Source organism: Denticeps clupeoides, unplaced genomic scaffold, assembly GCF_900700375.1.
Source record: "Denticeps clupeoides unplaced genomic scaffold, fDenClu1.1, whole genome shotgun sequence".
Lineage (NCBI taxonomy): Eukaryota > Metazoa > Chordata > Actinopteri > Clupeiformes > Denticipitidae > Denticeps > Denticeps clupeoides.
In genome coordinates this window covers 10,969-133,473 of record NW_021629730.1, presented here as the reverse complement: position 1 = coordinate 133,473, position 122,505 = coordinate 10,969, and the positions used below count along the sequence as shown (strand labels likewise).

The following is a 122,505-nucleotide window of genomic DNA, read 5'->3' as shown; positions in this document are numbered from 1 at the left end:
TTTTTGGTCCTTTAATTGTTTGACCTCTGACCTCCCATTGCCTGTCAGAAGTGAGTGGGATGCCAGTTACTTAGCAACCTGTGATTTTGGATGGCAGTTGTCTCAGCTGTCTTCTGTCTCAGTGCCACTGCCATGGTCATTTGAGCCCACGAGTTTGTTCATTAGGGCTCTGCTCTGTATATCAGTATCAGAATGTATGGTTATTACACTCTGTGTGACATTTTTTCATTGTGAAACGTGTGTGTCACTATATCATTAAGCACACGCCAATACCCAGCTACATAACATACTGTGACCCCTAGATTATGAAGTATGAAGCGGTAAGCAGCAGTCTTTTACTACAGAGATTTTTATTTAATTGAATCTGATTAAAGAAAAGGCATGCGGTATAGTAATATAGCTGTATAATGTGTATACCAAATAACGCCCAGGCTGTATTTTTCCATGTGTGGTTTCTATGTGTGGTGACTTTTTGATTGACCTTGCATGTTTGTATTAAAATTAAACACTGCAAAATAGTTATAGTTAGGTTAATCATCATTCTGAACTAATGCACATTCCCTAAGGTAGCAAAACAATCTCTGTAACCATAGAAACTGTTGAAAGAGATGCAGGTCTGGGTCTAATATAGTCTGATAGAATAGTCTAATTCTAACAAACCAAAGACGCCGCAGAAAAACCCTGTTATCTGTTTTCCTTTTCCATATTCTTTAAATCATAGAAATGATTTAAAGAATGATGGTCATCCTTGTCTTTGGCCTTTTTACCTCTCTTATCGTTATTGCAACTTTCTTCTTTTTGGTCTCCTCAATAAGTCCTTCCATAAACTCCAACTTCATCAGAATTCTGCAACTCACATCATAACTTGTGCACATTACTCCAGTTCTACAACATTGTTTGCCTTCTGAACTTCTAATTCTCATGTTCAAGTGCATCCATGACCTTGGCCCTCATTATCGGTGTGACCTGCTTCATATTGCCACCGCTTCCCACTCTTCTCAGATCTTCCTCTGCTTATTGTTCCTTCTGTCCGTCTTATCACCATGGGGAACAGAGCTCAGTCGCTCTGCTCCTCGTTTCTTTAACTCACTCCCCCAGTCATTAGGAATATAGTGTCACAGCTCAAATCAGACTTGTTCAAACTGGCCTATTCAATTTAAAGATAGATTTTAATTGTTGTCAAATATTGTTTACAGTTTTTATTTTAGTTTATTGTTTACCAACTTTTTTTAGAAACATGCTCTTAAATAAAATGTATTATTCTTATTATTCTTATGATTATTATTAACGTACAATTGAGGGTTCAGCTGTTCTCATTTTGGAACAGATGTTGACATTATTGTAACAATGGAAGTCTTCATTTTTGAGTGATGAATTGGCTTAAGAATTCTATGAAATGCTTGACAATAATGAAATGCTTGACGATAAGGATAATTATCATGTGTGTTGGTGTGCAGATTGCCGGCTACGTGAACCAGCCCATGGTGGACGTGTCCATCCTGCAGCGTTCCCTGGCCATCCTGGAGAGCATGGTGCTGAACAGCCACAGTCTGTATCACCGCGTCGCCCAGGAGATCACCGTGGGACAGCTCATCGGGCACCTGCAAGTGTGAGCACAGACACACACACATGCACGCACACACACACAGAGGAGGCAGTAGGCTGAGGCTTACTTACACGCAAGCATGCAGACATGAAGTGGCTCGCAGGTCTGGGCCATGTAATTTTTTTTTTTATGTGAACTAAATTAAGACAGATTTATTACAAAGCTCACATTTGCTAAAATGAACAATGTTTCTGTAATATATATTATAGCAGCTGCTTATGCCCACCTGCGAAAGAACAGTGCTAGGGTTGCTTGTAGGGTTTTCTCTGCATTAACAGGCTAATGCATTCTAACAGTGTTCTCTGGGGCTGATACTGCAGGTCCAACCAGGAGATCCAGACATACGCCATTGCACTCATTAATGCCTTGTTCCTTAAAGCTCCTGAGGACAGGCGACAGGTGGGTCCCTTCTCACACCCACAGCTCCCTCTGTGACGCAAAACGTATCGCTACCTGTGAATTTGTTTGCGTGTGTGTGTCAGCTAACCATAGCTGCCATGTAATACTCTACCTCCCATGTGGAGTTTGTTGTGAAAAGCGTGTATGCCAGCAGAATCTCCTGTGGCTCCTCCCACTGGGTTTCAGCCTGGCAGTCTAGCAGTCAGAGAGACCCATGAGGGAGCTTTTTTTATTATGGGAGATAATAAGACCTCAGTTCCTTTCTCCTACTTCTAATAGGGAGGACAGACGGTCCCTCCATACACATACACACATTTTATACAAGCACTAGCATGATCTGTTGCTTATGGCCTAGCCCAGAATATCGTACTTACCCAACCATCGAGCAGTTTGTGCCGTGTTTTCCTGAAGGGTCCAAATGCAGCAGGCGAGTTGCCATGGGTAGTTGCCATGGGAACGGGCTTGGCAGTTGTAGAGTTGTAGAGTAGTTCTTTTGTGTGTCGGAAGTCTATAGGCTCTCTTTCATTGTTTTATTATTTTTGTAGTTTTATTTTTACCAGCTTTTCTCCAGACTCTATCTTTGCAAATTATTAATTAATTGATAAATAAATAATTCAATAGTCTGTTCTGTCTCTACACAGCATTATCAATATAACTCTTAACAATTGATCGTAATTATCACGGCATACCTCCTGATTGAGTTTTCTAAAGATAATGGGGATTATTTGAATTAGAAGACATTTTACTTGTGTGACTTACTTTGCGGTCTGACTAATAGAAACCATCTCATTCCTGACCATGTCTTATGCTTGTCTCTTTCTCTTCCACTGCTCAGTAACCTGTGTTATAACACTAGTTTGTGCTCTGTGCTGTTGGACATCTGTGCATGCCGGTCCCTGTTCTGTGTTCCTCCGTCTCGTAGGCCGTGTAAACATGACCAATCTCTGTTTCCATTGCTGTCTCACCCTGCATCTCTGCACCCATCCTCACCACCCAGGAGGATTGTGCTAACCTTCTGTGAGTAACAATGCATGAAAAAGCAAAGGTCAAAGGCCAAATAAACAGTGTGTCTGTAGTTCCATCCTTGAAAAAATGTAATGGAAAATCTGCTGAAGGGATTGACACCATTCTTCCGAGCGATACTTTAATGCAGTTGATATTTTGATCTAGATGGGCAGATGGCATTCCAAAAATCTCCCATAGGTGCTGTTCATCTTCAGCCCATCCATTTGATCCAAGTTTTTCATTTGATATGTCATGCATCTTTATGTGACACTACAGTGATGGGACTGTGCAGAGATTCTGCATCCAAACTCTTACACATTTTCTCCCTATGTTTACTTTATTAACTCTTAGTTTCTTTGCTACTTAAACAAATCACTCTATCAACATCACGTCCTCCATCAACGGTGCAAGAAAGATTTGGAGCTACTTGGCCTGGCTTGAACAACCTCCTGTGGGGTGAGCTTTCTGTTCCCTGATTGGTTGTGTCTTCTCTCTGCAGGAGATGGCCGGCACCCTGGCACAGAAGCACCTGAGATCCATCATCCTTAATGTGAGTGCTGCAGCTGCAGGCACTGTCCCTATGTACCTGTATAGCGATGGGGAATGAGGAGTAGCTGGGGCTTGAGCCTAAAAAAGAAGTATGTCATTGATTTAGCTGCCAGAGAATTGCACCTTTTGTAAAATCGCTTGCAGCTTTTTGTCAAAAAGTTGAATTTTTTCCCCAGCATTTATCAACAGTTATGCCATACTTATTATTAGAACTTTAATTGAAAAAGAGAATATAATTTATCAAATAATACAAATGTGTTGGGTTGCCAAAAAGTTGACCATTCTCACATGCAGGAAATGAGTTTATATGTGAAATATGTACCTTCCATCTATAATGTAATTTTTGAATGTCCTGTAGCACGTCATAAGAGGGAATCGGCCAATCAAGGCAGAGATGGCCCATCAGTTATATGTGCTGCAGGTCCTGACCTTTAACCTTCTGGAGGAGCGCATGATGACCAAAATGGATCCTAGTGATCAGGTACAGTAGCAGCTCACAGCAGCTTTATTTTCTACCAAAAAAATATTTCACTGTTTTACCTTTTGCTCCAAAGGCCCAGAGGGACGTTATATTTGAGCTGCGAAGGATCGCCTTTGACGGAGACAATGACCCCAGCAATGCAGAAAAAAGAAAGGCCATGTACACCAAGGACTACAAGATGCTGGGCTTCACTGTGAGTGCCACCGGCGCCACCTATTGTCCGGAGCATTCCACTGCAACACAGTTTCGGGGACTTCTGTATGACCGCTTGGCTTTCTGTCTGCAGAACCATGTGAACCCTGCAGTGGACTTCACACAGACCCCGCCGGGCATGCTCGCCCTGGACAACATGCTGTACCTGGCCAAGCTGCATCAGGACACCTACGTCAGGGTCAGACTACTACTGGTTCTAGAATTTCCCTTACAGTGCATTCCATTCAGTCCAGTGTAAATCAGCTTCACGTCACCTTGTATCCTACCAGTGCTTGGCAATTTCTGTCAGATGCACATACATGCACTGGATGTTTGTTTCTCATTTTTAACTTTCACATGAAACACCCAGTACCAGTGATGGCTTAGCATTTTCTTAAACATATTAAAAACATGGTTTGGGCCACAATTACACATACTTTGGCTCATGCTCAGAAGCGACCGGGGTTAAAAGTTGTTCTACCTTTCCCCCCAGATTGTTCTAGAGAACAGCAGTCGGGAGGACAAGCATGAATGTCCGTTCGGACGCTGTGCAATTGAACTCACGCGCATGCTGTGTGAGATCTTACAAGTCGGGGAGCTACGTAAGCATCTTTTTTTTTTCAGATGTTCACTTTGTGACACAAAAGGTCATAACATGGGAGACTGTTGCATGCTAATCTCGATTCTGTCTGTGCCATCCAGCAAATGAAGGATGCAATGACTACCACCCCATGTTCTTCACCCACGACCGTGCCTGGGAGGAGTTCTTCTGCGTCTGCATCCAGCTCCTCAACAAGACCTGGAAGGAGATGAGAGCCACGGCCGAGGACTTTAATAAGGTCAGCGTGTGTGTTACTGCCCAGTAAATCACATTTAGAAACATATCTTCCACCTCGCTTCAGTCTAAATGCAAACCTTAACCTTATTAACTTTTGCATGGAGCTGGAGTACATTTTCAATAATTTTTTATTGATATTTTGAATGTATTTTAATAAATAATTATGTAAAATTGGTGTTTCTGTGTGTAGGTGATGCAGGTGGTACGGGAGCAGATCACCAGGGCTCTGGCGATGAAGCCATCGTCTCTGGACCAGCTGAAGAGCAAACTGCGCTCCCTCAGCTACTCGGAGATCCTGCGCCTCCGGCAGTCGGAGAGGATGAGCCAAGACGACTTCCAGTCTCCACCAATCATGTGAGCCCTGAGCCCGCCTCCGCCGCCTGTAAATCACACACTTGTGCTCTGTTTACGCACCCTCCAGTCCGCCACTTCCAGCCCGTAATCGCTGGCGCCCTGTTTCCCTTCTGTTGACCTTTACTGCTTATGAAAGACTTAGCGCTGTGTGTCTGTGTGTAGTGAGCTCCGAGAGCGAATCCAGCCGGAGATCTTGGAACTGATAAAACAGCAGCGGCTGAATCGGCTGTGCGAGGGGAGCTGCTTCCGGAAACTCGGCAACCGGCGGAGACAAGGTTTGGATGCGGTTCGGTCCTCTGCATTGCAACCATACAGATTACATAATGTAGATCATATTCTGTGCCTAGATGGTCTCCAACAGGGGTCGGCAACCTTTAACACTGAAAGAGCCATTTGGGCCCAGTTTCCACAAAAGAGAAAGCACTGGGAGACGCAAATTCTTTTTGACATGCAACTGTTTCTTATACTGTTTTGACTTTTATGCTATGAATAAAAGAACTAGGCTGCTGCTTGTGAAATGTTATTTATGTGAAGATAAAATACTTTTCTTTGCACATGTGCAGCACATTTGTGCAGATAAAAAAAACCTGGCCGGACATGTTCAGGAAAAAGAGGAGATCTTGTCACCATAACTAAGCGGCACAACACAACTCATTTATCAACATAAAGTCAACACATGCCCACACTACCTTTTGCAAACAACTGTTTACTCACCCCAAGAGGCGTTGGTCTAATTGAACCAACTGAGTACAACCAACAGTGCTTGTGGGGGTGACTTATATTTTGAGCAACAAAAAATTAAATACGTTTTATTTTATTGTTACCAGATCACAATAACCATCAAATTTCAAATAACAACCAATGTTTCACAAGGAGGCACGGTGTTAGAATGAAAGAGCCTATAAGAACCTCTGCACTTGGTTATGATGTCTTAATGGTTGTCTTTATTCCTAATCCTCCTCAGAGAAGTTTTGGTTCTGCCGTCTGTCCCTGAACCATAAGGTCCTTCACTACGGAGACCTGGATGAGTCCCCTCAGGGGAGGTGCCATTCGAAATGCTTACCGACAAGAGTGAGTGCCCTGACCTTTCACCAAACTGAGATATTAGTCCACATTAGTCCACATTCTGTTTTAAATGAATGTTTTTAATTTAGGCTAGAAAATGGTAACACGGATGCTTTTAATTTCAGTCCCAGTGTCTGATATTAAATCTGTGGTGACGGGGAAGGACTGTCCTCACATGAAGGAGAAGGGCGCGCTGAAGCAGAACAAGGTTCGCCCATATGACCCGGACTACCAGACCTCACTGTTCGGATGGAGGTCTTGTTAATGGTGTATGCCATGCCTGATTGGTGATTTGTTACTCTTGGTTTGCAGGAGGTGCTGGAGTTGGCATTTTCAATCCTGTACGACCCAGATGAGGCTCTCAATTTTGTGGCGCCCAATAAATATGAGGTCAGTTATTTATTGTGGTGCCTAGCTGACATTTTATGTCATGATTAGAATTTGTGACAGGGCTCATGAAGTTGTAGTTGAATGCTTCATGTTTTCTTGTTTAAATCTGTGTTTGTATTTGTGTGTGTGTGTTTATGTGGTGGGACAGTACTGTATTTGGACAGATGGTCTGTGTGCCCTGTTGGGGAGGGAGATGGGAAGTGACCTCACACGCAGTGACCTGGACACCCTCATTAGCATGGAGATGAAGCTCCGCCTCCTTGATCTGGAGAATATTACCATCCCAGAAGCTCCGCCCCCGGTGCCCAAAGAGCCGAGCACATACAACTTCACCTACAACTATGGCTGAGTGTGTTTGTGTGTGTGTGTGTGTGTGTGTGTGTGTGTGTGTGTCAGAATGGACCGATATGTGAGATGTGAACCCCATTCCTTTATAGATACTCACTATGGAAATGCTATTTTGAAATAAAGATGTCCTGAAAAAACTTTATGTAGAGCAGCTTATGAACCATTAGAAAGTTTGACAAACACTACAAAGACCTACGCTTATGGTGGCATTTCATGTTGTTTGAAAATTGCCTTACATTACTACCATTACTAAAACCCTTGTTTTACTCTCAAGCCCTGCAGTTTTAAAACAAGGAATTTTTCTACAGACCTCATCTGAGTCTATTCTGCAGGGACTGGGTACTCGCATGGGAAAAAATGTCTGCTTACACTCTACTAACCAGTTTTGATGTTTATTATGGGGAATAGAAGTATATTTTTGTATAGCTGACCTGAGATCAGTGGTTTACGGAGAGATTCACTATGAAAACATGGGATTGAAATTCAGAAATCACTTGAAGGATGCCCGGGAGTCCACCAGAGAAAGAATATCTGCTGTTACTGGCCAAAAACAAAATTCAAGGGTTTGCTACTCTGAATCTTCAAGGCAGTCCATTAGGAAGCAGGTCAATGATGTCACCCCCCATGCTGCCATATTATATTTACGTACACCTCATGGATTAGAATACATTTACAGCATATGATAAGGTCTGCAGAAAAGGTCTGCCGGGTCAGTGCTGGATGGGTGTCACTGCTGATGCTGTTTTCATTGCAGAACAACATCTTAAAACGTCTTGGTACAGTTTTACATGACTAAACTTGCTTTAACCATGTATTGGTAGTGACTTGACATGTTGTTAGTGAGGAAAATAACAACATTTAAAGCATTTTAATATGGTATTCATATATAAATCATAGTCTGTGTATATTGTGCTGCCTTATTGAAATACTTGTATTGAGTTTGTGTGAATAAAATGCAAAGTTTAACTGCTTGAAGTCTTTAATTTCCTTCAGGCTGCTTTGAATGATGCAACCGAGACACAATTTTACAAATACACACAACAACAACATTCATTATAATAAAGAATACTGTTTTTATTTATAGAGCATAGAGTGACGGGGAATACACAGTGGACATAGTACAAATCTGAAAGCACCCACCATGTAGGGAAGCTTCTACTGGCGCATTTTATAAATACATTGCAGCCCCAAAGGGAATTGCTCTGTTATCAGTAAAATTAATGGGAAATACTCAGTGGGTCCCGTTAGCCGCTTTCACATGCATGAGTCAATACCTAGCAGTAATCATGCTGACTGCAGCAGTTATGGCCTTGTGTTAGTTGAGGCTAAAAGGGAACTAAAAAAAACATTCCTTTAAGTACAGCCACCTAAAAACAATCCTTAACCTTGAAGTGTGGCTTCGCTTGCTAATGATGGTCTGGGGGGGGGAAATGCCAGCATCAGAACCACTCTGCGGATGTCTCTCCATCCCTCTTTCGGCACAGTCATCATTACCTCCTCATGCGTCTCTCGCCTCCCCTGACCCCCATGTGCTTTGTTCTGCATTCTGGGCCCTTTGCCCAAGCTGCCATTAAGATATTCCCAACATTATCTCACCCCTGTTCCCCACTTCCACCTGTATCAGGCTCATCGATATAAATTGCTGGTTGTCAGAGTGGTGTCCAAATAATAAAGTGGGTTTTATTAATAACTGGCCAACATTTCGGGGGAAGCCTGGTCTTTTTGGGCGAGATGGCATCCACCCCAACTGGTCGGGCGCCACTCAGTTGTCTAAAAATCTGTCTCTTAGTCTTAGATTAAAAAAACTCACCAGAGCTGAGACCAGGCAGTTGACAGGCTGGCTAAACCAACGGCCTGCCATTTGCGTAGAGCTGCCACCCACCTTATACGATATTGACAACGTAATGTTCTGCTCCTTGCTCTTATAAAATAAGAACCCCTACAAGAAACAGGAAGATTAATAATAAAACGCAGAAATATGATGACACCGTGTCCGTTTCCAGGGCTGGGTGTCTGTTTCAGCAACTTATTACCTGTTACTATCATTCCTACTGAACGTACCACCAGATATACCTCGGACATAAAAATAAGGTTATTAAATATTAGATCTGGTTTGATGTACCGCACCTGACTGAAACTTTAAACAAGTCCAGCCCTCCTGGATTCAGCTATCTACACCAACCTCGCTTAACTGGAAGAGGAGGTTGCATCGCAGTAATTTATAATGATAAACACGGATATGGATTTAATTCTTCTGAGATTCTCTATACAACATAACCTATGTAGTCTCACAATTATTATTTATAGACCCTTGGACATTGTCGGCAACTTTAACATCCACTGTGATAAATTAGAAGAATTGCTGAGAACAACATTCCTGTCTATACTGGATTTAATCTGAATTAAGAGGAATATAATGCAGCCAAGTTCATATTACATCATCAGAATAACAATTTGAATAAAAATCTAAATTACGTGACTTTCTTAAGCTGCATGGACAATTTTATCAAAGACGCGATGAATGTGTGTCTGTATTTCAGGGGCGTTGTTTAGAGAGCTAAGGCACATGAGTGTTCATGAGAAATAAGGCACCTTACCTCATATTTACCTCATATGAATCAGCCCTGCGTGGTCTAAAGTACCTGGTCTGGAAGGAAATAGTGAATTTCCTTCCAATGACTTTGTTGTTACAGATTCCAGTGGAATCTTGTTATTAGCTGGAATACTGGAAAGGTTGCACTCTGTTGCTGAATTCAATGCTGTAATCTCAGCTAATTTATTGATGTGTTATATATACAATTATATATATATATATACACACACACACACACACACACACATACAATATATATACAATATATATATATTAATACAATATTATATACTCTACCTGTGCCTTGAAATACAGTTTCATACAGATCCCCATAGTTCATTTTTACATATATATATATATATGCAAAAATTTAATTATACTAAACTTAATTCATTGCATTAAAAAAAACTATAAAAATCTTTGTACACTCAACAAGTTGATGAAGTTATATTCAGGATATTTCAAACAAGACAGAGACAAAACAAGACATTCTGCAAAAAAACCGAATGAAACAAGAGATTGTACGGAAACGTCTACCACAAGACACGATATGTGAGGGGTGGTGAGAGTCCTTTACAATATTGCAAACATTGGGAAAAGTATAAACACAGTGGTCTTTGCAAAGTTCATTGATTGTATAAGTTTAAAAAATGTGAAGATAAGATAAGATAAGATAGGATACGATGATCCATAATCAGTCCCACAAGTGGGAAATTGACATTGTCATGGCAGAATTGGACAGTACAAGATAAAAGCTGCAAAAATAAATAGCATAAAAACCATGCTGACATTATAATATAAAAAGTTTACTATACAAATAAATACTCTTGAAACAACATAGTTACATACAAAGGTGGTAGTAGCCTAGTGGGTAACACACTCACCTGTGAACCAGAAGACCCGGGTTCAAATCCCTGAGCAAGACACTTAACCTTAACTTGCTCCAGGGGGACTGTCCCTGTTACTACTGATTGTAAGTCACTCTGGATAAGGGTGTCTGATAAATGCTGTAAATGTAAATGCAAAACAATTCACAAAACAACTTACTCGGGTAAGTTGTAGTTATGTGTTTCCCACACTAGGGGGAGTATTCACACTGTCCCCCAAGCTCAGACGATGACATTACTTGACCTCAGCACTATTAACTTGTACTTGAAACATCAGGTATTATAATCTGATGAATGATGAGTTTTATCCCATTATCTGTTTATTGCAGGACATATTTCATTGCTAATGTGACACACGTGATGTACGGGTCCGGGACGCAGAAACACTTTTGGGTAAACCATGACAGCGACAGCTGCGTGAGCTCAGAGAGAGAGGAGTGAAGCAGTGGGTGAACCGTCCCACAATGCGAGCTATGCGTCATGCGCACGAGCGCGCAGCGACAGGACACCCTTGGTCACGAGTCACAACCAAGAGACTCCGGGGCACGGCACAGGAGGTGGACAGGGGGGACATTGCTGTCCTGCACTCGTTTGGTGGTCTGCATGTTCTTTTCCGCCCACCCTCTGGTGCTATTGTCCTGCTGGGTGTGACTGCAGGAATTCGTCTCTCCTTTGCCTTTATGAGTTGAGACAGGACTTGTATAAGCTATTCCTTGTGACCGTTAATTAAGAGCTCCCTTTTGCCAAATCATATCATCCACCCACATGCATCCATTGTGATTATGAACTGTTGCTTTTTTCCTCGTCTTGTCTCCACTAACTCTTCTTTCATCCCAAATCATGTTGTACAATTAAAAATTTTGTTCCATTGTATCTGGTATGTGGTCTTTTGTTTTTCTCCATCACCCCAGTGTCACTGCATGTCGCATGTTTTGAATGAGCCATGCGAAACCCAGGATTTCCTAGATCCCCATATATATTTTGCATTTCGCTGAGACTCCTGCTGGAATGCATCAAAAAACAATGCAATAATATTTTTTGCCCATTTTTGCATTGCATTGTTGAAAAAAGAAGCTTGAGCAACTCCGTATATTTATTAATTCTATCAACAGAATCACAAACCTGGATGATATGATTTGAGTTGTGCTATATGTAATTCCTTCCTAAAGAACTGGAAATGTTACACCATTATGAGTAAGCATATCTTATGTTTTTGTGACATGTTTTGTGTTACATGTCCATTGTTCTGTTTATAAAAGTAATTTTCCTTCACTGCTATGCACCGATTATGAGAGATGAAGTGTGCACTTCTCTCTCCGGGTCTGAGATTCTGGTACCTGCCTCTGAGCCTCTCTGGGCTCCATCTATTCTATTCAATGGAGTCCAAGTATCTTGACAACCTCGCCTGGTATTTTGGCACCGGTCCCTTGAGTGTTGATGTCAGCTGGGGGGGGTAGAGGTGGGGGAGTGGAGGGGGTGGAGTGAACGGCTATTCAAGGCACTTGTCCTCTGTCTCCCTCAGTCACAGAACGAGGGAAAGAGGAGGAGGAGGAGCGGGAAGGCGAGCACTCTGCACTCTGGAAACTCACATTTTCTCAGGCTGCGCTCGGAGTGACAGGAGGGACACGGGGGACTCATTTCACACCGAAGCACACAGGGACTCTGCCTCGAGGGAGGCAGGCTGAGAACCGAGGAGACTTCACCTCGCCATGGGACCGCGGCACACAGTCAGGAGGGCCGCCAGCCTACGCTCCCCGGCCCTGGGCTGGACCTGTTGGGCGCTGCTGGCCCTCTGCGTGCCGGGCTCCGCGTTCAACCTGGACACTTCGGCGCCGCTCATCAAGGAGGGGGAGAAGGGCAGCTTCTTCGGATTCTCCCTCGCTCTGCACCAGCAGCTCACCCCAGAAGCTCGCAGCTGGTGAGTGCCAGTGTGTGTGTGAGTGTGTGTGTGTGTGTGTGCGTCCTGCTTTATTTAGGCACATCAACTTCTCTGAACTTTGCACGTCTGCGCCACTTGTCACACCTTTGGTTTGACGGGACGTTGAGGTGTCGCGGCCCGTCAGTGGGGCCAAGGCAGAACGCTGCACGGCGTGGTGTGAGGTCAGCCTTTCCCACACTCCCACCGACGCATGGCGCCGAGTGACTTTCATTACGCTTATGCACCAAGCGCCCGTGGGGGAATGTGCGCCGGTTTTCATAAAAAATGATTTACCGGTTGCATGGGGATGCCAGACCGGGCATGAGAGGCGGCCGTGCTGAATCAGCAGGTAATACCGAGGGAGAGGAGTAGGAAAAATACATCTCCCCAGAGCAGAAGTTAATGAACATCTGCCCCCTCGCCAAGCACATTTGGGAGGTTTGTCCTTGTGTGTTTCTGATGGTTCCAGTGCAGCTACTCTGATTGGCTGAGCTGATGGATTACTACTGGTTATGACAAGGAATAAACGGAAGCCATCCAGACCATGAATAAATGATGACGTCACTTGAGCTCTCCGCTCATTATCATGTCCTGACGAGCTGACGTGTCTTCTACTCACTCTCTGCTCTCATCATTTGCTTTTTTTAGATACTAAATACTAGTAAATAAGCAATAACTTTTCAGTTCTTCAGAAATGAAGTTCTTATTTACAGACAATACACAACAAACAGAACATTTAGTCTTGTCACTGCATTTACATTTATAGCATTTATCAGTCGCCCTTATCCAGTCCCCCCCAGGAGCAACTTAGGGTTAAGTGTCTTGCTCAGGGACACAATGGTAGTAAGTGGATTTGAACCTGGGTCTTCTGGTTCACAGGCGAGTGTGTTACCCACTAGGCTACTACCACCCTGTGAAGAGCACCATTTGAAGAGCACTCAGAAGTTCTGCACAGACCACAATTAACAGATGAAAGGACAAAGACACATTAAAAGATTACTACTGCTGTCTAGTCTTCTACAAAGTAATTGGAACCTGAATTATGATAAGACGCAGAAGACCATGGTGCATGTGTGAGATGCAGATGGGTAAAGGCAGGAAGTTTTTACAGTGGTAATAAACATGTGGTCTACAGGGGAGAGTGAAAGTTTCAGTTGGCTGCTGGATGCACCTTTTAGCTTTGCAGCACCCAAGTCCATTAACAGGCCCTGAGGTTTGTGGTTTATTGGACAGGGACTGTCTGTCTGGGTTCCATCATTTGGCGGGAGGCTCTTAGCAGCTTTACGTTACTGAGGAGGGACGAGACATTCCTGGAGAACAGGGACAGGCCCGTTTCTCTTGGGGTTTGTTTCTGAGCTGGTCTCAGTCTTCTCTATTCTTCAGAGACGTGAGTGTCCATCACCCAAGTTGTCAGTGTTAATTTACAACTGGGCCTGTTAAAGTGGTCCATATTTATCAGCCAGTGCATGTGCTCATCTTACTGATGGTGGAGTCACCCTGACGCCTATATGTGTGTGTGTGTGTGTGTGTGTGTGTGTGTGTGTGTGTGGTGTGTGTGTGTCACCACTGCACAGTATTGGAAGCTCTGGTCCCCTCTCTGACTAATCGTTAGGTATTGCTAATGGATGAGGTGACGCTGCATCTTGCTTCAGTTTATTGATCATTGAATTCATCAACATCGCATTTTCTGAATGCATGTGTTGTATTCGTTTTCATAAACTCAACACTTGTATGTCCAACCCGGTCGGTGACAAATGCTTGTTACATGGAGACCAGAGAATAAGGAGAAATTGAATCAGATGGTATGATATTAACACGCTTTGGAGATTTCGTGAGAAGACTAAGACTATCAAATGCCATGTTGCAAGAAGGTTTCTGAAGGAAATGTGAGCCAGTGACTCACGCCACTGTCACCTGTGTTATAAGAGTCCGTTTCAGGCCGAAATCATCTTTCTGAGACACTAATACCCTTCAGACGACCACATAACACAAATTACGGATTTTGTCTTAGGAAGATTCAAAGAGTGAACGCATGGAAACGGCATGCGGCATGACTCACCTAATTGGCCTGCTTTCGACCTCCATGATCGGCTCGCCGTTTTGCTTGATTGTTGTGTCCGCTTCTGAAGTGTGTCCAGAGACGCGTCGCCCCAAGCCAGTCCTCGGTTATTGGATCTGCGTGACTCAGTTGCAATCTGCTGCTGTTCCGTTGTTTGAGAAGCTTCATGTTTCTGTAGGTAATGGGCACATGGTGGCATGTTCTGCTGAGTGGCCTGAAAACAAAGACTTTATCCATAATATCAGTTTTCTAAAAGCAGGAATGGCACCATAAACTGGCCAAGTCACATAACATAAACATGAAATAATACAAAAAGTAATATTTTAAGTACTGGAACTGTAAGAATTATTGGTAAATGTTAGTATTGGTAAATATTTAATGACTTAATATAAGCCTGTTTTCTGCAAGAGCAGCTGTTTCAGGCAATAACAGTCTTCCGGTGGGATTTTCTTGGCATTCGTTTATGATGGATGATGTGTTCTCCTGTCCAGTTGGAGCTGGCATTGAGATGAAGGCCGATCTTGCCCAGATGCTGTGAGAAGATCTTGCCTGTGCATCAAAACATCGCTTCCAAGACAGCATGCTCGCCTGCTGGGATTTCTTGGGCTTCTCATAGAGAGCAGTTTTGGTCAGACAGCTCACAGTGGTTCACCTCACCACCCCTCCTTAGCAGTTTTGAAACAGCACAGGGGGGATCAGTTCATAAATCATAATAAAAGACACACAGAAGACACTCGACAGAAGCACTCACCATCGGAGGACATTCATGATGACCGGCGAACACACGTTGATATCACAATAATGCAACCACAGGACGGGTGTGAAAAGCGCTGATGTATCAGTCCAGTTCCAAATCCCCGAAGGACGGTCGGTGCTATTAGCTGAGATTTCAATTAGGGTGGCTAATGAACTGTGCTCCAGTTATGCCATCACTCATTTCACCAGGAGGAAGTACCCTGCCTTTTTTATAGCTGGAAAGCTATAAAATAAAACAATAGTGTAATTATTGTTTATTTGGGTCTTATTCAGGTTAATTGCAAAAAAATTTTACTTTAAAAATTTTTTACTTTAAAAGTAAATTTAAAAATGTATGTGTAATGGTCTTACATACAAAATTTAAAATTAATTAAAAGTCTTCAACATGACATTCTGAATTCTGAACATGCAGAAATGACTAAAACAGCTTCTTTTTTCAGTCTAAACAGATGGGAATCATCCACGCAAAGAAATGCTGCTGTCTCATCGTCTCCCGAGCCATTAAGCACTAAAAAGCATCATTGATCTTCATGCATTGTAATTAGGCCATAGATTTGCGTTTAAGACCACACGATAAATATCACCCACAAATATTTCCAAGCCTCAGATTTCGACCACCCTCCTGATCTTGTCTATACATTTAATTATTCCACTTGAGAGATGCTGGGAGCATGAATCACATTTATGACCAGACAAGCTATTTAGCAAAGAGGAGCATCTTCATTTTGAATGGCTCGTCAGTCAGGATATACGGCTGCTTTCAGCTGAAGGGTTTGTTCAGGTGGAACAGATTGAAATGGCGACTACTTGGCTATATATATTTTAAATGCCTTTGCTTCTTTGAGATCCATCCAAGTGTCTGCCGTTGAGCATTTCTTGGTCTCCTGGTCTGAGTGTGTCCATGGTTCTGAGGTGGGTCTGAACAGTCCAGGCGGCTCCTCCACCCTGCCAGCAGCTCAGGTTGCTGGGGGAGGTTCCTGTCCAGGTCCCCGTTCTTCGTCCGGTGGCATTCTAAGTGTAAAGTGGGGCTATTTCTGAACTGTTGGTGTGGGTATACCCTCTGAGCTCCCCCCCAAACATAGAACTCTCCTGGACGCAAGCATGAAGTGATTTACGGTGTTCTTAAAAAAAAAAGTCTGAGTATGATTTCATGTGTGAGTGTGATTGAATTAAACCTATTAAACCTATATGATATTGTATTACTGTCATGTTGAAATATGTTTTCAGTGACAGTTGTGTAGTATTACTTATGATTTTAGTAAACTAAGTGCTGCAACATAAATGTAGAAAGACCTTCACCTTGTGTGTTTTGTTCATTACAGACGTTACAGTCACACGCCTTCGGGTTTGTTTATGTTCATTTCTGTTCCTTTTTTTTCTCCGCTGATGTCGAGCATCTGCACTTCCTTCCCCACCCTGGACATGACAGAGCTTGGCCAAATGTGGCCTACAAGTGGCATTCAAGACATTGGTACTGAATCTGAGTAATAAGGAAAAGTGATTAAAAAAGTGAGCAAATGCCTTAGCTTTCATAATATTTGTGACATTTCACATATTTGTGACTTTTTTGGAACAGTAGGGTGTGTCCATATTTAGTGAATGCCACTGGTCTTACTGTAATGGTGTCCTAGCAACAACCCACAACTGGGTCCAGGTCTGAAAAGGGCACAGTGGCGCTGCCCTCACACATTCCAAACGCACTGAACATTTTCGCCGGGCTCATTTGCATTAAATGCCAATACAAAATCTCCCTTTGAAAGCCGGCTTAATGGTTGACAATGACCCTGGCCTCCTTAAATCAATTCATTAGTTTTTTTCTTTTCTTATTGTCCTTCTTTGGCCTCTGGCTTTGCTGTGGTTGCTGCACCTCTCCGCTGCGTTGTAAACGTGCAGCGGTTAATGTGGAGCAGTTCGTGTTTTTAATGGAATCCGTTTACGAATTTGATCGGGACAAGGAGAGTGCGGGGGGCAGGGTCTGACTGCAGCGGGGGACGCATTGCATGCTGTGTGATGTGCATTCTACGTCTCTCTTTCTCTCTCTCACTTACACACACATATGCATTCACACTCACACACACACACTACCACCAGCAGCTTTTTCTTTTATTCCTTGCACTTTCCTGTCTATTTAGCATTCTGCAGTTCCCCGCCTGTCCCCTGACATGTCTTGAAGAAAAGCCCAGCAAGAATTGATGGGAGTGGGGGAGGTTTGTGCAAGTGTGTGTGTGTGTGTGTGTGTGTGTTGTTTTTAGAGCTTTCATAAATATTAGACTGCAGAGTGGAGTGGAGGGGAGGGACAGGAGAAGCCTGCCAATCTGCAGAGTCAGGTGGAACCTCGGAGTGATTGTTGTGCATTAATGCGAACGACTGCCTTCTGATGGCTCTCCAGTAAAAAAAAATTATGGTGCATTGTGGGGAAAAAAATGTTTGCGCTTATTGGACCAGACAGAATCTTTTTTGCATGTAGATGCACGATGTTTCGGTAACACGATATAGTAAGACATGTTTGGCTCACGTGAGCATCCATTTTTGGCTGGAATCCCTGACTGCTGCATCCCTCCATCTCCAGCCTATTTGGCCGCCTACAGGCACAGAGATACAGAGATTAATAAATCATGACAGGACCTCCTGTTCAGATAAAACGCACTATCTCATCTAATGGCAGTGACCAGCGCTGATATGAGCTGAGATGGGAAGCTTTGAAAGGTGTCTTACAGGCCCACAGGGGGCTCAGCAAGAGTGTGCGTGTGTGTGTGTGTGTGCGTGTGGGGTGTGTAGCAGTAAATGTAGTAACTGCTACTGGAGCATCACCTGAGTACTAGCATTCAAACCTTACACTGTGTTCTCATCCAGTCTGGCATGCATCTGCACTGTGTCATGCCTATAAATATGTTTGGGGTTGTTTAAGTTACCTGCTATATTCTGCACAGTAGCACAATAATTATATATATATATACAAACATAATGCTGTCCTTCCAGTTAGCCTTTTAATTCCATTTTTTTCCAAACACCCTCCTGAATCTGCACTGTAAATAACATGATATATGGTCAGAGTAATGCTGGGGTAGGAGGGACGTGTCTGAATTAATATGTAACAGATTTTAATGAGGACCCCCCATGTACACGATGAACCCATTCACTTGTGCAGAAAAAATGGCAGGGAACCCTGTGATTAGAATGCAGTCTCGCATCCCAATTTTTAAATTATTTTTCCAATTAATGGAGAAGCATGGAGGGTGCGCGTGTGGTGTGACATGCTTACAGAACAAGGAAGTAGCGTTCAGCTTCTACCGATGTTGAGTATGGTCATCAGAGATGTTTAGATGGGTGAGGGTTTTTTGTTCAAGATCAGATGCAATAAATCTCTATTAGGCACTAATACTGACAAACGCCTACTGCAAACAGCAGGGATTAACCCCTGAGTTTGTGTGTGTGTGTGTGCGTGTTGGGAGGGTTTGGGTGGGTAACCCCATCTGTTTCATTTACCTATTGATTTAGGTGGAGGCAGGTTGGCCTTGGGAAACGGCCTGTCTGAGATCCTTACCACCGCCTTCTGTAAAAATAATGATCTATGCACAGCTTAGTTACAAAGGGTCACACTTTAAATGATTGAACTTACAGCATGCATGTAATGTATCAATTTTTTTTTACACCCATAGCGGGAGATTATCTGACCTGTAAACTGTGCATTCCAACTGTTGTATATAACTTCATGTCTAGTGTTTAAACCAGATACACTGGGTTTTATGGTGTATACTGTGTATATTGTCTGTACTGCCACAGTCTGTATTTGTTCGCACTGTTAAGTAGCCCCTACATTTTCATTGTATATGTAGCATCCTGCTCTGGTGCAATGACAATAAAGACATTTAACTAAGCAACTATTTATAATATCCATTGGTTTACCTCCAAATATATTATGACACGGAACAGTTTAAGCCACAGAACATAAATGATGCTCTGTTCCATTAAATTTGTTTCCCTGGATAAAACAGTGAAAACAAAATGATAACAAACTTACACGCACGTTTTCTTACCACGTGTGTAGTCAAATGAATAAAAAAAGAATGGATTAAAAATTTACAGGCATTCACTATCTTTTGTGTTAAAGAAGCTGGATATGAACAGAATCACATTCACCATACTGCACATGGAGAGTGACAGGAACAAAGTGCTCAGAGTCACAAAAATTCCCTGTCCAATAACAGCCAGGACCACCGGGATTTTGTGGACGGGCTGCAGCGGTCTCTGTCTGTCGACTTTCATCGTTCCATTTCGTTCGCTCATTCGGAAGGCCCTTCAGTTTCCCATTCTCCTCTTCTCCGTCTGTGATCTTCACCGTCCAGTTTGGGCATTCGGTGGAGGTTGGTTGGCTGAGTCCACCGTCCAGACATCGCAGCTGTTGTTTCTCATCAATAAACCGGACGGAGCAAATCAGCTGGGCAAATAGGGCTTTTTTGCATAAAACAATACGAAGATCAACCTGTCACTGTCCTGCTGTGACCCTTAAACGGGGTGGTCACTGTTCTACATTACAAACAGAGCCCCCCCCCTTACAAACCATCAAACATTGTGTGTAAAGTCCATAGGCAGAGTGCTGTGGGTGATGCTAAACAGAATTGCCCCGCCTTGCATCCCCCTACTGCTCAGAGTGCCCAGTCCTGAGGGCAACATGACCCAACCTTCAGACCTTTGGCCTCCCTCAGGATCCTTTTAGACTCTCATTTCTGAAATCATTTATGCATGGCTGTATGCTTGGGGGGTGGGCCTGGTGGTGGGCCTGAAGGATAGGTGAGGATACTGTACATAGAGGAAACAGGGGCTTGGTCTTGAGTGGTGGTCATTTGAGTATAACAACTGCAAGTTGCTCTAAACACTATGCAAGATATAAGTTACTTATTTGATACTGAAGTTCTGCAGGTATCAGTAGGGCATCCTATTTCTTTTGTCGGCAATAAAAACGCGCCAAATATCTGAATCATTGTGAAGTCAGTCACTTTTGACTCAAAGGATTGCTCTCTGCTCACGTTCTGCATGTGATGATGACAATAATAATCAAAGCAGTCATGAAGGTAAAAGAGGTGACTGAAAAAAAACATTCATCAAACATATTTCACTTTCTCAAGTAAAACAAAAATACTAAATGTGTTTCTCGCATTGGGTTCTTCAAATGGTTCCATCTTAGTCTCCTTAACCACCAGAGTAGGTGTGTCCAAACTTTTGACTGGTTGTCAAAGGTATATATAAAATAAAGTAAATAAAATATATATTTACCCCACACATATATCCTATATAGTCTTGCTTTCAGCTTTCACGTCTCCTGTGGAAGATGTGAGTTATTGTGTTTTCTTTTCCCATTCGCTTTGAGCTCCTCCTCATGATGGTCCTTTTGACACTAAGCTGATTTTGCTGATTTGATTGTGCTTTGTGCACAAGCATCAGACAAAGGCCCTGGCTGTTTTCACCGGGGAGCTGAAGATGTGTGACTCGGCCCGGCTCTATCGCAGCTGTGGCGGACACGCCTGATGGAAAATAAAACGGCTGATAAGGCCCATTAGCACAGCTTCCACATACAGCAGTCAGTCAGAATAACAAAGGGAACCACACCAGGGCCCAGATACCCGGCCGTGGGAGAGGAGTGACAGGAGCCAAGACTAGAGCGATGCACTGTGTTGTGGGGGAAGGGTGAGCACTGGCTTGGGGCTTGGAGGTGAGGTCCTGTGACCCTGGAGGGGATGAGTGCCAGGGTCAATTAGCACCCACCTAAAACCCTCATGGGAACCGGACTCCAGGATTCAGGAGGCTTTTAATGTGTGTGTGTATGATAAGATGGTTTGCCTCTTTAAGAACAAGCGCAGTTTTCAGATTTGTGGTAAAAATAGTTAACTATTAAACTGTTAATGCATGAAATTGTTAGAAACACACAAAACAAAATGTAAACTGAGTGGTTTTCAATGTATTACAGCTTTGTAGTAACACATTATTGGACATTTGAGGTGTTGCATTTAATGTATTTTAATTTACTCTCTATGCTTGAAAAATGTGCTGGGAGGGTTGGGATCACAAGTTATTTAAAAAATAGCTGGAAAAAGGATGCTGCGAATCTGAATAAACGTGTTTTTTTGATGCAACTCAAACATAATCACCATTCACATCCATTAAAATGGTTTTCTTGTTACATTACATTTCAACTACTAATCACTTACAAAGAGCAGTGCATTGTGTATTGATACATGACTGTCCGTACTGTAGATGTAGAATACATGTTGGAGAACCTGTTGCATGTAACTATGGAATAAAGGTCCTTTTAGATACAATGTAATTCACAAAACTCTTTAGGGCCTTTCAGTGCCCTGGACGCACCAGGCGGTTCCCTCAGATCCGCTGCCAGACCACTGGGTGTTTCAGACACTTATCTTTTAACAGTGCAGAGCCTGTTTTCTCTTCAGTCTCCTGATTGGCTGAAGTGGAAGATACATTAGTGTCGGCTTCACACTGGCATTCCTTCACGCTCAACGTGCAGTTATCCTGAAAAACCACAGGAACTGACTGTACAGTCGGACGGGTGTTTCATGTCAAATCTGCGATTTTAGGGTGAGGCCAGAAAACCTGAGTCACTGGCTTTTTATGAAAAATGCTTTAAAAGATATGAAACAGGAAGAAGACCTTTTTTTGGTTTAAACTTTTATAATGGAAACACCACGGCAGTAGACTATTACTTAAAACATAATGAATATTCCTAAATTATTTTACCATGTTATTTTTTTAAATCACACATCACTTTCTATATTGATGTTAATTATTTTGTTTTTTATTTTTAAGTTTATAATTTTTAGTTGCATTATTTAAATGTAGAACAAAACTGAAGACAAGGACTATGAAAGAACACACGTGAGGTTGTGTAATAACAAAAAACAATAGCAAACAATGGAAAAAATCGAACATTTACATTTCTCCAAAGCAGGGAGCACACGCAGGCTTTTGCTGTGATGGCAGCATTTCACACTCTCAGCTTCTCTCCTTAACTTGGACCAACAGGGACGGTTTCCAACAGTCCTGAAGTTTTTATGCTGAACACTTTCTTATCATTCACTCATGTTAATGAGCATCTCATCAAGTTTATGATGATGACAGTATTGAACAAAGCAGCCATGAAGGTAAAAAGAGGCGACTCTGAAAAAACAGATTCATCAAACATCAAACAAAAATACTAAATATGTTTCTTGCAATGGATTCTTCAAATGGCTCCATCTATAACCCCCACAGATGAGGTGCGTTCAGACTTTTGACTGTCCTATCCTATTTGACTTCTGTGTGCTAGGTCTTATCGAATTGAAAGTTTTGGATAAAAGCATCGATGCAATGAATGATATATACTGTAGAACACCAATAGGAACTGTCTGTGTGTGAAGATGTCCATGATCGCACATTCATACATGGTTTAAAAGTATGTCATGGCTGCACTCAGAACCATATATACACACAGGAGAGAGGTGTTCCTCTCTGATCTAAACTTTTATAGACTCCTTTTCATCAGTGACATTATTTGGCTCTTGGTTTTATCTGGTTTATTTGAAAATGCCCCCTTCCGGATCATTGGGATTAATTTCCTCATTAACCCCATGGTGATTCATCAGGATTAATGTGTGCGTTTGCTGGGAATGTGGCTGACCTCATTCCGTGCGGAGCGTCATGTGACTGCGGGACAGAGGAGAGGTGTGGGGCCGCGCCACAGAGCAACAGCTGGACTGTGGGACCCGAACCCGGGTGGTGGGTGGTGGTGGTGACGGGGTGTGGAGTGAAGTGATAGAGGATGGCAAGGAACTGCCTACAGCTGCCCTGACCCCCCCCCCCACAGGTCTTCTACTGCCCTGTTGCGCTGACTCGTATCCCCACAGAAACAAAAGGGTCAACAAACAGCTGCAGTCGGTTGTACAAATCTCACCCCACACCCCCACTGGGTCCAGTAGTCTCACACGGATGGCATGATGGGAAATGTGTGATTCAGGCATTTTACGCCCCACCTGCTGTCGGACGTTGGTGATGACTCCCAGGCCTCTGGTCCTTAGGCCTCAGTTTGTCTGGGCTATTTCAGTGCTATCGGCTCACCCGTATTTTTAGCCTATGGAGGCAGGATGGGAAACTCTAATTTAAGGGTAGTGTCAGGCGTAGTTTAACCCCTCTGTCTGTCAGATCAAACCCAGTCCTAATCTTAATTTTAATTAATTTAAATTTTTTTTTTTTTTTTTAACTCTTATTCTTTTCCCACACTTAACCGGATCTGACTGTTGTGACATCATCATGTCTGAGACTGTGAGGGACAAAGCAGCCCAACAGTATGATTTTAAAATAGCCCTCCAGGACCAGTCGGTCCAAATAAGGCAGAAGACCAGTAGCACCACCAAAATATCAGCAGCCATGGCACCGAAAATAAAAGCCCCTCCATTGCCCGTGCACAAGAAAGCTGAGGGAAAACTGGCCACTCCAAGCGAGCCTCCATCATAGTTAGCAACAAGTGCCCAAGCACGTAGGACTGAGGTTCATGTGTTGGCTTGAAATTTTGCAGGCCAGTGGGATGTGACATCCATTTAGGTGACAAGTGACTGGAGGGAGCCCAGCATGTGTAGGTCACTTCTATTGTGAACCAGAGAGGAATCCTGTCCCCCACTGAGTGTAAATGTCATCATAAATAAACACTCTAGCTTCTGTCCTAGAAATGTAGTAGAAATTCCCTCACCATATTGTCAAACTTGGAGGCAACTAGAGGTGACCCTGGTCTTTTGGGTGTAGTAGCCTAGTGGGTAACACACTCACCTATGAACCATAAGACCCAGGTTCAAATCCCACTTACTACCATTGTGTCACTGAGCAAGACACTTAACCCTGAGTGTCTCCAGGGGGGACTGTCCATTGTAAATACTGATTGTGGATAAGGGTTTCTGATAAATGCTTGTAAATGTAAATGTTTTGGTCATGCAACACTTCTTCAGCAGCCAGTGTCATCCAGTTATGGCTGTCAATCACTTCGTTCTCATGTGTAACTGTGCCAGAATTGTGTAATTCCTTCCGGAAAATTGGAAATTAACTTACAATTTAGACACTGTAGGTGGACAAGTGGAATGGTCTGGCAGCTATTTTCTCATACAACAGGGTACTTGCAAAATGATTGGCTCGCTCAGAAATCTGACTGACAAATAAACAACATCATTCTGGCAGGTAGTGTCCTCTTTTTTGTCCCTGATGAAATACATTTTTTATTTATTTTCAGTGTTCTTAGGTACACAAAACCCCAATAGTGGCTAAATAATAACTATACTACTAATGAATATAATCATAAAAATCTCTTTAATATCAGTTCCAAACAAAGTGATATTGTCCATCAGTAGAGATATTTATGAAGGATTTACTCATTCAGTAGAATTTTTTATAGCCATTACAGTGTTGTTCAGGGTTGGTTAATGCATCTGTAATCTGCCTGTGTTGCTATGGCAAAAATAAAAAATGCTACTATATGACACATGATTTTAAACTCAATGTAACAATGTAATGGGCATTCCTTGTGCTCCAGGATCCTGGTGGGGGCACCGCGGGCCAGAGGGCTCGGATTTATGAGCAACACTCACCCCGGCGCCCTGTACCGCTGCCCAATTTCTCCGGAGGAGTATGACTGCACACGAGTAGACATTGATGGAGAGGGTAAGCGAATTAACTTGCACGCGCTCACAACGCAAGGCCCAACCTTGTGGTGCACTTGTGCAAGTCCTCTCATTTTTGGCCTGGTTTGCTTCCCACAGTGAATCTTGAAAGAGAGAACAAGGACAACCAGTGGCTTGGAGTGACTGTGAAGAGTCAGGGCATTGGAGGGAAAGTAGTGGTGAGTTTGCATCGTACGCTCTGCAACTTCTCAAAACATTAGAGGAAATGATGTTTAGAGCTTTGGAACACTTATTCCTAATTGGTAACTGACTATGTGTTAAAACAGTGTATTCTAAAGACAACCGGATGTTGGATGTTTATCTGCATTGTGCTCTTCAAGACATTTTCTTCTCACTATGCTAGTATTCTTACCGCTGTTCCTCATGTTCCAGGCCTGTGCACACCTTTACGAGTTGCGCCAGCGCGTAAACAGCCGTCAGAGACGCGCGACCCCATTGGACGGTGCTATGTGCTGAGCGAGGACCTGACTGAGCGGGACGACCTGGATGGAGGAGAGTGGAAATTCTGCGAGGGCCGGCCACAAGGCCATGAACATTTTGGGTTCTGCCAGCAGGGTCTCTCGGCCAGCTTCACCGCTGACAAAAATTTATCCTGTTTGGGGCACCAGGAACCTACAACTGGAAAGGTAAAGAAATAAACATTCATAAATCTTCTTCATTCAACTTGTTAAAATGTGATACATTTTATGTGAAAAAAGTGAAATTCTAATTTTTTTTGACCACAGTGTGCTGCAACAATAGCATTTTCTTAATAGTTGCAATACAAGTTCACCTGCGGTGCAATTGGAATGTAATGTTATTCAAGATGTTATAGCACATTTCCCCATGTTAATGCTTAATATATATTTCCTTGTGTTGTGTCTGTGTATGTATGTGTATAAATGGTCACACTTTTGTTTACAGTTAAAACGTTTCCGTGAAGACGTATGATGGTATCCTGCCATGTGTCCTTTTTTAAACAATTCACCCAATTATGTTAGAATCCAATCTAATAGAAAATCAATTGGAATAGATTTATACAGCAATTTGCTAATGAGTTTTGGAAATAGTGAAGATTAATGAGAGAGTTTTTATCCAGGGGCGAGCTTATTTAGAGCATACATTTGAACGAATGTTCACTCTGTAATGTTTGTATATAAATGTGGTTAAATGTTCTGTAAAAATGTGTGTATGTATTCTGTGCATGTGTAGGTGTGTTCAAGTCTGCATCTGTATCTATGCATGTGTGTGCCCAATCCTCAATTCATTCCAGGAGAGATGCGGGTCCAGCTGCTCAACCTGACAGTACTGGACCTGGGTTACTATGACAACGGCCCATATGAGGTGGCTGACGAGAAGATGCTCGATTCAGACCTCATCCCTGTGCCTTACCACAGCTACCTGGGTATGGCCCAGCATGCCCTGAGCCTGTGACCTCCAGGATCAGCCAGAGGGCATGAGGAATGGCCACAAATGACCAAGACTGAACCCAGAAAGCTGCAAACCCTCGGCCCCCAACCTCACATCTGCTGAGCAACTCAGCCAGCAAACGGATTTAGGGATTCTCTCAGAAAACTCTCCATTTGTGAACCAAGAATGTGTGAATGTTCTGTGGTCTGGGGGATGCCAGCTTGATCAGCGTGATTAATCTCCCCTGGGTTCAGGCCATTTGGGTTCAGTCTGGGTCACGTGAAGCCCTTCCAGAAGGCACTGGTGGTATCAGTGAGTAACCGCCACGTTGCCAGACTGAGATCCCTATCCCATAAGCACAGTTCTTCTCACCAGCACCTTCTCTCTTTCTTTTTTTCCCCTTTGTCACTCTGTCACTCTTCACTTTCCTCCCCTTCCCGTCACCCCACTCCACCCACCCCTCTCTTTCGTTTCTTTCCCGCTGGGGCCTTAGGGCTCATGTTCATGGCCAGTCCTGTTGAGGATGCACTGGTCTACAAATCTCTGGAGCCGAGCAGTCGCCCGATGTATGAGGATGTTGCTCAGAATAGCTACCTAGGTTTGTAGGTTGCCGTCTTTGGACGTCTAGACTTGTGGTGGGACTCTGTTCTGTTTGTAGTGGTGGACCTTACCTTCATCTAGCTGCAAATGCACGAGCTGTTGAGTGTCAGTACCGTAGCTATAGAATATCTACCTGAGGCCTGCCAACCTTCCTCCTGGAGAACCATGCCAAACCACCATTGCTAAACACGAACCAACACTCTGTGGAAGTCAACTGTAGGCAACTGTAGGCATACCTCTATATGGTTCGGTCAGTTCACTGAGTATCAGACCAGAAGCAGAAGATTGGCAACCTCAGGCAATGGCTCATTTCTTGTAGCTAGGGTGTATGTTGTTGTGGTGTCCAGTCTATGCTCGCGCTATCTCTGTGATAATAAGGGCTAGCTCTGCATGTGTGTGTGTGTTAATATAACTGGTTAATGTATTCCTGGCCAGGGCTCCTGGGTGGTGGTTTCTAAGTGGTTGCTGTAAATCTTTATTTAGGTTCAGTCTCCCTGGGGAAACACATTCCTCTCTGATGGTTATGTGGGTCAGGTGGTTGGCCCCAAGTCTTGACTTTACAGCATGATCTGAATCATACCTATACAAATATCACGCTGGTTTGACATGGCGAGGCCAAGATCAACTGCCTCGCCATGTCAAACCAGCGTGACAACAAACAACTTTAGCTGAACGTGCATGAAAAGTCCTAAGGCTGAAGAAGAAACAGCAAAATGAAGTTGCAGATTGCAGATAACACAGATGTCAAAACTAACATTGCTGGCAAGTTGGATGGAAATTGTGTGTCGTGCTAAATCTAGTCAAAAGGCTGTATCTTTAGACAGTTCTAAAACCTTTACTCTCCTGACCTACCCCAAACCCCCATAAAACATCCACTCATATCCCGAAACTGAACTGCTAAACCCTGCATGTTTGCATTTACCTATAACCAACACACACCTATACATATCCGAAAAATGCATCTTCAATGCATCTGCATGCATCACATATGTATCATATTTGACATTTACTGTAATAACAGGAATAAAATGATAGACCTGTAAACAGTTACTTATTACCTGCTAATGTCAATTTAAAACCTTGGAAAGTTGTGGGATATACACCCCACAAATAGGTTATAGTCTCTGTTAAGTGAGAGGCCCCTTGGACAGCCACGACGGCTCATCTGCTGCCCCAAATTGTGTCCATTTGGCCTGATCAGCATCAGACACGCCCTCACAGCAGCTTTAGTCTTGACTGACTGACTGCCAGACAGCAGCACAATGCGCCCAGTCACCCCTGCTGTTCCTGAAGCTTTTCCAAGGGTTCATATATTAGTTCCTCCATGGTCAGAAAACACCCTCACGCGACATTAAGACTGTGCACAGATGACGCACAAGCGCTGAAACGTCTTTTCACACCTCACTAAGTTCGAACGTGAGGCTTTTAAAACACAGTCTTCAAGATTCGTTCCACACTCTCTATTAATATCCACTCTGTGGACCTGTGCCTTTTGGATAAAATTCTCTGGCTGTGTTCTTCTAAAGTGTAAACAGTGGGAGAAGGTCTTGAAAGACACACACTCTCTCTCTCTCACACACACACGCACACACACACACACACACACACTCCTGGCATGCCTAAGAGGCCTATGTTCTAAGGGAAAGGTGAAGGTACTAAAGGGGAAGTACAAAATTTCTCACCATTTGGTGGAAACATCTCTAAGCACACGAGGCTGCTTTCGCTTTTGCATGATGTTATATCTGTTCCGTTTTTCTTTTACTGTCACACAATGCATGGGTTTATTTAAATTACAAACACATGAATCATATATTTTACCTTCTCTAGAAGTCTAGAAAATGAACGACAGACCTGTTTTTTCCTTTTAAGATAAAATCTATGATCTACGATTATGTTATGTATGGTTATATCCTAGTTTTACGAGATTATGGTTTTCATCCCACTAATAACTACATATGTTGTTGAATAAAGCAAAATTTATTAAACATAGATAATTTGATCTGAAAAGGAAAAAAAACACCTGTTAATTTTCTAGGCTTGTATAAATTTCACTCAGTTATACAGTAACGCAAAGATGAAATTCACATAAATGAATTTGCAAGGAGAGACATGTTCACTGTTTATAAATTTACAGTGGCCCTCTTCATCATTATATACACACACACATAAAACACATACAATCTCATCTTTCCTTTAAAATGACCACCATACTTTTTCTCTCCCTACCCCCTCCTAAATGGAGGAACCCACACTGATCATGTGTGTGGCATGAAATCAATAGGCACTCAGGCCCACAATTCATTAGAATGGGGATGAGATGAAGAGCCTGGTCGATATTAACGTCTCCTCCTCCTCCTCTCCCGCCATCCCTCATTCCGGCACAGGCTTCTCTGTCGATTCGGCCACGGGTCTGATGAGCAGGGCGGAGCTGACCTTTGTGGCAGGGGCACCGCGGGCCAATCACACCGGGGCGGTGGTGCTACTGCGGAAGGATAACGTTTACCGACTGGTGCCACAGCACATCCTGTGGGGAGAGGAGCTGGCCTCCTCCTTCGGCTACTCCGTGGCCACCACAGACCTTAACAGTGATGGGTGGGTCAATTTTTATTAATGGTCAGAACACTTCAAAAAGTGAGCGTTTGCATTAACTAGTGTTAAATACAGTGTTATAACTTTTTTTATATACACAGAAGCTATGAAACTACATTCCTGAAATGTTACTATATTATATTCATGCAATTATGCATGCTTTTTAGTTTAATTTAATTTTGAATGTATTGTTCTTCAAGAATATGTTATACATTTATTATTTTGTTAAAAATAGTTTCTTTATAAACAAAAATCTGAATTGTGGACATGATAATTATGATAATAGCATTTTTGCTCCCCTTATTCTTATCCAGTTGGACAGATCTTGTCGTTGGAGCCCCTAACTTCTTTGATCGTAAGGCGGAGATTGGTGGAGCGGTTTACGTTTTCCTGAACCCTGCAGGACACTGGGATGAAGCCAGGCCCCTTCGGCTCAATGGGACCTACGACTCCATGTTCGGGATGACTGTGAACAGCGTGGGAGACCTGGACCAGGACGGGTTTGGAGGTGAGGACACTGACTGTAAAAATGCTTTTATCTGTTAATTAGTTAATGGCTGAGTGGAATGGTTTATATCCCTCTGCAAGAAATGCCATTATTTCCTCATGGGCTGTGCAGTAATTAACCTGCAGCCTAACATGCACAAATTCAAAAGCTCTAGAACAAGTGAGTGGCCATTTCTTATCAATTTCAGACTTGAAATTAATTGATTATCTTTTTACAAATGATGAGTTTTTAAATCAATGCGTTGCATCTGTCAGATATCGCTGTGGGAGCCCCGTTTGATGGTGATGGAAAAGTCTTCATCTACAGAGGATTGTCTTCAGGCCTGGACACCAAACCTTCTCAGGTAAGCACAGAGAAGTTACACACTACATTTATCTTTTTTTTATGTAAATCCATCTGTACTCATTGGCTATAACCATTGCTGCATATAAGGGTTTCGGAAAGGGTTTCAGTTTGAATTACTATGGCTTGTTAGGAATGGATGGTTCTTTGAATCAATTGAGATGTTCTCATCAAAACCAGCCAGAGCCACTTTCATTTTGTTTTATTTTGTCTAGACAGTGAGATTTAAGAGATCATGGCCTTTCAGGTGCTGGATGGGGCAGCAGTGGGGGTGAAGAGATTTGGCTACTCCATCTCAGGTGGGCTGGATGTTGATGGGAACCGATATCCTGACCTGGCAGTGGGGTCCCTCAGTGACCAGGTGGTTCTGTACAGGTGAGCCTCCAAAAAACAAGCTTGTAGGATTGTATGAAAAGGATGTAGCAACATGCCTTCTGACCTTTTCCCTCCTGCACCATGAACTCGAGCATTCATCTACTTGCCCTTTCTTTGGATGGCTTTGCAGGAGTTCAATATTAAAATCCATTGTGACTTGTGCATAATGCATCCTCTTTCTCATGATATCTCATGATGTCCCTTTGTGCCTCATGGTGACCTACAGGTCCTGTCCTGTCATTCATGTGATTCGTGACGTGACCATAGAGCCCCAGTTCATTGACCTGGAGCAGAACAACTGCAAAGGAAGCGATGGAGTTTGGTGAGGTTATTTTTTATCATTTTAAATTCTAAATCTACATGTTAGAAAAGAAAATTAATTATGTTTCCACCACCACAAAAAATCAGTGTAAGTACTTTCTCAATATGTCAGAAAAAATTACTTCTATAATATCTACTTTACTAAACTACATAGGAAAGTACTTGTATAGCATATGTGTAGCATAATGTCAAACAGCTATTATTACAGTAAATTAGAGTCCTTGCAGATGTGGAGAACCCTGCATAATCCACCAAGATTGAACACCATTATATCACCATGACATCTTGTCATATCTGATCATCATGTCTTAGTGCTGGGGCAAAGACCGTCTCTATTCTTTTTTGTGTTTTTGTCAGTGTGGAGGTTAAAGTCTGCTATGCTTACACGGCGCACCCCGACACCTACTCTCCACGAATCAGTGAGTTCTCCTCCTGCACATGCAGATGGTCTGCTGCCTTTGTGCTTTAAGTTCTGACGCATGATTTGCTGTCCTCCTTCAGCTTTGAGTGTTCTCTTTGAGGCCGACACAGAACGAAGGCAGCTGGGTCTTCCTCACAGAGTGAGCTTCTTGGGCCGCACACCTTACGAACCAGAGTACGTTCGCAACGTGGAGGTCAGGCTCCATGGCCAGAAACACCCAGCCTGCCAAAATGTCATCTTCCAGCTTCAGGTCGGCTCCAGCACTCACTCCATCAGTGAGGTTCGGGCATGTGCTTTGATCCTCTACAGCTCACAATGACCCCATGGATGCTCTTCATTTTTAGGAGAACATACGGGACAAGCTGCGTCCCATTTCCCTGGCTGTTACCCACACCATCAAGCATCCTCACCATCACAGAAACACCCTGCGCCCAGTTCTGAGCATCAGCATGCCCAGCACCCTACTCTCAGAGGTCAGTATCTTCACCGATGTAGTGACAGATTTAACCTAGATATTTTTGTATTGTAAACAAATTGGTTTTGTACAAAATAAATAAGAATGTGCAGTTATATAACGACTACATTATGAAATTCAGTCTTTTATGACTGCTTGGTACTGATTAGAATTTATTGCTAGCACATTTTCCGTATTCCTCCATTTTGCAATTCTTTCTTTCAATGTGTGTCTATCTGCAGGTGAATTTCCTAAGAGAAGGTTGTGGCGATGATAAAGTCTGTCAAAGCAACCTTCAGCTGAGCTACCTGTTTGGCACAAGAGATCCCAACACCGACCTTTTTACTCCTCTTCCACTGTAAGTAACTCCGCCTTGTCTTCTGTTGTACTAGTAGTTTTCCATGGACATTCCTGAGACTTTTACACAACCTTTCCACATTCCCCATGCTTCCAACAGTCCCATCCAGTTGTCCTCAGCCTGCCTGTTGTGACAGCTTTCTGTATGTTCGTGTGTGTGTGTGTGTGTGTATACAATGCAGGGATGACGATGGTATGCCAGTGTTCTCCCTGTCTGATCAGAGGTCAGTGGTGTTGGAGGTCACAGTGACCAACGTGCCCTCTAACCCCATGGAGCCCCAGGAGGACGGTGACGACGCCCACGCCGCCCAGCTGCTGGTCACCCTACCTGATACCTTGTCCTACTCCGGCTTCAGAGGGCAGCAGGTACTCGACAGGAAGTAATAAGTCAAATAAGGACTTATGCAAATATTGCAAACCAGCTAACCCAACTTTGTGTCCCAAATATACTTATAAAGAGTCTGACTGGGTTCCAGCCATTTATCAACCCACAAATAACAGCAGGATCAGTATGTAAGAAAAAAAAAAGACAGGGGAGCATGGGATTCCAGTCCGCCCCCGTCCTTCAAGAAAAAGGAATGAAAGAAGGAATGAAAACAAAAAAAAGAAACAACCCCTACAGCTCACCAACCTACAAATATAAAAAAAAATGTGCCTTAGATGGTGCATCTGGGGCCTTTTTTTGGACCGACTTTTATTTTCTTCTCGCTCCAGGTGGTGTGTCAGGCCAACCAGAATGGCTCCATGGCAGAGTGTGATCTGGGCAACCCACTCAAGAGAGATGCCAGGGTAAAGACGTCTCTTCTTCGCAGCATCCTGACGTTTATCATCAATGCCTTCCATGACGCGCATTCTGATTTGTTTTTAAACAGCTCAAGTTCTACATCATCTTGAGCACATCTTCCATCACCATTGAAACCACGTCTTTGTCAGTCGAATTTGTAATGTCAACGTAAGTCTTATGCTCATGCCTTGAAAAACACCCGGATGTTTATATGCACTGTTGCAGTGGTGGTTACTGGTCATGTGACAATTCACATGAATTGTGCATTACATCCGTTACTTCAAACTGGATGGAATGTCTTTATGACATAAAATGCATTGACTATTTGCTGTGCGTGTAAATTATTATTCCCACACTTGTCGTGTTCTTTTGTCCACAGTATTAGTGAGCAGCCTGATCTTGCCCCCACCATGGCCCTTGCAAAAGTAGTAATAGTGCTCCCCCTGTCTGTCAGTGGGTAAGTTGCGTATTTCAAAACTCAGTAGCAATGGTGCTGAAGTTACACACTGTTTTCTGTATAACAGAACTGTCTGTGTTTAGTGGAAGTTAATGTCTTTAAAAAAAACCTTTAAGCCTGGCCCGGCCGCACCAGCTCTTCTTTAGCGGGGCCGTGATGGGAGAGAGCGCCATGAGCTCACTGGAGGAAGTGGGAAGTCCGGTGGAGTTTGAGTTTACAGTGAGTAAATGTACAAAGAACAGTAAAGAGATAAAGAGTGAAATTTTCTCATTTTTAAAACATTTTACATTTCATTTAAAGGTGACCAACACTGGACAAGCTCTAGCCACACTTGGCTCCGCCTTCCTGAACATCATGTGGCCTCACGAGCTGGGCAATGGAAAGTGGCTGCTGTATCCCACTGGGCTGCAGTCTGAAGACCTCAGCCTCAGCCACTGCATGCCCACCTCATTCCTCAACCCTCTGAAGATCGGATCTAATGACCAGCCGCAAAGTGCAAACCTCAAGGTAACTTTTCAGTTAGTTTAGCACATCACAATGCTCTCGTCATCTTCATGCTGCCACACTGCTGTCAGCATCTTCATGATTATTATTGTGAACCTATTTCCACTGCTCGAATCCCGACCCACCAAGGTGCCACACTGTCCCCACACACTCTTTCCTGGGCACCTGTCATGGATGCCCACTGCTCAATAAGGGTTCTGGGTTGAAAACAGTAGGACACATTTCATTGTGTGCACCGTGTGCTGTGCTGCAGTGTATCACAATGACAATCACTTCACTTTCACTTTAACCTACTGTGCAAGGCCTGTAGGTTTTCTGACGCCCCCTTGTGGTATCTGAATGCTATTATTAAATACTAGGCCAACTGAATGAAACGTGCATGCATGTGTATTATTTAAATTCTGATTCATTTTAATGACGTGGGACCTCAACAAAATAAATTTTACAATAAAAGAAAAATCATTGTGTATTTTTTTCTCTGCCTCTCGGCAGGCCAGACGGAGAACTCGCTCCCACCCTGAGGAAGAGGGGGAGGCCATGGCCGAGGGCAGCGTGGAGCGAAGCACGCCGGCAGTGGCTGCGTCAGAGAGACGCAAATCCCTCAAACTGGTGAGAGAGAGGGTTTTAATGATGTAAGGATTCATTAATATTTGGGGTGGTTGTAGCCTAGTGTGTAACACACTTGCCCATGAACCAGCAAATGACAAAGTTACATGTTTGAACCTGTACCTTCTATGACCCTCTGGAGAAGGGAATCTGAAAAACGCGAATTGTAAATGAAACGAGCCTGTGATTGTTTATCGGAGTGTCAGGTTATGTTGTGTATGATTACACTGCTGCGTACATACTGTGTGTGAGTGTGTTACTGAAGGGATTTTCTGCCTTCTGCAGGACTGCCTGTTAGGTTCGGCCCACTGCCTGCTGTTCCAGTGTCCTCTGCAGAGCGTCTCCGGGACCGCCGTGCTGAAAATCAAAGCCCGCCTGTGGAACAGTACCTTCATCGAGGTGCTGTTCCAATCAGATAGTATATCAATGCTTGTTAATGACTATGTGTTTTTGTAAATTATTATTTATTTGATATTCTAGATTCACTTATGTTAATTACAGGAGTTTTCCTCAGTCAGTGCACTTGAGCTGCTGGTCAGAGCCAACATTACAGTGAAGTCCAGCATTAAGCATCTAGTACTGAGAGATGCGTCTGCACAGGTACAAGTACCTCAACACACACACACACACACACACACACACACACACACCATCTTAATGCTGCCACACTGCTGTCATAATAATAATCATCTTCATGATTATTATTGTTGGAAGGTCGGCGGTTCAATTCCCGACCCACCAAGGTGCACCCCACACACTCTTTCCTGGGCACCTGTCATGGCTGCCCACTGCTCACTAAGGGTTCTGGGTTAAAAGCAGTAGGACACATTTTGTTGTGTGCACCGTGTGCTGTGCTGGAGTCTATCACAATGACAATCACTTAACTTTAACACACACACACACACATACTCACACACTGTAACATTACCTAAAGAACAACACAAGAACAACATGTTTTTCTGAACAGATCCCAGTGATGATCTACCCCGAACACGGCCTGTCTGATCAGTATGTGATTCCCTGGTGGATTATTCTGGTTGCTGTCCTGGCCGGCATCCTGGTTTTGGCACTGCTGGTGTGCATATTGTGGAAGGTGAGATTTAAGATCTCTTTTATATTTTCTGTTTAAGATCTCTTTTATGAATTACAACCAAGCCAAATTGTTTTGCAGTGCCACCTGAATTATAATTAATTTGTTAATTTATGTTTTTTATTATAAATATTGTTTAAAAATGTAGACTAGAGTGATTATTAGGATGGCAAGGAGCTCAACCAATGTGTCAAAATGTGTCCCTGTTATGGTAAAGATGCGTCCAGATGTCATCACATGAACCATTTCACTCTTTTTCTGGGTCATGACTGTTCCTCTACTTGCTCTTGTTCTTCTCTCCTCCCGCCCCTCTCTCTTCATCTCCGTTCCACAACCCTCTCTTTTTCCCTGCTCTCACACCCTCGACCTGTGGCAGTGCGGGTTTTTCCGGCGCACGGAGCGTGCCCCGCAGTACGAGACGGAATATTACAGAGCGCACCTGCACCTGCAGCCCTCAGAGGCAGAGAAGCAGGCGGCCGAGCTCCAATAGGCTCCGCCCACCCTGTCCTGCTCTCCCCTCCCTCTCCCCCACGCGGTAAAAGTGGTGTCCCCTTGGCGTGGCGTGCTGTGGCATGGTGTCCTGTGCTAAGTGTGTGTCGTGGTTGCCCTGTGCAAAGTTCATTCCGCTGAGCCTGTTGGTTCCTCAAGCACAAACGTTTCCTTCTAAACTCCAGCCGTTTAACACTCACCTCATCTGAACATGCGAGAGGATGGAGGAGCTGGAATGAACTTTGTACGAAAGTAAAAATGCATCTCACACACAGAGGCTGCGTGGTTTCCACATCAAAATGTTCCGCTGGGAAGTGAGGCATCTGCCCTGCTGGCCAGTGGCATATTTTCAATGCTTTTTGCTCTGCGCCAGTCTGAGATGGCACAGTGTGGTCTGCTGACCAGCATGAAGATCTGATCTAATTTGCACCTGCACTGCTCTTGCAATTTCTGAGAAAATTCTACCTCTGCCAGATAACTGCAATTAAAAGTCGTAGCATTTTAGGCAGCAGCGCATTTACTACCTCCCCATCCATCTGAGAAGTGAGGCGAGAAGCTGATCAGCCCGAAACAAAACCAGCAAGCAGGTATGCCATGCTGGCAAAAAGGGTTTGAAGAGTAAGCTACAGTATAGGTGTTTCTAAATAAGTGGCCAGTGGGTGGATATTTAACCATCTGGACCTGAAAAGATAAGAAATACGGAGATGGATGCTCTGCCCGCGAATTTCTTGGCACTCTGTCTGCCTGCCCCTATACGCTTGCTCCATCTGAGTGTAAAATCTAGTGACTTTCTCATTTACACTTTCTCTCTCTCTCTCTCCCCCCGTCCTCCAGTGTGGCTTCTTCCGGAGGGCTCAGTACACAGATAAAGTGCCTCAGTACCACGCGGTGAAGATCCCTCGGCAGGACCGCCCCCAGTTTCAGGACGAGAAGTCGGTCATCCTACACAAGAAGGAGTGGGCCACACACTGGAGCGACGGCGCGTCCTGAAACGTCCTTCTCCCCCCCGACAGACCTCCTCACACAAAGACTGAGCAGCAGTGCAAAAGAAAGATGATCAGCTCCATTATTCAGGAGCCTCTACACTCTTCATACAGCCACTGCTTCTCAAGGACGTTTCCGTACATGCAGCACACAAACAAAAACTGAGGGCTGTTTTACCATTAGCACCAGTAACTGACCAATCACAACGCTATACACACACACACACACACACACAAAGCATCACACTGTACACACTTTCCAAAAAAATAATAACATAAACTTAAAGTTTTGTTTTTTTTACATCTTTTTCTTTCTGGGTTTGGATATACAACATAGAAAGGCAATAAGGTAAAGGTGTAATGTAAATTGATGTAAATTCAGAGTAGCCAGTGACCATGGGCAGTCAAAAGTAGAGATAACCACAGAGACTTAAACACAAACTCAAATCCCTACAAAAACAGGAACCCAATTTTAACCCCGAAACAGCCAAGAGAGTGTGAAATGCTCCTGAGAGTTTCCCCGTAATCAGAGGGCCTGATAAAATACAAGGTTTAAAGTGAGGATATAAATACAGTATATATTTTGAATCACATATGTTGTTGTTCAAGAAGCTTTCAGTGGATTGGAAAATGTCGATCACTGCACGTTTGCATTTACTTTCACGTTTGGCTGTAAAGATGAATGCATCGAATTAATTTCCATATTTCAGGGAATGGAATGAATGCTAATATTATGTGGTTAAGTGTCTTTTGATGTAAGTGCCTTACAGTAGACAACGGCTGAGCTCATAATTAGACCATGGGTAAAGGCAAGGATTGGTTGTGTGTATGCTTTTGGAGAAAAACTAAATAATGTGGTCAAAAGGTACAGCATGGCGAGGACCATGGCTGGATCCAGGATGCACTACGGGCAAATTGGTATTGCTGGACAATCTTGGATGAATTGCATGGATGATGTTTGCTGTAAACTCCTGCTTGTCATGAGCTGATTCTTATTTATTTCTGATTCAGTACTGTTGAAATATTGTAAATAAAAGGAAGTACAGAGACTCAACACAAGAAACAAACTTGGTGGGTTGGGGGTTCAAAAGTGCTAAATGACATTAGCAGGAACGACCTGCAATATTTTTCTTATCCATTTGAGGGCAGGAGTGCTCCAGGTCTCTTAGCTTGGACTTCATTTTGTAGCTTTGCAGAATCAGCAACAATTAATGCAAAGGATATTGTGTTTTTCCCCTGACAATGTAAATAGTAAACTGAAGAAAATATAAGAACTGTACATTTTAACAAATTAAACAACTCTTGCCTGTGTAATGGTGGTGGGTTTCTATGTGAGAGAATGTAAGTCACATCCGAAAAAGTGTTTCTTCTGTTTCAGCCACAGCTAAATTTCTTGATTTGGTGTATTAAAAAATAGTTGTTGTTTAATTGTTTAACTGTTGTTAAAATTCATATAGTCATATACACAGCTTTAAACAAAACAAAAATTACTAAAGTAAAAGTAATAAATAAAAAAAACTAAAGTGCACTTTAGACTTAACACATGGCACCATGTAAGTTTGAATCCATGGATTCTTTAAAAAAATAGGTTGTAGGAATAAAATAATCCAGTTACTTGGAAGAATATATTATTTCTGTCAAAACTATTCTGTCATTCTCGTATGGCATGGCGAGGCAGGTGACCTGAAATGATGACTGGACATGATGGTGAAGGACGCATACGCACGATGTCAGAGGTTTAATACTTGATGAACAGGAAAGGGAAAACATCCAGTAACACTTAACATGTAACAATGACCCGACGGTTAACAGACACATACAGGGCAGCTTTATACGAACAGACACAGGTGAACATGATCAGGAAACATTACACAGGACGAACATCCTGGACCCGGAGTAACCCCTTCCAGACCAGATCATGACATATTCGAGTCGGCAGTCCAGAGCTAAGTGCATGCAAGTGCAAGAGTAGTAAGTACATCAAACGAAAACTGTTGCTCAGAAACTGTGTGTTACTGTGAGTATATTTTCTGCACCTGAATCTGAGGAAGACCTCCAGATGTTTCCAGCATCCCCAGCCTTCAGTTGTTCTGAGGACTATTTGACCTTCCACTCAAGACCGAGCCTTTTAGTTCCTTTTCTGGGAAACCAGCCTTCTGGGAAAAAGCCTGGCTCTGAGCGATGTCTTTTTTAATCCAAAGCCCACAGATGCTAGAATTTAGCATTTAGATCTTGAAGCTTCATGTAGTGTTTACCGCCAGACCTAATCTGACATGCATGTGACAGCCAATCATGTTACTGGCTGGACAGGGTATAACTATCCGTGCTAGATATATTTCAGCTCAATTAAGCCACGGAATATGAAGCACTGTACCTGCCTTAACTGAGCACCTGCTGACACCCCGACAAGTTAATTAAAGGATTTGAAAAATATCTCAGTGCATTGTGGGATATGTGCAGGACAGTCCTTTAATGTGGTAAACTCCAGGTTTTATTCAACTGTCCAAAATGTTAGAAAGCAGGACGACTAATGAAAGCTGTAGTTGTTGTTTGCTGTATTATGCAACGTAAAGCCACTCTGTTTCACTTTAAGTAATTTAAAGCTGGGTAAGGTGATTAATCGGGCTTATAAATCAATAGCGAAGTGAAGTCAGATGAGGGGAACTGTGTCAACCTGACTGAAGTTTGTATGCCGGCGCGGTCTTAAGAGACGCTGAATCCGGGCCTCTGTGTGCAGAATAATCCTGTTGGTTGTCATGGAGATTAATGGGCGTGAGAAAGAGGCCTGGGCCGGCGGGTCTGGAGCAGAGTGGCGCTGCTTGGTGGCCGTAAGGGGGATCAGGGATCATTAGGCGGTTTAAGCCATTTTTCGGCTGCCTGAGGGAACTGCAGAGCCAACTGACCAATCATGGGAGGGTCAAGTCCAACTGCAGTTTTAATTAAACTGCATTTCATTGCATTTCACAATTAAGTGGTACTGCTTCATTTTGAGTGATTCACGTCAGAAGATTTGTAAATTGTACATCTTCTTCTGTTTCCTGGGTCTCTTTTAGGCCACAGTGCATAGAAGGTCCATGATATTAAACGGGGTATAGGCAGGAAGTGTTCTGTCATTGCCCTTCAGGACATCCGTCAGTGTTGAGCAGGTTAAAGGACAAATAGTTTCGAAAGAGATTACAGACATGTAACAATCAGATTTTGCGACCACCCAGATCCATTTACTGCACCGCTAAACTGATTTCCTGCTGCAGAAAGCCTGCAGGTGCATGTTGCCAGTAAATTACAGATATCGCACAGAAGAAGAGAATATTGAGTGGAAGCAGGAATTTCTGTCTTTATGTCTTAATCAAATCCATGCAGTTCGGCAAACTGCAGCTGACAGACCTGTGTCCTTCTTTTGGCTTTTAGGTGGATTTGCGAGTCCATTTAGGGGGATTTATCAGTTTTATAAGTCTCCTTTGGGGGTATTAAGAGTCCCAAGTCCTGCCACCATCAACTCTCTAAATGGTCTTAGGCCATTTAGTCATCCTCCCAGCTGCCTTCTTCTTCACAGACCAGCATCCCTCTCTTAGTCTACAGGGACCAAGGACTCCAGGCTTTGGAGGGTATAAAACCACTACCCCGATGCCAACCGTGACAGAGGTAGGTTCAGGCAGTGTGAGCGTCCAGCATCAGCTGCTTATTGGACCACTTCACAGTCTAGCAGGATGGACACTGGGCTGTATCTGACCTTACTGGGCCTGCTGCTGGCCATGGCTGGCATGGGCGGTGCCATTCAGGAGGATGTGGGTGTAAAGGCCAGCCAGGAGAACCTGATGGAGACACTGGAAGCTCTGGTAAGTTTGACAAACAAACAGAACCTCTCACTTATTTTGGAAAATTGAGATTTCCCAAAGTCACTTTCTGCTATAAATAATCATGTGTGTGGAGGTATTTGTGTCAGAGACAACAGCTTTTCAAAAAGTTTTTTGAATATTTAAGATAAGTTGCATTTGAACCTGTGAGTTTGTAAACTTCTGTTTCATATAGTGTGTTACCACTACCACCCCATGGTGCAACATGTCCATATTCCATATCCCATATTTATCCTTCTTCTCAGTTCACAACCTCACGTATCACCGCTAGTAATTGAAGCTAAGCTGAAGCTAAAAGGCATTTATTCATGTGAACTGACTTCCAAAATCTTCCAATGACAGCAGGATGGAAAATTGCAGTGATAGCCACATGTGTATTGTACTAGTAGTAGTCTAGTGGGTAACACACTCAAAGACCCAGGTTCAAACCCCACTTACCATCGTGTCCCTGAGCAAGACACTTAAGCCTGAGTGTCTCCAAGGGGGACTGTCCCTGTAACTACTGACTGTAAGTTGCTCTGGATAGGGGCGTCTGATAAATGCTGTTAATGTGTGCGTGTGTGTACTACAGGACAATGAGGACCTCACTCACAGTGTGGAAGGCCAAATACTGTCCTCCATCCTTCATTCGCTCCTTCAGGGCGCCCAGCGGTACGGTCGAAACCCATCTGTCCTCCACCAACCACAGAGGTGAGCTTCAGGAACACAACTACATCTAGATCTATTATTATGTATCTCTTTTATATCTCTTATAAAGAGAGAAATATGAAACCCCAAACATTCAACCCTTAGACCTTGTCTTAAGGCAAAAAAGCTATAAAATAGTTTGGAGGAGGACACTGTCTTTCTTATTATACACAAAGCCCTAGTCCGGTCAAAAATCCGCTGTTCAATTCCAGAGTGTGAACTTGCTGTGCTGCTCTGTTTATTACGTTGGGAGTCTGGGGTTTCATTCCATTTACCAAAGTGAAGGAGCAAGGATAATAACCCAGTGATTCCTGCAGGATGATGTGCATTAAAAATGATCTCCAGAGGAATCTGTTCCTGATGCCACAAGGCACTAAAAACATATCCCACAACTGATTATTCATAGTAATTTTATTTGGTTACATTTAAATGCATTTTGGTGCATTTTAATAGCATCAGTAAATGTCCCTGCCATATTGTACAATTTAACAACATTCTCTGTGCTTGTGGTGATCGTCTAATAAAACCACAGTGTGAAAAGGCACACAATATTAAAATATTTTTAATTCCTAATGAAAGCAGTTTTCAGAGAAAAATATTAGGTGCGATTAAAGGAACTAAAATGTTCCTGTTGAGAGCTGGGTGATGATAACTGTTGCCCTGTCCAGGTTTGGGCGCGGAACATGGAGTGGCGCAGCAGTGGATGAGAGGATACAGTCTCGGGACTGGGAGAGCGTCCCAGGTCAGATCTGGAGCATGGCCGTGCCACAGAGATTCGGCAGGAAGTGAAGATCTTATCCCTTCAATTCTGTTTTTTTCCTCCACATATTTCAAGTCATAATTACCTGAAAATATTAAAGTTAGTTTAATAATTGCTGTCATTTTACATTGTTGGATGCCTTTATACAAAGTGGATTGTTAAAAGGCTTGACATTTTCACAGGACATTTCCTCTGTCCCCCTCATAAGCAACCGTTGTCTCAATGTTTGGTACCGATAGCGTCCCCACTGTCCAGATACCAGTCATTATGTTACCTCCACAACTGCACAGATGCATGCAGCTGTGCACCTCAGACTGTGTGTGTGTCAACACAGGTAATAAACCTACACCGATTTACACTGATAAACAGCATTGCAGCATTGGCGTGATGTTTTCGTCTTTGGACTTTTGCTGCATCTCCATACACTTTGTCCGAACAGCAATGTTTGTAGCTCTGCTCTGCATCACGCTGACAAGGAGTTAATATGCCTCACGCTCGTGTTCTCTGACAGATGTGCTCATTAGGAGTCGCCGCAGAGGGGCAATGTTATCACGCACGGTTGTTATGGAGACGTGAAGGTGTCCAAAGGAGCACATGACCAGCAGATACGTTTTTGTGGACGACGGCCGAGCTGTAAAAAAAAAAAAAAAAGCATGACGAACTGAGGCATTTTCTCTCAAGTTAAATATATAACATTGATTGTAAACAGATGCCTTTTTTAAATCTGGTTTTGGCATTTAAAAGCTGCCATGTTCGCAATATTCACACCTATGATGTCTACTGGACACTTTCGAGTCGCCAGATGCACACACACACACACACACACATTACTACATGGGTGTAGCCAAGCTGTTACAGCGTCCTCAGAGCCGGCCTGTAATTGCTTTAGCACTAATTAAAAGATGGCAGCGTGCAATTATTCCTCTGCGTGAGGTCTTTGTTCCGGCAGCCAATTAGAAGGAGGCGCATATCGACAGGGCGCTGGTGCCGCGTTTTCATTGGACCGACATTGGCCCTGACAGAGGGGACTTCACTCTCAAAACGTCAACTGTAATTCCTTGACTTGTGCATTCATCTCAGGAAGAAACAAATGAGTTAAGATAATTACTAAAGACTCATTCGACATTTTAACATATCTGGGTTTCTTATTGGCTGAGGGAGCAATTGACTGAACAATGAGTCATAAATAAGTGGATCTTTTATGTCAAGAATGAGTTTTACCCTCAAGGGAAGAAATGATCTATTTCTTCTCATCTTCTGATTCATTAGAAAATGGCAGTGCCCAATGTGGAGCCCACACGTCATTCATTTCTGACGTGGAGAGTCCAAGAGATGGCAGGTTACGATCCCTTTTTCACCGGGGTTCAAGGTCGCTATGCGGCGCTGGTGGTCCGGTGGAGGGAGAGAGAAAAGGCCACTTTGTCACCGCACCATATGCAGCTGTGGACTCTAATCAGCACAGCTGGGGACAAAACTGAGTTCCACTCATCTTATATTCATGAGTCTGGGGAGCGAGGCGTGGAGAGCGAGGATGAGAAAGAGAGTGTGTGTGTGTGCAAGAGAGATGCAAGCAAAATGGATGTTTTGTTGAGAACAAGTGTGTTTTGAGAGAATATGCATAAGCCCATGTCCTTTAGTGTATTTTTTTTTTATTATAGGAGCTTATCTTGTCTCTCTCACTAAATCTCTCGTACCACCCTGCTAGTAATCTCAGCCCATATCTCGTGTGGGGCTAAATTGTCTGCGCAGGTGGGAGTAGGACGGCACTCTGTCTCTCGGGACCCATTTATGTAATGAAAATAAATGATATATAAACCCGAGTGGCAGCGAGAGACACTCCCATCGCACGGTGCATCAGCAGATCTGAATAAGTCTTCACGTGTTGTTGTTGGGTTCTCAAAGTTTGCGGTATAGATGTGTTAAAATGAATTAAAGGAATTCAATTTCACATAAAAAAATGCATAAATTGGAAGATTACAAGGGGGCAAAACTGCATCTACTGGTTTTCTACATCTTATTATCTGATGGTTTGTTTTTTCCTTTCGGTTGCTCCTGTTCAGGGTTAGGCATCATCGCAGTTACCTGGGTTTGGACCGGCACAGTCACATGCGTCCCCAGTGGCTGGGTTTTCCAATACCTAATTGGCAATTTTGGGTAATCAGAACCCGGGCAAAGTTCCCACAATTTTTCTATTAGCATTTCACCCCTGTGGTATGGAACTTCACTTCTAATTAATCTGTCACTACCTCTTTTGAACCCCTGGTTAATAACGTAGGTAAAAAGGCTATTTTTTGCCAATCTGGAAATGGGCTGAATGTATATTTATGTGTTGCTAATTTTGGATCATTTGCACATTTCTGCCTGTGGTCAACAGTAGTAGATTTAGGCCCTTAACACCGCATCATTTGATGCTGAAGATGTAATTTCACCCATTATTTTTACAAGAGGAAAGGCTGAACACAGAAGGAGACAGAAATGGCTTGAATAAATGCCGAATATGTAACTGAAATCATCAAAAGCTACACAGCCAATCAGGGAAGCATCTGTGTTGTAACTAGACTGTCTAGCTGACAAACTGTAGTTGACTTTATAAAAAAATAAAAAATGCTCAGGTCAATTATGCTCTTTGATGCTCATTTATCTCTGTTGGGTGTCTGGTGTGGTGAAACTTGTGATCTTATAAGATCTAAAGAAAATACAAATGTTTCATTCTATTCTTGTTTTTGGGTGTCTGTCAATGTAAAAATTTTATTTACCTCAACACACAACAAATCCACTTCACGCAGTGAGCACCAGCTACACTAACTGGTGTCCACACAGTACACTTGGTTATAATGAGTGTTTGAGGTTTTGAGAACTTGATGATTTTAAATTAATTACAATATTAATGAAAAGAAGAGTGTGGAGAAAAGAACATCTAAATAATTAAATAAGTAACCCAGACATATCTCATTTGTAAAACCATTTATTTATCTGGGGTTATGAAGACGCTGTGATCCAGGTCTGCTGTCAGCTCTACTCCACAGCCACTTTCACGCCAAGCTGTGTTCCCATCAGACAGCCAGATATTGTTCTTTTCAGGGTAACAGAGTGAATCAGTCAGAGAAATGTGTGTGCGTCTGTGTCATGTATGGTATTAAATTGATATATTTTCGGGGACCAATAGGAAAATTGGGTGGTATTTGGCTGTTCTCACAAAGAGAAATCATACAGAAACAAAAGATTTAGGATGATTTAGTCTTTGATCCATATTACAGATATATTGCAATGAAATAACTAGAAAAACGAAAGAAAACAGACGTGTGTTTGTGTGTGTGTGAGACAGTAAAACCTGAGGGCATCTGCAGACACAGAGCATTATTTTTCCCTCTGACGCTGTATTGTGGGTAGAGACCCACACATCGCCAGGGACTCCTCCAAACTATGAGCCTGATAGGAGCTTTTCGTTCACCCCTCCCCCCTCAGCCTAGAGCCAGCGGCGGATGGTGAGAATGGTAGACGGGAACCTTATCTCATTACGTCTGCTTATTTTCCATTTTACTTTGACACAGAAGTCATTTAAATGCAAAATGCATTTCTTTTTTCTTTTTCCAGCAGCTTCTTCGACCTGCTGCAGCTGACTAGTCAGAAAGTAGAGACGTCACCGGAAAAGTGTCATCAGCAACTTTGTTTTGATCAACAAGTAATGATCAATTTTCTGGAAAGTTCTCAATTATTTATTCATTTATTTATTTTTGTGATGCGTTTTCTGCGACAACAAAGCATGTCCATGACATTGGAAATGTGTCATTTTCAATTTACCCTCATATTCCTGGGAGTGTTAATCCATCGTCATCTTTTTTTTTTTTTTTTACATTGAAATATGCTTCTTTCAAAAACATTATGATCTGAGGCCATCCACTGTCAACCATAGAAAAATGTTATCACTGAATAAAGGTTTCATTTTATGATAAAATTACAGAAAAGGATGATATTATAAACACCGCTGCAATAATAATGATATGTGTAATTGTTGTTATTTGTCATTTTAGCATGAATGAAATGTGTTAAAATGCTAATTTGCTGCATAAACTGAAAATCCTGATCTGTGCTCACCAATCAGATGGGCAGCCAGGGAAGGTGGGTGGGGCTAATGTGAGAGAGGGAGGCAGCGAATGAGCAAGAGAGAGCAAGAGAGAGAGAGAGAGAAACCGAGGTGTTCACTGACTGGGTGTCCTTGCCACTGCATTCAACTGAAAGGAGAAGGCAGAGAAAACAGAGGAAGAAGACAGTGGAGGGGCTGAGAGGCTGGGAAAGTCCGCCAGCATTCACACACCGGGATTCGTGCAGAAAGTGAGGAATTAAAAAGCAGAACGAAGAGAGAAGAGCAGAGAGGACAAATACTCCCACTGCAGCAGCACGAATACAGACCGCCCCCTGTCCTTCTCTTTCCTCCTGTCTTCCTCTCAACCCCATACTCTTCAACCCCCCTCCCTCCTTCCCCACCTTCTTTCTCTCTTCATCTGTCCCTCTTGATATTGGCCACTGAAATGGATACCGGCAGCCCACGCAAGATCCAGTTCACGGTGCCACTACTGGACACCCACCTGGACCCTGAAGCAGCAGAACAGGTGAGACCTGTGCATGTGTGTGTGTTTGTCTACAAAACTAAACCGTGGACACTGACTATAAAAAAAGATGTATATTGTCCAGTTGAATGGCTGTTTAAATGTGAATAAAGGGAAGAAGCATCTTGATGGAGGAGAAGGTTATTACCTACCACTCCTCACTTCAGCAGAACAACAGATCAGAAATATGTCAGAAATTGGACAATGCTCACGGTTCAAAGTTTATTTTGTTGCCTGCTTTTCAACTGCTTTTGGCTGAAAAAGTTGTTTTGGGGATGGGGTGGGAGCACTGGAAGGGGCTTGGTTGCTGAATTGTCCCAGCAAGTAAAACGATGCTTATATAATTAAAATGGGGGTTACAAAAAATCCCACCCCCATTTTACTCAAATGAATTAGAGCAGAAGAATTCTTACATCACAAAAAAGTACCAGAGCATCTGAGCCCTCAATATCATTAATGTGATGAATTTTTTAATAAAAAAGTGTCATCTGGCTTCTGTTAATGGCTTCCTGTGTTACTTGTTAAGGGGTTTCAATGCGACTATAACTACAAGACCTTAAGAGGAAAAAACTAGGCATGAAAGCGTGTCAGTGACACATGTCCTGAGGCCTAGAAACTCAATCCTGGAGTGGTTTCATCGATCTTGGTGTAAATAAAACACAGAGCGATGGCCCCTCGCCTCTCCTACCAGACCTGGTGGTCACATGGAATTGGGATGCTGATGCTTTTTTTGATGAGTCAGAGATACCGAGTTTTCCCTCAGTGTTGTGGTATAACATGGAAGAGCTCTTGCACGGAGCTCTGCTATTTATGCAAAAAGATTCATTAACTAACTGGGGCAGGTAACAGAAAAGATGAAAGGAATGCTGTTCATTCAATATTGTAGTTCGGAGAGCAGATTGTTAATGATGACACTGAAGAAGGTGCTAGTGTCCATAAATCAAGGAAAAGTGTAAACTTGACGCAATATTAGAAACCCTTTCCATTATTCTGCAGTTTCTGCTGCTGTTCAGAAGGAATGAACATCATTCTTCTAAAAAAACTCCCCTGATTTAATGCTGTGCTATGATTTCAAGCATGAGGAAGAAGCAGGAAGGGCTATTGATTGACAAATTTTGATTTGTAAAAAGCAGATAAAAATCCATCAAAACACAGGAAACATTTACAGCATTTATCAGACGCCCTTATCCAGAGCGTTACAGGGACAGTCCCCCTGGAGCCACTTAGGGTTAAGTGTCTTGCTCAGGGACACAATGGTAGTAAGTGGGATTTGAACCTGGGTCTTCTGGTCCATAGGCGAGTGTGTTATCCACTAGGCTACCACCACACTAACCATCACACCATCACACCAACAAACCATCACACAACCTTGGCCTTGCAGAGAGAGGTTGATTGTGGAAGATTGAAGACAGAAATACACACGATGTAAGCACAGGTGAACAGAAATCAAGTGAGAAAGAAAGGTGAGATGCCCATGGGTCTGGTGCATCAGCCAAGCTCCACAGCCATTTTATGGAAGTTCCCACCAGGTGAAGAAGTGGTTATGATGGTGGTGGTGGAGATGCCGTCTGCAGATTTTCTACACTGTACAACAATGAAACCTATAGGCTTGTCACGATACAGAAATTTCAAACTTGATACGATACTAAGGAGGGTACTCAGTACTATTTACAATTCTACAGGAGTAGACAAAAGAAAGCACAGTAACTTTATAACATATATTTTAAAAAAATAAATAAATATTTAAAAAAAAAAATATATATATATATATGTGTGTGTGTGTATAATACATGTACCTTATAAATAAAGGAATACAATTTATGAATTAATAGATAGATAGATAACAAACAAATAAGTTTAATTCAATCAGTGCTAATTCAATACAAAATTCAGTACAAAATCAATAAACTTTTTTTAGATTGATTAATATCTGTGAATTGTTTTTTTGTTGACAACCTTAGTATGCTACCATGCAAGTAAGTATAGAAGAACTAAGCATTGGCTGCATGTGCAAAGAGAATGAGATGAATCATGTTCATTTTATGTGTGAAGAGAACAATGCAAAGACAAGGCAGTGGAGGAGGAGAACATGAACTCCACAAGCATTACTTCTTTTGTTGCTTTCCCACATACTGCTGTTCCTTTGTTTCACTTCCATGCTATTGGGTTTTGCACACTATGCCACTTTGATTATTTGTATTTTTAATGGACAGTCAGTAGACATAAGATGTAGTAGAAGACATTCATCCTATATCATTATATATCATATCATCCATCACCATTTAGGAGCTATGTGTGAAGACGTTGTAAGTTTTTCATGTTTTCAGACAGTCTGAAGTCTTTGTGTATACTGGGCATAGGACAAGTCATCAAAGCTTGGTTTGCAATATTTATATCAGCTTGTCCCAGACTGTATGTATTTTTCTTGTTCCAATGAACAATTTCCTTTAGACCATACAGTTTCAGGAGAGTTGTGTCTGGCTGCCAGACTGGTTTAGGCACTTACTGGCTTTTGAAAGTGTTTGTTTGAAAACCAGGCGCCATTCCTCCATTATACTGCAGGTCCAGTTTTGAGAAAACAGCGAGCCATCTTACATGGGCCGGTGGATTGCAAAGCCTCCAAAAAACACACACAGACTAGACAGGACTTTAGACATGCCTCTCAAATCCACTTGGCACTGGAGAGCGGTTTAAATCAAATGACCTTCCAACAATGAGCCAGATCACTCTTCCCAGGATGCACAGTGCATAATCAGCTAATTAATTACTGCACACATTCATTCGGACATTTGCTTGGGCTTCAAACAAAATTTTATTAGTCAAAAAGCCATCAGTCCATCCATTTGATAAACCTACTTAACCAGGTCCTGGACCCACCAAGCCTAAACAACAACACCTAGGGTGATTTAATATGACTATGGCACAAATCTATGAACACCACAGAAAATCAAAATGAACACAAGCACAAAAATATGAGCATCCAGACTGGACCCAGGACACATACTGCTACATTTAAATTTCTGGCATTTATTCAGAGTGACTTACAATCAGTAGTGACAAGGACAGTCCTCCTGGAGATACTCAGGGTTAAGTGTCTTGCTGAGGGACACAATGGTAGTAAGTAGGGTTCAAACTTTTGGTTCATAGGCGAGTGAGCTATCCACCAGTCTACTAACACTCGCAATCCAATGTGTTTAGAAAGAAATTTTTATGCTATTTGTTTTGCAGATCAAACCTTTCCAACGGGCTTTTGTTTTCCTGCCCATCTTTTTCTCTATGTTCAGCTGCAAAAATAAAAGGGCAAAATAAATGTCCATTTCTCATGCAATCATTGCAAGCCCTCAACAGTCAAAAACTCTCAGGATTGGTTTCTCATTCGTGGATTAAGCCTAGTCCAAGCATAAAAACGTTTTTGACCATAATTAAGTTTGATTTGATGGAGCAGAGCTTTTAATAGCTGGTCATTTCATTTGTGCTACTGCAGGCACACCAAGCACTTACACAATTTGAAATATAATTCCTATTAGCACAACGTTCCTGAATGGCAATAAAAAAGGAGAAAAGTCTATTTACAGTCTAGACAGAGAAAGTAGCTGGTGCCCTTTTGTCACTACTAAGAAGTTGGCAATAATCTGTTCAAATAAAGAGAAACATTGAATTCCACACTGGATTTGTACAACGTCAGCTGGGTGAAAAGAGGATTCGCCACTCTGCTAAAGCTAAAGCAGCCGGACTTGTGCCAAAATCATTGGGAAAATGAAATTAATCTGTGTTGCTGAACACCTTCTTAAGCCTTTGCAGGGTATGCTACAGAAGTCAAATAACACAGGCAGACCTTATAGCAGCATGCTACTATAAATGCAAAAATAAATAAAGTTAAAAATGCATGAGTGCATAATGCATAAATGCATTTTCTTCGTTTTCTAAGAAAGCACAGGAACGTTGGATCAAAGGCTCTACACTGCTGTGCCCGCAGACCAAAGCGTCCTCAACAGCAGAATCATTTTTCAGGGTACAAAACTCTTGATCGCTGATGACAACCCATCTTTATTTGGTTCAAAATGATGCAGTTTCGCGAAGAGGCCAAAAAAATAAATAAACGCCCAAATGAAGAATGCGTAGCCTGCAGCCTGTCCATCTGCTGTAAGAAAGAGAGTGTGGTTCGCCGTGTGTGGCAATAAAGCGCCAATACATTTTAAGTTGAGTGGGCTGAAAAGAACCACTGAGCTCATGAAGCCAGACCCCGTGGGCTGTGGTATGTGTGTGAGTGGAAAGTCTGGAAAATCTCAGTCTGTGTTTTTGTGTGTTTGCGTGTGTGTGTGTGTTTGTGTGTGTGTGTGTGTGTGTGTGTGTGTGTGTATTTATGGGTATTTGTGCCCTAGGTTAGTTTGGTGGTTCATAGTCAGACTCAAGGTTAGGGAAACAAAATTCTGAATAGCATATGACCATAAGATGCAGAAGTGGACAAAATTCATGCCATGTGATGTTTCTGTCATGGGTGTGGCCTGAGTTAGAGTCAGGAGGTGCAATGGCACAAGTTTAGTAACACTGACTGAGAGACAAAAAGAGGCACAAGGGCCAAAAAGGCAGAGTTTAACCACAAAACATTTAACTGGGAGCATAAACGTCATCCAGCAGACAACAGAGACAAAGCAAATACATCATTAGGGTCATCAACAAGGACAAGTCAAGGGACACGGGAATACAATCAGATCAGCAATCAACTCACAAGAGTCCAAAGGGGAAGGACTGTCAGTCCAAAAGGTCATGACCAGGTTTCCCAGTTTTAGTTTTCTGTGCTGTTTTTATGACCATCTACCACTTTCAGACAAAACCTGTTCCCTTTTGTCTGCTTAAAAAGCAGTGGTTGTTGGAAGCAGCATACATTCATTCCATCAAGGGGACGGAGTCCTCAACAAGTGCTCTTCACAGCAAGAAGAGCCACTGAAAGGTGAATTATTCCATCATCATTTGGTGTAAATTTACACTGAAAGAGTGATTCATGACTCCTCGTGTGGGTGTAAGCATCCAAGAATACTCTCCATTGTGCATGAGATAAAACTGACTGAAGACCTCATTGTCCAGGGGAAACAACATTCAAAATCTTGCCAGTGATGTTCAGAGCTAATTCCATTTCATTATTCTGTTGAGCAGGTACATGCCGTGAAGAGAGCAACATTCAAAGGCCTCGGAAAGCAATACTGTCGAACTCAATATCATTTGCATATTTTATGTGTTGTTCATTCATTGTTTGATAGTTTGAGAGGTGAAGTGTATTCATACATTCTTCTAATTGTGTAACTTTGATGTTGTCTGATTTAGTCCTGCCATTTCCTGAATGTTGCAAAATAATTTGTGTTCTAGTGCAGAGATGTTGGTCAGGTACAGAAGAATACATAGCTGAAGCACTGTATTGATGTTTTGTGCATATATGCACTGTTGCCATAGAGATGTTAGACATTGTGCTGTTATTTACAGGTTGTAGTGGAGTAAAAATCTTACACTGGTTATTGTTAAGAGCCAGACATTTATTAGAAAAAATTAAGTGCAGGGGAGACCAGTACATGCAGAAATATTATTAGTGTGGAATACATCAACATACATATTTGTTCATCTCTGTTGCTATTTTTGGACACTTGTTTTTTTCTATCTGGATACTAATGCATGTACATATAGAAAATGTATCTATTTTTCTTTGCACATTGTACAGATTCCTTACTATTATGGTTCTTTGTTATTGCAATGTGTATTTTTATCTGTTCTATGAAGTTCTCTTTGCTGCTGAATTAATGCAAATTTCCAACACTTCCAAATGCACTTCAATTGTCCTATATTAAGTATTAAAACCAATTATGCTGTCTTGCATGTGAAAAATGATCCCAACACTATGGGTTGCTACAGCACAACAGTCATTTTTCATCATATAAAAAGTCAGAATGTTACAGCAACCATTCACCTACATTCATTCACACACACACACACAAAAATCTAGCGATACACCTTAATAAAAAATGAAAGGTTGCGAACAGATTACCTGTGTCTTTGGTATTAACATATTTACTGTGTTTAAGTTGAGCTTTATTGTCATTTCAGCTACATACATGTTAGACAGTACATTGTGAAACAAAACAAATTCTCCGGAAGCAAGTGCTATATGTAACATTTAAACAAAGTTACCTACTGACATAAAGTGCACGTGTGCGTCGCAGACGAACTGGGCTAAACAAGGGACACAGGCAGTGCAAGAGTAACATTTAACAAAAGCATGTAGACAACAATGAGAACGACAGCGAACTAAACTAGAGAAATGAATAATAAATGCAAAGTAAAAATAGTGCAAATATTGCTGTGCAAAATGAAAGTGTAGTGATTGTCACTGCAGCACAGCACACGGTGCACAATGAAATGCGTCCTCTGCTTTTAACCATCACCCTTGGTGAGCAGTGGGCAGCCATGACAGGCGCCCGGGAAGCAGTGTGTGGGGACGGTGCTTTGCCTAGTGGCACCTTGGCAGACCGGGATTCGAACCGGCAACTTTCTGATCGCTTCTTACCCACTAGGCCCTCCTCGTCATGGCCAGCCCTCGTGACAAGATAATTTTACTTAATATATCAGGTAGTGTGTGTTTGTGTGTGTGTGTCAGTCCCTGAGTTTTCATGTGTCTGATGGCCTTTGGGAGGAAGCAAGTGAGAGGCCGACTGCTTCGGTACCTTTTTCCGGATGGTACGAGGGTGAAGAGTGCATGTGAGGGGTGTGTGGAGTCCTTCACAATGCTGATGGCTTTCCTGATGCAGCGTGTGTTGTAAAGGTTCGTTATGGAGGGAAGAGAGACTCCGATGATATTCTCAGCTCACTATCCGCTGTAGGGTCTTGCGGTCTGATACGGTGCAGTTCCCAGACCAGACAGCTGGTCAGAATGCTCTCAATGGTCCCTCTATAGAAGATGGTGATGATGGGTGGTGGGAGGTGGGCTTTCCTCAGAATTCGCAGGAAGAAAAGATGCTTTATTTTCTTGACGAACTCCAAACAAGATTGCGTCACCTCTTCGTCCTCCTCTCCATTCACATGCCTCATCGTGCCAGCATGGTTGTGACAGACCTGACCGCGCATTGGATGCAGCTGACGCAGCCATGCTGAGATCAAAAGCCGCGACTCGCCGGGAGGACGCCGCCAGCTTCCTTGTCTCTGGCCATCCTTGGCTTCATTTTCCACAGGGTCCCGACCCCTGCCTCTCAGTCCTGTGTCTGGTGGTGTTGAAGGTGAGGTGCGGCCATTCAGCGGGGCGAGCCGGAGGCTGACCGTGAGCGCCAGGCACCTGCGGACGAGGTACCAGGACCACACTGGCCCGGAGCCATCTGCACAGGACTCCCGCCACTCGTCCATCATGAATACTGGACCAGTCATCCTTCATTCCTCTCAGCTGTTCATCTCATCTTTTCTCTCCTCTTCTCATCTCGAATCGATTGCTCTCGACTCCTCTTATCGTCCACTCTACTCATAAAGACTCAGTGTATGGACTTCCCTCCCTCCTTCATGGACTGCTTTGCCTGGCCCTCAAGGGGTCGTGCCTAAGAGGGGGGTACTGTCATGATCTGGTCCGAAAGGGGTCACTCCAGTCCGGAGTTTCACTGTTGTCATGTGTAATGTTCCCTAATTGTTTTCACCTGTGTCAAATGTATAAAGCTACCCTGTTCATTTCTGTTCACCGTCAGGTCTTTGATGTTATGTGCCATGTTCACCAGTGTCATTGGATGTCTCCCTTGTCCTGTGCTTCACCATTAAACCCCGGTTTTGTGACGTCACATGATTGCGTCCTTCCGTCCTCGTCATCTTGTCACCTCTTCGTCCTCCTCTCCGTTCACCTGCCTCGACATGCCAGCATGGTTGTGACAGTGGGGAGTGGTCCCTCCATTCTTTTCTGAAGTCAACAATCATATCTTTAGTCTGTCAATCATTGCACCTCCTCTCTGTAGACCAACTCATCGTTCTTGCTGATGAGACCCACCACGGTTGTGTCATTGGCGAACTTGATGATGCGGTTGGAGCTGTGCATCGCTGCACAGTCGTGGGTCAGCAAGATGAGAATATCACTTATAATTTTAGCTGCCAACATAGCTAACCATATAATGGGAACCTGGGTCTACAGTTTTCATAGGCTGTTCATAGACTTCACTTCAGCATTCAACACCATCATTCCCCAGCACTTGATTGAGTGGGCCTGAACACCTCCCTCTGCAACTGGATCTTGGACTTCCTGGCTGAGAGAACTCGGTCTGTCCGGATTGAGAACAGCATCTCCAGCACAACCACAATGAGCACTGGGGCTCCTCAGTGCTGTGTTTAGTCTAATGCTGTTCCTTTGTTTATTGTAAAATTGTTGAAAACCTTTTATGCAGTAGATATTTACAGTAGATCGTAATTTATTAAAGTGTCACCTGATCAGATCTCCTGTCATGTTATACATGTGGGTTGTGTTGACGTGGAGAGTGTCAGCTGCATTCAAACGTTAGGCTTTGTGTGCAGCACTGCAGTTGCGAGCACTGCAAAGCACCCAGATTGCAAGAACACTTCGTTCAGCACTTGAGTTTCAGCTGCATTCAGCAGAAATCCGCAGCAGGCATCTGGACATCTGTCACGGTGTCTGCTGAAGATACCCACGTTGCTCTACCACAGCACGCTTTGGTGTGTACAGAGGGGTTTCTGATTTCTTCACGTTAGAGCGGTCAGTTAACCAGTTAACTGGCGTTCCGTCGTGTTCCTTCACATCAGTTTAAGACATGGTTCCTCTGAGATCTGTTCACGGCAGAATATCCATTGTGTGATTATATTTGGACACGATAGACCTCCCACTTGTACGGTTCTGTTTTTCATTCAGAGATGTTCTGAAACCCACATGTGCAATGTCTCATGTTTTCCTTTAGTCTTTACTTTCTTATCTTAAATCACACTGCAGTGCTTTTGTATGTGTCCTTTGATTTGGACATGACCTTGCAATGCTAGACTTGCTATTGGATGTGTCTACAGTGTCTGCAGATTTTCAGTAAGTAAATGACACTTAATTAATGGGCCCATAATCAAACTTCTGCCTTATTCCTGTAAAATGCACTTTTTTGGCCACCGGTTTTGCCACGAGTTGAAAATCTGCTCTGTGGCAATGAATTGGAGAAAATTTCACTTGCTTTGCTTTTCCCAACAGTAGAAATGCACCATTAAGTTGATTAAATGAACAGTTATTAATCAAGCTGTGCTCTTGCTCTGCAGATCAGACGGCGTCGGCCCACCCCGGCCACTTTGGTAGCTTCCAGCGATCAGTCATCACCAGGTACAGTACCTCTTACTTACTCTCCATTCTTCTCTTCTCACCTCTCATAAACCAGTGACACCGCATCTAATGGTATTTCATGCCCTCAGTCACTCATTCTGTCAAAGATCCCAGGATGCATTGTCCATTTTTTCCTGTCGTGGCATTAACAGCACAGCAGAGAACACGTTTCTTTTTTCCAGGCCAGCTGGGGCTTTCAGTGAAGACTTATTGGACGTTCACCTCCCCTGAGTATTCTTCCTTTTCTTTCTTCTCGCGTTCATGTCAGCGTGCGCTTTAGCGGGTCTCTGCTCCTGTATGAGTCACTCCCTGCACTTCCAAGAGAGTTAGTTCTGCTTCTCTTTCTTGCTTTCTTTCTTTCTGTCTATGCCCTTTATCACCACTCATATAAAACTAAACTGTAAAAATTCCACATTCATGTCTTTCAGGAAAAACAGTAGTATGTACGCCGTGGTGTGAAGAACCTCTAATGTTTTTCATTAAAAGCGTCAGTCAGTTTTATACATTTGTAATCAGAATGCATAACACATCTTCGTACAGGATCGATACAGATATGGCACGTTGTTTAGAAACGGTTGATGTAACAGAAAATCATGACTGTGGTTGGTCTGCTTAACTGGCCCATTTCCCAGAATCTCACATCCTCAGCCTCTGATTATTCGTACTCAGCCTACTGTTCAACTTTAGTGGCTGTAGATCAAAGAGAGAAAAGAGAGGAAATTTACATTTATGACATTTATCAGACTTCCTTATCCGGAGCAACTAACAATCCGTAGAGACCGGGTTATTGTTGCTGTTGTTGCTGTTTCAACCTGGGATGCCTGGTTCAGAGGTGAGTGTGTTAACCACTGGGCCACTACCAACTACTTCACAGCTTTAGGGTCCTGGGAATATGTTGGCTTTTTCCACACTCCCCTGTCGGGCTTTGAACCAATGTGATGACACTTGCTTGACTTTTTTTGTTTTCTGCCATTGCGCCATGTTTCATTTGTTCATTTAATTCACCCCTTTCTTCATCATGTCGTACGCCTGTTCCTCGGCATTCACTCGACGTGCCATGAGAGCGCAGCCATGTACAAATGTACCAGAACAGAACACACACCCTTACTCACACACACAAAAACACATCTTTGTGCTAATTGTTGAGATACCACATTCGCGTTATAAATGTGTAAATAAGTATTATTTTTTGCAAAAAACATTTATAAAATGAACTTTAGCCTTTTACCTTATCTGTGACATAAAAGGGCCTGTGTGTGACTGACATCACATTAAGGGTCAAAATTTGGACATTTTGCGATCTGCATTTGCATTTGAGCAAGTAATCACTTTCACGTACATGGGTTTTTGACTAATTATATATGATTGACAAGTCACAGTACAAGAAGTCTCAGAGAGTTTGTGAAATAATAGTGTGCTTCATAGCTAGCACACTAGCACACTGCCACACTACCTGTGATCATGTTTTATCAGGCTGTCTGTGGATCAGGGTGATTTAAGGTCATTGCTAATGCGTTTATAGACGCAGGAGTGTCCCTAGCAGGATAATTGTAATGTTCTTCTGAAGGACATCTGCTGCCCGCTCGCTGCTTTCCCTCCATGATGAACACAGAAACCACGAGGAGCCCAGATGTCCTGGTACTGCAGTGCTGATTTTTTTTTTGTGAGCAGCATTGAGAATTTGTATGTGAATGTGTGTGTGTGTTTTAGACATGAAAGTGTGTGTTAGTTTTGTGTGCTAAACGTGGTGGATTTTGATGTTGGCTAAATGTCACATTGCACCCAGACGCAGACACTGAGGGAATGGCGGACAGTGCACTGTACACTCGGTGTCTGGGGATGTTTGGGTTGCCAGGCAACAAGGCCGTCTCGTCCTAGAAAAAGTTGAAAGGGACGGCGATGTGCATGCAGCCGCCCCAACATTGATCCCAGTTAATAGTATCACTCCGCTGCCATCGACAATCATTTCTATGTGTTATGCCCACCATAAATATGTTTCCCCACATCGATCCCTCCCGCTTTTATCACCGGGTTTTCCGGCGGAGCTGAGAATGTTCATCCCGGGCAGTGAGATGTTATCCACACCCTGCAGATGTCCGAATCGCGTTAGGCCATCTGCCGTTGGCCTCAAGGTCACCTCGCCTGGGACCTTCGATGTCTCTGGAGGTGGCAGCAGCCCTGACAAGCAGAGCCGTGGGGTGGGCGCTGAAGGCCAGCCCTGACAAACACCTTTGTCTGTGTATATGTGTGTGTGTAGTTGTGTGTAAGCTTAAACTATAATTGAGGTTATGATAGGTTATGACCCTCATCGGTCTTACGGATGGAATGACGCATGAATACATTTGTATAAGGTTCGTCTTTTTTTTTTTTCCACAGAGATTGATGAAGATCGTCTTCCTAACCAGCTGTATAAGGTAATGTGATAATGACATGATGTCAGAAAATCACATTATGCTCATGCGAAGCAACACAAAAATGACATTTGTGAGCTAATGCAGTAGTGAAATCATCTCCAACAACATTAAATGACATATATTGAATTGATTATTGAATAATAAACCCATACAGCTTATTGTGCTGGTGTTTAATAATTTCTGAAACTGGGAAGATTAATGTTAATGATGCTTATGATGAATGTGTAAAATTGGAGGATGATCACTGACAGCTCTCACACACCCAACTCCTTCATTTTGGACTATTAAAACCTCCTCCTGTCAACATGTCATCCAATCAACATTAGCAAACATGGCTCTTACAAAGCACTGGCAAAATATGTTTCTATTAACAATAAGAATCAGAAAGCTTTCCTGGGGGACGTGGTTTAAGGGTTTTTATACATATTTTACAAAAGAATATAATATTGTTATTTAAAAATATATACAGGTGAAACCTGAGATTAAAAAAAAACATAAACTCTGTGCCAATATATACATTGAGGGAAACAATCATGCAAACCAAAACTTCAAATATGAAACATTGGTATTTTAATGGTATAAAAAACAAGTATATATATGGGTAAGCAATATATGGGTAAAAAAAACAGCACACAATCTGTTCTCACATATTCCAGTAGCCGTTGTGATGAATTGGTCTGGAACCTACAGTACCGGGACTGGAGACGTGTGAGGAGCAGCTGGGTTTGGCTGCTGGGGTAAAGCAGCCATATCTGGTGAACTTCTTTCCCAATGCAAATGGGGGCTGGAACCCCAGCTGTGACTTTGTCAACCATTGCTGGCTGTGCGCCTCTTTGGACACAATTGTCCTGTTTCTTTGGAGGGAAGAGGCGGTTCCCGTCATGGCAGCCTTCAGTGTTCAGTGTTTTTTTTTTTGTACTGTTCTATTTTGCACTGTTAAGATGTAACCAAACAGATACCAATACATTTTGAATGATCTCAGGTCTCATGATCTCCTTTATTATCCAGTTTTTAAATACACAAACTAGATTGAACCAAGGGCTTGTAGTGAGTGTCTGAACCTGTTAAAGGATCCTAGTTTTTTTCTGAAAAGGAAACAAAAGCACCAGGCATAGTGTTGTGTGCCTGTGTCTAGACAGACACTCACACTGCATGTGTGTCAATCATGGGGGCAGGGTGACATGCTGACTCGTCGTTTTTCTCTTATTTGCTTCAACAGCAAGCCCTGCTCAACTCTCCCCGGCAGAGGCGGAAGGGGGCGCGAGGAAACCCCACAATGAAAGGTGAGGATGCGGCGATGCTCAGGTCCTGGGTTCGGTTTTGACTTGGCATTTGAAAGTGAAAGGGAAGTGATTGTCATTGTGAAACACTGCAGAACAGCGCACGGTGACACACAACGTGAGCAGTGGGCAGCCACGACAGGAGCCCAGTGAGCAATGTGTGGGGAGGGTGCTTTGCTCAGTGGCACCTCAGTGGCACCTTGGCAACCTTCCGATTACGGGTCCGTTTCCTCACACGCTAGGCCAACCATGGCCCGGCAGTTCCCCCTCGAACCCATGTTCTCCACCCTCCCGTGTCCCACTCTGGCCGCACCAGTTCCTTTTTTGCATATCCGGATTTCCTGACGGTTTTAGGTTGCGTATAGTATTTTGGTATTTTTTTATCCCACCATATTTTCCTGCCTTCCATTCATGATATCAGGGTCAGGAGTGTAAAGACTGATCGCACTGCGTTGTTTTTAAGGACCGCACCGCCTACTTGCTCCAGAGCGCAACAAAAACTGAAATGTATTTCTCTTAGTGACGGGGTGCATAATACAGCACAAGTGCCCAGATGATTGAAGTGAGTCACTTACTATCAAGTGATATAGTAACTGTTATGATCGAGATAACAGAAGCCCTGTGAAAGGCAGTGAGAAGCCTCGTCGCTTGGCTTCATTTTGCAATTGGTCTCTCTCTACCAGACAATCTAATATTATGCTGTTAGATACAGAATCAGTTTGAGACTAATCTATAGATTAATTTCTGACTTACAAATCAATGGCCGAAATCTCACAGTCACGCATTCTGATTCAAGGAAAATAATATTTTAATTAATTCTAGATAATATCATTTACATATACTTTTTGTATGCGCGAACGTTGAAATATATATATAAAATAATGGCTGCCTGGAAGTACACACACACAGAGGTGAGTCTGATGATTCGTTTAAGTGGTGTCGAGCAGAAAGGTGACTACACTTAACAAAGAAAAGCCCTTCCCATTTCATGCTGTCAGCAATGGCTCCTCATGGAAGAGAAATGCACAAAATCTGAGAAAGGAAATCATTTCTCTACACAATAAAGGTGGGGGCTACAAGAAGATCAGCAAAGCTTTACATATCAGTAAAGAGAAATGCATGGTGGTGGTGGTGTCCTCATGTGGGGCTGCATGAGTGCTGCTGGTGTTGGGGAGCTGCATTTCATCGATGGCATCAGTCTCCATCCAGCATCCAGGCTCTAAAAGAGGTTATTCTTGAAGAATGGAAAAAGATAGATAGTTGCAATATGTCGCCAACTTGTTCATTCCATGCCTAGGAAAATCACGGTCCTACAAAATAGTTTTTGTTGCAGAGTGTATTCATTTTTGCTTCAACCAATTTTATTAAAACTGATTTTGTGATCTAAAGTATATTATTAACCTTAATTTCATGTTGTGGAGTTAAACAAGTGACAATAAAACCCAACCTTGTGAAATTTCTGGAAATTGTTCTTTTGTACATTGAGCTACTGATTAAATTCGTACTTTTTAAAGGGGGTGTATTCATTTATTCTGAGCACTGTATATATATATGCTTCCAGCCAGCCATTATTTTTATCATTATTAAATCTTCTCTATCAAGCATCATGTTCCCGGGAGCTCGGCCAGGCAAAGCGCCTCTCAGTGAATACTAAGCATGCTGAGTTAGCATTCCATTGACACCGCAGAGCTGCAGTTTCTGGTGGAGCACCATCTCTACCGGCAGCAGCAGCAGGGGGCAGACGAGTGTTCCTCAGAGAGCTGCTTGTCGGACAGGCCCAGTCCAGACTCCATGCCCACCGGGGAGGACCTTCCAGTGGACGAGGAGGGCTGGAGCACCGAGCACAAGGTCACAGCTGAGGCCTTTGAGAAACTGTGCAGCCAAATGGAAGGTGAGGAGTTGATCCAATGCTACTGAAACGTCTGAAAGTAAAGGGGAAGGAATTCTCTGTTCATAAAACTCTTGAACCAGTTTACTTTTTGTCTCTTGGATTAAGAACTTTATAGATTAGACTGAGTTAATACAACCAAGCATTCTTCTTTCTGGAGGATAGAGAGCACCAAATGATGAGGGAAAAGAGAGAACTGTCTAGAAGAGTTGGTCTAACAGAAGGGATTCATAGAGTGATTTTAGAGCTTTTAGGACCTGTAACTCCTGAGTTCCTACTTGGATTTTAATCATTACTCAACCTAGAAGATTGTGATGGGTCATTTGAAGAATAATTTCTTACAAGCTCCCAAGTTACGTTTTTGAATGGAGCCTATACTGATGCAAGAGGTCAAATAATTGTAGTTGTAAATAGATGTTACAAGGTTTGGAGAAGAGCCATTGGTCCAGTGCTGAAAATTTTTACTTCCTGGGAGCAGAATATTCAGAACAAGAACGTGAATTTAACAAGAAAGAACCTACAGACACTACACTCTCACTTTATTATCATAAATAGTGTGTGACCTGGATGATATGAGGACTGATCATTTTGAACGTTCAGAAAAGAACATTCCATGTATTTTATCAAAAAATGTGATTATTTTTGTGGATTAATTCATTTTTCAAAAAATCATTGGGGCTTAATTAAAACGTTGACATTTCAATGTTGTTTAAAGCATCCAGTGAAATAAGGTGACAATTACAGCAAGTTAAATAAGAATTGCATTTTCAACATTGTGTGGTTTACCAAATTTTGTGTATTTAGATATGTATTTAAAAATGTATTCTGCATGCAATATGAATTTGGTGTAATGTGAACAGGCATTGCTGTTCACCAGTAAACCTGAAGCCCGTTCCAATGTCTTATCTCCACTATGCAGAGTTTTCCCGGGAGAGTCTATTAGAAGCATCCGGAGGAATTGATCTTCCACAATCAACAGAGAAAGACGAGGGCTCGCCCACTGTCACCACAGCAACGTCCACACAAAAGACACAAGCAGGTAAATCACCTGAGCATTCACACCACTCCCCATCACAGCGCCTGTTAACCCGGCTCATGATTTCACATGAAAGTGTTTGGTTGGTTTGTAATTGGCAGCATTTGGGAACATGGCATAGTTGAGTGAATTGTGTAATTTAATCCTTTAATTTAACAATAATGTTGCTCAGATGCATTTCTTTAAATCTCATCATTTTAGATTTTTTAGTTTATGACTGCAAAATCACATGACTGCTGAATGATGAGTGATCACAAAAAGAGTAATCTAAAGCTTCTAGGCAATGGTATATTTTCAAAGCAATATTGGTGGGTTCTGACCTAATAAAAATTCATTTTAATTCATCTGAAAAAAAAAAAACTAAAATTTGGACCAGACTGGAAAAGTATAAACTGCTACTGATGATGACAAAATTGCAGGTTTTGTGTAAAATGGCAAAATCTTTTAATAAACTGAAGCAAGAATTAAACAAACGGGTGACATTCTGAAACTAAGTTATTTTTTTTATATAATTACTTTTCATGTAAAATAATTTTCATGTTATGTTGAGACTTGATGCAAAAAAAAAAGAAAGAAAGAAAACAAACAAAAATGATGGGGTGAAATTCCTGAGGAATAACAACGTGCTGACCCAGATCTCTTCAACATTTGATTCAGACGTGCACTACATCATTTTCACATGTCCCAGTTTCCATCCTGCGCCTGTGATGGGTGAAAAGCAGAAAGCAAGCAGAATCTTTTATTCATCACTTCCTTCACTCCTCTCTATCTCATTACTCCAATCTGCTGCATTTCTTCCCCCCACCAGCAGCAGGTAACGCCAACCCATCGGCAGATGAAAAGACGAGGCAAGGAAGTGAAGATGCACAGAAGTAACGCCTGTCTGCTCACAGATGAACCACTGATGTGATGGGATATTTAAATTGGAAGACTCCGGCTTTTGCCATACCACAATTGGAGAATGGATTGAAAAGGCTTTCATTCACCTTTGCTCTGACTCAATTCTGACCTCCAGAGCTTTTTTGTCATTGCTTTATTTATAAGTGTTTAATTTAGTTTCATGTGTATTGCGCTGTAAAAAATTCAAAGAACGAAAAAAAAATGTATATATTGTGAACCTGTCATTTACTTTCGAATTTTAATATATCTAATATTGTCAAATTAGCATTTGTTTTTCTTTTCTGCTCATTTGTTCATTCAATTTCAGAGATGAAAATGTTTATTTGACATTTGTTTTTAATAACCCCTTCATAATGCATTATAAGCACATTTATAATGGATTATGTCCCATACATAATGTATTGTAATATGCTTCGTAGAGTATTGCAACAGAAATGAACAGTACAGTAAATGAAGGAAATTGTAAGCTCCTACTCTGTACACACATCTAAGGAAACATGTTGCACAGTATGCAAGAGTTTTGACCTGTTTTAAAGAATTAGTTTTCCTGGAAAGGGCCATCATTGACATTTTAATATTAACACTTACGGCTAGAGGTTACGTTTCCTCTCATGCACTCAGCATAAAGAGATGCAGAGATGCAGTGATCTGAGCATGAGGGCACATGAAAAACATGAAGAATATATATATGTGGAAAAATGGACACAGTACATGTTTGTTTTGATGAATGTTCAAAAAACATCCTTTTTTTTTTACAATTTTAACAACATCCAATAAACTTGTCTGATTATTTTCAGTGCTTGGTTAATTCTGTTGGCTCGAGAGGCTGCCTTCCTGGAAAAATGGGTCAAGTTTCCTAACTGCACTGCGTATTGAGGAAGATGAAAGACTGAGTGCTAACGGGGGTAGAACCAAAAATAAATAAAAAAATAAATACAAGCACAGAAGGAAACCAAAAAATCCCAGACAAGGTGCACATAAAGTGTGTACATACAGCTCAGACATATGTAAATTATTAGCATTATTCTTTATATTTCTCTACAGTAGAAAGATGTCTTACATAAGATCCATTGTACCATGTGGATTTACGTTGGAGTTACTAGCCCTGGCCCTGTACAGTGTCAAACAGCAACACCCTTAAAATAGAAGCCCGGCGTATAAATAATTCAATGCACAATGAGCAGTGGTCATAATGCATGCCGGACATAAATATTTTAAAAACATAAACTGCGGTAGTGCCTGTTTATTTCGGACTGAGGAGCTTCACTCAGTCAAAGAACAGTCCCGAGTTGAAGTTACGGAGTGAAAATGAGCAGTAAAAATATTTTTGTACCCTAAAGCGGCCCCCTACCTAGTATTTAATGCATCCAATCAGTCAGTGTGAGTGCGTAGTGTAGGTGCATGTGTGTGAGTTTTAGGCATAACAACTGTAGACACACAGGACAAATGTCTGCGAGAATAGATGACAACTTCAGGCTTAAGATGAAAAACTACACCACAGTTTTTAAAGCATCATGAAGAGTACAAACTCTGTCAGGCAGGGGGCATTAGGTCACCAGTCACAATACAACTGTCCAGCTCTGCAAAAGAAACCAGGAAAGCACTGGTTTTTCTATTAAAGATGCAACTTGACAAGAAAAATATGGTGTATCAGGCTGCTGTGATCGCAAATAACGTTACTTTTTCTCCTCTCTGGTAAGTTTGAGGCAGAACTCGACACTGACTATTGCCTCTTGAGGTATGCCATGGTATTTCAAGACAGGGCATGCTCCTGCTAACTTGATACTATGCAAACCTCACTAAATATCGCTTCAACACAATATGCAAAGCTGAGACGTGAAAGACATGGAAGAAAACACTTAAGCTAATCAGAATAGTGTTTCCCCCGCATGCATGTAGAGTTGCAATGAATGTGAAGCACAGTACAAAATAGGTTTGCTTGATCTTTCCAGCAGATAAGCATAAAACTGGCCACAGATGTGTCTGATCCAGGAAACTGATTGTGGTTGTAATTATGCCGTCACCATGAGAGGTAGGAAATTGAGGCTGAGAAACTTCAAAGTCCAAGTAACATTAAAAGAATAGATATAGAACATTATGTTATAGAACATAAATAATCCATAATAAACATGCATTGAGAACTTCATTCTGTGCAATGTGAAACCAAAAGTTTGGATACACCTTCTCATTCAATGTGTTTTATTTATTTACATGACCATTTACGTTGGTAGATTCTCACTGAGGGCATCAAAACTATGAATGAACACATGTAGAGTTATGTACTTAACAAAAAGTGGAGACCTGGCCTCCACAGTCACTGGACCTGAACCCAATCGAGATGGTTCAGGGTGAGCTGGACTGCAGGGGCCAACAAGTGCTATACACCTCTGGGAACTCCTTCAAAACTGTTGGAAAACCATTTCAGGTTATGAAGCTCATCGAGAGAATGCCAAGAGTGTGCATTGCAGTAATCATGTAAATGGCCATGAAAATAAAGAAAACACATTGAATGAGAAGGTGTGTCCAAACTTTTGGCCTGTACTGTATGTATTTGAAAATGCACATCAGCATGCTTTGTATATAACATTTTATTTTATAGTGCTCATAACTGCAATAAAACAGCCTTTTTGTGCTTGGTTTGTATACATTATCACAATGAACAGGGTAAATAAGTGACTGCCTCTTCACTTTTATTGTACTGTGAGTGCAACATGACCAGCATGTCTGACAAATTCATCTACAGCCTGTAACAAGAAATGTTTTAAGCCACTGATATATTTTGCTTTAATATCTTATTGCTACTTGAGTTTTTGTCCTGGATACATTGCATATATGCCTGTAAACCTGAAAGTGATTCTATGCCTTTTGTTCCCTGTTCCATAGCAGAATAACCTATACACTTCTATACACAGATGTGCAAAGCAGGAGTAGCTTATGAAGTCTGTTCTTCTCCATTTCAATGTATGATAGATGCCATGAAGACATGTTTTTAGATGCCTCACTACAGTGAATATGCAGATGTGTAAATGCACATATATATGTGTATACACACTATGAAATAACACAAGTGAGGATATGTAATTAACAAAATTAAGCAAAAAGTTGAACATTTGAGCCATGAAGGTAAAAAGAGGCGACTCTGAAAAAACAGATTCATCAAACATTCTTCACTTTCTTATGATGCAAAAATAATAAATATGTTTTTTGCATCGGATTCTTCAAAATGGCTTATTTTGTACACATTTTCAGGCGTCCAAACGATTGACTGGTACTGTATATGTGTGCATGTGTTCTTTTACTTGAGGTCTCAGTAAATGGAAAACAGTAGAGCAGAAATTGGAATCTAACTGTAGTGAGGGACATTAAACAGTTACAAAATCATTTTCCCTTACAAGCATTTATCTTCATAGATGTTTTAAAAGTCAGCACATTTTATGTTGTAAATGAAACAAGTAAATGTTGCAGGTGTTTTACTTTATGTTGTCCTGGCATATGTACAGGTTCCTGGAGTGCTATGAGATTGAACGCTATAAACAGGTTTTATATTTCTGAAATCCTGTATATAATAGAATATATGAAAAGGCTGACATGGTTGCTGCTGCAGAGGTGCATCTCCAGGTAAGTGTGTTCGACAGCGTATTTACACTCTCTTATTCTGCGATACTCAGCAGAATTGGTGTTATGCCAATGTTTAGTGTTGTTTACAAGGAGCTCCTGGGAGTTTTCTCCTCTGAAGGGTCATCTGAGCTGGGCGAATGTCCTTCGGGGAAACTCAGCTCACAGGCCCCTGAGTGAAACAAGGGACAATGTCATGGGCTGACGTGAGCAGGAGTTTATTGTGTGTAGCCCTCCACAAATAACAGAGAACCGGCGAATGACTGATTCTCACCCAATGTTCTTGGTTATGTTCCTTACCAAATAATCAATCACTCAACCAAGCACAGATCATTGTGAGCCTATGTAGTTTGTGTTTATTCAGTCAGCACACATGCTATCTAGTTGGCTTGCTCACCTTGAGCACTGTTCTATTAATCAGGCGGATTGTGACAATGTACAGTGTAAAAAGCTCCATATACATAAAGATTGACTGATTGATTCATAATGGAACAGGTGAGACATCAGATCCATCACTGTACCCATCCTCGCCCAGTAATAGTAGAATGTATTTGTGGGGCACATTTGAAGTGTGTCTTGTTGAACCATTCATTTATCAGACGCATCTAACCAGAGCGACTTACAATCAGTAGTGACAGGTACAGTCCCCCCCTGGAGCAACTTAGGGTTAAGTGTCTTGCTCAGGGACACAATGATAGTAAGCGGGATTTGAACCTGGGTCTTCTGGTTCATAGGCAAGTGTGTTACCCACTAGGCTACTACCACCCATACCACCAATGCCACATTTGGACTTCAAGTTCTTCTTGAAGGACCTGAACCCCAGAAATTTAGACAAATTCAGTGTTTTGGCAGTTTCTGCTACAACAAATCGCAACAGAAACATCATTTTTATGACATTTCGGGCTGAGCTAGGGAGAGAACCACTGCAACTCACTCTCTTTCCACTTGAACTTGTTGTCTTCTGTGTGGCGAGTCCAGGTCGACCTGAAGGTGACCAGCTCTGATGTGACGTGGGCGAGACTCCACTGGAGACCTCTGGAGCTCTCCTTCCACACAGAGCTGCAGCGAATAAAGAGCACAAATCCATCAATGACAAGAGGGTTTACTGAAACAAACGCTACCGGTCAACAAAGTAAATATCGATTAATCCATTTCAGGCTTTGCAGCAATTTTTTTAGATTCAATTCATTTCTCAGGTTATTTTTCATCTGAAGATAAATTGGTTTCTCTAGGCTAGTGGACGTCTGGTGCCCACCGGCTGCTACAGACATTAAGTCTGCAATTATTATGCGATGTAATTTGCTGCAAGAACCTGTGCCTGTTGCAGGGGTCTGGAGGTCCTGGGTTCTCCTGCACCAAAGGGATGACGATCTTCTCAGCCATGTCATTTAGCAAGGAGAAGGTCGGGTCCACAATGAAGTCAATGAAACCTGAGTGGACATGATAACATTGGGCGCAGTATGGAGATCTCTAAATTTCTAAAATTTACAATTATATGAATTCATTATTTTATATCTTTTTCTCTCTGAACCTATTTATCCAAGTGACTTCTCAAAAGTAAAAATGATTAAAAAAAATTGTTACAAATTGTTTACTAAAGTATTTCCTCAAAAGCTCTCCAGGCTTTGACATTTAGACATCCAAAGTAAGTTCCTGCAACTAAAACTAACAATTTAAACATGAAAGAAAACAAAAGGTCAACATTTCTTTATATGGCATAAGATGATGTCCATGCGGAATTGGAAACCTGTTATTATTAAAAATCAATGTGAACCTTTCAAGATGCAATGACATTTTTACACATTCAAGAAAACTCCCTGAAGACTGGGCTTTGACTGACTTTTATGCATTTGAAGGCAATATTAATCTTGTTTTATTGCTCAGTGTGACAATTTTTTGCACTGTGAATGTTTTATGATGCAAAATAAATCTGCGTAGATGATTTGTCCCTTCAGCTGAACTTTTATCAGGCTGCACTGTGGTCTGTAGAGAAATAAGAAAGACAGATATGGGGGAAATATAGGCACAGATCTCCCTGAGAGACTCTCTGATGGTTTGGGTTCATTTGTTTGATTTAGAAGCCCAGTATCTGTCTCACTTATGAAACTGGGGGATAATTGTCTTGTGTTTTGTGTGAAGCAAATACGCTGCAGCAAAGTCCTCTCGGAAGAATGATGCAATTTATATCCTTTCAGTCACCCCCCTCCTCTTCTAAATCACGTGCATCCAGTAATTGCATTATTGCCACGGTCAGGCTCATGTGCTGGATAGTAAAATGCTGAAAATGTAGGCATGTGCACATGCCCACGAGTGCGCCCTTTCATCCTCTGAGGAGGATCTTCACCCCCCTCGTTAGCTGTCACGCCAGTAAAGACGAGGGAGCGATGAGCTCAGCAGCCATGTCTGGCCATGCAATGACAATGGCAGCGTTTCATCACACTGAGCGTGTGCAGTTCAGATGCAGAGCAGATTGACATTGAATCGAGACACTTAATAAAAAAAAAAAAAATTGTAGCCCATGTGTAAATGAAAGGTTTTAGGAAGGTTGATAATAATTACCAATTTGAGACTGGGCAACCAGCGTGGTCTTTCGATCACACAAAGGGGAGAATGGCAGACCCAGTTCTTCCTCCTTGTCACCCTGCAGCAAAGACAGTCACTTTTAAAACGAGAAACGTTATTGCTGCTTCGTCTGAAATATTTATGCGTATATGGCACTCAGAAGGCGTTGCAGTTGATATTGTGTGCAGTTGAGCTGTCTATATAATACAATACAGAGGGTGCTCTGTAAAGATGGATAAGCTGAGGGGGATTTGGCTGATGAAAGCTCAGTGACAGTACCTGTCTGAAGAACTCCTCCATCAGGGCTTCGGTCCAGCGGGAGTGAAGCACCCAGGGCTTTGAGGGGTGGCTGATATCAGCAGTGTGCAGGAGCAGGGAAAGAGCTTTGGGCTTGTCTACTCTGTTGAATATACATTTTTGTAAACATTTGCATAATAGACACATTTACATGTCCAGCAATATTTTTAACTTCCAGGCTTTATTTATATCCTGGCTGTGCTGCAATGTGCTGTCAGCAGGAAGTGACTTTGGGGCTACAGACAGGTTATTCCACCTCATTTTAATTGTATAAATACATTACAAAGGTAGCTGTAGCCTTGGGTTACGTGTATACATCTAACTGCATGTCACACATAAGTCAAAAAATGTAATAAAGAAATACCTCTCCTGCTGCTGTAGACTGGACTTCATTCCCTTGACCTGAATGAGGTGAGAGGACATGTCTGTAGCCAGCACCATCTCTATGACCAGGGCACGGAGCTCTCTGTCACACACACATACAAATATTAGATCATGACAAATGTTTCACAACCTCAAGCATTAAGATGTTACAGTTTTGCAAGTCAAGGTTTAGTTACGTAAAGAGATGATTCTCACAAATGATTCTGTAGTGAAGAAAAAATGATATTGATTTTTTATAAAGGAATTAAATGGAGCTGCATTATGTTTACCATTGTAGTAATTCCATTTATTGATTTATATGGTGTTCTAACAAAATTAAATATTGAAAATGTTTATATCCCTCATTACTGTACTGCAACAAGTTCTCTTTCGCTTTAAATTCACAAGCACTTGAGACAAGGTTAGTCACAATCATGATATTTTTGCCATTGAACCTTCCTTGTGCTATGCTGCAGATTATTATTTTTGATATGGGGTTATACACACACATCTTTAATGTTTTTTCAATGATCAAGAATATTCATATTGAATCAGACAAATTAGATCATATTTTTGTATACGTTGTGAGAACCACCCCGAGAATATTGGCATTCGATGTGCGTACATCCACTCCTCGCGTGACAGGTTGGTGAAGATGTTCATCTGGTCATCCTGCAGCAGACGAAAGGTGGCGCTGAGGTGGTGGCTCTCCTGGACGGAGCGGTCGTTGTAGATCATGGCTAACTCAGACCTGCAGCAGGGAAAGACAGAACTTCAACTCAATTTTTGTTGTAGGCATACTTATATGGATAATTTGTCCTAGCCATTTTGCACTATTTTATACATCCAGCAGTAACATAAAATAAAAAAAGAATAATCATTTACGCTGTAAAAGCTGAACGTTGGTAACCATCATCTACACTGATCTTGCATGCTGCAATTTATAGTTAATATCTAAAACTACACTTCTTCCTGATTTATGAACATTCATCAGGTCTAATGTATTTGGCTAGGAATAATATTTTGACATTTGCATTTAAAAATCCACTATTAAAAAAATTGACCCAAATAATTGTAATGATTTGTTTTTTGTTGTTGGTGCCCTAGTCGAGTAGCCCTCGAACAATGCAGAAATGATCATGCGTGGAAAATATAGAGTTAATATTGGCCATGTCAAGGTAGGTTGTAGGGTTTAGCTGGTGCAGGGGACCCAATTCAAATGCTGCTTACCGATCCCCATGAAACGCTGAGTTGTCTCTGCCTTGTGCTGAGCCTGCTTTGAAGCAGCATCCAGGGATACGTTACAGTCATAGCAGTTATGTCAGCGAATACAGCATAGTATTTTTTTTTTTCTTTAATCATCATTGCAGTACTGCATGTTTAGATATTAAAACATTTCAGCATCCTTTTTCTGACAAGGAACACAACATTTATGTCATACTGAACATTCTGGCCTACCTCAATGAGTACATTGGTTAAATATTTTTTTATGAAGCAGAAATTATATTACTGCATCACCAGGTTCTCCTGAACAATAGTGTTAATGCACTGCAAAAGTGGAATGAAAGAGATTGACATTTTATTCCTTTCCACTGCTTGATCATAGTAAATCATTTCATGTTCCATTAGTTTATGTTTACAACGTGCATTCCTGACCTCGCTACCAGCCATCATTGCCGCCTAATGGCCATTTACTCAATGCTTTGAACATTTTTATTGATTATGAAATGTTACAGTAAATTAATTACACATGGCTGAATCTCCTCACATGCTACGGGGTTAAAAAGAAATTTCCTTCCCGACTTTATCATGCTCCATATAGCAATTAGCAAAATTGCTAATGGAAATAAATGCATTCAGGTCATTAATAATTTATTCATTCAAATATTAATCATGGGTGAAAATTCCCCCACAATAATTATTCCATTCATTAATTAGAAGCCAAACTATAATTGTGTGCCTTAAATAACTCGGTGGTTTGGAGCAAACCAAGATAAAGTTACCATTATGTCTCTTAATTATAACATTCTAATCATGGGAATGGTGATTATGTCTTCATATACTTGGACATTGTATGGAAAAATGCACTTTCATCCATTTCTTCCAGATCCCCTTTTCTCTCTGTCTGCCTTGGTGTCCCAAAAACCCGCAGATGCCTTTCCAATCAAAATCTAGTCAACCTTTGACAGAGGTTGCCATAGAGACCATGGAGAGTAGCACTGTTTTTAAGTGATTGGGAACGTTTGCCAATGTGTGGTAGAAAGGATGCTGTCACTGATCAGCTGTCACTGAATGCTGGCATAAAGATAGTTTTTTCTTAATAAAATGTTTAGCGCCCACAGATGTGGGGACCACGACTGGAAAGGGGGTGTGCAAATTAACGGTGAGAGGGAATGTAATTGGATGCAATTTTTCAAATCAGAGTGCTCAAAAAAAAAAAAGACATTTCTGCAATAGCATGCAGAAACTGTACATTTATAAAAGGTTTAATATTCATGCTGGCGAGAGACTCCCTCACGTGTCTCTTGAGGGTCTGCTCTTGTTCCTCTGTTGTGGCGTGCATGCTTATTTCTGGAGTTCTGTATGTTAATTAAATGTTAGAACCCCCCCCCCCCCCCGCCGCCTTGAAATGATCTCCTTGGAGAATTGGTATTTTTCCTAAAATACAATCAGACAGCCCAAAGACAGGCCTCTGTTGTGACTGTGGAAAAAAAATCTATCCAAAAATAAGATGTGCCCAGTAAGGACCATGTTTGCTTAAGCAGCATTAGACACTGAAGTATTTGGGCCGATTGCGTTACTGTTGAGATAACTGAAATGCAAGGTCTTCATTGGCTCTTGAAAAAAAAAGTGCATCGGCATGCATCCCCGAAGGGCTGTGGTAAGACCTTGGTATATAATAAAAAGCTGTTGTTCTATTAAACAGATGTTCTGCAGGAAGATCAAAGGCCTATTCCGGAATGCCCACACCCTCCTGCTGCTCTAAACTCTGATAGAAAAGTTTCGATCTGAAAACGCTCACTTCATTGTTGTAATAAAACATAGTTACTGCACCTTTAACATGTTTTTTTTTCATCTTGACTGCAATAACCACTTTTGTCTGCAGTTGTAAACCCAGACGTTTATCAGTAGAGGTATTATAGATGATCCTCTCAGTCAGACACTAATAAAGGTATTAAATCCTCGGTGTCATCTTGTTAAGCTGTATGTAAATTCCTAATGCAATTTGAATCACACGGCCAAATCCATCTTTTGTGAATGATGCCATGAGTGAGAATCCTGTACATTCAGTCATGGTGGCAAATTATAAGTCTGATTGATGGCTGGATTTTGTCAGGCATCTGATGTGGCCATTTGACGGATTTATACCCACGAAGCAGGAAATGAGTGAAGAGTGCTCATCTTAAGGTTTATGAAATGCCCTCGTACCTTACCTTGTGTGTATGTGGAAGTTGTTGGTGGTTCCCATGTGTTCATAGTCATGAATGGCTGCAGCAAACAGGCAAGCAAATACTTCCAGCTCGCTAAGCCAATGCTAGAAAACGAATGAACATTTAACCAACTTCTAGCAAACTGTGCAATGTCCAAAAAAGCAAAAAGGTTGCATGTTGATGTGAAGTGAAAATTTAGGCCCATACCACAAGTCCTGTACGCAGCAGTAGGCAGTGTACAGTCTGCGTGACGTCTGCAGCGTGTGTGTGGGAGTGGTACGGGTTGTTGTACTTGCTGTAACCCTGCTCTAGCGCAGACAGGAAGGACATCAAACAGGAAATGGGTACCTGCAGATTCACAGAAACTGGCCATGAGTTCATTCTGCTCATCCTCAGTCCTAGGGTCAAGTGTTAAAGTTACACACCTACACTATAGAGGCTATGATCAAAGCTATTGAGAAATCTAATATCAGAAACATATTTTGTTTTTTTCAGCAAAAATAAGATTCTTTGCACAATATTGTCATAAGCAGCTTCATGATATGACCATTAACATGAGTGAAGGAAAATGAAAAAAGATTTTGAAAAAGAAAGACTGTGGTGTCAAACCGTTTAACTATTATGAGTATAATGCTACACATATCTTCCACAACATTGAACCCATCTGTCTAAAGTCCCTTCATGTTGCCAAAACCAGTCTAGACACATGAGGTGTGCTGCACTCTCTGGTATCATTAGCAGCAGAGCCTTGTAAATTAGGGCATTTTTACAGAATTCTTGTACTCACAGGCCCATCATGAGATGGGATGTCACAATGACCTCTCTTACCTGTCTGCAGCTACACAGTCCCATTCACAGCAAATTGTGATGCACTGTGTGTTCTGACACTTTCATTCTGTCATTGTGTTGTAATAGGTCCTTGTTAGACCTTATGGAATACTTTGAACTCACATACGCGTTCGGCACACATAACCTGATGCAGGTACTATTTTAAGGCACCTCATGTTTGGACACATTAAACACCATAAAGCTATATTTGCATGCAGGAACTGGTAGAGAAAGGAGAAAATAGCAGACACCATGTACGGTTTGGAAAAACATAATGGAAGATAGAAATAAGTGTGCTTAAAATAGGAAATGGGTATAAAGGAGAGGATTCTCTCAACTGCCTTGTGGCTCTTGTGCTCAGGCTAGAAGCACAACCAAAAACCATTGCTCGTCCTAATTTTCGGCTGTACGTTTTCTTATTAGAAATGAATGAGGTCGTTCTCCACATCAACCTCTTACTGTGGCCATTGCATGCAGGCAAAATAGTCATAGTGTTAAAGTCACTTAGATTCTTATAATTGTAATTTTTCCTGCTTCCAAAACCTCTACTTGCTGCCTAATACACAAAACTACACATCATTCACCTGCCCTGACACAGGTTTCAATGTTATGGCTGACTGGTGTACTTGAAGCCTCCTTCAAAAGGCATTTGCTTATTCAATATTGCAGCTGATAAGCGTTTCAGTTTCAATTACTCAGCATCCATGACTAATAGAGCGCCATTCTTTACACTGAATTCTGTTGAGTGCTACTCAGTGAGCTCAGTGGGATGTGCAGTGCAGAGCTTCATCAACCTTAAATCGGCTGTTGAGATCGTATCGAATGATGAGCTCGATGAACAGTGTCTGTAAGGCGTGGTCCGAGCTGGCAGCATCCAGAGCGAAGATATCAAAATTCCACCGGTCGACGTCCTGAGCAGGACAGAAATGTGACAGAAATGCTTCATTAAAAATGAAAATAATAGACACAGAGACAACATGTTTTATACAGACAAGAACAACTGCAGAAATGCAAATGCATTTAGAAATGCAATAGAAGTTCAATTTAAACATACTTAGATACTACTGAAAGGAAATTACAAAAAATCTATAAGCCATGAAACTCACTTTGAGACAGCGGACAACCTCAGCAGGCTGGTCTGGCATTGCCACAGTGTAGGCCTTACGGAACATTCTGTAAAATTTTTTTTTAATGGAACAGAATACCATTCAGAAAACACATAAAGAGAACCAAAGACCATGACCCAAACATGAGGCCTATTGACAGTATTTCCATACATCATGTGTCCATAAAAACCTCAAATCTGTCCCAAAAAATTCCACAATTTTTTGTGACGTGCTCTGAACACATACACTGCTCAGTAGTGTAAATATTCCCTGACGTCATAATATGCTATAAACATTCAATGTTTAGGCTAAACCAAAATGTGCCCCAAATGAAGCTCACCTCTCCACAAATATCCCAGCCTGCACGGCGTGAACGATGCTGCGGAACTTGGGTTTCTCGTCGGAGCGCCGGCTGGGCCTGCGGGTTCGCTGCGTGAACGTGGAGGCCAGCCAGTCACGCACCTCTGAGGGTACGGCATCTGACCGCAGCTGCTGGAGGTCATCCTCTACTTCCAAATTGTGCCTGTGTGACCGTGAGACAAATATCAGCCCTGAACCCCTTCATTTAATGGAAGTAACGGCATTTTGTTAAATACAAAATTTTAATTATAGATTTGCACAACTCTCGTCAGGTTTATTTTGTTAGTTAAGCGTCTGAATTTCCCAAATGTGATGTTTTCCCAAATGATCTAGAAAATACACAGTTTTGTAGAGTCAATTGTCCTTGAACAAAGGGACCGTCAGCACAGCTCTGAGCAACAGTTGCAATAAATGTACCTCGTGCCATCGATGTACACCGCCTCCAGCAAAGACGCGGTATCGTCCAGGTTTTTCTTCAGCTCTTCAAAATCCACATCCTTCTCCTCAAGCTGACGGACCATGCACCTTAACCTGCCAAAAACATGGCCGGAGGCTGAGGGCGTTTGTTGTTTGCTCGTGCGCGGCAGAAACAGTTCGACACATTTGCTTGTGCAAATGAAATGTGTTTCAATTAAACAAAAGAAACAATGGCATGATGGCCTGAAAACGGAATACAAACAGGCATACAATGCAATACACCATATGCTGCCCCCAGTCTGACAAATGCAGGGTTCTAATCACCCGCACTGAACAAGCGGCAGCTGAGGGTGATTAGAACCCATTCACGCCTGTGATTCTGTGCCATAGGCCCCGAGGCGTCGCAAGGCCATTTTAAGCATGAGGTGAGTCTTTGTGCAACTCAGTTGTTATTAGGAAACAACCATCCAGAAGCCATTAATTCCACAGTAAATGTCACCTTGTTCATGAAGGGATGCCTCATTAAAAGCTAATTTACTGTGACAAAGGAAGACGTTTCAATATGTTATTGCTGTACACATTCGCTGCCTTGTGTACCAAATGTTGCCATGGAGATGACAGAGCTCTCGAATTCATGCACAATTCTGAGGTGAAGGTACGGGTGATTGAGTCTAAAAAAACATCTTTAGCTCTGTGCGTTTGACCATAATTAACCTGATGTAGTCTTTAAACTTATCCAGAGTGACTTGCAATCAGTTGTGACAGGGACAGAAATTCTGGAGGCACTCAGGGTTAAGGGTGTTGCTCATGGACACAATGATGGTTTGAACCTGGGTCTTCTGGTTCATAGGCGAGTGTCTTACCCACTAGGCTACTACCACCCCTCCAAAATCCCAATCAGTGTTTTCTGTGTCATTAAAAGAAAAAATATCTTTAGTCATAGTCTGCAGTGTTCCATGTCCAACTTTAGCAGTAGATACCCCAACGTTCTATCCCCTACTGGAAGCAGTATAAATCGTATACTTAACACCCTATAGTTTTTGTTTTCCACACTAACACACAAGGTAAGGCACGAGGGCATTTCATAAACCTTAAGATGAGCCCTCTTCACTCATTTCCTGCTTCGTGGGTATGAATACGTCAAATGACCTGACTAATCTACTCAACTTTCCAGGTAGGGTACATTTATCATTTGTGGTTGGTTTGTGGTCATCGCAGACACACACGAACCCACACACACAACTTCTCCACTTTAACACAGACACACAGCCACGTGTAGTAAATTTCACTGCTCACTATGTTATAGAGCAATGTAATAAGAAAGTGCGGGACTCATAAAAACGCAGTGACCTACTTTTCCAAAAAAAGTGTCAAACCAGGCGAATGGGTGTTGCAACATTCTGTAATTATGAAAAACAACAGCGAGCCATGAGCATTCCCCGATTTGGACAGACGGGCCTGTTGCTGGATCACAGTTCTCAGTAGACTTCCAATCACGTCGTTCGATACAAATGCAGGCTTTGTATCGAACCCTCTGCAAGGGTTCGTCCTAAAGAGGTTGAGTCACAACTGCGTTTGCTTGGATACTGCCGCCGAAGCGATACGAGAGCGGCCATTTCTTTCTGAAATACTGCAGAAGAATCTAAAATGCCACAGAAATAACTTTTTTCCCCATCTAAGCCTATCCATTAGTCTCTCTGTCGCTCTCTTACCTTGAGATGGGAGTCTGGAGGTGTTTCTTACGAACTTTCACCAGCTCTGCCATCCAGCTCGCAGAGCAGGGCTCTCACACCCAGCAGAATACAACACACAGAAGAAAGAGGGAGAGCCAAAAAAAGAGAGCACACATGAACCAAAAGAAAGGAAAAGGGAGAGCGAGAGAGAGAGAGAGAGAGAGAGAGAGAGACAAACGCTCTCACCCGCAGCGTACGGTAGAAGTTTGTCTGTCCTGAAGCACACTTCTTCTCTCTCAGCCACCACCCACTCTCAGGAAGAATTTCTTTGCAACGATTGGTCAGGCCGCAGTGTGTTAGTGCTGTGTGGTGAGTTGGGGGCTGGAAAGTGTATGTATGTGTATGTGTGTATGTGTGTGTATGTGTGTGTCTGTGGGTGTGTGTGTGTGTGTGTGTGAGTGTGGGGGGGGGTGTCATTGATGGAGTGTTGATTACAATGCTTTTAGGCACGCTGTGTACTCTACTCTAAATCCCAAATACAAGCTTTACACAGCAGTCACCCTAAAGCTAAAAGGGGTACAGCAGGACGCAGCCAAAATAAATACGGCAGGGATTTAATCAGAAAAAAACATGCTACCCTCACATTATATTTCGTAAAAAAAAATGTTAACACACACTCAGCAAGCACACGTTCAATCTATCTACAGCTGTCACTGTGTCTGAGGTTATGAGTGGACTGAATGAATAAAGAAACGAATAATGATGAACACATTGGAGTGCACGAAATTGCTCCATTGCATTATTCTCTATCACCTAATTAATTTGAACAATAAGTCAGTATTAAACAAAGGTCAGAGGTAACATTAACTGTATGCATGCGATCCTGTACTTTTAATTACCACAGCGGAAAAACGTTCTCTATAGAGATGATATTTGAAGAAGAAAACAAACAAATAATTACAAGAGCCCGGTGATTTTGACAGAAAAAAATCATGAAAACACATTTTTCACACAAAGGATATTAAGTATTTTATTATTAAGCAGCTCAGTTTAATGTCAAATGATACATGCCTGCTATGAAAGCATAACCTAATCAAACTATAACCAGTGACTTTCTCTGTAACCAGCAGGTGATTTTTTTGCTGACATTTACACTTAATCAGAAATTACGGCAATTTAACAGCAACGTGCGGAGCTGCTCATTATTTCCTCCGCTCCCCCCTACGGTTAACGAGCAGTTCAGACCTTTCTTGTTTGCGGGTATTTATTTCGGAAAACCCAGAAGACTTCCTTGGCATTTTCTCAGCCAACATGCTGCCCTTACCGAATTTTATTAGTCCTGCTGTTTTTAATCACTATTCTACATGAAATATATGCAATAGCAGGAAAACCTGTGGGTGTGGCCTGAAGATGCCAGTCATGGCCCTGCATGCAATACGTGACTCGAGAGGAGCAGGTCTGACATTCATCATGATTTTAGCAAAAACGCTTTTTTTAGACGGCTGTGAGAGCCGTCCTGCGTAGCCTTGTGGGAAATGTCCACTTGGCTGCACCGGTGCATGGGACACGCTGTCTCCCATGGTCTCTGACACGACTCTGACATCAGAGGAGCCCAACTTGCAATTTCCGCAAATAACGCTTTCAGGCAATTGAGCCGTTTCAATCCCCGATGGCATGTAGGAAGTGGCCCAAGTGCACCGTGTTCTCAACAGAGAGCATCGTTTCCAGGCACCAGCGGAAAATTCTGCACAATTTGTAATAACCTGGTTGTCAACAAGCTCCACTATCAGGCAAAATGTCATGACTCAACCCTTTGAATGAACACCTTTGAGCACAGTTATTATATTTTACATCCACTTCCTCTGATTATGTAGTCCACCGTTCCCTGAGAGACAGAGACAGGAGCTTAGTGCATCACCGGCTCCCTCCCAGAGAGCAGGACCTGTGCCCTTATGTAATGAGTGAAGAGCTCTAGTCATCAAGATACAGATCCATATTTATTGCTACACACTCCCAATTTTTTAAAAAAATGGTGTTTGCATTCTGGGATTAATGCTCGGCGACACTCATACAAGTATTTCCTCTCATCAGTCTCTCTCTGAGCACTCATGCAGACCACATTGATCCCGTGTGTGGAGCTCTGAGAATGAGAATTCTGCGAATGACCTCCGACCTCAATTACAGTCATCATTTGCATCAACAACTAAGATGCACTCACTAACTCACTTATTCCTAATCAAGGTCACTGCTTGATGTTCCTAGCAGGGTGGTGGACTCACCCAGGGTGGGGCTCCATCCCACCACATTCTAAATAAGGCTTCCATGGGAATTATATGGATGCAACCGTGCTGTTTTGTCTTGGCATGGTTCTCTCAATGCAGTACAGTTTATGGTGGGACCATCTGGTGAACCTTTTGGATGCTGGTCGTGTTATTTTTTCCCCCCAACAAACTAAATATTGCATTTCTCTTGGCCTCTGATAAATGTATTTCTTAAGCTTAATGATCGTGTAGACATAATGCATTTAAATGCATAATAAATAAAATATATTTATCATATATATGTAATTAATTTGTGATTATATGTCTTTTAGGAAAATATATATATCTGTCCTCACCCAGTGTGTACCAACAGCAGGTAAACACACATAAACGCAGGCTGTCTACTGTAGTACACTTCAGGCAGGTCCTCTCAACTGTGCTCTGGTTAGAGACGCTATTCAGCCTGGTGCTGCCCAGGCCACCTCCCCTGGGTCATTTTAAAGGCCGCTGGCCACTATCCGATCAGTCGTAATGGCAAATACAACACCCTGCCCTGACAGGAAAATGAAGCAAATGATTGATTCACACCGTTCTCCAACAGTGAGAAGTGGAGGTTAAATAAGCAGGCAGGACACATTCAGTGTTACAACGCGCAGTAGCTCCAGCCTACACTGAAAGGAGAAAACTCTCTCAACTTCACATTAAATATTGTAGCATTGACGTCATGTAAATAAACCAAACAAACCTGATCATTATATCATTATAGTACAGTATCATTATAGTACAGCAAAAAAAGTACTTGTTAGTATAAATTAGACAGATTAGTTTAAAAGAGGAAACTATTTTTTTTGAACTACTGGAATGAGAAAAACACATTAAACCAATGACAGCTTTTACTTTTTTCTGTGTTCTATGAAAGAAGGAGGTTCTTACAGCGCTATGGTGGAACTCCAGCGGTCCATCTTGCTCTCTGGGCTCAGGTCTCTGCAGTGGACGGGTGCCATGGTCCTCGCTGTCTCAGCCTCTCCTAGATGACGCCTGTGCTCACCTTTTATTATCTCACCTTTTATTTTTCCATTCTGTTCGTCATCACTTCCTCTGGAGAGAGTGCTCAGTGCAGGCAAGGCCAGCTGGGTTCAGGGAGCACACACACACACACACACACACACACACACACTTTCACACACAGTGGATTCTGGTCACATGTTGCATCATGATTGTAAAAGGATGAAGTACCATTGATCAGTTGTCTCTCTCTCTTTGCAGATTAACCTTGTGTCCTGACCTGAACACCTCACTTGAACTATCAGTAACAGACACATAGATATTCTGTTGATATCTGTGTTGTCATGAACATGTAACACAAATTGTTTACATAAGACTAAATTGAGTATGTGCAATATTAATGTAGCTATGCCTAATCTTAGAAACTTGCTTTTGCTTTGTTGTGCTGGTTGCAACAGAAATGAACACTCACGGGAGAGCTTGTTAATGTCCATGGGAGGTAGTGGTTGTTTGTCACTCTGTGGGCAGTCTGGGTACACCCACCCACAGACACACACACACACACACACAAAGCCTTTTTACACCTACACAAAGGAACTCAGACTGCAAACACCCACTTAAAAAAGGCTCAGATTTCCTGACTGTTATACACAAATGATGCGGCAATCATGAAAAAAACTACAAAATAAACACACACTGTGCACCTTAAGGATTGCAGCATCAAGTTTTTGAATATTTGTGCTATGACCATTATTTGACTATTATTGTGATTTATTTTAATATCAACTCATTTTGATTAAAGGTTTAACCATGTAGCAATGAATGATTTAAACCAAATAATTGCAAAACTAGGTGCAGTTTTTTTGCAGCAGCAAATTTAGAATATATACCAGGCTACACTAAAATGTTCTGCTCTGACTGGCCGGTGGCCTAGCAGGTAGGGTTGCGGGTTCAAATCACCAAGGTGTCACTGAGGTCCCCTTCAGCAAGGTACCGTCCCCACACACTGCTCCGCGGGCAACTTTCATGGCTGCCCACTGCTCGCTAAGTGGGATGGGTTCAATACAGAGGACACATTTGATCGTGTGCACCATGTGCTGTGTTTGTATTTCACAAAATGACATTTTCACAATTTTCACTAATAAACAACACGTAAAATTGAACAGTTTTTTTAAGCCACACAATGAGTGGGAAAATCTGGCTGGAGGAGGGTCACCTCTCTCCAAACCTTGACAAATTCACAGTATTATAGGAATAGTAATCTTCAATTTCATACAAAAAAGTTGACTGATTGCCCATTATGGGAGGTGTATTTTCTCTAAGAACATATTTGTGGATTTTGACCTGATTTCAGTCATCACATAAATAAAACCTGAGCCTTCAATGATGCTGTGTAGACTATAGAGATCCACTATTTATATCCTACAAATTCTCTCCTTCTTCTCTGTCAGACACACACACAGAAACACTGCAGGGACCCAGCAGTGAGGTGCTTGTATTCACAAACAGACACAAAATTTCCAAGCCCAGTCACTGATCACAGGTCCCCAGTGTGACAACGGTGCAGAGGTGACTGCAGTGAAGGGGGAGTGTGAAGTTAGTCATGCACTTTACCACTTAGCCTTCAGTCTTTTATTCATAAAAATATGCATTTGATTTCTGATTTCTGTATAAACCAGTTAGAATTAAAAATGTTTTTTTTCTTTAAAGTGCTTAAAATTATTTAACAATAATAAACATTTATTTCATAATATTCTCTTAACTTATGTCCTTTAACCAGTTCTCAGTTTTAGCATGATAATCTCCCAGCATGCCACGGTGGACTGTTACTGCCTTAAGACAGAAGGTATGGGTCAGCCGAGGGTATGAATGAAGGTCTTGTACACCTCTCTGTAGGAGTTCCGCAGGAGAACGTAGGGGAAGCAGCTCTCCAGCATGTCCTGGCTGAGGAACGGGGACTCCTCCACGATCTCAAACACAAACAGACAGAAGGGGAGGGGCTTTCGTTAAAGGAAAATTAGATTCAGCCACAGATACACATCTGCTAGCAGTAAATGCTGAGTCAATTACCAACCACACACACAGACTGAAGCTCACCAGATGCAGGAGCAGGTAGATGGATTCCCTGTTCTTGGCCTCCAGTCTCTCAGAGTTTTGGCCCAGCTGAAGCAGAGTGGACGACGCCACCTACAGGTAAGATTGCTGGCGTTAACGTCTGAACAGAAGCAGAAGTGAACTTTTTTTTTTTTTTTAAGGAAATAACACCAGACCAGAAGAAACTCCTTGAGGTGCTGCTCAATGTTTTTTCTCTGAACGGTGAACATGGCTGCAGACAGCTGGTTCACAGCGGTGGTCAAACAGTGGATGTTGTTCTGATGGCCTGTGGGAAGACGCACAGTCACGACGAAACCATGGAAACACAAAGGAAGGTAACGGGCTCACCTTGAAAGCATCACCGGCACCAGCAACAAATACGAGAAGGAGCTAGAGCAACTTATTAAGGTCGCTTACTGTCACTTGTGATTTTTAGAAATACCTCTCGCAGAACTTGCTGCTGAACGTTTAAAGCACACACACCGCAGAAAAAAAAAAAAAAATTAAGTTTAATCCGATACAAATGCCAGGCTCTGTTTCCCTGCATATTTGGCATCTGATGTTGGCCGAGACTCAGAGACGAGTAGCTTGGGTTCAAAAGGCAAGATGCCAACACTAACAGATTATTGCACTGCGGCAAGATGCTTTATTTCTTCTTCTATCAGGGCCTAGAACTACTACATTATGTTACCTCCATATTCACGTCTGTAGAAAGAGTTTGAATCCAGGGACAGGACGGGCAGTGACACTGCAATATAGACCAGCAGCAGGCACGTCAGCTTGTACTCTTCCTCACTGGATGAGTTGTCTGTGGAAAGAATTGTGCATGAAAATTTTACACATACACAACTCAATACTGCCTGTAAGGCCATAAACAAACGGTAGGCTGTTGAGATCTGGAAAATGTTCCAAAGTTCAACAAAGGAGAAATGAGGTTGTGAGCAATGAGGATTCTGTGGACGATGGAATTTACCTGTGCGCATGCTGGCAATAGCAGAGACCAGCACAGGGTCAATGTCGCATGGCAAACCTGATGCCGAGGCCAGCTCATACACACTGAGGGTCATCTGGGAATACAGCGGTAATGTTTACAAGACAATAATCTACATAAAGCAAAATGGTACATCATACTGGACAAAAATATTTTAATTCCTATAGTTTAAATACATTCGCTGCTTCAAGAAGACCAGCAGAAATTCCACTATGTGAAGGTTCATTCATTGTATAATATCATAACAAGTAAATAATATTATAAAATGAATAAAAAAAATACAAATATTTGTTCTGAATCTTAAAGTCTTGCATGTGCAGCTGTCTGGACGTGTAGTGTTGGTAAGACATAGGACACAACTCTGATGCGACCCAGCAGACATGTTACAAATGGAGGTCAGTCCATTGAATATTGTTGCTCTTCACTCACTTTGCTTGTTGGTTCTTCACCACAACCTGGTTGTGAGCATTACACACAACCAGCTTATTTCCTAGTACACAGAAATGGTTGCATCACACTTTATTTCCATCTCAAAATGTTTTAATCCTGACACATTTATAGCAATTTATATAAATATTTTATATATTCTATTCATATTCTTAAATCTCGTGCAAACAAAAACATATATATCGTCATAGCTTTGAATATTTTGAGTATTGTAATCTTGTATAAACTATCATTTAACAGCAGTTTCTATAATTAAATGCCAATGCTTCTTGCTGATTACACAGTAAGCCCATTTGCCAAGAAGCCACCAACATCAGACTATTCCAGACCGGACCGTGACCAGGCTGTGACCAATGTTTATGTCAATGGGATCAGGATGGGTTTGTGTCGTAGCATGACTGTCATCTCTGAAGTGAGCAAAACCAAGCTGGGACTTTTCACCTCCCACAGTGACCACCTCAACACAGCAGATCGCATTACCGGCGTCACTTACTGCTTCTTAAGTTATCTTCTCACAATCAAGCCCATTTTAATCACTTATTTGCCCAAAATTGGTGCCTCATGGTGGTTTGTGGCTGTGGGTGTTTTTATGTAGTTTACCTTTACGTCAGAATCTGGAGGCAGAAAGTCCCGGAGGCATTCAATGGGTCCCATGAGGAAGGGGCAGTGTCTCTGCATGATCTGTGCCCAAAAACAAGGGAAAGTCCCTGGGTAAGTTCACATCATGTCCACATGATCTCCAGCCAAATCAGACTAAAGAAAACGAAAGCCTCCCAAATGATTCCTTTTGCAAGGATCTAATCCCAGGATTACAGTATGTACAAAGTTTATTACATAGCATTTGTTATATGGAGTGTATAATATTTTAGAACTGCTGTAAGGTCACATGCATCTCCAAGTGAATCCTGGACCATGGCCCTGAAAGACAGGATCACCCCGATGATGGTCATCCTCTTCAAAACATTTTCACAGCCTGCCAACATGACAACAGGAGGAGATCAGTAAGATCCTGCCGTAGGGTCACCGTTAATGTAGTTGTTTTTCTAGCACCTGTCAGTTTTTTCTGCAGGTTGGCCATTGTCTCCGGCTTGTCAAACTTGGCCCTCATCTGCACCAAGGTGTCCATGTTCTCTATTACAAGTTTCTAAGGAACAAAACCATGTTCAGAAAACTCCAACAAGTGCAAAGTAAGCAAACTCGTTAGCTGCTTAATTATGTATTCCCATTCACTGGATATCAAGAAGACAGGCAAATAATTCTAAACAGAGATGTAACAATGCACTATTGTTTTTTTCCTGTCAATCAATCACATAAAATGGCATTTTACAGCAAAAAACATTAAAAAATAATTGTAGAAAATGACTAAATCTTGCATGTTGCTGACTGGATGTGTAGTTTTGGTAAAACAACTCAACGCAACTGTGATGCAACACAGCAAACATATTACAAATGAAGTCAGTCCATTGAATATTTTGGCTCTTCACTCACTATGCTCATTGGTTTTTGCCACCACTGAGCATTACACACAATCGGCGTATTTCCTAATACACAGAGTTGGTTGCATCGCAGTTTATTTTCAAACTCAATGTTTTAATCCTAACACATTTATAACGATTTTTAGCAAATTCATAGAACATCGTTACATTCCTAATGCTACCTATTATAAATAATGAACTCAGAATGGTGCACCTAGTGGTTTTGGAATGAACAGCAGGTACTTTAGCGGTGGAACTAGTGGAAAGATTGTCTGCATTGAGTGAACTGTTACCTTTAGCTCTGCCACTTGTGAGGTGATGTGCCACATCAGGTTCTCACTCAGAAATTTGAGCCCATAGGGACCCAGAAGCTCAGCCAAGGCCTGCATTTCTGGGGCCAAACACATTACATGCTGTCAAGTTCACGTTTTGTTCCTTCGTGTTTTAAGTGACATTAAATAACAATGACATCATTTTAGACTATTTCGGACCATGTCTGAATTACACCAGACAAACATTCCTTGGTACTCTGATCTTCTAGATGGTGCATCACATGCCTGACTTCATGAACAGGCTCTTTTTTAAGGTCAAAGATACTGTCAGAATTCTGTAATATATCTATATATCCACACAAAATTCCTACTGCCTAGCAGGCCTCCAGCATATAGACCACCCCTCAAGGACTGAAGAACATTTTCATAGCCCATCATTTAAATTCTACTGTGGACTTTTCTTAATCATAAATTCATTATTATTCATTGTGCACTCCAGGATTCTAAGGTCTGGACTTGACTGAGCCGTCACACTACAAAAAAAAAGGGCAGCAGTGAGTCACAGCATACAAATATATATTTGGAGGGGAGTCCATGAGAGTTAACCTATTGACACTGCTCAGGGGGTTGTGAGGAACACGGTGGTGGAGGAGCACATTGACAAATTCATCTTCAGCATGTGGGTGTGCAAGGTGTCGCGGCTCTGAATGGAAAACTGCAGTCTTGTTTGTGTGGAGCGGATTTCTCTTCAGAGACCAATAAGGCTGAACTTCTCCCTGATCTCTGGAGTGTTGCAAAAGGTAAGATATGGAAACACCTTTACCCAAACAAGCCACAATTAAGGCAGTTAGTGCTGAAACATTCTGTATGTGTGCAAACATACATACAGTGACACCTGCATAAAAAAAAAGTGACACCTGCATAATTTAGATCAGCACTACCTTGTTAGTAACAGACAACATCATTAGTAAAGCAAGGTTTAATTGGTTTACCTTTTTTAAGGCTGTCAATCTTTTTTTTTTAATGAACAAATTAATCACACTTTTTAAATGAATCACAGTTGATTGTTAGGCCATAATAATGCATAATAAAAGTTATTAGAGAGGCATGTGTGTGAAACTCTTTAATTCAGACCATAACCCAACGTTCACATGTATGCCTCACATCACGTCAAGCTCAACAGTGGGACTTGAGGGTTGTAGAAATTCAGCTTTTGGGCATTCAGAAATTCAGCTCGGCAGCTGTTGCACAGCTGAATTGCTTATCAGTGCACATCTATTAAGACCATGACCCAAAATGGAAGTTTATACACTATTAATATAATTGTTATCCTTTCCTGTACTGCTTTGTGTAATGTGGTGGCCTAGCGGTTAAGGAAGCGGCCCCGTAATCAGAAGGTTGCCAGTTCGAGTCCCGATCCGCCAAGGTGCACTGAGCAAAGCACTGTCCCCACACACTGCTCCCCGGGCACCTGTCATGGCTGCCCACTGCTCACTCAGGGTGATGGGTTAAATGCAGAGGACTAATTTCACCGTGTGCCGTGCTGCTGTGCATCACATGTGACAATCACTTCACTTTTTTGTAATGGTAAAAGACCAGTGGGAAACCATGTTGGATAAAATCAAAGGTTCAGAATTGTAAAATGATTTCCAATGCCTACCAACTATGTCAGAGAACTCCTCAGCATGGAAGGTCCGCTCGTTTTCAATGGTCTGGTTCATGAAGCAGTGCATTGTGGGACAGTGAATGATGACTGCGTTGCTGGCCTGGCGTAGAAGGCCCTCCAGGTACCTACATAAAACGACCAGAGCACACTCAGTGGCCACTTTGACGAGATAAGGAGACATGCACCAGTACTTTTACAGTCGAAAAAATGCAGAATTCTGTTCTTTTGACTGTTTAACATGTTTCTTTAGTAGTATATGCAGAGCCCATGTTTCTTTAGTAGTATATGCAGATGCTTCCATAACCAGGTCAGCACAGTTCTTCTACATGGCAAAAAAGATCAAGTCAACTATGCATACAGTGTGAACATGGCCACTCTCTACCGGTCTCTATTTTGGGCCTTTGGTATGTGAACATTTGAAGCAAAGTTAATTCGTTGTTGCAATTGCATGTAGTTTTTTGTTTAAAAGTAGTGCTGCACGATTAATCTAATTGCAATCGTAATCGCGATGTCAGTCTGTGTGATTACATGAACGCGAAAAGCTGCGATGATTAGTACATGGATTGGATCGGCAACATATCCGATCCATTCTCTCAAAGTTTGCGCGCTGACTGAAGTCTCACTTCAGTCGGATGTGACGTATTTGGTCACATGACTTTCAATTCGGAGACATATGGATAGACGCATGACGCGCTGCAGCGTACGTCAACGTCGCCGCCATATTTCGACAGGCTCTGCTGTGGCGTGAAGCATATACATGTCTATGGAGAGAAGTGCATAAAAATGCCTCCCTCTTGTGCTGCTCGGGGCTGTACAAACCGCTGTATGCTCCAAACCAGATCCCGGGGATTTTCATTTCATAGGTAAGGCTGGACAATTGTTTTGAATATATTTGGCCATTATAAAATCCCGTTTTATAAGTCTTAACCTTAGCTAAGCTAGGCTAAGCTAGCGAAGCTATGCATTCCTGTGTTCAAGTCAGCCTCCAAACAACGTTTTGGCTAAACTTCTTAGCTGTTAACTTGTCTCAAACTTTGAAAGTTTCCTAAAGAAATTCACCTCAGGTTACAAATATTAACCTTAGCTATGCTAGAAAAGCTATGCATCCCTGTGTTCAATTCAGCCTCCAAACAACGTTTTGGTTAAACATAAGAACTATAATACGGGATTTTATAATGGCCAAATATAATCAAAACAGTTGTTTAGCCTTACCAGGGTTTGTCGTTCGACAGTAATGTAAAAGAGTTTTTTGTGATTTATTTAATTTTGTAGAATATTATATTTTGAAAGCACAGGGCATTTCAGGTTGTTATAAGTAGTTTGTATGTTTCACTTTGAAATTAAACATTTTACTATTAGTATGCGACTTTTCATTGATATACAAGCAAGTGTCCTTTATCATATCGCATATCGCAATATTGATCTCAATAATCGCAATAGGTATTTTTCCCCAAATCATGCAGCCCTATTTAAAAGTCTTGCTTTTGAGTTGGACTGTGCAGTAAGTGCCAAATAATCAGAAAAAAAGACCAACCGCATGAACTGTGCTCCCTTGTAAATTACTGGCAACCCATTAAGAGTGTAAAATTATTGTAACACTACCTTAAAGGGTGAATTATTCTATGAAGCCTAAATGCAGAAGCTGTAAAAATTCCTTCTTCAAAATGCAAATATAGACAAAAGAGGGTCAGTGAATTCTGACAGAGGAGGGTTGTACCAGTTGGTGTAGAGGGTGGTGATGGTTTGGCCCCCTTGTGAGTCGAGCGGCTGGGTCTGCTGCAGCAGGACACACTTTACCAGCCGCGTCATATCTATGTTGATGTAGCAGGACAGGCTGTGTAGGCTGGCGGTGTATGCCCTGATCCCGGCCAGCAGGTCGGAGGGTCGTGAGATCTCGTGGGTGGTCTGGTTATAATTTGCCATTCGCACGATGGTCCTACAAAAGCAAATGGTGAGAGGGCTCAGGGAACGCTTACCAACTCTGTTTATTGTCTTAGGTAAATTGTGCCGAACTGCCACTCACCAGCACAAACTGGACCAAGTCTTTTTGGTAGCATGGAATTAATGGAGCATTTATGAGCATAGATATTTAATGTGTTATGTGTGGACATTTAAAAACTGCTGTGCTTTTCATAATTGTAAATGGTTGTAATGCTATAATAATAATTACAATGTATATACAGCAAATAATTTCCTATTAAATATGCTTATAATGCATTATAAAATGGCAATGTTGTGATGTGCTCTATTAATTTGTCTGAAATTGAACATAACAGTATGTGCTGCTGCAACCACTCCCTAAATGTAAACTGAATACTGGAGGGTTTGTCTCAGCTACAGTAAATAAGACGTAAAGTGAAGTAGGGCTATAAACAAGAAATTAAGATCTGAGGTCAAACTGACCTCTGCACATCAGCTCAAATATTATCTTAAAACCATGCAAGACCGATCGACTGAGGATCCAGTGTTCATAAAGTCCCTGTAGGGTTCGGATTGAAGCACACTTTGATGTATGTAAGATGCACTGAACATGCAGTTTGAATTGAATGCTGATGTGAATGAAGCCCATACTTGGTCAGACGAGTCTCCAGTTGTGAGAGCAGGAACTCAGCAGGGACCACAATGTGGTTAAACACGGTGAAGTCTGGGTAGTGGCTGAAGGCAGTGCAGAGTTCAGACAGCGTCAGATGCATCCTATCCATGCTGAAATAGAGACAAACGATCAGTCGTGGTTTGTGAAGTTGCAGAGATGCAAACTGAAAGGAAAATAAAAACAGCTTGCCATCCTCTATGTTAGTCATGCAAATAATGGATACACCAGTTATGGGCCTATCGATATGAATACCAATGTGATAATTAGACTGATAAGCAAAACCAGTGTTTTTCTTTTTTTCTTCTTGCCATTCATTCACCAAGAATCTTCATAATTAATTTATTTTTAGTACGATCCCTATTGGTTGACTGTCATAGTGCAAAAAACATCCAGAATGCAACTATGTGCAACACAACTGATACCTCTTTATAGCTGAAAAATTGGTGCATCCCGAGCTAGGGTGCAATGTGCAATGAAGCAACCTATGTGATGATCCCTGGATCATCACATCGTCATCAGAGGACAAGCCCTGATCTCGCCCAGCCGCGTGATAAAACCAGGCAGCAGCAGGGATCGAGAGAGCAATTCTCCACCCTGGGCCCTGGTTGTTCTCCATTGAACTAGGACGTTTGTGCTTGACAGAGACCAGCGGGTAGCTTTTTTATCAGCCCTGCAGGACACCCATTGTGGTACCAGAGGGGATGATATTCTGCGCAAGGCATGGTGGTTTATTCTTGCTCCATTTCCCTATTTGTGTTACCCCATTCTTTCCATTCCCCCCTTGGTTGTGACAAAAAAACATTTTAACAAGGCCGATATCTACTAATCATTAACTAATAATCGGCACTTTCTGACACCAGCGTGTGCTCCCTGACTATCTAATTTACTTTACTTAACTTTATTTTACTTTATTTTGCAGAAGCTTTTATAAAAAGCAACTTACAGGAGGAAGACACCAGCAATTCTCGTTCGATTTCTATATATTTTACCTAATTGTGTTCAGAAACGTGTCCTTACTATGTCCTGGCCTGTCCTGTTATTCGTCATTTGTTGTTTTGTGTGTTCATGTTTCATTTGATTCATTTCTCATATCCTCTGTTTGTGAGTCAAGCATTTTCACATCCTTTTTCCTCCCCGCCACGCATTACCTGACAGTAATGTTTCATGTGAGTCATGGTATCAGTTATGAGATCATGATTAGTTGTGCAGTCAGGTTGACAGCAGGTCATTACTTGGTCACGATGGCCCTGTCTTTTCTCTGGCTCTCCGTGCCTGGCTTCTCTTTCTGCACCTCTCCCTTCTTGGGCATCTGCTTCTTCTGCTTCTTGTTGCGAGCCCTGCTGATGGTATCAGCACAGTGCTTAGCCAGCAGCTAGAAGGGGACAGAGACAGCACAGTTGTTGTTTTTTTCATTATTATTATTGGACCTGTTGACACAAGGGACGCTCAAGTACGAAAGCATGGAAAATGTGGATGCACTTCCGAAGAAACAAAGGATGTTTAAATCCACTACCTAGGGGCACCAGGAAAAGTATGGGCATGATTTATATTAACAGAGCTAGTCTCTGGTTGTTGTCACACTTGGAAAGAAGGCCCTTATGTACCCCTCCAGGCCCTAGGTCTCTTTTTTTTTTCTCCTGTAAACAGAATGGTTTGAAGAGAAATACCACCTCAGCCCAAAAGCGTAACCACCATATTTTATTTAAATTAAATTAAAGCTTTAAACAGTGTTTACGGTGTTTATTACTGAACGGTGAATCAAACTGACAGTCCCATAAAAAAGACTACAAAAGAGCCACAACATTCCCGGCATGCCATCAGCGGAGTTTTAAACAGAATTCATCCCAAGGCAACGGGAAAGACTTTGACGTCCATCGCTGGATCTCTGATCCGTTTGTCACCCACATTTGTATATGTGGTTTGTTTATTTACTTATCTATTACACTAAATTCATTTAATTAATACTCAGGAAATAAGAGTAAGCGGCTCAATGACAGAGTGAATCTGGCAATTTCAATGTTTAATGAATTAAAAAAATAAATAAATCTGCCCTCTCCTTCCCACCTTCGGTGAAGACTGAATGAGTTGGATAACCCCTGACCTCCCTGTCTACCGCTGATTCACCTGGTCGTTAAGGTTGCACTGCTCTGCACAAATCTCCAAGACAACCGTGCAGGTCTGCCGGGCGATCTCCTCCAGGAAGGTCACGCACAGCTTCAGGCTTCTCTTCTCAATCTCCTCCATCTACAGCATAGCAACGAGAAGAGCAGCAAACAGGATAGAGTTCATTGTTCTCCGCCTTCCCTGAAAACGTTAAAGTGGTTTAAGTGGTGTGTGCGTTTTTTTTATCTTCTGTGGCTCAAAAGCAGATCACTTCTGATCACAAGAGCAATATTTTATGAGGATATCATGTCATAATCTCACATTTCATTCCTTCCTTCTACGACTGTTTTACATTATGAGGTAATTTTAGATATATGAATTAAATTAGGGCCAGATGGCAGTGGCTTGTGTGTATATGTTGGAGAACGAGTGTGTGAATGTGTGTGTGTGTCTGCGGCTTGGTGAATGCTGCTCACTACTGACCTCTTCTGGGCACATGTCATGGCAGCTCTGGTTGAAGTGAGTGCAGGCCATCGGGAATGCCATCAGGTACCTCTGCATGGCCACATCCTCGCTGCCCTGAGTGAACATCTTCTCAAACACCCGTGGGTAGTAGCTGAAAGCAGTCACACAGTCATTTGAATATGAACTATTAGAAGTATTGGACATTGACTCTACAGAATAGCCACAACATTTCTTGCCTGATTTCCATTTATGGCACAAATGCAACATCATTCAGTCAGCAGGTCAGTGCAGATGTTTTAGATGCTTGATATGAGAGATCCACACAACTAAAACGACTACAACACTACAAAAATAAAGGGCTGAACAGTTGTCTATAAAAATTTGATTTATGAACCCATTACTACTAACTAATAAAAACCCAAACAACTGAGATCTATTAAAACATGTTGTCTGACCCAGTAAAAAATGTCTGGTAATATAACCACTCCTCATATAGAGATTTTGCCTTTTGTTTTGCAGTCCATTGAAATAAAAAAAATGCATTAAAAGGACTTGATTTAAAACATGCTGTGTTTTAATGAATATCACGTGTCAAAGCTCTGGCTGGTTCCTGGCTTGTATAAAGGATTAACAGCTGCTTTTAAACCCACCACAAGATAGAAATGTCGGCTGCCTCCACCAGAAGGCCATCAATGTCGTCCATCAGTCTGGTGTGAAACTGTGTCATGTTCATGATCTTGGCCAGGTCGGGGTACTCCTTCAAGGCCAGAGCGGCCTTGGACACGCTGGTATAGGCCTGGGACGGAGACGTACCAGCATTAGGGCCGGTCTGTGACATTTTAAAAACAGCTATACTCCTCCTACAATTGTGAGCTGGAACTCATGCTGTGACATGAGACAAATTGAGGTCACTCAGGGTACCTGTAGGCGTAACCAGTCAAGCCTGAGGGCCTTGAAATCAAATTCTTCCCCGTTTTCCACTGTCAAAAATAGAAAGTGGGATGTCATCTTCTGCTTGGGTGGCCTGAAATGGAGGGTGCATATCTAAAGGCACAAACATATCTCACCCACCTTGCTTAAGTGACAATGCTGACAAGATGGAGATGAAAGATGACATCAGTACCGACTCCTCTTCTGGACACACATACATGCTCTAGAGAAGACAAGAATCAGATCTCCTCCATTTTGATCACAATTTTTATTATCGATTTGTATATGTTGCTGCCTGTTATGTAATTGCAGAAGAAGAGAAACCGCAGCTGTCATACTCAGATTACAGAATGTATTCAACGGACCACAACATTAAATATACACAACATGACCTCTGGCATCGCCACTGCCGAATGTATTGATTTGGACTTGGCAGGACAGGCTTGGCAGGACAGGCTGCACCCTAAGCAGGGTATCTACATCAAGACTGAAATCAGAGGTCATGGTTTCTTTTACATAGCCTTGTAAAATATACCCATACAAATATATGTAACAAAATGTGATACCAGGCGCTTGTGTTCATTTCTGCAGGTATTAGCCTAGTGAACCAGAAGACCAGAAAGTCACAGGTTCAGAGCAAGACCCTGAACCCTGAGTGTCTCCAGGGGGACTGTCCCTGTAACTACTGATCGTAAACAATACTCGAGTTGAGGGGGGGATAAGGAGGGACGTCATAAAAACTGTAAGGCGTACGTGTGCAAGCACCGTAAAAACATCATTAATCATATTGAGGAGCAATCAGACATTCGACTGTGCGGAGACACTTAGTAGCCATGGGATTTGAGTGAAAATTCAAAATTTGACCACTTTGGGAGTAAATCTGACACATAATATCCACACAATGCATGTTGTTTTAGGATAGTAAATTATGGTTTTGCTTAAACAACAATAACAATGGTACACAGTTGGTCTCCCACCATGTTCACTGTCATCAGCACAAAATATGTCTGATCAATAATAAAATTAGCCATCTTTTCACTATCATTTGTTTTTACATCGCAACTAAGTCATTCTGGATAAGGCCGCATGATAAATGATCACACTGCTCACCTGGCGCCTTTCATGGTTGCCTACTGCTCACTGAGGGTGAAGGGTTAAAAACAGAGGACACGTTTCGTTGTGTCGCCAAGTGCTGTGCTGGAGTCCATCACAATAACTTTTCACTTAAAGATGGTTTTGTTGAATTAGTGAGATGGGTGGGAAGTTTATGTTTTGTTGCCAATTTTGTCACCCTGCTCATGCTTAATAGTTTGAAAATCATATAGCAGATACACGAACAACGGAATAGAAATCTTTACATCAACTACAATATCAAAATGAAAAGTTCCCATTACATATCTAACCACATTAGTTCTGATCTCACAATGTTGTACTTAATGAGGCATTACAAGATTAATCAGCACAACATGACTACGTATACTCACTCACGGTCCATGAGCATTTCTCCACTTCTACCAGAGCCACGATGCTAACCACCGCACCACCTTGTGGCTCTTGAATTATTGCTTACTTGATCATTAGTATTAATTATTGTCACAAAAATCCACGAGCAGCAAAAGGGTATTAAACATACAAAAGCATGGATCTTCATCAGCCTCTGTAGTAATGTCATGTCTGATCCTGTACCTGTGACCAGTGCGTAGTGCTGTCGTACCTGAATGGTGTCATTAATCACCAGTGAATCGAACTGGGCCAGGTACATGACGTGGTAGCGCTGTATAACACTGTTGTGTTTGGCGAGCAGAGTCCGCAGCCTCTGCATGTAGAAGAGCAGCTCTGCTATTTGACTGGCCATACACACAGATACACACACATACACACACACACACACACACACAAAGAACTGTTACAAATCTATTCAAAATCCAGTTGGTTTTATATGCATTGGTTTATATTTTATATGCTTTTAACATAATAATATTTATTGCATATGTTTTGATTAATCAACCTGGTTTCAATTGCAAAATATTTGCCTTTGTTTGTGATTTTGACAATAATTTATTTAAAACTCACGAGTCCACATAGTCTTCAGGGGTCTTAGTCTTAGGGACGTTCTCACTGTGACGGACCAGCCAGCCTATTTCGTCACGGGAGAATGACAGGGCCATGAACACAAATAATGCCTGATGGAAACAGGGGGACAGAAGAGATGGCATGGCAGCGCTTCAATTGCCATGGAGACAGTCACAGTATTGCTTTTTGTAGCGAGTGCTTGAATTTTGCTTTCTGATAATATTTGGTGTGTTTTCTGTGAAAAGGTTGTGGAGGAGCGGCGCAGCAGGTAATGACACATTTCTGATGCGGAACTACTGTGTGCTAGAAAGCAACAAGGTCAACCAGCCTTTCCAGCCTGGTTTAGCACTTAAAGTGCTTTTCACCGTGAGGATGCACACCGGCAGCGTGAAGTAAACCACAGAAGCAGAGCTTAGCCCACCTTTGGTCCCAGCAGTCCCGGCTCATCTTCTAAAATTTTGTACAGCTCTTTCACTGCATTTCTGAGGAAGTGCCTCTTCTCTCTGTGTATTGCTCCGCTGAATCAAGATAAAGACATGAGTGGTTCATATGCAAAACTCTTAGAACAATATTTCCATATTAGAGCCTTATTAGAGCATCTTTTCATAGACATTCATTTACAAGGATGATATATTTTAATAGGGGTCTTAAACAAGCCTTTCAGTCTCCTCAGCCTGCATATTGTGTGGGCCTAGTGTTCCCTTGCTTTGTCTTGTGTAATGCACCGATGTTATTTATTTATTAATCCATTCATTTTGTATTAGTTTTTTCATCTTCCAATCAAATACCAGATTAAAAAAAGAAAAAGAATGGTGAGGATGAATATGACGACATGGTGTGAAAATGATAGCAGTAAAGTCAGATCAAAAGAAACTCACCAGTTGGTTACCACATGTTCTCGGCACTCTTTGATGTCCGCCACACGTTTACTGTATCTAAATGCAAAAAGGGAATATACTGTTTCAGATATTACATATACAGCATCATCCTCTCGTTGTTTACACCACAGATATATCTTCCCATTCACCCTCCAGTTATGGCTTCCATTTGATCTTGGAAGTTAAGCAGGGTGGGGTGTGGTTAATTGTTGGATTGGAGACTGCATTGAAATACCATAGGTTGGTGAAAGTGAAGTAATTGTAAAACACTGTGTCCTTTGCATTTAACCCACCACCTAGTGGGCAGTGGGCGGCAACCATCCGATTACAGGTCTGTTTCCTTACCTGCTAGGCCAACCACTGCCCCTGTTTTGAGCTATTAAATGTGCAGGTTCTTCAATATCAGAGGTCACCCCTGGACCAATATTTGTGGCCTGGTGCCATAGAACGGTGGTCAGTTTATTATATTAAATCTTTAAAATTGTGACTGATGAGAATGTGCTTAGCTCTGAAATGCAGACACATTCTATTCAACATTTCTTACCCTTTAAGGCCATCAAAGTAGTCCTCTGAGAACTTGTGGATATTTATCACCTCATCCCTGATGAGGGTTAAGTAGAGTCCACTGCGTAGGGCCATCTTCCACAGTTCCTGGGAGGCTGCATTTGTGTTCAAGCTGCTGTGGCAGAGCAGGAATCCCACTGGAAAACAAAGAACCCACAAAGAACATGATCAGAATAATGATTCAGGCAAAAAAAATTTAGGTTCCTTCATTTGTTGCTTCATTCTGCTGACATTTGTTTTCTTTTAATGTTTAGTCACTGGCCAATTAAGAAGATTTTATAATGCAGCTTTTTTATGAAGGGTGCTCTGTAATAACTATATATATATATATATTTCTTTTAATTGTTTTTGTTCAATGTGCATTTATTATTTTGCTTGTTATTTCATTCTGAAATCTGACTACATGTGATGACTGATACTCACAAATAATCCAGCGCTCCATCACGTCCATGGACAGATACTCACAGGCCATCTGTGGAGACAGACGTATTATATTATGTAAGATCATTTCTATTGAAAACGTTCACTTTATGAGAAAAGTCTATCTTTTTCCTGGATTTTTGTGAATGTCTCAATTCAAAAAGCAAACATCAACAATGTTCCAGCAAATTCCTCCTTCAGAGGCTGTGTGAGGTACACAACCTAGCAGAAAATTACTAACACCTGGCAACACAAAAAGGGAACTGGAGGAATGTGAAGTGATAAGATCTGTAGAGAACACACGTCCCTCCCACGTGTCTCCTGCTGGCAATATGATACCAGACACCTAGAGAGGACAGACATTTCTCCCAATCCAGGAAACAATTTTAACATATTTGATTCACAAATGAATGCCTATAGCTTAGTAAATGAATATTGGCCATATGGTTTATTGTCCATTGCTTTTAGTACTTGAAATGATTGAAAATGATTATGCATGGAATGTAAGTCAAAACAGGAATGGTTCACTGCTTCTGATTACGTTGTGTGACTGTATTTCATTTTTTTTGTCATGTGTTGTTTTTCTTCCCAGTTCAAGGACCCGTTAGGAGGCACCCAGCGGCGTCACAGAAAACAATGCCACTTCAAAGCATTTAGTAAGTGCCTTTTTTTGGGCTGATTGGCACGGTGGGCAGGGTTGGCACCACGAGCCACACTCACTGTGTCACAGCAGGCTGGGCTCAGCATGGCAGCGGGGGCACTCAGGAGGCTGAGGAGCTGGGCGCTGCGCCACTGCTCCACCGGAAGATTCCGGCGCGGGTACACCATCTGCAGCGAGAGCAAGGCCTCCGTCACGACCTGCCACCGCGGGGGACACAGACACACGTTACAAACGATGTACATCACCATTCAACAACATTCACGAATGAGACCAGAGAATCGACATTTTCCCCCTCAATCAGCCCGCAGTAGCCATTTTTTCTATGGTTTAACGTTACCAGAAGTACGAGCAGTAATGTAATGCATTCATAAGTGGTTTCTTATAATGGTTTTTGCGTTCACCTTGGTGTGTGGGCCAAACTCCTCTGTCAGCTTTTTCAGCGGTTGCTCATATTCCAGAAACATCTGGCCGAGGCGTGGGTATGAAGGTTCGCTGCAAAACAAATCGTGAAGCTTCGAATCCAGTAAAGCGGTGGTTCTCTAAACCAGTCCTCAGGCACAGGACACACGTAAGCACATAGCCATTCTTCCACAGCACAGAATACTGGACGCTTTTCACAATGGTGCTGTACTGTAGTGATATTAATGTAATGTGCATGTTTGATTTGTTGCATCTATACGGATCTTTCCAATTCTCACACCATTCTACTGCAATAATGACTGTAATATCTGGATTGACCTACGAACCCCCCTCTAGGTTGGTGGGATGCTGCTGCATTTTCCAACAAATTGCACTGCAATTAGTTCTTGGATACTGTGTGCAATCATCTGTAATTACTGAGACGCGCGGCGATTTTCTCTTGTGCGCCGCTTCGTTGTCATAGTACACTGGTTGCTAGGCATTGCCACTGTTTTGGCCTTCAGATAATTATTTCTGAAGTATGTCATAGAGTTACACTGGACACATTATAGAGGCAGTGTGTACATAGCGTGTGTGACATGTCCAACAGAATGAAATGTTCACAGTGTGATTTTCTTATAATGTACTGTAGTGATATGTGCCTCATGGTGGGGATGTTCTGAGGACATTAAATTAGACTGTAACACCTTTTAACAAATTGAAACAGATATTCTGTACATGCATGAGTACCATTTACACCAGTCATTCTGTTTGTAGGTCTGTTCAGGACCATGAAAAATTCTACTCCGGATCCATGCCAGAGACCCAAAATTCTGCTGCCATTTAAATCCCCATCCTATAGATGGCAGTAAAGAGCATTTGTGATAAAACAGCGTATGTTCTCACAGCGTTTTTCAATCTGCTCTAATAGCTGTCACAAATTGTTGCATGTCAGTGTGGAGTTGACCAATGTCCCTGATGTCCTTCTGGATTGCATATTTAGAAAAATCTACAGTGGTATAGTCAAATGTTTATGGTTAAGATTAGCCATATTACAGTATACCGCTACACCATTACACAGGAACAACTAAAAGATGGGTTGAGGAAGCCAAGAAACAGAGAAAATTCTAAATGAGATCAAAGAGTCGGCTCAGAAGCATCACCTGTTTCCATTAGACATCTCATGTGCACAGTTGTACATGCCCACTAGTACTTTCTTATCATCTATGCGAGACAGCATAATGATTACTGATGCATAGGTGACTATGAGGTCCAAGAAGCTCTTTGTGAAGTCGAAGTTGACCGTCTGAAGTGAAGAAAATAACAAATGTTATATATAATTTATCAGAATGTAACTCCATTTTTAGACCTCTAATCAGTTCCATACTTACAATGTTGAAGAAGCACTGGCATGCATCTATTGTATTCAACAATTCATAAACATGGTCCTATGAGGAATACAGGCAACAAAAAAAAGACATTTTCATATAAAAGCTGTCAATATATAATGGACGTCCAATTACCTTTGCAAACCTGTTGCTATTTCTCATTAAAGCTTTCATCAGTGTTTGACAGTTTGCAATTTTCCCCATCTGTGACCCTCATAACACTGAATTACTAAGGCTGACATGCTTTGCAAATTATATGATGGGTCTTTATTGAAACGGCATCTCTTTTCATTGGAGATGACAGTGGCCATTGATGCCAGCGAGCACAGAGTACAGTGGCAGAAGACCACCGTAGAAAAACATAATGAATGACTGTGTAAGTCGCTTTGGATAAAAGCGTCTGCCAAATAAAGTAAAGTAAAGTAAAGTAAAGTAAAGCAGGACATTTCTGGGTATTAAAGATCCTCACCCTGAACTCCATGACATCTAAGAAGGACTCATAGTAGCTGCTCAGACCCTCCAGAACTATAGTTTTTTGTTTCTGAATGTTGCTTAGATGTTGCTAGAAAAGGGAAAAAAAACATTAGTGACATACAATATTTAGTAAATTGAACTCAAAACCAATGTTGATTGATAATTCGCTAATTAATGCAAAAAAAAGACATTGTTGGTGACATAACTGTACCTTTAGCAATATATTTAGGTGTTTTCATATGAGTGTCTGACAGGTTTTGTTTGGACAAAGGACAAGTTAGGCCTTATCAGGGCTCTTAATTTTGTAAACTCAAAATCTATAGAAATCGCTTTGGATAACAGTTAAGAACGATGCTTAACAGCCGCCTGATACTAGTGGCCTGTGAGAATCTACCAGTGTAAATGGTCATGAAAATAAAGAAAACACATTGAATGAGAAGGTGTGTCCAAATGTTTGGCCAGTACTGGTACGTGTGACAGAAATAATTATTTTTGGCAACCACAAGTGAGGTATACTACAACCTTGACCACATCTAATGGTGTGTTTGTTTTACATCAGTAGACTTGCTTGTTGAGTTAGGATTGGTCAGTCGCCAGTTCATTTACATTTACCAGACGCCCTTATCCAGAGCAACTTACATTCAGTTACAGGGACAGTCCCCCCTGGAGACACTCAGGGTTACAATCAGTAGTTACAGGGACAGTCCCCCCTGGAGACACTCAGGGTTAAGTGTCTTGCTCAGGGACACAATGGTAGCAAGTGGGGTTTAAATGTATGATTCATAGGCGAGTGTCTTATTCGACTAGGCTACTACCACCACCTAAGATATCAACAGTCTTTCTGAAATCAAATAAAATTATCACCACTTTACACCTTTTTACATGCTTAGAGTTCATGTTGAAATATGAAAATGAAAAACCTTTCATTAGTTTCACTACTGCATTAAACTTTCAAACGGTATTGTACGAGACCTATTAAAAGAATGAAGAGAAGGGTCCTTTTATAAAGACATGTGATACTCTGCTTAATGCTTAATGTGTTGCAGATGTAAGCCTAAAGACTTTCAAGCCTCCCTGAAGTTATTTTCCTGTGATGGACCGTCTGTTCTGCTGAGAAATAAATATTGCCAAAAAAGCATTAATTTGCTGACGGCATGCGAGGCCTGCTATATATTCAATATAGATCCATTTGGCCATAAACTTTTTTTCCCGGCTTTTCATACATTTTATTTCTAATTTGAGCCTCTGGCTAATTTGAGTACTCGCAGAAGAATCTTTCCAAGGAACAATCGGTTTCAGTGCAGAGACGCGGTCAAATATCTGTCAACAACGCTGATCTGCAGGTCTACACCTCCAAGCCAGGAACTGTGAGAGTGATGTATTGCAGAAACTTGATGGCGTGTCTGTGATGTGCTTCAACATTCTGTGTCAACGGCATGTTTCGTTGTGTCTGTTGTCAGTGTGCAGCTGCTGCCTCTTTTGTTGGTTCCTGATTTATCACCCAGTGTCTGTTTCCTTTTATGTCTAATTTTGCACTGAGGGAGCATTTCCCCTGCTCTGCACACAATCGTGGCAATAAAACGTGTGTGTGAAGTGCAGCAGAATCTTGTTCCATTTGAAGGAACTAGATGGTGAACCGCGGGGCCATGTGATGCATGCTGACTACTCACACTCGAGCCCCTGAAGTCGATGCTGGGGAACTTCTTGTTGATGTATTTCATGGCCGACTCCATGGCCTTGTCCATCAAAAAGGAAGGTCGGAGTTTGGAGTCTGAGCATGCCTGCAGAAGAAAAGGGAATGACATTCAGTGTGTCATGTTTTCATCTTTTGGTCCTCTGTCCCAGTGTGAAAAACACTATAAAATTCAGTCTGCTGTTCCAGCCATTGAATCTGTAATGCGCTCATCTGTCACAGTCCTTTGTTACATTGAACATTGTGACTACTGAAATGGCATTGAAACACATTCTTCCTGATATTTAAGTCATGCGAGTGTCATGCGTTTATGGGGCCGTTCGCTTTTCAGCCTGAGCAGCTCAGCTTCCTGTGTGAGAAACTTCCTCTTTCGCTGCTCTTGCGGCTTTGGCAATTCAAAATGGTCTAGGCGTGATGCCTCATCACGGCAAATCCACAAAAGTTACAAGCTGAAGTAGCTGCTGTGTTTTTAACTATCCCACAAAAAATAGGCTTCTTATAATCTGATCAAGCACAAAAGGTTGAAAAGTTTACTTCTGATAGTTATGAGTATATATTCTAGAGGTTGCAGTAAGCACTACTTAGTTCTCTTATATGCATAATATCTGTATTTGTAATTCATCTCAATTTCTTGCATTTACATACACCATTTCCTTGAGAACATCTATTAAGAATAATGAGCATTCAGGCCAAACAGACAACATATATTTTGGTTCCTTCTTTGTACTTTGACAGTTTGGGGGAAAAAACGTTTTTTGACGTCCTGCTGCTCACCTTCTTGATGTAGTTCATCCGTATCAGCACGCCTCTCCCCCTGTCGTTGAGGATGGTCAGTTTCTCTGCCAGTTTGTGCTGGTACGCCATGGCCCTGGTTGTAGCTTGGTGGGCCCCGGGAGTCGCGATGGAGGTCAGGTCTCCCCTCCCAACATTCAAAATGACTCCGCCCTCTCAGAGCAGGGAGGTGCCGGGGATGGGGTTTTACTCTGGTCACAGAGCACAGGGGGCTGGCGGTGTTAACAGAGTTGAATGGTGATTTATTAGTATTTGGTTACATGTTTGTCTTTTTCCTGATCCTTCTCTCTTTTCATTTACTTCATTTACTTACGTCTTCCTCTTTTGCTGGTCAGCCATTTTTGCGTCTGAGTGGGTGATGAGGCTTCCTGTCTTCCTGTCTGTGTCGACCAACCACGAGAAAGAAGTTTTGTTCACATTTTATTTCACTAAGGCAGACAAACATTTTTGGGCACAATTACATGATTATATTTTTTGTTAATTTCTCTAATTTTATGCCAACATTTCAAAGATTGTTCCAATAAACACAGGAAGTGTTGCTGTTGTGTTTTTCCACTAGATGGCCTCCTCAGCCTCTGAATGATGGGCTCTGTGACTGCTCCAGCAGTCAGCCCATTACCCGGGCCACAAATGATTATTAACTGAACTACTGTGAGCAAAGGCCTGTGTAAAGTTTTGCTTACTCTCCCACTACACAGCTCTCCAAAGTCCAAGCTTTGTGATTAGACCTGGTGATTAGTTTTTATTAGTTTGTCAGAAAATTAGTTTGATTAAGATGATGCAAATACAGTTTTTTTTTTAGTGTGTGTGTGTGTGTGTGTGTGTGTGTGTGTGCTACTCATCAATCAGTCAGTCCATGTCTTAAGGAAGTGGACAAGCTTCATCGGTGGGTCTGCAGCTCTGGTCTGCATCCCAGATGTCTGCACCCCAGTCAGGGGCTGATAGGAGCTCAGCGGGAGATGGGCAGCCCTGGAGATCCTGTACACATGTGCACAGTATGCACCACTTCGGCATCCATGTGCTGTAATTACACAGCTCCTCCTATAATATTTGTTTTGAAGCTGCTGGTCCGGAAGCCCATGCTGAAAGCATCAGCCCCGGATAGGGTAGTGACCTGCCAGACTGGTGCAGAGACGAAGGCTAATGGCTAAAACAGAGCTGCGCTGCTCCAGTTATGTGGATGGAGTGTGAGAACTGAGAAAACTGTGACTCAAATGCTTAAAAATAATAATAATAACCAAAACTGAACACTAGCAAAATACAGGCAAATGTTGTTATTTTTGTTCCTGTTTTGTTCAGGCATCTCTGTATTCAAATTTCATTTCAATTGATGGTGTCAATTGAGAATTCTAGGTGAGGTGGCCAGCAGTGTTGCCAGATTTAAATGTGTCCATTTCATCTAAAAAACACTGACTTAATGATTGGTCTACAAAAACATAAAAACCAAAAAAATGATCTACAAAAAAGAGGGGTAGCCATCTATTTGGGCACATTTTATATTTGCGTCCGCCACATGACCAGAGACACATGAGCAGCCTCCTGAGTGGGACTGACACAACCTGTAGCTCCAGAATGGAGGGAAAGCATCTCAACTACAGCACCATGAGAAATTGTCTAGTGGTATAAGATTTACAAATGTAAAACTTTTTTTTTTTTTTACGTGAATAAGCCCATGAGAGGGAGATGAGTGGGAAACTGCACTTTGATTTGGGGTTCGAAGGACAAAAGCCTGTCTGAGTGAAACCCCCTCCCCCCATGCTCATTAATTTCAGACACGGAGAGAGCAGACAGTGGCGCTTACTGCTAATGGTTTTATGAGGGCTTGGCAATACAGTTTTATTGTGCTGTGTGTATCCACAGTAGACTCCAGCACGTCCTGTTGCAGCAATAGAGAAGTAGAACGAGTCCTTGTGAGCCAGGATTGGACCGACACCAGAATACAGGAATGTTTTGGAAGCAGCAAGTTTTAAAAAGGCTAAAAAAATAACAGTCATGAACTCTTGTTGTTCCTTTTTGCTAATTAGAGCGCAAGAGGGAGAATTGTGTCTGGTTTGGGGTGCCAGAGTTTTAGGCTGAAGCTCCCTCAGGCTGGAATAACATCAGAGGGCTGGTGGCCAGGGCCAGCATTGTGGAGATGGTATTCCTTACCCACCGAGAGGCAGATGATGTCCATGTCCTTAAACTGGCACCCATCAGCCTGTCGAAGCTTCTTGATTTTGAGTGTACAGAATTTGGGACGTTTGAGCCAAAATTTTACCTGTCATGCAATAATCAGCAAATCTAAAAAAAAAAAAACATATTTTATTCTACATATCCTCAGGTGTTCACAGTACCTCCCAATTTGGGGTCACCTGACCCACTCGTTTGACATTGCATTCAGCAATGGAATGATATCCAGGTGTTGTTGGGAGATGTGCCAATGTTCTCAAATCCCTTATCTGGATGAGTGAGATTTTTTTTTAATTAGAAGACATAGAGAAAAATACCACACCTATAATTTAGTTTATAATTTAATGTTTAGTAATTGTTAAATTCTCATTTGCAGCCTTGTTAGGTGCTACATGACTACAGACAGTGCTGCAAATAAAGGTGAAGCTGTCTGGCTGCTAAGCCATCAGAAAGAAAAGAAACAGCGGCATTTGTGCAGGGCGCAGCTTTGATGTGCATGGTTTTCAAAAGATCATGATTTTATTGACAAGGTCATTGAGCTTCAGCCAAACCAGACCGCAAAGAATGAAAATTGCTAGCAGCCGTTCGCGTTCACCGGCCGGTTTATTTCCAGTCAAGTCCTCAGCTGGTTGTGGAGATTAGCGGACAGGTGGTCTAATTCACGCATCCCACCGCTCTTTTCCTCCCGTTCCGTCTGGGCCATGTCCGTAACATCTGAAAGGTGGGCTCCTCCCTTTCTCACCAGCGTCTGGACTACTGGGCTACTGTGCTGCTTGTCTCCAGCTGTCCTGTTCAGAGATTAGCTCTGCTCTGTTTCTCATTTGATTTTAATCATATCCACAAATACAATTTCAGATTTGTTCACGGACATCTGCAGGCCTACGTCAAACCTACGTGCCTAAGAGAAAAATACGGCTTTTCATAGATGTTAATCTCATACTCTTAGGTAATTCAATTATGAAATTCCAATATCTATTAACCACAGTGTCACGTCCTCAGCCTCACCTGTCTTCTGACTCTGATCCAATGGCCTGTGGTAGCCAAGTGGTTGATGAAGCGGCCCCGTATTCAAAGGTTGTCAGTTTGAATCCCGATCCACCAAGGTATGGGTATGGGTTTACCAAGAGTGATGAGTTAAAGGAGACATTTTGTTGAGACACATAAAGGACAGAGGACACATTTTGTTATGTGCTGTGCTGCAGTGTATCACAATGACAATGACTTTCACTTTTAAGGATTCAATCATCACCTTTAGCTGTCTGTCATGATGAGCTGCCTGCAATGCTCTGCACCACCGGAACTCAACTGTGATCGATACCTGGGCCATCAGACTGGTGTATCCAACACCGACTTTAGACTGTTCTTGTTTTTGGACTGCCTGGCCAACTGCCATGCCATCTCCTCCAATTCTTTTTATTGAAAGGTTCTTTTTTGTAACAAAAACGAACCAATTTCCAAATTCTTCACATAATCCCCAGTTATGCTCACCTACACAGAAAACATACATATGCGTATGAAAATAGATCACATTTCCAGAATGGAAACTTAGGTTTCATCTTCAGTCGCTATGATGCTCATATTTGGCTCCCAAAAGTTTAAAAAGTCCCTTCGTTTGCCCATTGCAATATACATTAGTTTTTCCATGCCAACAGAGTTTTCAAGTACCTTCTTCCATAGTCACAAGGAGGGGACGTCCATACTCCTCCAGCACATTCCAAAAGCTCTCCCAGCTTGAAGCATCCAAAGTCCACTAGTTTAGTCTATTTCTACGTTTGTGTAAATTCAACTGGGTAAATTCCCACTGAGGTGAACCTTTTTTGCATTTAACTCACTGAGTGGTGGCCTAGCGGGGCAGTGGTGGCCTAGCAGTTAAGGAAGCGGCCCCGTAATCAGAAGGTTGCCGGTTCGAATCCTGATCCGCCAAGGTGCCACTGAGGTTCCACTGAGCAAAGCATCGTCCCAACACACTGCTCCCCGGGTGCCTGTCATGGCTGCCCACTATTCACTCAGGGTGATGGGTTAAATGCAGAGGACAAATTTCACTGTGTGCATTGTGTGCTGTGCTGCTGTGTATCACATGTGACAATCACGTGACAATCACAATGAAGGCATGTGGCGACTGCCAGGAACAGAACCATAAACAAGGTACATCAGTGCCCACGTCAAGGTTGCAGCCCTGAATGGAGGCGGCAGCTCTCCCTTATAGAGATCGAGTCAATCTGGCCGCATTCATCACAGCTGTGACTGACTAGAGCCCAAAAATCAGGTGTCTCGGCACCTGCTGTGATCATCACAGTTCACCAGCAAAACCAAACAGTGCATGGTAATCCATAGGTCAAGTTATGCTCAACCTGAAATTAGCATTTCAAAAACTGTTATAAAAAATTGTTAGTTTGTCTGGTTTTTTATTTGTACTTAGTGAGTTAAATGCAAAAAATGTTTTTCAGCAATGAATGTTATTGTGTCCCTCAACAACATTCCTGTCATCTCTTTGTTTTTCAGGATTTCTTCCTCTTTGTAATGCTTTTTGTGGCCCTCCCTCAATAGCAGCCATTTAGCAGGTCACGTTTATACTTTAACATTTGTCATTCAAGAAGAGAGCTCTGAATGCATAAGCTGACCTCTGTGATTTATGGCCTCGAGTCTCTTTGCCCCAGCGCAAGAGGTGAGGTGTAGGGAGCGAGGGAGGGGTGGGAAAGAGAGAGACAGAGAAAGATTCTTTCACTGCATTGGGATTTCCCTTCTTCGTCGGATACAATAGGACCTGTTCCACGCTTGGACTGCATTGTATCGCCATGGGAACTGTTGCAATAATGGCGCTAGTGCAGTTTAAACTGATTTCCTTAAAGCTTGAATGTGCGATCGGCTTGTCACTCTCCTTCTCCTCTTCCCACGTTCAAGCCAGACCATCAGTCTCGTCATGACCTCAGAAATTGTGCATGCCAAAGGAAACAGCTATCAGAGCACCGCGACCTGAAGGGCTCCCACCCCAACACAGGCAGGAAAATGACAGATCAAGTGGCTGATAAAAACTCCAGATGCGTGTTTTTAATTATATAATAAATGCTATTCATGTTTTGACATTTCCTGTCAGTTATACACTGTCACCTAGTCAAACACAGACAGTGTTAAATTCACCTTAGTTAGGCTGTCCTAATCAGGGTACCGGGCGAATGTTGCACAAATACACCACAATAACCACATATTTCAGTATCAGTCGTACAATGCCACCGTCTGCCGCTGCTTCTGTTTGTTCTCTCAGAGACACAGAATGAAGAGCATAGACCACCGACAGACTCCAGTGAAGAGACCAGCAGATAAATCCTGGTTCCTGGCAACTGCTAGACGAGGACTTAGCATGAAACGAACCAGAGGGTCACCACAGCCACCACCACCGTAATAACTAAAGCTTTAGGGATCATAGCATCATAATGGACACGTAATGTACACCATGACACTGGACTAAAACCTACTCTGCTGGACTAAAACCTACTCTGCACTGTCCAGTACCTCCAAACATGAGCAGATGCTCTATACTACACTTTGGACTTCTCCACCTCCACAACTATAGGCCTTTTTTTCTCTTACTTGGACAAATCATCACCGACCCTGCACTGACCCCTTTTGCTGGCTCACTCTACCCTGGAAGGGCATCCCTCTCTGTATCACACCTTCCCAGGGTTTCTTCTTTTCTTATTTTCTCTCTCTCCTAGTTTTTTTTGTGTGCAGAAGGGTCAAGGCCTGTCAAAGCCAATTCAGACATACTGTATGTGATTTTAGTCTATATAAGAAATAAATGTTGTTGTTGTACAGATGTTCATTATAGTCAAATATAACTTTTTTGTGTGTACTGATTATGTGACAGCGAGTGCACAAGTTTCAACCCCCATCTCTCCTCATAAAACCATATGTATGCAGCTAAATGAATCTTCTCATTGCTCCTGCCGAGCAGTAGGTGGCATGCTCCTCCTGACTCTGGCTGAGGGTCCTCCCGTGAGTGGCCCTGTTTGTGAGGCCGTTGTGTCGAGGGTAAAGATAGCATCTGCCAGTGGCCGTCACCTCCACACACAGAAGGGCTGTGTCTGGAGCCATCGAGCTGAAAAACAACACGCAGGTTTAACAGACTGATTTACCCACTTATGGGCAGACTGCTTCCATCTTGCCTCAATGCTTGCAAAAGAGCTTCAAAATTCATTTTCAGATGGCTTGGACCTCTTTTCAGATTGTGAGACAGGTTCCATGTGCATGTCCTTTGCTCCGGGACAAAAGCGTATCAGTGGGTTTACCCAGAGCCATCGTCACCTTATCACAGCCTTGCTGCTTATTTGGCTGATGCGATGAGTGAAGCCAGATTGTTTTCCTTTAGAACCAAACAGAGAGAGACGGGAGCGCCCATTACACACGACTGAAAGACAGCTGACACAACCCAAACCCCTGCAGGCCATCCCACAACTTCAACCCCCTAAAATAACCCTACTTTTCAATTATAACCTCGATTTGGGATTTCTCTCTGTGACTTCACTTTCTCAAGTCTCAGTTTGCGAATAATTTTTTATTTTGCATTTCTGAGCTATGGATTCACATAAGCTATCAGCCATAATTGTTAACAATTAAGGATCTCGCACTAGCATATGCTACTAAAAAAAATTATTGAAAATTGTGTAAAATTATTCTAGAAGAGTCTTGTCCGAGTTTATCTACATTTGAGTTCACGCTTGTTTTTCGGTTGTCTTGCAGTAAAGTCAAAATGTCAAGAGTATTGTTAACATTTTCCAAACTTATTCCAGCTTTCACTGCTTTCCTAGAAATACATGCTGTAATTAGTGTTCCCGTGTTGTGTGCTTTCATCTTGTGGTCTATTATAACATGCACACAACAGCAGCGGCACAAACAGCCACGAGATTTCCAGGCCGATAGTCAGTGCCGCCAGAACAGAGGAGCTTTCGCCCACAGGAAACAGGATGTCACATACTGACCAGCCAGTTCCAATGGGGAGACTTTTTGCAGTCTAATCAAAATAAATAGAGCATTCCCAATCCGTGAAATGTGCCAATCGGAAGCTCGGAGGCCACCCAAAGATCTGCTTGTCCTTTTGATCTTCTCTCAGACTTTCCCTTTATCAGGTTTCAAAGTCAGCTACTGGGTCCAAGCACAACACTTGGAAGTTTCATGCATAATACAAAAGCACTTTGAATTCTGCCTCGAGACAGTCTCATCGTGTTTTGTTTGTGAACAATTCTGATTTTTCCAGTAGCAGAGAGGCAAAATGATCCTGATCAACACTCAACACTTTTGACAGACAGACTGATATACAGACAGACTGACAGACAGGCAGGCAGGCAGGCAGGCAGGCAGGCAGGCAGGCAGGCAGGCAGGCAGGCAGGCAGGCAGGCAGGCAGGCAGGCAGGCAGACAGACAGACAGACAGACAGACAGACAGACAGACAGACAGACAGATAGATAGATAGATAGATAGATAGATAGATAGATAGATAGATAGATAGATAGATAGATAGATAGATAGATAGATAGATAGATAGATCTTTAACTCAAGGTGTGCTTTGTTACCCACACCCTGGTTCCCCTGCCTCAAACCCCCAGATATTTGAGCTTGGTCTGGGAGAGCAGATCCTAATCCACAGACTGCCTGTGCTCCTCGGCTCTGATGGAGGTGTTTTCCATTCCTGAGAAGATGAATGGCACCTTTGTCTGAAGACCTTCTTGCTGAGCCTATGGCCTCTGAGAAGACCCCAGAACCTCGCTTTCCTCCATCTGAGGCAGGAAGAGAGCAGGGTTGGGCTGGTTGGGGATCTTTGATCCAGACGGGGTGGTGGGAGCATGAGTAAGACCCAGGAGCCTGGGTCTCAACAATGGATGCTTAGTTTGAGAGGCATGACCAGCTTAATGCTCGCAGGAGGAGGAAAAATGCATCTCTCTGTTTCCCTTTTTTTGCCCCTCTACTCATCTTTCAGAAAATATAAAAAAGTCTCCATCCTCAAGCCCATTGGTTACCAATTATGTTTTTTGAAAGAAGTTTTAAAAAACATGTTTTTATTGTGAGATTTTTTAGAGTCATTTTGAAATTAAAGGTCACAGAGGTCACCAGAGATGGGACAATGACGGCCAGTCTACTGCTGGGAATGCTGGTTGCCATGGAGGTGCTGAGGCTGAGGTCACAGGCTCTGGGCCCTGTGCTTTAAGGGGTTTACTGTCCACACAAATGCTCTGGACAAATGCCACCAGTGTAAGGTGGTGGGTGCAATTTGCAGGCAAACTGGGAAGTAGTGAGACTGTTTGGGGTCCGTCCTGACGTAGCAGTTCACAGAGATTCTCTAATGGAAACCATCTGGCTGTTAATGCAGCGCTACTCACTATAGAGCTGTTTGCTTTTGTTATAGACCCTTTAGCAAGGGGTTGGTTAAAATGTGAGTTTGGAAAGGGCCGTGTTTATTTGTCCTTTGCACCCTTAAGCTTCTCCAATGTGGTCTTGACAAAATAAAGATATTGCATTTGTTTAGGGCCGAGGGTTTTGGAGTCCACAGTTTTCCCTTTGTGCATGAGAGGAGCGTCGACAAATCTCCAGTCGTCACTGAGTCTGGGTTGTCTGAGTGTCCAAAAGGACTGGGGAATTTCTATTGTAATAAGACTTGATTCTGACCCCTGGATTTTATTAACCTTTTGAAGTCTTTTTGAAGTCCACAGCAACAGTGGCATTGAGCCTCAAAGCACAATTAGGCCAAAGATCTTTAATATCTACCCAGGCAGGGAGTTAGTGAGATAAATTATTACATTTTAGGGGGCTATATACAAAGGTCTTCAGACTTGTGGGATGATGTCATTGTAGTCACGTGAAGAAAATAAATTCATGAAATGGGTCATTAATTATTCAATGATGTCTGGTTGTTAATGAGGTTAACTGTGCTTAAAGCAGGTTGTATAATATATTGTATTTCTCCAGAGCACTGAAAAGAATGTTGAATAGTGTTGCCAAGTGTGGAAAGTTTAAAAAAAAGAGTGTTCAGTCATTTCTCGAAAGCGTTGATTGTATGGCAGGAATGCTCGGCAGATCATCCGCAAAATAGAATAATTGTTCTCTCTTAAATGGAGTTTGGACCTCTTTGTCTCTCTTCCAAAACCAGCACGAGTGGCACAGGGGAGTCAATAAAAGGGAAAACCATTTCCTCTGCTTTCTTAGAATGCTGCAAATATTGGCCAGAGGAGGAGAGAGGTTTGCATTTAAATGCAGTGATTTGCCGAAACCTCAGGGATGTTTCACTCTCAAAGTGTGAATTAGTCATTTGTTAGCTGTTTCTAAAATGCATATATAAACACGACAGGACAGATTCTGAGACTGTGTGCACAAAACATCCCTGTACTGATGCAGGAAATCAATCTACAGCTCGGAGGGTTTATTCATGAGCTTATTAAATGCTTATTAAACCCTGTGATGCACAGGACTGTGACAAATGTCTACTGAGACGTCAAAGTTGCATGAATTGCAGTTTTCTCTTTCAGATTGAGGTCAAATAGAAAAAATAGATCTATATCCGCTCCATGACCACAAAGTAAAGTGACCCAAATCAGAATTGAAAAAGTTTCCATGTGACAAATCATGTTGGCCACATTTGTCCTGCATGTGAACATAAAAAGTAGAGAAATGTTTATAAATGTTTAAGAATTACATACACACAGTTTTTTTTTAATGCATCAGCACAAAGTCCATGCCTTTCTGGCTGAAGCTTGGTACTGGGATTTACACCTGAATACACACATGGTAGTTTAAGTATTTGGGTCTATAAATTGTGGACTGTCCAAATTCTTCTGTAGATTTTTAATGACAATGGTCTGCTGGAAAGCAGCCAGTTTATAACTAATTTATTACCTCTTGTAAACTGTCTGACAATGACTTTTTTGGGGGGTGGAGTAGAAAGTGCCCAGGCACAGTCAAGACAGTAGGTCGAAGAACGAAACACGTATTTACACTCGTGGACGCCTTCAGTGATACTTGTTTCTTGAAGATGTGTGAAGAGGCTCCAACACTGGCAGAGGATATTTGGGTGAATATGTGTAAACCAGTGGCCCTGCATTTCTTACAACTATGTGAACTGTCCTTGCATGACTTTATATGTCAAATGTGACATCATGTCCTGAAACGTAATGTTTTTTCTTACATATAGAATGTACATTCTTGCATTCGGAAACTGCAGCGAATCTTCTATAGCAGAAGTGCCAATCCTGCCAAAACAATTACAAAATACATAAAAAAACACGCTTTTCAGAGTTTCTGAGCATGGCAATTATGCACAAAAATTGGGCTCCTCGGAAGAATGGCTGAAACGACAGTTTCAGTTTTACAAAAGCTCAAGATTTCTTTGCTTTTGTATTATGTTAGAAATCGGATGTTTGTGTCCCTTGCAAGTAGCACTCACCTCCACCCCAACCTGTGTTGCTTGGAACTTATGTCTTTTTTGCCTATGTCATGCCGACCATTCATTGGTCATTAGCTTTTGTTGAAGTGCATTTCCAATGGAATGTTTCAAATCATGTAATATAATTTAGAAGCCATTAGGTTTCCACTATTTTGAGATGTCTGAGCAGGCAGTTATAGCTTTTCTTGTGTAGGGAAATTATTCACCATTTTAAAAAAGATTTTTAAAAAAGACATAAAACCTCAATGACAGTAAGCCTGTACATTCTTACATTCAGCTTACATTAAGAAACTGCAACAAATCTTCTATGGCACCAGTGCCAATCCTGCCAAAACAATGACAAAATAAATTAAAAAACACACTTTTCAGAGTTTCTGAGCATAGCAATCATGCACAAAAATTGGGCTCCTCAGAAGAATTACTGAAATGACAGTTTCACAAAAGCTCAAGATTTCTTTGCATTTGTAATATGTTAAAAATCGGATGTTTGTGTCCCTTGCAAGTAGCACTCACCTCCACCCCAACCTGCATGTGCAAAGTTCCAATTTGGTCACTATCTAATGTGCTGTTGTTCTGAGAGTGTTATACCTTGTATGGAATTTGACTTTTTAGAAGGAGAATGTGTGCTATGCTGCAATGCTATATGAGCGCAGAGTAAGACACAGAGCATTAACCAAGGAAATGGGGGTCTGCAGACCCCTGAAATTCCCCTCCAGTTGGAAGTCATCAGCCCCTGCTGCTTGAAATGGGCTGGGCCCAGTTTTGGCCTGTGCTGCAAAATCTCTTTTCCCCAACTCTGCGTAACTATAGCTATGTTCTGGGCCCAAGCTACTGTGCTGGAAGGAAGGTGGCCAGAAGGCCTATGCCAAGAGACGCTGACTAACCAAGGCCTGTGTTGAACGAATCCCCAGTCTGCCCACAAACCCATCCGGAACCCAGAAAATGCACTTCACAGCAGCCACTCAGGCATTCTCAATCCATGAATCATGGATGCTTGGAGCTTACGTCTTTTTTTTTTGCCTATGTCATGCCGACCATTTGTTGGTCATTAGCTTCTGTTGAAGTGCATTTCTAATGGAATGTTTCAAATCATGTAATATAATTTGAGGTTTGTGAGGAATTTAGAAGCCATTAGGTTTCCACTATTTTGAGATGCCTGAGCAGTCTTTAACAGTTATAGCTTTTCTTGTGTAGGGAAATAATTCAACATTTTAACAAAGATTTAAAAAGACATAAAACCTCAATGACAGTAAGCCTGCACTATGTTCAAATAAAAATCAGTCTGTTGAAAGTGAAGTGTCATTGTGATACACAGCAAGCACAACACACGGTGCACACAACAAAATGTGTCCTCTGCTTTTAACTATCACCCTTGGTGAGCAGTGGGCAGTCATGACAGGCGCCCGGGGAGCAGTGTGTGGCAGATCGGGATTGGAACCGGCAACCTTCTACAGATTACAGATTTGCTTCCTTACCCGCTATGCCACCACTGCCCCAGTGACATAGCAGCCATTCTGATTATAAAAATAAGCAAAAATAAGCATTCTCAGAGACATTTGCAGGCTGCATGACTACTGTTGTTCTTTTTTCATGTGGTTCAGAATTTATTTTCTACAAGTTGCAGACATGATTCTTTTTACCCAGCTCAGTATTGCAGAGCATGCTATCAGCATGCTATCATGCTATCAGGGTGGTAGTAGCCTAGTGGGTAACACACTCGCCTAGAAGAACCAGAAGACCCGGGTTCGAATCCCACTTACTACCATTGTGTCCCTGAGCAAGACACTTAACCCTAAATTGCTCCAGGGAGACTGTCCCTGTAACTACTGATTGTAAATCGCTCTGGATAAGGGCGTCTGATAAATGCTGTAAATGTAAATGTGATAAATCGTGAATTATGAAGTTCAAGCAATTTTATACGTTTTGCTGTGACCCCATCATCGTATTTTATTGGTCTCTAATTCTTGGATGTGAGATTTGTGAGGGTTCCCACCCCTGCAGCTGTACATTTCCATACTTTTCATCTTCCCTCTTACTGGTTCTATGCCCAAACTCAGAACAGAGCTTGATAACATCTTCCACAACCGTGTTGAAGTTTGTGTTTCACATTAAAACCAATATGATTAACAATTTTTTTCTATTGTCAGATCTACATTTATAGCATTTATCAGACGCCCTTATCCAGAGCAGCTTACAATCAGTATTTACAGGGACAGTCCCCCCCTGGAGCAACTTAGGGTTAAGTGTCTTGCTCAGGGACACGATGGTAGTAAACGGGATTTGAACCCGGGTCTTCTGGTTCATAGGCGAGTGTGTTACCCACTAGGCTACTACCACCCTAAACACATTGAAACACATTAAACTGTTAATATAATAATCTGTGCCTCTGTTCAATCACGCATTCTGCCGGTTACCAAATGTAATGAAAATGATTGAAAAAATAGACTTAATACTCTTCCAGTAGGTACTGAATCTGACACTATTAACATGTAATATCATATTAGTCAGGTCTTCTGAGGTTTTGGAAATAAATGTAGCTGGATGACAGGAATAAAAACAACAGCCTTTTTGCTTCTTAACTACTACTCCAGATTGCCAGTGAAGGTTCCTCACTTTCGAATGAAGCGAATTTGCATTTCCCTCTCAGGAAAACATGGAAATGTTGTGTGACTGTATTTGCAGTGAAAATATTTTCCCAGTGTTGGTGAGCCTTTCAGAGAGTTTTAGTTTATTTGGGTATTGCAATCTTGCCGATGGCGCCCAGGACATTGCAAGAGGCAGGGCATTTCAGATCAGAGCTTTACTTCATCTGAGTCAGATTCACATTGGCTAAAGCCAATTCTACATTTATTTATAAAAAAGAATCCCACCATGCATATTTACGCATCACTATACTTTTTAGTGTGTTTTATGCCCCTGTGCTGACACAACACTCAAGTCTGGACGTTGGCTGACAGTTAACATGCAGGTCGTCCCAAAATGTGGGGAAAAAAGAAAATGGGCTCTGTGCCAGGACGTAATTGCCCTTAACAAAAGGCCGGCTGTCAGTCTCCACCTCAAAGGCATACTTTACTCCCCCTTTTTCTTACATCGGGGGAAAGTTTATATACCTGCTGAGGGGCTGATCTGTCTCTGCAGATTTGTGATAGTGTGCGTTCTAAGTCTTTTGTTCATGGCTTTTATTGTGTTGTGTATGTGGTGTGAGAACACCCACCTAAAACATACGTTTCCTCTGAAGTCAATTGATTTGATAATACATTTGATAATAAACTAAACCTTGGTTCCTAATAGTAAAAGTTGGGGTATGTAGATATAGTGTGCACTGTATGTATTTATTATGTAGGTGCAGTATGTGTTTAACATCTAGTTTCCACTTGACTTGCAACTGTACTCTGAATAAATTCCATTGCTGTTTGAGCTCCGTCTCGTGAAATTAGACATAATTGAAGAGTCATTCTGCAGTGAGCTGTGAATGGACCCCGGCTGAAGCAGCCTCTGGTGGGTGATGGGTGTTCTGCTACTGTATGTTTGGAAAGTGGCCGTGATGAATAGACAGTATTAGCCAACAAAGTAGCATTTCTGTGGTTCGGTCTGGCACCCTGGTCAAACATTTGCTGTACCAGACTGGACTGCTGGATGAACAAACAGAGCATGAGGGTCAGGCAATGCATCATCCTTGCTCACCTAGAGAAGACCACGACCACCATGATCTATAACCTGTTCTGCAGACTTTTGTCTTCTTGAAGTAAGATCTGGTCTCTGTAGCACTTAAACAATGTCTGTGAAAGCATCTGTATAACTCTGTCAAAGCTTTGGGATTCTGTGCTTCATTATTTCTAGGATATATTCATTTAAATTGGTTAATGACATCCTATGGTGGCAAATAATGACATCTCATGTCACTTATATGACAACTCTATGAAATATATACTGCTTAAAAAAAATAAAGACATCCTAGATCTGAATTAATTAAACAATCTTATTAAATACTTTTTTCTTTACGTAATTGAATATGCTGACAACAAAATCACACAAAAAATATCAATGTAAATCGAATTTATCAACCCATGGAGGTCCGGATTTTTAGAAGAAAAAACACACTATAGGCTGATCCAACATTGATGTAATGTCTTTAAAACAAGTCAAAATGAGGCTCAGTATTGTGTGTGGCCTCCACGTGCCTGTATGACGTCCCTACAATGCCTGGACATGCTCCTGTGAGGTGGTGGATGGTCTCCTGAGTCATCTCCTCCCAGACCTGGACATTGTGTTGTTTTGGTGTTCCCTTTATTTTTTTGTGCAGTGTATATATTCATAATTTTGAATGCGTAGGAAGTAGCTGGAGTGTGGACACTTCCTCTGTCTGTCTGAAACCTCCCTGTGAGATGGAGGCCTGGTGTGAAAGGTCATTTCAGTCACAGTCACAGTCCTGTCTGATCAGATTTACTACTGCTCATGTGACAGATGCTGGATGATGCGTTATTCTAAATAATGAACACATAAAAGAATAAATCACAAACAACTGTTAGCGTTTAGTGTGTACCTTTCTGGTTGGGAAAAAATCTGTTTTATTCTAAGATTCTGGGGACATAAATGAGAAAAAACAGACTCCATGATAAGCCATGTCTGAGTAGCTGCTCTTGTAATGAAGTCTTTTGGCTTCATCTTTATTCTAAAAGCATGTGTAAATAATCTGAGCTATGGCCACTGAGGTGGGCCAACCCGGCTGAGTTTGCCTAGACGTTGAACGCCTGCAGGCGACTAAAGTGAACATGAACATGCATCTAATTTACAGCACACGTCCGAGTAAAAACCTGTCGGGTTCGGGCGAAGATCTTCAGGCTTTAGAGGACAAGGTCAAATGAATGCAGGCATTATTACGAATGATTTGGGCAATTCTCTACAATTCTCTGTTAAAAAGACCAATGCATCGGATGTGGCCCGCGGTCTATTCCTCCATTAAACACTGCTAATACCAGAATGCCCTGCTTACTGTAAATTACATTTTTGAACAGAAACGCCAATTCTGGGTTTCTTAGCATTGTAATGGGATTAAGAGGGTTTAGGACTTTTCTGATGAATGGGATTTGGTCTTGGGAAAAGGATCACATTGTTTCCACAAGGGGACTCTTCAGAATTTCTCTCACGCACATACACAGACATGCCCATACAAACACAGATTCACGTAAACATAGTGTATCTGCCTGAATGCAATATGCACACTGTGCTTTTTTTTTACGGTAAATGAGATTTTTTTTCTTGCTCACTCGTCCCTCACTGACCCGTTTCGTGTTCAGCTTCAGATGCCCGGTTACTTTCTGCAACCCTCCTAACGTCCCCTCCCAACGCTGACCTTACTGATTTGGCAACAAAAGGCAAACATGCAATTAAGCCACTTTCACTGAAATTAGATTTTGGAGGGAAAAAGTTAAAATAATAATAAAGTTGGGAACAGTTAATAAGTTCTGTACTGCTATGATTGTGAGCCATATGATTACACAATATTTTACAGACTCATACACATACATAGTAGCAAATAAAACATGAAAAAATATAAAACATAAAAACACTGAAAAAATAAAACATGTGGCTTTACCTGCATTCTAGTGATACAGTTCAAGTGTTATGCCACATTCTGAGTCTAGACGCCCTCCACGTACACACACACACTCATACACTCACACAGGGTGGGACTTTCCGGTTGAAACTGCTTTGTAATCTTACCACTGTCAGCTGTCAGTGGTGCCATAAATCCACCCCCTACTGTACAATCACAGGGCAAACACACACACACACACACACACACTGATCACTGCCTCCTGTGGACCCGACCCTCATTAACAACACCAGAGGGCGTGTCAGCATTTTCCCTTATATGTGGTAGGGTGATCCTCATACGGACAGCAGATTTCAAAATGCTTCTTTCAAGGCCTCCACTGTTCCTATACCACACTAAATGTAAGCTAAATATTGTAAGTATTTATATGCCTCAAATTATTCAATTTTGTGGCACCTATGTGTTACAATTACACTTCATAATGCTTTTGAAAAGTTAATAAATGTTGGTTATTATTAAGGATGTGGATCACCATTTTGTTTTCCCTTTATTGCTCTCTTGGAGGCTACTGGCCGGGAGGCTACCGGCACCCAGACACCCTGTACACCACTGGAGCCTCCGATCCTGAGGCCGACTCCAGAGAAAGCCTGGTCCTCTCCCACCTTTTCTGACCACCCCTCACACACTCCATCCTCCCCTCCCGCTCCTTTCCGTCGTTCCTGCCCTTCGCTGCCATCCTCCAGCATTCCGCAGGGCCAGCGCACAGAGGGCCATTGTGTGAGTGCGGTACAGACGCACAGTGAGGACCCTCACCGCTCCCGTCATCACACTCACCTTTGGATGCCACGAATGAAAGCAAGGGAATTTTTTTTCTTTTTTTGACTACAGCCTACCCTGCACAGTTTCACCGCTGTTAGACCTTGGCCACCATCGACAGGCCTCTCGGTGTTGGGTGTTTTTTTTTCTGGGTGGGGTGAAAAAAGGGGGTATTGATGCAGGAGAGAGTTTGAGGGTTTAATTACAGGCCAGATGAGATACCTGATGGGGGCGCGGCAAATATCTGCAGCAAATATCTGTGGTTTCAAGCCACCGTTAAGAAATAGCATCACAGTGTGTGTTTGTGATGTTCTACTATCTAAGTGAGCATCACGTCCTAGCAAATAAAGGAAAATCAATTGGGAAATTAAGACTTAATAACTAGTTACTGTCACTCTGGGTAATTATATGTTTACAACACTTTTGTTACATAGTTATTACAACAATTTACGCAAATTTTAATTTGTGTGTGTGCATGAGACTGAATTAATGTTATTATTTCCTCACCACCAAATTACGCTTCAATTTACTTCATTTGTACACGAACACACGCCAGTGCCCTCAGGGGGCAGTATGATCTAATTTCCTCTTCCCCCCCCCCCCACCGTGACCTTCGGATTGGGGTTCTTGGATATTGTCTCAATCCATGCTTTTGTTTCTCGGTATCTGCATTTATTTGCTCTAGCGGGGATTGTCCCCTGTGACCCTGTTGGGGTTGAGTGTGAGCGTTCATGGGGTTGTATCAGGTGACAGATTCCAGTTCTGATACTCGGCAAACAAGGACCGTTTTTCCTACATTCCACAGACTGCAAGGTAGGTTGTTTCAGACAGAACGGCTGGATATTTTTAGGGTGCAGGTTTCCCACTCTTTTGTGAGATCTTCCCATGTTTCCTCAGTGTTTTAACCCTCAGCAGCCTGCCCTTCTGGAACCTTCACATCAGCTGAGTTCATGGCTGGACTTTTTTTATCCACCAATCAGCAGCTTGTCTCAACCAGAAGACAATATAGCAAGGTGCATGTTTGCTAACATAGCATAAGTTTCTTAGTTATCAGGATATTGTAGAT

At 42.1% G+C, this 122,505-nt stretch overlaps 6 protein-coding genes across 9 annotated transcripts; 4 read left to right on the top strand and 2 right to left on the bottom strand.

Annotated features, from left to right (window-relative positions):
• Positions 1-1,424: 1,424 nt before the first annotated feature.
• Positions 1,425-8,198, top strand: LOC114772871 (engulfment and cell motility protein 2-like). The gene is given in 15 exon segments (XM_028965591.1): positions 1,425-1,609; positions 1,927-2,005; positions 3,510-3,560; positions 3,918-4,040; positions 4,114-4,233; positions 4,327-4,431; positions 4,726-4,834; positions 4,935-5,071; positions 5,261-5,424; positions 5,587-5,699; positions 6,389-6,454; positions 6,457-6,495; positions 6,615-6,697; positions 6,802-6,879; positions 7,028-8,198. Coding segments are annotated over 15 exon segments (1,638 nt in total). The 5' UTR covers positions 1,425-1,439; the 3' UTR covers positions 7,229-8,198.
• Positions 8,199-12,230: 4,032 nt separating this feature from the next.
• On the top strand, positions 12,231-38,736 carry LOC114772873 (integrin alpha-7-like). Its single transcript, XM_028965594.1, is given in 28 exon segments — positions 12,231-12,625; positions 25,009-25,136; positions 25,235-25,314; positions 25,529-25,565; positions 25,568-25,735; positions 25,738-25,782; positions 26,409-26,540; positions 27,039-27,143; positions 29,530-29,737; positions 30,049-30,242; positions 30,497-30,585; positions 30,832-30,959; positions 31,186-31,281; positions 31,638-31,699; positions 31,782-31,951; positions 32,046-32,174; positions 32,398-32,513; positions 32,695-32,878; positions 33,227-33,301; positions 33,385-33,464; positions 33,676-33,753; positions 33,870-33,972; positions 34,054-34,260; positions 34,750-34,866; positions 35,149-35,262; positions 35,365-35,463; positions 35,831-35,956; positions 37,277-38,736. Coding segments are annotated over 28 exon segments (3,435 nt in total). The 5' UTR covers positions 12,231-12,416; the 3' UTR covers positions 37,433-38,736.
• Positions 38,737-41,113: 2,377 nt separating this feature from the next.
• LOC114772876 (pro-FMRFamide-related neuropeptide FF-like) lies at positions 41,114-42,838 on the top strand. Its single transcript, XM_028965597.1, has 3 exons — positions 41,114-41,261; positions 41,851-41,969; positions 42,635-42,838. The coding sequence occupies exons 1-3, from the start codon at positions 41,133-41,135 to the stop codon at positions 42,753-42,755; spliced, it is 369 nt and encodes a 122-aa protein (XP_028821430.1). The 5' UTR covers positions 41,114-41,132; the 3' UTR covers positions 42,756-42,838.
• A 4,076-nt stretch (positions 42,839-46,914) lies between these two features.
• LOC114772877 (protein phosphatase 1 regulatory subunit 1A-like) lies at positions 46,915-64,963 on the top strand. Of its 2 annotated transcripts, none has more exons than XM_028965599.1 (7): positions 46,915-47,336; positions 56,595-56,655; positions 59,032-59,069; positions 60,289-60,352; positions 62,037-62,240; positions 63,157-63,276; positions 64,085-64,963. In XM_028965599.1, the coding sequence occupies exons 1-7, from the start codon at positions 47,256-47,258 to the stop codon at positions 64,147-64,149; spliced, it is 633 nt and encodes a 210-aa protein (XP_028821432.1). In that variant the 5' UTR covers positions 46,915-47,255; the 3' UTR covers positions 64,150-64,963. The 2 variants fall into 2 exon arrangements, with proteins under 2 accessions (XP_028821432.1, XP_028821431.1); XM_028965598.1 differs by having other exon boundaries at positions 64,082-64,963.
• A 1,783-nt stretch (positions 64,964-66,746) lies between these two features.
• LOC114772872 (calcium/calmodulin-dependent 3',5'-cyclic nucleotide phosphodiesterase 1B-like) lies at positions 66,747-82,602 on the bottom strand. 2 transcript variants are annotated; one of them, XM_028965593.1, is made up of 15 exons: positions 79,072-81,878; positions 78,865-78,937; positions 77,153-77,266; positions 76,716-76,898; positions 76,376-76,442; positions 76,064-76,180; positions 74,649-74,789; positions 74,445-74,545; positions 71,636-71,761; positions 71,012-71,113; positions 70,630-70,750; positions 70,348-70,429; positions 69,101-69,218; positions 68,723-68,847; positions 66,747-67,960 (listed from the first exon to the last, which is right to left on the bottom strand). In XM_028965593.1, exons 2-15 carry the CDS (start codon positions 78,915-78,917, stop codon positions 67,875-67,877), a joined length of 1,536 nt encoding a protein of 511 aa, XP_028821426.1. In that variant the 5' UTR covers positions 78,918-78,937; positions 79,072-81,878; the 3' UTR covers positions 66,747-67,874. The 2 variants fall into 2 exon arrangements, with proteins under 2 accessions (XP_028821426.1, XP_028821425.1); XM_028965592.1 differs by lacking the exons at positions 78,865-78,937; positions 79,072-81,878 and adding an exon at positions 82,020-82,602.
• A 1,106-nt stretch (positions 82,603-83,708) lies between these two features.
• Positions 83,709-104,592, bottom strand: LOC114772875 (nck-associated protein 1-like). 2 transcript variants are annotated; one of them, XM_028965595.1, is made up of 31 exons: positions 104,452-104,592; positions 103,655-103,765; positions 101,980-102,072; positions 101,514-101,570; positions 101,286-101,428; positions 100,125-100,215; positions 99,783-99,920; positions 99,066-99,114; positions 98,623-98,779; positions 98,079-98,135; positions 97,622-97,718; positions 97,201-97,310; positions 96,842-96,974; positions 95,269-95,350; positions 95,119-95,177; positions 94,848-94,993; positions 94,216-94,348; positions 93,754-93,873; positions 92,862-93,001; positions 91,608-91,739; positions 90,754-90,972; positions 89,031-89,161; positions 87,392-87,489; positions 86,674-86,767; positions 86,514-86,596; positions 86,224-86,304; positions 85,159-85,252; positions 84,877-84,993; positions 84,362-84,471; positions 84,189-84,278; positions 83,709-84,061 (listed from the first exon to the last, which is right to left on the bottom strand). In XM_028965595.1, exons 1-31 carry the CDS (start codon positions 104,539-104,541, stop codon positions 83,945-83,947), a joined length of 3,372 nt encoding a protein of 1,123 aa, XP_028821428.1. In that variant the 5' UTR covers positions 104,542-104,592; the 3' UTR covers positions 83,709-83,944. The 2 variants fall into 2 exon arrangements, with proteins under 2 accessions (XP_028821428.1, XP_028821429.1); XM_028965596.1 differs by lacking the exons at positions 83,709-84,061; positions 84,189-84,278; positions 84,362-84,471; positions 84,877-84,993 and having other exon boundaries at positions 86,510-86,596.
• Between the last annotated feature and the right edge of the window lie 17,913 nt (positions 104,593-122,505).

Excerpts from the sequence above, each read along its gene's own strand:
- LOC114772876 (XM_028965597.1), top strand. The coding sequence starts at position 41,133 with ATGGACACTGGGCTGTATCTGACCTTACTGGGCCTGCTGCTGGCCATG. Across the intron at positions 41,262-41,850 it reads TGGAGACACTGGAAGCTCTG|GACAATGAGGACCTCACTCA; the intron begins GTAAGTTTGACA and ends TGTGTACTACAG. Across the intron at positions 41,970-42,634 it reads GTCCTCCACCAACCACAGAG|GTTTGGGCGCGGAACATGGA; the intron begins GTGAGCTTCAGG and ends TGCCCTGTCCAG.
- LOC114772877 (XM_028965598.1), top strand. The coding sequence starts at position 47,256 with ATGGATACCGGCAGCCCACGCAAGATCCAGTTCACGGTGCCACTACTG. Across the intron at positions 56,656-59,031 it reads CAGCGATCAGTCATCACCAG|AGATTGATGAAGATCGTCTT; the intron begins GTACAGTACCTC and ends TTTTTTCCACAG. Across the intron at positions 63,277-64,081 it reads CACACAAAAGACACAAGCAG|CAGCAGGTAACGCCAACCCA; the intron begins GTAAATCACCTG and ends TCCCCCCACCAG.
- LOC114772872 (XM_028965592.1), bottom strand. The coding sequence starts at position 82,090 with ATGGCACCCGTCCACTGCAGAGACCTGAGCCCAGAGAGCAAGATGGAC. Across the intron at positions 76,181-76,375 it reads AGGTTGTCCGCTGTCTCAAA|GACGTCGACCGGTGGAATTT; the intron begins GTGAGTTTCATG and ends TGTCCTGCTCAG. Across the intron at positions 71,114-71,635 it reads CTGTCACGCGAGGAGTGGAT|AGAGCTCCGTGCCCTGGTCA; the intron begins GTACGCACATCG and ends TGTGTGTGACAG.
- LOC114772875 (XM_028965595.1), bottom strand. The coding sequence starts at position 104,541 with ATGGCGTACCAGCACAAACTGGCAGAGAAACTGACCATCCTCAACGAC. Across the intron at positions 84,994-85,158 it reads TATTGCCAGCATGCGCACAG|ACAACTCATCCAGTGAGGAA; the intron begins GTAAATTCCATC and ends TTCTTTCCACAG. Across the intron at positions 84,279-84,361 it reads ACCTCAAGGAGTTTCTTCTG|GTGGCGTCGTCCACTCTGCT; the intron begins GTCTGGTGTTAT and ends TCTTACCTGTAG.